Raw genomic sequence first — 143,068 nt, forward strand, 5'->3', positions numbered from 1 at the left:
TCTGACTCATCTTTTAACAAAAGTAGCATTACAAGCACACCACAGCTGGAGGTCTGAGACCTCAGGAAATCATCTAGTTCACTGAGAGCAAATGCAAATAAATCATCCTTGATGCTTATCTGTCAAAACCCACATGGATAGGCCATCAGCTATCCTCAGAATTCACCAGAAGTCATGAAATACCACACAAATATATTCAAAGGATCCTTTTAATTGCTTTTGAACTTCTAGGTTTACCCTTTAAACACCACAAGAGGTGGTGAACTAAACCCTCATTTAAAAAAAAGCCAAACCAAACAACAAAAAAGCACTGATAGATTTTTAACGACATAACCAGCTATTCGCATCACCAAATTGCCAGTTCTTCACTCAGGGAACAGACATGCTCCCTCATAACAGTTTAGAAGCTTCTGAAACAGAATTCTGATTTACTCAGTTATGCAAGCCAGGTCTGTGATTTGCTCAGTCAAGGGAGTCAGTCACAAACCCTGGTGCCTTGTGGAATCAAGTGCTTGTGGAGTAGCGAAGAACTTTTTGCATTCATGCTCTATTTGGATTTTATGTGTTATGACACAACATGATTCTGTGTCTGCATTACCTGCCAGCCCTCTATGGTGTCTGGCTGCCAGTGCCTTACCCAAAGGACTTGCAACAGTCCTCAGTATTCTTCTGTTTTGCCTTTTGCCAGCAGCATTTTTCGCCAGGTTGACAGGTGACAATTGCTGGCAGCGCATTTCTTTCTAGCACTGCACATGAGCCAGCAACAATTACTGACCTACATTGAGTCAATTCAAGAGATAAATAACTCTTTTCCTCCCCAGTGCACCCTCCACAATATGATGAAGCAAAAGGCGCTTGCGATTGAAGTGCCAAGTTTTCAAACCTAACCACTAAGAAAAAGTCCTCAGAAGAGTAAGAGGGTTTATGTGAACAAAGGACATTTTTACAAACACAGAAGTTAATCAGATGAATGACTGGTTTGGGTGAAGCATTTCTTCTCAACAAATATTAAAGCATTATGAGTCATGTATGTGTGAGTTGACTTTATACAGTAGATCTTTGTTTTTTCTGAGGTGTCAAAAGTACTATTTGAGAAAATGGGTAGCTGCAAATAAAACTAGCATCCTTTCCCTCCAGCAGTATCTACCAGGGTTATCTTTACAGTCAACCTTATTATTAGAATACTAAACCTTATTATTAGAATAATAAAAGCTCCTTTTAAATCTAAAAATCACCACAAGCTATTACCTGCCAAAAAACCCCCACCTTAATGAGTTACTTAAATAGGTAAAGTGACCATGTAGGTAACCCCAACAGCTTTTGACACCCAAGGAGATATATGAGACTTCCCACTTTCACGCCAGCTCAGAAGCATGGGAACCTAAAATGATTTAGCTATATAGCTACAGTGACAGTTTAACTGACAACAGGCAGCATTAAACCAAGGATACAACAGCCTGTAACTACTACCAAGGTTTGATTCGTGTGGAGTTTTTTTTCTTTAAAAAAAGTAAAAAGAACTTTGCATTTTACTGATCACAACTGAAAACAGATTTATCCTGCAGGCTGGTTTACACTTCTGCACTCTACAAGTGGCAAAGCCGACCTGAGCTCGTCATTTTGAAGACATCTCTGCAGGGAAGGTTACCTGGGAGGGTCAGTACGTACCCCATTCCAAAGGGAGCAATCCTCCACCGGCAGGACTTTTAACATCACCACCCCAGAGACAGGCAAGGGACAAAGAAGCCTTTGGAGAGAAGAGAAAATGTTACAACTAGGAAAAAAAAAAAATAAATCCTGAAGTTGTTTTTCTAAGCAGTTAATTTAAGCCACTTGTTTTCAAACACCGAATCACACATTATCTCTTGCACCTGCAGCTTTCCTTTTTTAAGCAGGCTCTGAATAAAGCAGTATCCAAACCCACTTAACAAGGGTGCTTCTGTAAATGTGGAGATAGGACGCTGTGAAAATGAAAGATCTATACTCTTCAGTGACATATATTACAGCTGTACTTGCACATATTTATTCTGCTGTTAAGATCTTTCTTTATTGATGAGGACAACCTGGGGATGACAGCAACTTCTCTTTTAACAATTTCCAGAGACATAGCAGTGAGCAGGCTAGAGCAATTCTCCTGCAAGACATGGATGGTACCTGATGCTCTGGCACACTGCCATGTTTATGGCACTGGAAAACTTTATATTAAAGTCAGTTTTATCATGGCTACTGTCAAGATGGTTACCTCACCCTTGTGCTGTAATTTTTTAGAGCTTTTGATAGTAAAATCAGAAATGCTTCTTATAACATTTTTGGACAAATTACCTAGTCCCAAATCACCCCCAAAATCGAAGTGCAAAAAGGAATTCTGTAATATGAGATGATTTGGACTGTTACACTCTTCTCCCCCCCAAAAAACCATAGTGTCCACAAAACGCAGTATAGCCACTACACACCCAAGCAACAGGCCAACTCCCACCTCACCAGCAAGCGTGCAGGTAAGCAGGCAAATGTATACGAAAAACGGTCTACGGAAACAACATTCAAACCCTCCCCACCCAACGCTGTCCCAGCTGCAGCCTCTCAACCCCAACTCAGCCCATGGCAAAACACCCTTCCCCGGGCTCCACGGTTTGGCCCTCACCCGCCTAGCAGGAAGCGATTAACCTATCCCAGCCGCGCTATAAAACTGCTTATTGCTATAAAACTGCCCCTCCCTCCCTCACCTCAGGCACTTCTGCCCAGCTCCCGTCGCCCCGGGCGGGCTCGGCTCAGGACTGCTGAGCCGCTTGGCCTCCTCAGGCGCGGGGCTGCCCGGGAGGGCCTACAGCGGGGGTCCGGGGCTGAGCCAGGCCCGCGGCAGCTGCCCGACCCCCTCGGGGTGTATTTATGTGTGTGTGGGTTGGAGTACCGCAACTTCCCAAAAGCTAACGGTCCCCCACCCGCCAAATATTTCAGTAAATACGTGCGTGTGTGTGTGTGTGTGTGTGTGTCTCGGCAGGGAAGGAGGTGCCCTTCTTCCCGCCGCTCCCGCTGCCCGAGCCTACCTGCGCGGCCTGGCCGCTCCCGCCCGTGCCGCCGCCCCGAACCCGAAGCGGGACGGGAATGCGGCGGAGCCGGGAGTGAGGTGTTGGGGAGTGCGTGTGTGGAGGGGGGCGGAGGGGAAGGCCGGCGGCATCGCGTGCGAAGCTAGCAGCGGCGAGAGTGTCGCTCTGAGTCAAAGCTCGCCGCGGCGGTGGAGACCGCGGGCTCTGAGCGAAAAGGAGAGGGGCGCTGACTGATCTCTGCCGCCCGCCGGCAGGCCGCCTGGCACGCAAGGTTCCCTGTCACCCACCCGCGCCTCGCCGGCACGGCGCTGCCCGTCGGGACGCCCGCGTTTTAAGTCTCCTCGTCCCGGGGCCTCCCAGCGGCCCTGCCTGAGGCGATGCTCGGGGTGGCGGGCAGCCCTCTCCCGCCGCGCTGCTGGGGGAGCGGCAGCCACCTCCCGCGGGGCTGGCCGCGGCTCGCCTCCGCCTTCCTCCGTCGGCGGCCGCGGGACTCCCGTGGAGCCACCTGCCTTTTTGTGGGCGCTCATTTTCATTACACACACACCTACACCCCCCTCACGCACCCTGTTTGCAATTGCGCTGTTCACTTGTAAAATCTGCAGGAGCTCCTGTGCCAGAAATCCGTGAGAGGCTCTGAGCCTCACCTCACGCCCACCATCTTTGCCTTGCCAGCTCGCTCCATGGCGGCAGCCCGGTTTCTCTGCCCCTCCTTGCACCGCCACGCACCATCGTCTTACAAGACACAGTATCTATCCTTCGAGGGCAACGTGGGCGTGTGATGCGTGTGTGTGTGTGTGCAGGGGAAATCACGGCATGGCTCTTCCAGTGTGGCTACCAGCTCTACCTTTCAAACATTTTACGTGACGTTTTCCCGCCTTTCTCGTCGTCTCTCCTTGGAAGGAGAAAAGCACCTCGCTTTGGGGCATCTGCCACGGAAGGGCTTGGGCTGTTGGTCGAGGGTGATGGCAGCCGCCACTGCTCAGAGCCGCGCAGGAGCCTGAGGTGTTCCCTCCTTGGCACTAACTCATGATTTTTTTCCAATGTTAAAGTAAGAGGTGAGGGGAACTGGGAAGCGTGAAAGCTGTGCCATTAACGCTCTGAGCCACTGAAAACAGTGCATTCACCTTAATAAATACTGTCCAAGAAAGGATGGGGTTGGTTCTTCTTGCAGAAATCAGGAGTGCGTGAGGGGGTTTTCATCCATCTCAGAAACAACAGAAAACGGACATTTCTTAAGATTTCATTCAAATGGACTCAGTTGAACCAGTTACACCACAAGCTTTCCTAAAGCTGCTAAGTGAATGATTACTCACAAAGAAAGTTTCTGTGAAATGAATCTCACTGAAATGAACACTGTACTTATAAAACCTCTCCAAGTCTTGATGCACTCGGTGAACTTTCACAGACATTGCTTGGAAAATGATTTCCATCCCTATTTTACAAATGAATTACAGAATAGGCTGTTTGCTCCTCCTGAAAAGTGAGGGGGTAGATCTGAAATGTTTTAACTTTGAGAGTAAAACATATGATCCTCTCAATAAAGGTCCCATGAATTTGCCCCGGGATTCCTTTTGGGATAAAATGCCTTTTTCTTTTTCTTCCTACCTGATCCCAGTCTGAATGCTATCTCAGCTACCAGTTTATGGCTTTAAGGAACTCACCAAAAGGTGGTACAGGTAGAGTCAGGGTCTGAAGTGGCAGTGGAAGGTTGTCTATTTTGCTCCGAGTAGGTTGCCCTACATTGTAGGTTGCACAGTAGTTTACTTCTTTTACGTGCACAAATGCATAACTGCATGGTCAGGAAAGTCAATAGGAACAGAGATCTACAGGCTGATTTAGTTTTGCTGTTGTACTAAAATTGGTCAGATATCAAAAAGCTAATCAGCATGTGGTGGCTTTGATTTTCTGGAGGTTACATTGTGGAAGAACAAAAGAGCTATAATTTAGGGCATTTAACAAAATATCAAAACTTTTTTCAATTTTAGCGTGGTATTCTTACCAGCTGCTGCTCTGCTCCCACTGCACAGTGATGCAGTACAGAAGCACCACTGGGTTGAGTTGATGAAGTCACACAGCAGGTTGGAAATGCAATGTGAGCCCCCCCACCCCTACACTTTTTGGTAGTGAGTACAAGAGGCCAAAGCAATGATTTCCAGGGCATCAAATTCTTAAGGACATTTTTAGACTCTTTCATATGACTCAGGACTTTCACTCTCAGAGAGAAATGTTTTTGGGTTTTCGTTGTTTTTTGGGTTGTTTTTTTTTTCCTCAGAGAGAAGTGCCAAAATAACAAGGTCTATCCTGAGAGAACTCACAATGCTGAATTCTTCCCTGGGGCAGGAGGGGATTTAAGTTGCAAGGCTTCTACAAGGGTTATATTTGGGGGAAAAAAAAAAGGAGAGAGATTGAGTGGACACATGCAAAGCAAGCAGGTAGGAGATCATTTTTGTAGCAGAAAGAGCTGAAGTTTCAGTCTTTCATGTGGTAAATACTCTTATCAGCCTCAATTGTGCTTTTCTAAACCTTCTAAATAGTGGTGCATTTACACAATACATATGCTGAGCATATGCGTGGGTGACCAGGGAAGTGCTGTCAGTCAAAGCAGTACAGGCAGCATTAGAGAACTTTGCAAAAGTGCTCTGCAGAAGTGGTAAAGGAATAGGAGAAGGAAAATCTTGCTGCTCTGCATAGGGACCCGGATTTCATTCTGATTGTGTGTGGTACCAAGCAACTGTGAGACACAGAAAATATAAAACTTTTTTTTTTTTTAAATTCCAGACCAATGGTTAGGTGTAAGTTTGTATTGATACCTGATCTGATAACAACAAAAAACACCCCCCAAAACCCCTAAACCAACCCTGAACTCATTTCTTATGTTAACTATAGCCTACCAAATTACTCCAGCAGGACAATAGCTACAACATGTGCAAGTTTGTGCTGAGGCAAGCTCTTCTCAGTAGCAAAGGCCTTGGTAAAGGAAATTCAGACTGGGGCAATGGATGCTGATCAGACCAGACCAGGTACTGCTGGCAGTCTTTCTAGTCATTGAGAAAGAAAGTTTCAGCATCCAGCGTTTCAGGTGGGAGAAAGATCCTGACAGTTAGCTTAGGACATTGTGCTGCCCAAGAAGTAGAAGTGTTGAAGCCTGACAATGGCAAAGCCTGGTGGCCTGAAATGCTGAAGCACTGTTGTAAAATGTAGAGAGACCAGGTTAACATAAACTGTATAGGTGGGGTCAAGGAAGGTCTCCCACCCATGCTAGTGGGAGGTTGGAACAGAGACAGAATATAGCTTTCATCTGTTAATTAGCCTTTTGTCAGTTAATTTCCATAGCCAAACCCAGCAGGAGGAAGGGATAACCTGGAAGTACATTCAGCTTTTAGAGCAATCACTGATGATCCTTTTTCTTCCTGCTTCTCCCTCCTCCCTGTGATCCCTCACCTCTCTTCCATGGGAAGGGCCAAATGCTGACACCTCCCAACTCCTCCTTGGGACTGATTCTCCACTTTCCTGCTCCCCCTACTCAGTTGCTGATTACCTGATAATCTAGAAATACCATCAGTGAGCAGCGAGACCTGGGATGTTCCAAGAGGGAGGGCTAACTAGGAGCTACCAGAGACCACAACACAGGTAGCATCACCCCCAGCCAAGGCACAGTCACACTATACCTGAGCAGAGGTGAGGTCGTAGCTGTGACAGGGTCCCTTAGCAGCCCCAGGCATGGTAAAGTACCAAGCCAAGCAAGGTAAAGTACCAAGCCAGACAAGGGAGCCCACTCAGGAGGCAGAGCTGGAAGCAAGGCTACAGCATGGCTCCAAAGTCCATTCAGGAGGCACAAGGCTATCTACAACACAGGTCCAGCATCCATGCAAGAGAACTCACTGGTAAGCCAGAAAAGCAGGGATCAACCACAGGTCTGAGTGCCCAGAGCTTGAGCTTAGATGTGGCTCCTGGGTCCAAATGTAGGGTCTCAGGTGAGGGCCATTATTGGTGCTCTTAAGCCCTGACAGATAGCTGAAAGGGGAATGATGCAGCAGAACAAAGCTTTAGGTGTAAGACCCTAGTGAGGGGAAGGTAAATGGAGACGTACCCTAAAAGACAGTAGCGTAGCTTTGTAGTTATTAGGCAACTCTCCTTTGCCAGTTGTAGCAATGCTCTCCACCTTAAGCAGTAGCTCTGCCGTGCACATGTGACTCCTGGATCTCAGGCTAGCAGGGTTTTGTTTCAGCCTCTGTCTCAGTCTCCCAGTGTGATTTCAGACAAATTACCTACTCGTTCCTGCCTTGTTAATGATGAAGTAGATGGATTTCTTTACCCAGTGTTGGTGTCTGAGATGATGCAGTTGCAGAGGGCTGATGAGGACCTGGCAGTTTCTTACAGACAGTTCTGGGTGTAGGCACCCCTCTCATAAACTGATCACCCTCCATCTCAATTATAGTGAGAAATTTCCCCCCCTATTGAACAGCCTCTGGACAGCTGTTCAGTAGTCTCACTGGTTGGCTGATGATGCGTTCAAACTGCTGCTCAGATTGATGGTCAGTTCAGTTTATTAGGACTTGTTTTCCCAAATGACCTGAAATCTACAGAACCCAATACAGGTGCACCTACTTGCTTACTTCATCAAGGACCAAAATCAGTAGGAGTCAACGTTTCATGGTATTTCCTGATGTGAGGTTGTGGTTGCCATGTTGCAACTACCTTGAAAGATGCTCAGGCAGTGCCCCCACCCCCCTGAGAAGAACCCGAGCTACATTAAATGTGCTTGATGTCAGGGTTTGTTAGCATTGCCTGCAACAACTTCTCATTAACCACAGCTACTTTCTCAGCAAAGTGGAATGCCAAGGTAGATGTGATTTTGTAACAGTTAAAACAAACAGGAAACTTAGGGAAGTGTAACAACCAATGTTTTTTTTTTTATTAGAGAGGCAATGACCAAGCCATTGAGGAGGAATTAATTTTCAGGATTTGGCTACAGAAGAGCTCTACAATCTCATTGCCTTCTCCATGCCCAGCAGTGGGGTTTTTTTGGGGGGGAGACTTCAGCAGATGCTTTCCATCCTTTGGTCTTCAAAGCTGGCTTCCCTCTAGTGGCATTAAGAGGAGCATCGATTCTGTCTTATTGACTGATCTTGGTCAGTAGTAGGGGCAGAGGGAAAGAGGAGACTGCAGGGTGCTACCAACTCCCATCAGGAAACACTGACTTGACTTCATCTGGCTAGTAGCCTAGGACTTTTGTATACCACAGGTTCTTTATTTTTTCCATCAGCTGTTCAGCCAGTATACTGAGTTTAGTTGTTTCTCTGATGAGGAAGTTCCTGTGGGAGATGACAGTGTACGTGGTAAGAGACACAAATACATGAGGGTAAATCCATCTTCCGTAGTTATGGCACTACCTGTCACTGAGAGTGCAAAGCTCTGCAGCTGGCCCTAGATGGACTTTCCTCAAAAGACAGGAATAGACATTATCTGTTTGCCACGAGTTACACGAAACTACTTCATCATGCTTTTCCTTTGGGGAGAACACCCTTTCCCCTCCTTGGAGGAGTACATATGTACAGCTAAAGCAAATTCTGTGACCAATCTTGAGTGACAGCAGTGATTCCTGGCACCTTCAGCACTCAACCCCTTGCAGACAGCACCACAGCACCTGCCCAGCCCCTCCCAGGATGGCTGATCCCCCACCAGCCAGTGGCCGCCTCCCCTACTACCCATGTATAAAGAGCAGTACCTGCTATCCCCATGGACACTGCCAAGTTGGGTGTGCAACCCTGGGAAGAGGTTGCACTTTCACATGAAGCCACATCATCCCATCCCACCTTCCAGCACCCCGTTCCCATTGTAGTCACATTTGGTTGCTGATTCCTTTCCCATTGGGTCTCCCCTTATAGATACTTGATTAACCTGTTCTTCCTCCCACTCGTCCCTCTCACTTTCCACCCTTGGCTATCGCAGCGCTAGTGCAGAAGATCTTTCCATACCTGGTCACAACAACTGCTGGAGTCTGGGCAGCATCCACCAAGAACTGACCAACTTTAGGGGACATCTTGTTCACAGTTTCATAAATGTAAGCTGCAATTGCGTCGGGGATGACCAACCAATCACGACGGTCTCTCTCAAAGATGGACTTTGAGTGCACTTCTGAGAAAAAGGAGGCACAAAACCATGAGGCTCCTCCAGTCACAAACGTCTCTGGTATCTTCCCCCAGCACAGTGGGAAGGGACTAGAAATTCTGAGCTTCAAAGCATCACTCATTATTTGTTCTAGCAGCATCCGGCAGCACCTTGCCACTCATTTTTGGACATCTAGGCCATAGGCCTTATGTGGCAACATATTTGCACCAGGTACAGACAATTTTCATGCCAGGGCCCTAGCGACTTGTTTCATGCTGCCAAGTGCCAGTGAGTTAGTTATTCGTAGTCTTGAGCAGTGTTATTTGTCTCCAGTCCTACTGTATGGATGGGCTGAGCTTCTCTTAGGCAAGTGAGAACCCGTAGAGCCAAGCCTTGACTCAGGCAGATGGGGAAGCTTTTCAGACTTACCGGGGACCGTGGTGCTAAGGAGCAGGATCAGAGCTATCACCAGTGCCCTGTATTGCAGCATGGTTTGAAGTACTGGTTGCGCTGCCTACACCAAGAGACCTGCTGGAGTCAGCATAAAATGTTTTCAGATAGATAAAACATGCCACCTAAGCACCTAGTTTTTGCAATAAACCTATCCGAGACGTGAAGAAGAGAATAGTAAAGATCATGGAGCATTTCCTCTGAAGAAGTGAAGAAAATATAGTGTAAACATGAAAGCAGACTTTTATTATAGAATCCTAGAATGGTCTGGGTTGGAAGGGACCCCAAGGATCACAGAGTTCCAACCCCCCTGCCACAGGCAGGGCCACCAACCTCCAGCCTGGATCTACACAAGGTTGCCCAGGGCCCCATCCAACCTGCCCTTGAACACCTCCAGGGATGGTGCATCCACCACCTCTCTGGGCAGACTGTTCCAGCACCTCACCACTCTCTCTGTAAAGAACTTCCCCCTAATATCTAACCTAAACCTTCCTTCCTTTAGTTTTAATCCATTCCCCCTTGTCCTGCCATTGTCTACCCATTTAAAAAGTTGATTCCCCTCCTGTTTCTCTGCTCCCTTCAGGTACTGGAAGGCTACAGTGAGGTCCCCCTGCAGCCTTCTCTTCTCTAGGCTGAACAAGCCCAGCTCCCTCAGCCTCTCTTTGTAGGGGAGCTGCTCCAGCCCTCTAATAATCTTCATCAATATTCACAAATATCCACAATGTATGATAGCTTTTAGAGCTCCATGAAATATGTGACAGTTAAAGCTATTTCTTTTATATGAGAGCTATATTTTTTTATTTTCAGGAGAAGAACAAGCTACTAAAACTGAAAAGAGTCAGAATTGGCTTCCTCCACACTCAGGCACAACAGAAAAATACATAATGTGGGATTTATTTTTATTTTGGTCAACTGCCCTGAAGATCATTGTGATAGTGAGTGCATCCTGTACAATGATCATCTCAGTGACGTGGTGGTCTGAGTATTTTGTCTTTCTCTAGTTGAGAAAAGACCCAACTAGGTTCTCTTGTCTTTTCCACACTAGGACTAACTAAGCAGAGAGTAGCCCAGGCAGAACAAGTTCTGAGAAGGAAATAAGTACAGACTTCATCATGCTCCTTTATTCTGTCTATTAAGGTGGAATTAGAAGAATTCTTTAAACATCAGTACATGGTGCATTGAAAAGAGGACATTACAGCTAAACAGGCTTTTCAAACATGCTGCATTTAAAAAGATGTTTAGAAGTTGAACTTAATTTATGCCCTGAATTAAAGGGCTTTGTGTAACAAGAAGAAAACATTGCAGTGCTAGGAACTGCAATGGTAAAAGTGGCAGCAAGTCTGTTACATGTGACTGCTTATTAAAATCCTGTTCCAACTAGCAGCAAGTCAACCTTCCTCCTCATTCCAGTATAAGGAAGTTTCCATCCATGTTTATTTCCTTCTGTGCAGTTTACCTCCAAAAACTACCACTCCATCTTCACTAGACTCCTGCTGACCAGCAGCAGTCACTCCTTTACCACCCTTCCTTGATTTCTGATCCTAGAGCCAGTTTCTCCCTCTGTAAACAAAAGGTATAAATTTGCTTCCCACAAGCATAAAGAGGATCTTACTTGCTTTAAAGCCTGTAGTCCTTGTGGTGAAGGCAGCTGGGAAAGGGTTATGTATTGTCCAGCACTGAAAGTCTGCAATTCCTACCTTGGGCTTGACCCTCTTTAGGAGCCTCTTATGGAGCATCCATCACTTAGCTTCAATCCAAGCCACCTCAAGAGCTCCCACCCTCCTCCATTTCAGGAATATTCTTGGCTATGGAGCTTGAGGAAGACTCACACTTTGGCTTGCAGTAAGAAATGGGTCAAAATAGAAGACCACCTCTACTCACTTCTCTATGTCCTAGATATACCAGTCACAAGGTACATACAAACCAGAACAGAATGTTCAGCTCTTACCTGTGCTGCTTTCCTCCTTCTCAGGCTGAAACTGAGGTAGATGCTCATCTGAGACACCGGCATTTATGGAGAGCTAATATAGTAATAGGAAGAGGTCAAAGGTCCTGCTTTGTTTCCCCATTTGCTCTTTTGCAAGCAGATCAAGCTCAGTGGGACAGGCAAGAAGCTGTGGAGGACTCTGGACCTGTTATTGAGATTTGGTAATGGAGGGTCAATCTGACCTGAGCTTAAGAGACGTGGAAGGCAGCTCCTGGGTCACTGAGTCCCCTACTTTTTCAGACAACCATGTCATAGAGACCCCTTTCATAAGCTGACCAAATTCCACATTAACAGTGGCTGGAGCTGGTCTGAATGTTGCTCCCACTGTCCCTGTGGGAAGGCCTGTGCTGTAACCTCACTGCTCTGACTGTTGGAACTTACTTGTGGCTATTACGCCCACTGGTATTTTACCCTCCATTTCCAACAACTACATCAACCGAATGGTGCGCAGGGGTAAGTGTGAACCCTTCTCATGTTTCTTTCCCTGTGCCCAAGTCTTTTTTGCACAAGCAGACAAGATGGGCATATATCTGAGGGGGTAGTCAAAACTTACCCAGGGGAAACATCCAGCTCTGGGGCTCCCAGCCCAAGAAAGCCATGGACCTGTTCGAGCAGGTCCCAAGGGCCATAAGAACTGATCAGAGAGCTGGAACACCTCTGCTATGAAGAAAGGCTGAAAGATGGGGTTGTTCAGCCTGGAGAGGAGAAGAGGAACCTTATGGCAGCCTTTCAGTACTTAAAGGTGGTTTATAAGCAAGACTTGTTACCCAGGCATGAAGTGTTAGGCTAAGAGGAAATGGTTTTGAACCGAAAGAGCATAGACTTCATACAAGGAAGAATTCTTTGCGATGAGGGTGGCATGACACAGAAACAGGCTGCCCAGAGGAGTTGGAGACACCCTGTCATTGGAAGTGTTCACGGTCAGGTTGGATGGGGAGTTGAGTGACCTGATCTAAGATGTCCCTGCCCATAGAAGGGACAGGCTGGATGAGATGATCTTTGAAGGTCCCTTCTAACCTGAACCATTCTGTGATAACTTCTCCCCAGGCTCACTAGGGACCTAGTTCCAGTAGAAAACGGCAGCTCTGATGCTGTAAGAGCATGTTTTCCCATAGCTCAAGTTCCAAGTGCCGGATAGGTCTTCAATCACATCGACTATCTGTGATTGCTGCATGCAACCACTGAGGAGTGGGGGGAAGAGACAGGAAGGTGGCAATGCTAAGCATTAGCTACAGGGAACAGGAGGGCATGAGGCATAAAACAAGCCTACGGTGCGAGACCCAGCAGACCTTTGTTCTTGTGTCAGTCATTTATTTTAGGGGACCACCACACATGTGGAAAGTGAACAACTCAATCAGTACCTTCACATTTAGTAAGCAGACAACATTTCTAAAAGACTTTTCTGCTCATGGAGCTCCAAGCCCTTTAGAACCAAGCAGTAAGCATTCTCGTTTCACAGGCATGGCAGCCAAGTCAGCGATTGCTACTCTGGGCCACATCATGAAACAGGACGGCCACTGGTTTCCCACACGTTTTCCCACGCCCTCGGTAAGTATTTATTCACAAGATCTTCTTAGAAAAAGAAAGTTTCCGAAAAATAAGACCAAAAATACCCTCCTCCCCGCCCCTCCCCCCCCCCCCATAGAAGCAAACCATTTTGCATTTTTGTCTAAAACCCAACCAAACCACAACACAAAATTCTTACTAATATATAACGAGGTTCACACCAGAACAGCGGGCAGAGACTTTTCAGCTGCAGTTCTGGTGCAAACACTGAAAAGCAATTTATTGTCCAGGAAGAATAGATGAGAGTAACTGGTTGAAAGTTCTTTTTATATTTTAATGATACATTTGACAGTCATTGAAGAGAATCTACACATTAACCATCTGCTTTTACACCTGGAACAATATACAGACGACCGGCATAAGGCACATTAAACTTAGGAGACACAGCAACAAGCAGTGGGGTTTAATTTACTATAACCTCAAGTGTCATGTCCCCCCTTATGTCAGGCTGTAATCATATTAAGTGGGTATTTTAAGCCGACGTGCTGCTGGAGGTAGTAAGACAGAGGGGACCTAGCCACCCCAGGTAGTAATATGTATCACTGTAGAGCTTTGCATCGTGGTGGTTGTCACGCAAGGCAACTTGCCCCCCTCCCTGAAGTTAGCCTAACTTCAGCTAGTGCCATCATGAATACGATCCCAGAGATAGCAACTGGGCATTTCAGCACTTTCTCCTGCCAAACAGGCACTTGCCAAGACCAGATCAATGATTGCACAAGAAGCAGCCCTTGCCCTCCATTCCTGGAACGGTACTCTGGGATGGCAGGGCACTCTGCAGATAAGCAAGAAAGCCAGATATTGCAAGTCCTTTCTTGATCAAAGAAAAATTACATGATTTTTTATCTCTCTTATGAATCTCTGGTCTGAGGTGGAAAGCAGCTGACAGGAGCAGCACAGGTGTCCTTATCTGCCCCATGTGGCACAGTCCCTTTCTCATTACATTGTTATTTTAAATTAGGCTAACTCCAGTAGCTATCAAGGCACTTTATCTGAGGCAGGAAATTTATTCTTGAGGGTAAGGTGTATTCCTTCCATGGCATGACAGGAAGAACAAAAGTCTAAATGGCAGCAGCTCCCATATGTGAACCATACTGAACGTTTTTCATCCCAAATGGGCTGACATACGAACATCAGCTCTTTGGAATGGTTGAAGAATGAAGCATGAATAAATTGCCACACAGAATGAGGTTAGGCTATTTCCTACTGTTATTCCTTTCAGTGTGCAGTATTTGAACTGCTCAATTCTCTCTCTCTTTTTAAAAGTCAAAGACCCTGTAATCTTACGAGGGGGGGAAAGAGTCCACATGGTATTGCGCAGTGTTGTCACACAGCTTTCATTTATAGCCAATTAAAAATAGAAATAAGCATTGAAAGGAGACCCGATGTCCTTCCCACTTTTCTGTTGGCTTGCATGCATGTAAAGATTTCCTTTGCAATTATTTCATAGCCCACCAACTGGTGTTTAATGAACCCGAGTGGCCTGTGGACCAGTAAACCTGGTACCATTTCTGTCTCCCTGCTGGATAACCCAATCTACTTCCGTTGCAATTTAAGAAGTTACAGAATTAAGACTGAGATACAATCAATTCTCCCCGAAGAGTTTTGTTTAATGTTTCTATAAATATGACCAAAGTCACTGAAGAGGAGCTCAAGTGCCGTAAGGATAAAACTCTTCAGACTTCACACAGCACAAATTGTGTTCATACAATCTACAGAGAGTCACCCTAACTCAATTATGGGAACTAGAGGAACAAATAAAGATGCAGGGCTCCTTCATAGGATTTAGATTGAAAAAAAAGCAGCACAACCTCTGCAGTTAGTGCGCTCACACTACAGCAGCAAGCTTCAATAGATGCTACTGTTACACAGAGTCATCTGGGTTTTCTTGCTATGTAACAGGGTTCTGACTTAGGAAAACTTGCTGGACACATGTTGGCTTATACATGCTTGAATGTGAAGGATAATGAACTCTTTCCCATGCTACCATCTTGGGATCTCAACTGATGTCTCAATAGCCTCCAGTCTTGATGGAATAAAGGGCAGCTCTCCCCTGAAACTTTAACACCAAGGATGGGTTGAGATGACAGGAAGAAGTTGTCCTGCATGAGGTATGGACCTATTGGCAGAGTAAGGACAGAGCTGAATTTCAAGCCACCAATGTAGCTTCCAAGAGAAGAATCTGCAGGGCCCTCAGTATCTGCTAAAAGCTGCCAGAGGGCAATGCTGAAGTCAAAACAGGACACTAGTTTTGGAAGAAGGAGCCCCATATTATTTTCTGTCATTGCAGTTACCATAAAATCCTCTTAATAAAAATACTAGCCCATCATAGAAAAGGGGGTAGATAAAATCCTGAGTATGTCATTGAGTAAGAATAAAAACGATTCACAGCCAGTGGCTGAGAACCAGATTCAAGAGTGATACTGGCTTTGCAAGTTCTGTGAAACACTCTTAATTCCCTATATAGCAGATACAACTCATGGGTCAGTTCACATTATTCACAGTTTGGGTCTAATGCAGACAAGGACTAGAGCCTGTCTTCCTTGAATTCAAAGTTTGGAGTTAGTTTTTTAGCTCCCTATTGTGCTAGCCTTGAGCTGCTCCTCTGTCTTCAAAAGTAGGTACCTGGTTCTGAAACAAAGTCAACCAGAAAAGTTAGTGGGTCCTCCTGCTTTGTCTCCATACACAGGAATTAGAAATAAGCACTGTCAGCCACGGAACTGTAGGAAAATGAGCACTCAGTAGTAGCCTCTGGTTGACCAGCAACCATACTGAATATCCAGGCAGGAGTATTTGCTCCAAGTGGGATGTTTCCCCACTGTTGTTCAAAGAAAGGGGGTTTTATTAAAAAAAGAGGTGGACAAAATAAAAGTGTCTCCAAGTCAGTGTTCCGAGGGAAAGCATAAGCACATCAGTAGCTGGGACATTAAAGAGCCAATAGTAGCAACTGTCCCATGCAGCACTGGTGGGGAAGTACGCCAGGCAACAGAGTCACTGATACTGGCCAATCTGTCCTGCCTCTGGGCTGCAAAACAATTCACAAGATGCTCCAAAATCTCCTTGGCAACAGCTGAGTCTCTCAAATCCAAGAGGTGCCTTTGGCAAGCCAGTTTCCCATGGAAGCAGCCAGCATCCAGAGAACCAACCTCTCTTTTTCCAGCGCATTCTAAATGAGCACAGTGAATGAATGACATCAAATAGAAGAGGCAAGTTGTTCTCCTTTGCAGGTGGTCTCGGAGCATACAAAATTCTGTGTTCTAGTTGCAAGGCAACAGATGAGAAAACCCTGCAATACTACTGCAGATCAGATGCACCATATATTCAGAGCTGGTAAAAAATGGCAGGGTAAAGATCAAGGACAATAGTAAAAACAGTGACTGTATGACTTCTTCAGAGCCCTTTATCCCACCCCATGTATATGATACATGGCATAGGAAAGATACATTTCCACCAAAGCCATGCTTCCTAGAGTTTGAAGGACATTCTGGTCCATGGTGAGAGGAACAGTAGTCATGACGTGCTCAGTCCTGTAGGCATGGCCAAACCTTGGTAAATTTAGCCTTTGAAGTGTACAAATAAATTCAAGTCTGAGTTAAAAGCTAGAACAAGTATCTCTTAAGGCACTAATATCTAAGCTTAAAATAGGGCAGGTTGTTTCAGTTGGTATAGGGCAGATAAACTGGGAATTTGCAGATATGGTAGTGAGCCCTTATTAAGGCAGTCAAACATCTCTCCAACACCATGATTCCTCTGTTTGGGAGAGAGGCTTACTGGGGACAAAAGGCAACTGCCCCAACAACACTCAGCAACCAGGCAGAAGCAGCAAACATTACACATTCTGAAGCACGAGAGAGCACCTTGGAAAGGAGATGCTGTGTATCCCCACACCAAGCTCCCAGGGTATGGATCAGATCACCTCCAGAGGTCTCTTCTAACCTAAATAATTCTACTGTCCTGTCACTTTACAACTCTGGGATCACTGGAGACACTCTACAGTAACTGGTATGCAAAAGACCAGCATTCTATGGACTGGGGTCCTTGCAGTGCCAGGGTACCTAACAAAGACAACTGGTGGCTGTCTCTGAATACTGGGAATACAACATTTACTAAAAATAAAAATAAAATCTGCTGTTTCCAATAGAATGTTTTCAACATAGCACATCCCACTGCAAACCTAAGTTTCCAAATCACAGGAAGAATAAAAAGGGGCTGTGTTTTGCTTTCATAGGTACTAGATGGAGATTCTTCAGAGTTGTAAGTCTAAGGGGAAGCTGCTTCAGCTGAGGTTTTTTTCCTGGTTGTCTGGTTCAATTAAAAACAACCATCCCAGAAAAAAAGCTAAGAGGAATCCAGTGGAAATCTTAGTTCTTTCAGTATTGGCATTAAATGACTATGCTTCTTCCACTGTGGGAACTTCCTTTGTCCTGCAAAAGAAAAGAAAAGAAAAGATTCAGGAACAAGGAACAATGAATGGCAATCATATGTCATCTTACTGCTCTGAGCACTGTAATGAAACTGTTCCTACATACTCACATCCCAGCTGGGCCTAGAGCTGCACTTCCTTCCAAAAGTCAGCAATGTGCAAAATCAGCCCTTTGAGAAGACTCCCACCTGGTAAAATTCTGCGTGCATGTAATAAGGGACTCAACATTTTTAAAATTTTATTTTAAAACCCTTTGTTTTTTTAAGGGGGAATACATTGTCCAACTTGGAGACTGGCAACTGGACATGAAGCTTTTTGCACTTGGGTTGCTACCTGATATCCAGTCCCAGCATAAACTGACAAGATGAGCTGTGGACAAGAGCTGTTCGCTGACTGTGTAATGATGCACACTCAGCTCTCAGGAGTTCCCACAAGCAAGGCATTTTCTTCTGTATTTCTCACCACTATAACCACCCCTGATCTTAAAGCCTATTTCATGTAGCTTTAGGCTATCTGGATGCTTTCCTATATGAACCATCTTAAAAATACCACCAAGATACTACAAAAATTAAATGTTGGAGATGGATAATAGGAGAATCATGCACATGTGAACAGAAATTAGAAGTAAACCAACACCAGAGAAGGCAAGGCTGCAGAGGGATATCGAGTACTGCTACCTACTCTTGGAAGTGTTTTCTCCCCAGGCAGTGCCAAGAGAAGAGTTATTTTAACCCCAACACACAGACCCCCAGGTGGCTCTAGGTGGGGACAGGAGTGACGGGGTACAACATGTCACCAGATGTACGACATGATAGGGGACCTACTTGATTTGACTCCTCACTTTGCCCCTGAAAACACCATAGCCATGCAACATGTGTCTGAAGGCAGGGAATTCAGCAGCCTCTTCATAACCAAGCTGCATAGGGCACCCAGTGCTCTGTGCCAGCCATTTGAAAGACAACAGGCTGCAAAACCACATTCTCTCTCAATCCCCAACACCCACCTCTTGCTTTAGACAGGAGAGCAAAGAGGCAGCTGACTCACCGAGCGTGGCCCTGCGCTGCCTTTGTGCTTCTTGTCCTGGCCTGGGATGACTTCCAGAGAGCGATAACTGGGGGGTTTATCTTCTGGCCATTCCCGAGACCGGTGCCGCCGCCTGCGGTTTGCCGCTGGGAGACGGACTGGCTCTTCTGAGGAGCTCCAGGACCCCCGGCGAGAGGGGGGAGAGTAGCTGTGCCGCCGCTGGCCTGAGTTATTGCTCCTCCTGGTGTGGTGCTGGTACTCCTGCCTCCCTGGGGGCTCCTGTCTCCAGCCACGGTGGTGGCTGGAGCGCTCCTTGGCCTCCTCCGGATAGAAACTGCAGATACTACTGCTGCTCTTGCCCCTCTCAGCCTGGCGCGGGGGTGACACATCCCGTCTGGAGTGCTGGGGCCTGTCATTGTAGCCGCCTGTCCTCTGCCTCTGACGATGGCCCTCTCGCTGCCTGTCCCAGGGCTCCCGACTGTAGCTGGAATGAGAACTCCCATTGGAAGGCAAGGGCTGCCTCCGGTTTTCTCTCCTGTCCTCTGCTGCAGAGTCCCAGGATCTGGGGGTATGGGCAGCTCTCTGTGGCCGTGAGAAGTTGCTGCTCTCATGAATGGAGGAGACGTGATCAGCGAGAGGAGGTGGGATGGTCTCAGAGCCAAGGGAGGACAGCAAGCTGGGCTGCACAGCCTGCCGCTGGTGGGAGGGTGGCCGGAGCTGTGACATGTTAAGGTTTTGGATTTCAGACTCCAGATAGTCCAAAACACCCTTGTTAGGGGAAAGCTGAGCTTGTGGGTGCACCAGTGGAAGACTGTTCTGCAGAGACACATCTGTGGATAAAAGCACAGGAGAACTCAGCAAGTCAAAGGGAAACAACAGAGGGCCCTTCTGCACTAACCATCCTGGCTGAGTCTGGTTTGAGCCTCTCTGCTGCTCCGCTTCACTGCAAGAGCCGCGCAAGTCCCAAGCGCCACAACCAGCACATCCAAACCACACACGGTTAAGGTGAAAAGAAGAGTAACTAGTAAGCTGCAGCACGAGCTGTGTTTTGGGCAGCACAGAGGTAAGAAATCAAAGTCATCCAGCACACCTGGAAATACAGTTTATGTATTTAGAAAGAGGAACATTTATTTTTGCTACAGTATTGATGGACAGTACGTATGAAAAATAAATCAGAGAAAGTTCACAGTGTTTCTCCTCACGTCTCATTGAGCTGGAAGAAATATGAATCAATACTGCAAATGAAAAAATAAGTTATATATATGCACACATACACACACACACACGCATGTATAGACCTAGGTAGCCAACGAAGAAGCTTCTTCACTAGGATACTAGTCCTGCTCTGGATCAGTTACCTAAAGGAGTCACGCAATCTCCACCCCTACAGGTTTTCAAGACTCAGTTGGACAAAGCCACAGCTAACATGGCTCAGGGCTGGTGAAAGTCCTGCTTTGAGCAAGAGGCAGGACTAGATGACCTTTGAGGTCCTTTCTACCCAACATCTGTAAAGCTGGCCTGAAACAAATCCAAGGGAAACTTAAGCACAGGAAATTCAAGGACTGTGAAAACATGGGAAACTGCCTGAGGACTGACTTGCCCATTTTCTGCCAGCACGCACATGGATTTCCTAGATGACTCGGTGTGTTCTGTCTTAAATCATAGTGGCTCAGCCACCAGATATTCCTTAGGAAAACTAGTGCCATGGCTAGGAAAAATGCTAACTGTAGAATAAACTAGCAGCCTTAAAAAGTATATACCCAAACATCTTGAATACAGAATTTAAGACGTTTGCAAACTATTTCTTCTGACAACAGTTAAGACTGTTGAAATGATGTAAAGCTAATTTCAGATGAAAAATGTTACATTTATCTGGGAAATCATTACACTGAATTCCCCTATTTTCTTTGGGCAATTAAATATTCTTTGTAGTAAGTTATCTTAATACTTACATCTCTAGGACTTCCAAGACTCCATCTTCCCTCCTCTATTTAAGTGACAATAAATACCACAGATACAAGCAATTTTAGGGCAAAACAGTTGGAAAATTCTTCCTGGTTCATTAAAGCGTCCTTCATTTTTTGCTACAGGCAGGCTAGATCTATTGCACGAAGGCAGTTTGCCCTTAATGATCTGAAGACTAGACACTTGATAAGAACTCTAACACATTGCATCTCACTTGTATCAAATTTGGCTATAAGGAGTTGACCGTGACCAGCACAGCAGAACAAAGAGATAGTACTCTCTTCTACCACAGGAAGCAAGATAAGCTGGGTATATTTACCCTGCCCTTGCTGGGGTGTAGCACAGATATACCTTAGTTAGCATTAAACTACTTCACCAGGCACTGAGCCTAGCAAGACACTTAAGATAGCTCAGCTGTATTTATCCACTCAGGCGAGTCTACAGCCTGCTGCAGATGTAGCAGAGCTGTCACGCTAGGGTGTGCAGTCATGCTAGGGACATCTTTCTTAGTAGAGAGGCTAAAGCCTCGCTGCTGAAACTCCCCTGAGAAGTTACCTGCTTCTCACCCCGATTTCCCTCTGGAAAGATGCCCACGGTCTCACCTTGTTGCAGTAGAGGGTTCAGCTGGTAAGAGGAAAGCTGTGAGTTTCTGTCGCCACCTCCGTAGAACAGGTTGGGTGACATCCAAGGTGCAAGTGCCTGAGCGCGCTTCATGAACCGATGCCGTTCCAGCACTGCCAAAGGAGAAGAAAGCTTACAGCAGCTGTCCAGAGAGTGCAGCTTGCACACCTCATACCACTGCAGCCTTTGGATGTGACCAGATATAGGAAATACACAGAATGAAAAGCTCTCTCCACCCTGTGACAAAGGTAAAAGAGAGCACAAGAACTTCCAGTGTGAAGTTTTAGGGTCTCCAAATAATACCTAAACCAGAAGAAAAAAATTACTGCCTGATGTTCAGGGTACAGTTCCAGCAACTGGGAACAAATGGCACTATGATTAGGTACACAGCACATAACCAAATGCAAGACTTCTACCTGCCCTATCATTATGAATACATTTGCAGAAAGGCAGGAAATAATGCTTCATGCAGCAAGACATACCACACTGTTTTCTCTCTCTTAAAACTTTTTCAGCTCATCATTGCTCCTTTCTGCTTTTGGCTTTGATTTACACCTAATTTTTTTTTTTTTTGGCATTTTCATTCTGTCCAGATCCTATTTTCCATGCCACACTCCATCATTTCCTCTCCCTTCCACAAATAGGGCATTCAGAGATGCATTGTCCAGCATCTCTCTTTCCAGTCTCTCAACCATTCTGTCTCTGTAATTTACTGCAACGTGACTGCTAAACTTAAATCCCTTCGGAAAGTGCGGTCAAACTGATGAACAAACTAAACTTCCTGTTCTCAACAGCGGTGTCCAGTGTGCCAAAAGAGAAAATCCAGTGGAAATTTCTCTCCCTCCCTGCTTTCCCCATCACTGCTAACTACAGACCCCTGGAGCATCAGGCTCCAATTCCACATCACTTTTTTCAGCACTTCCATCTCACCTGCTCTACACAGACAACCTCACCATCCCAGTCTTCAAAACCATCACTCATTGCAGCTGCTTTTTTTGGGAACACCTGAAAACATCTCAGACACTTACTCCTTCTACCATAGACAATCAAAACTCAAGTTCACAAACTAGTAAATTCAGTGAGCCTCAGACCTTACAAAACCTGACTCTGCAAGGTTTGTCATTGCTGCATGAAGCTTTTCTGCAACAAGGCCTTTGCAAAATTTATCTTTTATGGCTTCTCCGGAGTTTTCAGAAGTGGCAGCCTTTTACTGCAGCTCCTTCTCTGGTCAGGCATGAACAGAATATTCCTGGCTCTACAGTTCAAGAGACAGATAGGAGTGTAATTGCTTTTGAGACTTTTACCCCTCTGATAAATTTAGCTGAAGTTGGCTGATGAAATTAAAAGCTATTGGAGGGAAAGAGATAGGGGATAGACAGACAGGTTGACTGCATAAGCTTTGCTTCTTTAAGAAACCAGGGTACAGCTAAGCTCCAATTATTTCTGTCCTCTGGGTTCATCTACAGCAGGCAGCATTTAGACTGCACGCTCTTTGGGACTGAGCTCTCCATTGCAGGTAACACTCCAGTTTTTAGATATGTCCTCCTCTAGCTGTTTCACTGAATTTTGACAGGGCACCACTTGCAGCAGAACAGGGACTGACCGTGTCTCTCAATACATCCTTCTTTTTCCCTACAGTTCATGCAGTTCCACTTCATTCTCTACTCTAAACCCCTTCCCCTTCTGCAGCCTGGCTTCAGCCAGTGAACTACAAAGCTGGAAACTTCAGGGTTTTTAATCCTAATGCTCTGATTTTTCTTCAAAGCCGCGTGGCCTGAGGTAGCAGCTTTCAAGCCTTTTATGTCAAACTTGCTTCGTTATTTTTTTTTCCCCAAGGGATCGTCCTCCAGAGTCCAGGTTTCAAACCTGGATGAAGAGAGCAAGATGTAAAAGGATTAAAAAAGAAGGGAAACGCCTTATCTGTTCCTTTCCCATTGCTCTAATTATCACATTAAGAATGTCCTACCACCTGCTGAGTGCATGTACCTTGGTTCTGACCACAGTCTTTGCCTGAGGAGTGAAAGACCCAGCAGCTGTGGCCATACCTACTAGGGGTTCCCCTCCTTAGGACCAAAGTTATCCTGTCCCTGTAATTCTCTGATCCCTCCCTACAGCTGAACAAATGCACAATTTCCCTTGAAACTTCTTCACTACCTTCAATTCTCTCTTCCCCTGATACTTTGCCTTCCAGTTTGAGCATGATATATATATAACACCGAACTCACTATTCTGGTTCTCCACCTGCAAAATGGAAGGAAGGCTTACAGATCTCTTTTTAAAGTGAACATATTTATCTGAGGAAGGCCAAATTCACCCCGGTTCCAAAACTCATGCTGCCTGCTATAAAACTTTGGCAGGATGTGATATTGTTCCCTCCACTTAGTCCCTGCTGAGAAAGGTTATTCTTCACCTTTGACAGACTTTACAGCTGCTGGGCCAATTATCCAAATATCAAAAAAATATTTTCCAACCTAGTCAGACCTGGGTGCAAGTATATCCCATTTCATTCCAATTCATTAGTGGAAGAAGTCCACAGTTGTAGAAGGAACTAATAGGAACAGAAGGAGGTCACACATATTTACCTTGGTGGGCTTTTCATAGAGCTTTCCCCGGGGAATGTAATTGGCTTGCTCCTGAGACAAGTTTAGTATTTCTGTACATCAATTCTGAATTACCCAAACAATGCACTTCTTTTATGACTGGGTTCAAAACCACGCTAGTTAATGACCTGGCTTGTAACACCCAGAATTACCTTGCCTCCTGGCACCTACGCCCGTTCAGCAGATCCAGGCTACCCTCTAGCGGCCAACGGACTGAATGAAGCCGTTCGTATCGGCTGGCACCGACCGCTGAGTCGTCCCGATTTCTCCTGACCTGTCTGGAACTCCATCACTTACGTCTGTTTTAAAGATGCCTCCTGGATCTACGTTCTTGTGGGTTTTTGGGGGTTTCCATATCTTGGAGTCCAAAACGTAAAGTCATAGGCAGAATGAAGTGAGAAGGGGCAGAAGGATCTCTTGCAAAGAGGGTGAAGATGGCAGGCAGCTGGAATGAAATCAGTGCCACAGAATCCAGGAGCCAGCCAAGGAGGCTGGACTCATCTGTACCTTCTCTCATGAGCAGGGAGAGGTTTTGGGAACCACACAAGAATGCCTCCTACCTATTCTCAACAGAAGGCAGGAAAGACAACAGCAGCAGCCTGGAGCATTCTATCATCTCCTACAGCACAGAAGAGGAGGGGGAAAAAAAAAGAAGAAAAAACCAACCCCTTATACATATTCTACATATTCTGAATCCCTTTTTTGATGAGAACCTGGAGGCATGGAAGTGTGAGTCTTTCATCTTCATCACCTCTCTCTCTCTCCCTTCATGGAAACAAATTTTTCTGCTGGTTTTCTGTAGCCCCCTCAACACCACACATTTTACTTGACAGCTTGTGAAGCCCCCGGAAAGGGGTTTAGTTTGCTTTTAGCAAATGGGAGGGATGCTGTTTGCTCTTTGCAAGGGCTAAGCAAATTAAGCTTAAATCTATCATGAGCAAGACCAGCAAACTGGTAACAACAGACAAGGAGAAGGCTGAGGTACTCAACAACTTTTCTGCCTGTCTTCACTGGCAACCCCTCTTCCCACACCTCTCAAGTGGACGGACCACAAGGCAGGGACTGGAGGAGCAAAGTCCCTCACACTGGAAGAGATCAGGTTCGTGACCACCTGAGGAACCTGAATATACCTAAGTCTATGGGACCTGACGAGATACATGCCAGAGGCCTGAGGTTGGTCCTGAATTGGCTGGTGTAGCTGCCAAGCCATTCTCCATATCTGAAAGGTCACAGCAGTCACGTTGATATCCCTGGTGAAAAATGGACAAAGGGAAACATTGCACCCATTTTTATAAGGGTAGAAAGGAGAACCCTGGAAACTACTGACATGTCAGCCTCACCTCTGTGTCAGGGATGATGATGGAACAGATTCTCCTAGAAGCCATACTATGGCATGTGGAGGACAGGCTGGTGACTCGAGACAGCCAGCATAGCTTCACCAAGAGCAAGTCCTGCCTGACCAACCTACTGGCCTTCTATGATTGAGTGACTATATCAGTGAACAAAGGAAAAGCTGGATGTCATCTATCTGGACTTCTGTAAAGCCTTTGACACGATCACCACAACGTTCTTCTTGTTAAACTGGACATATAGATTTGATGGGTGGACTATTTGGTGGAGGAATTGGTTGGATGGTCACATCCAGAGGACAGTGGTCTAGAGCTCAATGTCCAAATGGATATCAGTGACAAATGGTGTCCTTCAGGGATCTACATTGGGACCAGTATTGTTTAATATCTTCACCAATGACAGTGGAATTGAGTGCACCCTCAGCAAGTTTTCAGATGACACCAAGCCTAGTGGTGCAGTTGATATGCCTGAGGGACAGAATGCTGTCCAGAGGGACCTGGGCAGGCTCAAGAACTGTGTTCATGTCAACATCATAAGGCTCCATAAGGCCAAATGCAAGGTCTTGCACATGGGTTAGGGCAATCCCCAGTATCAATACAGGCTGTGGGATGAAGGGATTGAGAGCAGCCCTGAGGAGAGGGACTTGAGGGTGTTGGTTCTTGAGAAGCTCAACATGATCTGGCAACAGGTGCTTGAAGCCCCAAAAGCCAATTGTATCTTGGGCTCCACCAAAAGATGTGCGACCAGCAGGTCGAAGGAGGTGATCCTCCCCTTCTACTCTGCTCTCATGAACCCCCCACCTGGAGCATTGCCTCCAGCTCTGGGGTCCTCAGCACAGGAAATACATGTTGCTGTTGGAGTGAGTCCAGAGAAGGGCCACAAAAATGATCAGGGGCTGTTCAGCTTGAGGAAGAGAAGGCTCAGGGGAGACCTTATTGCAGCCTTTCAGTACTTAAAGGGAGCCTGTAAGAACGATGGGGGCAAATGTTTTAACAAAGCTTGTTGCAATAGGACAAGGGGCAATGGTTTTAAACTAAAAGAGGGGAGATTTATAGTAGATATAAACTAGATATAATGAAGACATCTTTTACAATGAGGGTGTTAAGACACTGGAACAGGTTGCCCAGGGAGGTGATAGATGCCTCATCCCTGGAAACATTCAAATTCAGGTTGGATAGGGCTCTGAGCAACCCAGTCTAGTTGAAGATATATCCCTGGTCATTGCAGGAGGGTTGGACTAGGTGACCTTTAAAATTCTCTTCTAACCCAAACAATTCTATGATTCCAAAACCCTCACAGTTTACTAACATCCAAGGTATACCAAATAGCTTTTTTGCAGGTAGAGGTAAACCAGAAAACTCCTCATTCATAAATCCTCTCCTTGCAGCACCTGGGGAAGAATCCTTTGATTTCAGTGATAAATAAAAGTATTTGTTGCATTTTGTTCCTGTCAGATTGTGTAAAGGGCAGGGGGTGATATTCCACATTGTGCTGCCACTAAGTTTCAGTTACAGGCACACAGAGGTTGTAAGACCTGCGTAGCCAAAATCAAAGGCTGGCCTTAATAAGAGAGTAAGGTTTGGCTGCAGAACCTTTTACTGCTAAAAACTATGGACAACAAAGATTCTCTTGACCCTCAAAAACCTCAAAATGCATTTACAGGGTTGCCCACCAAGACAGACCCATCTTTCTCCTTTCTCTCTCCCCACTTCCTTTCCCAAAGGAAAGTGAACGAAACTTTTTTCTTGTGAAAGAAGCAGCTCTGAAAATAACAGGAAAAGAGAACATTCCAAATCTTTGCATAATTACCTCTCAGAGCAACACACCTGAAGTTCAGGCCAGTCTGGAGAGTAGTAACAAGGCATTTGCTTGCCTTTCTCACATCCATGAGCATATGAACTACGAGACCAGAGAGAGATGTCCTGAGCTACTCATACAAGGGACCTGATCATGCCCTGGATGACATGAGAGGAACTGCTATCCAGGAGTGAATGAGGAGGAACTTCTGCAAGTATGACAACAGAGGAGCAAGATGAACTCCATGTATGCTAGCTCCCCTCCCTCAAACTCAAATAAGCTGGTCATGGAGGTCACATTGGCCACAGAAATGTCACAGTCTATATGGACACTGAACTGGAGGGCAAAAGTGGAACTCAGCAAGCTCTCAGTCAAGCCTCTGCCTTGACAGAGGCCATGAGTGGATGCACATTTGCTTGATCCTCACCTTCCTCATTACAGCAGCACCGGGTGGGGCAGCAGACACATGGAATGTGGCAGCAGCAATACTGGGGGCAGCACTGGCACCAGCATATTCCAATCAACAGGAGGAGGAGGAGGCCACCAAGAATGATGAGGAGTACTGTGAGCCAGTCTACAGGAAAAACAGGGAAAGAAAGAGGATTTTGATGTACCTGTGCATAGGAGGTGTCTGAGCACCTCTCTACTGCTGGAGACATCTTGGGGTGGGAGGGAAGAGAAGAGATGGAGCTATTTGCCACACCCAGACAAAAAACCACAGGCACTTACGGAGAACAATCAGCTTCACTTCTTTGTCTGCATCACCTGAGGTATCTCCTGGTGCTTCCACAGTGCAGTAGTACACCCCATGATCCCACCACATGACCTCACTGATGACAAGGTCTGCCCCTGTGGGAGAGAGACAGAGAAGTTGGTGGGCTATTTGGGCCCGACAGACACTACTTTCAGGCCTCACTCTAAGGAGGCCCTCTACCTGTAGGTGACATACAGTATTTCATCTCTCTCCCCAAGCATAGTCATCGCCTTCAAATGATCCCATTTGAGTCTATGGAAAACTCCTGTAAACAGCATCAACTGCCAGTCCCTGTTTCCTTTGTGCTGCTGAAAGGCAATGCTACTTACAAGTGGCACTAGTTCTGTGTAGAGTGAAATAACCAGCACACTGCTGGGTGATGTATGTCAGCAGATACCCATTGCTGCCAACTCTACTAGTTTTAGGACACAGATCACTGTCTCTGTTAGGCCAACCAATAACTCTTCTGACAGTAACAACTATTGCTCCACAGACAGCAGGGAGCATGTAATGCACCCGGACAACTATGCAGTAATTCTTAGAACCATTTTCTAGCCTCTGAGCTCCATCAGCTCACTCTTGCACTCCTCAGCAAAACGCTCAGGCCTCCTCAGCTCCACCTTAGGTTGTAGTGTCCCCCACAGTGTAGCAGCCCTGTTCCCCCAGCTGAGGACAGGGTCCTTCACAACTCTTATCTCACTGCTACTTCGTCGAATATGTCAGCTACAGACGACAACAGCCATGTTTACGCTCATCTTCACTCGACAGGCCCAGGTATCAGACGGACAGTTTGCTCCCTGCCGGGGAGGCCGCGTCACTTACGGTTCTGAATGGTGATCTTCCGCTGCTGGTAGTCGACACCCAGCACGGGCTCCTTCTGCCCGTATTTCTGGATGACAATGCGCACCTTTCGCTGGCTGTCGTTGCAGTCGTCAGATGGATCCTGGCCAAGAGCTAAACCAGCCTGGTATGCTGCAAGCACAAATCGCCAAGTAAGAGGCCAGAAGTGATTTCAGAGGACTGGCTTCTATGCCCTTGTGAGCAGGAGAGAAACTCGTGAATGCGTGTATGCATCTCCTTTGGTTTAGTAATACAAAGCATGCTTCAAACCAGCGGGGGGAAGTTGCTTTGGAGTGCTCAGAAACAGAGAGAGAGACACTGGAATGGCAGAGATTTTGAGAATGTGGGAGCTGCAGAAGAGATGCCTCCTGTACTCACAGCTGAAAGGACAACAGTAAAAAGAAGGTAATGGTGGTAGGCTGGAGGGCAGCTCCCAATATGAAGATAAACTGCACAGAAAAGTTGTGAAACTCCTAAGAGTATTGCAATGAAAGCAAACCTGTTTGTTTGCCAAAGAAAATCTCCAGACATACGTGAGCTTCTAAAGGGATTGTTTCCCTTTCCCTCTTCTATCCCATTAGACATTGTGGAACTTGTAAAGACAAAAGAATCCACCACGTGACTCCAGCTAAGGGTTACATGTAGAGAAACCCAACAGAATTAACAGAGGGCTAGGGGCAATTTCTGTCCAATAGTCTTAAGATGGACTCAGAAGCTAAACTATTATCCAGGCATTTGAGAGCTGAGATTTGGGGAGACAACTGACACAGAAAGTCAGCACTGCCTGTAAAGGGCTTGCAATGAAGAGAGGACAGTGCTTATCAAAGGCTCCTCCATTGCTGTACCTGCAATGGATTGTGAAAAGCAGATCCAACTAAGCAAACACTGTGACCTTCATGCTTTCTGTCCCTGTTGGGGGCTGTTAGCTTGAGCCAGAGGCTCAGAGCACTTGCATTATGCTGGGATCCGCAGAGCCAGGGACTCATCTACTTATGGACTAGGCTGTAGAGCACTGGGTAACATGCCTACCAAACCCATCCAGACTATATAAAGGAGAGTTTGGGTACCAAGACACCAAATAAGTCCAGACTCCCCACTCCAGGATCAGTCTTAAACGTACAGTCAAGCTAAGGCTGGCCAATGTAAACATACTGCAGTTTATAGAGAACAGAATAGAACAAGAATAGTTCCGTTGGAAGGGACCTACAAGGATCACCTAGTTCAACTGCCTGACCATTTCAGGGCTGTCCAAAAGTTAAAGCATGTTATTAAGGGCTTGTTATTAAACACTGACAGGCTTGGGGTATTGACTACCTCTCTAGGAAGCCTGTTCCAGTGTTTGACCACCCTCTTGGTAAACAAATGCTTCCTAATGTCAAATCTGAACATACTGTGGCACAGTTTTGAACCATTTCCATGTTTCATCCAAGGATCCCAGGGAGAAGAGCTCAGTACGTCCCTCACCACTTGCCTCCTCAGGAAGCTGTAGAGACCCATGAGGTCACTCTTCAGTCTCCTTTTTTCCAAAGTCCTCAGCTGCTCCTCATAGGACATTCCCACCCTGCCACTAGCTTTATGGCCCTCACCTGGATGCATTCAAATCCTTCTCAAATTGTGGGACTCAGAACTACACACAGTACTCCAGGAGAGGCCACACAATGCTAAACACAGCAGGACAATCACTTCTTTTGACTGGCTGGTTATATGGTGTTTGATGCAACCAAAGATGCAGTTTGCATATCACCTTCAAGAACCATCTTAAGCACTCCTGAGTTGAGGCTGTACACACCTGAATGCCTACACATGGAGTGCTGCTGCCAGTACTAAACATTACTACTTAGAAGTCTTTCTGCTGTCCAAATGTATGTGTTTTCTGCTTCCTAAAATCAGTAACACCTGGTCACAGGTATCCAGCTCCAACCATGGAGTGCCCCAGGGAATCTCAAAAAGGCCACTTGTTGCAGGGCCCTTGTTTTCAAACATGCTGAAACAAAAGATGGGGCCACCAAGGCTGTCAAACATGGTCGAGCCTCTCTGCCTTCTGAAGTGATGGCAAGGAGGACAGATGAGTTGCTTTGGCTGGGATTGCAACAACATCATACCATAAAATCACAGACATGGACTATTTTTTTCTGGGAGGACAGGTAAATACCACCACTTGGTTTGTGGGCAGGAAGTTGTTGAAAGCCTGTATTCCCCAGAAAGTCTGCCTTCCCCTTCCTTTCCTTTTGAAGCACAATTTCGTGTGAGGACAAGCCTGACTTACAGACTGAGTAGTAGTCAAAGATGGGGTCTTTGCAGAAGGATTTGAAGCGCCAGGTCACTACCACGTCTTGCAGCTGTGCTGAGGTGCTATAGTCACACCTGAGGACAACAGTGGCAAATAAGGTGGTATAACGTTCCACATCCTGCACTGTCACCAGGAGGGAGAGGCAACCTGCAAATGAGAACACAGAACAGACATCACATCACAACCTTCACTCTGCACCAGACCAACACCCAAAGTACATCTCCCTCAGCCCCATCAGGACCCGCACCCACAGACCTCACTGGCCCCACTGGTGAAGCCATCCAGAGCTATAGCTCCTGGTTAAAGCCCAAGTTCCATCTTTCCCTTACAGAAGGCAGCTTGCACCAGCTGCATTGGCCTGCCTTACAGAGTCAATTACAGAGCACCTATTAATAGCCATTATGTAGCATATCACTCTGTCTTCTCCTCCTGCATGGGTTAAATGTCCCTCCAAGCTGAGTGAGATAATTCATTGGGCCCAGCAGCACGCAGGATGGGATTGCCTTGGCTTCTCATTCTAACCAGAAAAGTTCTGCCACGCCATTTGTTCATATAAACACCAAATTCATGTTATCGAGGTGTCATTAAGTCATCAGAATGTTATCTAGCAGTGACCAGAATTAACACAATAAAACTTTTGGGCTGTAGCTTTGTAGTTAAAAATCTGTTTGTGTCCACTTTAGGACAGCACACATTACCCCTTGTTTCCTTTTTAATGAAGCAATTAATATGTATATGCTTACAACTCATCTGAAACAACCACCACAGCATTTTCTATCCAAGCAGCTGCACCTGCTCAGAAGTTTTTCATAAGCTATGCTTTATTTTAGCCATGCTCCAGAAACTTCTCTATCTTATTTAAACTTTGATAATACAGCAAGTTGTGCATGTCCTTAACAATAGTGAAGTTATCACCAGTTGCCTTTGATAATGGAATACAAACAGTGCAGAGCAAGTGTGGGATGCCCAGTCTGGAATATACCAGGGCCGGAGTTACAGCACTGTGATAGCTGCTCTTAACCAGGGAGCACAACAGCAGGAAAGGAGGGAAAGAAAGGGGGAGGCTTGGAAGGTACCAACTGAAAGGGTCACTGTGAACCAGCCCTTGGTTTTTATCACATATTCAAAGACTTTCCCTCTACTCCATGTTTTCAGGATGAGACAAGTGTACCATGTGGTAATATCTGAATCACAACTGCAAGCATCATTCTTTCAGTGTCCTTTTAGGCTGCACCTCCCCGGTGCATTCCAGACAAATACGAGATCACCCAGTTTCCATTAGGTGGGAAACATGCTGCAGAGGTGCAACACTGCCTCAACAAATAATTCTGCAATAGAATATTGTGGATGCAGAACTTGCTTAGTTTCTGGCTGGAAACGGACTCCTGATCAGCCAGCTCAGTCACAGGGAACTCATTTGCCTTAAAAATACCCCTCAAACACAGAGGACCAGTGCACAATCTGAGTGCAAGGCTTTTTCTGAAAAATAAAATACACACACATGCACTTTAAATGTAGAAACACTGGCAGCTGTGCAAACTGCTAGCAAAACCAGAGAACTCCAATTTTTACAATAGTGTAGGCCAGGCAAAGTCAACTGGTATCAGGTATTTACAGGGGCTCTTATTTAACCACACTGTAGTTCAATACCTATTGTTTCAGCTTTCACTGTGAATTAGCTGACCCACAGGATCAGTCATGGGAAATCACACAAACCCAATCCAAAATCCAAACTCTCAAGGTTGGCCAAAACCTTGATCTCACTGGTGACCAAATGAATTCCCGCATGAATTCTGACAGATTGAGGCTCATGGAAACAGAACAGATTTTCCATGGGTTTCCTACAGCAGCATCTCTCAGGCAAGAATAAAATACTCACAATCACTACAGGCATACTTAGGGAAACCAAAGCTCATTATGAAAAGGATCCTTTCTCACAACCTCTGTTCTGCAAAAAACTTAAAAGAGTTGAAACATATGCTCTGTACTTTTTAAAAAGAGATTAAAAGCCTACTGTTCCCACCAGAAGACAGTTGGATGTCTCTACACGTCCAATGTTTTACACTAACCTCCTCACAGAAAATGGAAAAGTTGTGAAATTATGGCCAGTTCCTAAATTGTACTCCACTGCACGCTGCTATCCTTATACTGGCTGGAAAAATCTGGACACTACCAGCCTAGTAAGGCATCACTGCCACAGGCCTATGGCTTTGCACTGAAGAGACTAACCAGCAAAGCCAAGTTCTAGCTAGGCCATCATGCAGGAACACAGCTGTCAAGCGAGACCATCAGCAAGCACACCTCCGTATTTCACTGCTTCTTTATTGGTTCTCTGTGAAAAACTGAACTTTGGTACTTAAAGCGGAATCACCAAGAAGCAAAGCAATCACTGTATTTCCTTCAGGAGACAGGAGCTCCCGGGCAACCCGCAAAGCTTGGCAGAAAGGACTCGCCTTGCTGAAGGCCACCTGCGGACACAGAGGCGAGTTCCTATTGTCCACACAAGCATGTGCCCAGCAGGTATGGAAGCACTGTAGCTACACCAAACCCCCGAAGAAGCTGGGGCTGCTCAGCCAGCAGCAAAGGCTAGGATGACCACCCGTGACAAGCCAAAGGGGGAACCCCTATGTGTTTGTACCCAGTGCTCGGTTCCAAACCAATCTGGCGATACTGGATGTTACTACACGAGCCATCCCGGAGGCTGCCAGGAAGCAGGCGGCCACTTCCTCCTAGGGCAGCAGCTAGCCGCACCTTGGGGGTAACGAAACTCCCCTCCGCGTGGCTTTCGTGCCGGACTCGAGAGAGCCCCGCTCTTCCGCCCGGCGGGAGGGGCACCAAGGGAGAAACAGCACTCGTGGGGGGCAAGCCACCCCTTCCCGCCCACCGCACCACGTTAGCCTGGGGCGAAACCACAGGACGCCTCCCGGGCCCCAGTCCTCCTCTTCCACACGGGTGTCCCGGGGCGGGTAGGGGTACCGGGTGGGAGCCGGGACCCCCGCTGCCCCCCCCCCAGCTCGGCCCCACTCACCTGCCGGCAGCCAGGCCAGCAGCAGCGCCCGCCGGCAGCACCCGCGCGGGGCCATGGCGCTGCCTCCTCCGCCCGTCCGGGGACGTCGCACCGGGCCACCGCGCCGCGCCCACAGGCCCTCCCCTTCCCGTGGCACCTGGCCTAGGGCCGGGCGCTGCCGCCGGTTTCAGTCCCCTCCCTCCGCGGCCCCTGGGCGCCTGCCCGCCCGCAGGTACGCCTCCCTCTCTCCTCCACACCTGCGCTCTCCCCCGCAAAGCCAGGCGAATTACCAGCTTCAGAAACTGTTTTCTGGGGGGGAAAGCTAATATATATATATGTGTGTGTGTGTATATAAACCGTGCACACAGGCGTAGGCGAAGGTGCGGCCGCAGAGCCCCGCCGCCTGGGGAAACGGGCCGTACCCGAGCGGGGTGCGGCGCGGCAGCGCTCGCTCCGTCTTGGGGCAGAAAGTTTAAGGCATTAATTGTACTTTCCCGAGGAGTTTTGAAAAGACCCCAGCGGCGACCAAAACCCTCCCCCCTCCCCCCCCCCCCCCCCCCCCTTTACAAAACGACACCAAGCAGCCCCTCTTAATTCACAGCGGGATGGGAGCCGCAGCGCGCTCCCTCCGGCCCCGGCGGTTATACCCAGCCGAGGCCCCCGGCCGCTGCCCGCCGCCGCCGGCGGGCTCTCCCGCCTCGCCTCAGGAGCCGGCGCAGGCGCGCCTCGCCCCCGGCCGAACTACAGCTCCCGGGGCGCTCTGCGCGCCGCGGGGGCGGTTGCCTGGAGACTCGTAACGCCGCGATGGAGGCGGCCTCAGGTACGGGCTTGTAGGGAGGGCCAGGGTCCGCTGCTGCCCCGCATCGCCCCTCGGCGGGGGCAGGGCCTGCAAGGCCCTCGTATGACCTCGCGTCTCATGGACCTGCCCCTGGTAGCAACCCCGGTCCTCTTGGGCCCGCCGATGCTCGCTGGCGGGCCACCTGCTCTCTGGCGGGCCGTGTCCTCACTGCACGCCCCTTGATCCGCTCTGTAGCGCTCTCCCCGTGGCCCCTCAGAGGCTTCCTCCCCTGCTCTCTCTGAGGAGCTCCAGGTGTCCCTGCTAGCCGCTTTGCTATCCTCCGCCCTACCCCGCGGTGAAACAGCCTGAGGCAGGGTGCTTCTGCCTCGCCATGGCCTTTTCCTGGTGTCCGTGTGGAAGGCGGGCTTGGAAGAGCGTTGTGCTGAGGCAGTGCCAGGTCTGCAGCTCCGTATTGGGGCTGGTGCCCAGCAGCTGTACGTGCTGAGGTTTCTGTGGGACCCACCTTCCCACACACAGGCTTTTGGAAAAGAAAAGCCTTCGCTCTCATGTAGATGAGCTTTGGAAAAGTGGGACAGGAATAAGTGTTCTGCAGCTGAGACAGACCCTCCTGTAAGTCATTTGACACGTGGGGCTTGTTGGCTGTATGATTTTCCTTTGCGCTGTACGTTAATGAGTAACAGGTGATGTCACCTGTTTTGCCCTAATAAAAACCTGGTAACCTTTAGTCACAAGGCAGACTTTAAAAGATTGAAACTTGTGTGAGATAGAGCATCTGGATCGTACAGAGGACTCCCTTAGTTGTAAGGCTGGAGATTAGAGCTGGGGTTTATTAATCTTAATTCTATAGAATAGATTTTGAATGTACACAATAGTGAGGTTTTTAAGTAGGGCTCCTCTTCTCTCTCTGATGGGGGTGGAGCAGAAAGAGGCAATAGGCCTATGCTACATACAATGTGTCTAGACTTTGCTTTGTAGCTTTATACTTGCAGGCTCAGTCTCTGAGTAGTAAATATTTTATATACTTAACCGCTGTGAGAGTTGATATCTCCTGTTATTGTCCTTGCTCTCGAGTCTTCTAGCTATAGTAAGAGAGAGAAATTTTTTGTACAGAATATTCCTTCCTTGGGATTTTAAGTTGACTGCCTAAAAGTGACTTTTATTACTAGTTTTCTAGTAGGACTGACTGATAATTATATACAGACAGCAGTGGATAACTATGCCTGATTTACACCTGGATATTTTTCCTTGTGTACATAAGCACTTTTATTTAAGACATTAAATTTTTTCGAATGAAAGGATGTTTTTCAAATCTGCTGCTTGCCCAGTGCAGAGATGAATTTTTAATCTCTTGCTTCTTACTAATACTAATAGCCTAGCAGTTATGTTCTGCAGTAATAGTTCCCCATTTCTGAATTAGTGGATAAAACTGATTAGCATTCTCTTGTAGATGTAAAAGCTGAGGGGAGGTAGGTGATGTTTAAGCACAGTTACACAGGTAATGGTGTGCCAGAGACAGCTTAAAGTAATAACTACCAGATTATATTCAGTTTCTAAAGTACAACTGCATTTTGATAATTTTTTAATTTTATGCATTTTATGCAGTTGAAGTGTCAGTCATGGGATGTATGAAGGCAAGCACTACATTTATGGATCTTACACATCTAAACACTTTTTTTTTTTTTGGAAGGAGGAAAACTGTAGGATGACAAAATGGTGTCATCTCAGTGAATTTGTTTACATGTTACCAAATAAACCACCATTTGATTTAATTATCCTGTACTTTGAATAAATGATTGTCTGAGATGAGAAATCTCTTAATGCCCAAAGTTACTGACAGTTTTTTGAAAAGCTTCTATATAAATGATTCTGTGTGGCAGCAAAATTGCCAAGAAACATCTTAGTGTTGAAATAACTGAAAGAATATACCCAAGCAAAGATGTTTCTCTGCTCTGAGTTGAGCTGTGGCTTTTGAGAATGTAGCCAAGTGCAAGGCAGTTTGAAAGAAAATGGCGCTTCACAGTTTATACACTGGCCATAGAAAGAAAGTAAACTTGGATTCACTGCTGAGTGAGTTCTTAGAAAGCTAAATAGTGGAACTGATGTGTATAGTGTTTCAGATCAGTATCTTGAATTACTAGGACTGGGTAGGGGGAATAATGCTTTCCTCATCAGGCATAATGTAGAATTAGGGTTGGCAAAAATGTCTGGCTGCCAGCTTGTTTTTCTTCTCCCCCTCCATCCCACTTCACACCAGTTTTACTTGCCACTATCTGTTTTCAGTATCAAAAGCCTTGATTCTAGCTTGTTTAGGAAAACTGTCTCAAAAAAAAAAAGATGGAAAAAAACCAGGGAAAGAAAAATAGCATGAAGAGAGGTGCATCTTTGTCACAGTGAACCTACACAAAAGTTTTCTGATTCAGTGAACCCATGAAGCCCAGAATCTGTGACCAAAGTAGGCATGTGTGTCCCCTTGAGCCTCCACCAGCGTCTTTAAATTAAAGATTTATTTTGGCACAGTGCTTTGGTCCCATCAGAGTGATATGCACAGAGAGCACTGCAATAGCTTTCTTTAACTAGAACCCAGATATCAAGGCAGGCAGAAATGTTCATACCCTCTTTCAGCCTAAAGCATTTTCCAGATAGGAATTAATTTATAATGAAAATGATGATAGTCTTAATTTTTAGAAGATAAATGATTACTAATTAGTTACAATAATTTGAAATTTTATAGCACTTTCCTCTATGGATATCAAAACACTTTGCTAAGATGGGTAAGTATTATTATCTCATTTTTCATGAGAGGTAACTGAAACAGCCAGAGGTGAAATGGCTGATACAAATTGTACACATCATTACTGGGCTTGGAATTAGAATTCAGGTCTCCAAACAGTCCACTATACACTCATGCAACTAGTCTGTAACTGTTTCTTCAGATTCAGTGATCTCAGTTCCATTACTCCATTAAAAATCACGAGTTTCATTTAAATATATTGAATCACAGAATCACAAGGTTGGAAAAGACTTTTAAGATCATTGAGTCCAACTGTTCCTGTCCTATGCTAAACCATATCCCTTTCCAGGCCCTGACAACTCTTTCAGTGAAAAGTTTTTTTCTAACATCTGGCCTGAATTTTCCCTGGCCCAGATTTGTGCCATTTCCCCTTGTCCTATCTCCTGTCACCTGGCTGAAGAGACCAAAACCCACCTCTCTACAACCTCCTTTCAGGTAGTTGTAGGCAGTGATTTCTTTGTATTTGTTTTCTGAATGTAAAACTTTCTGCACACCTATTTTCTGGTTTTTCTCAGTACTCTTGAGGGGTAAAAACTCAATTTTTAAATAAAATCTGCCGGAAAGTCAGTCTCTGGGAGAGACTTGGAGCATTTGAGGATTAAGTAGGGCAGGTTCACTATGTAATGACACAAATGATATGTCTACAATATTTCTTTGCCCTCGCTGTCCTTCTGATGGGTGGAATCGTGTTTGGACGCTTTGCCCTGCCTGAAATAACCAAAAAGTCTCAGATGCATCCTGCCTACATTCATTATTCTGAATATTTAGGTTTCTTTACATTCAACTTGTGAATTCATACAAAATTTCTCCAGTGTTCATTTTAAGATATTTTATTTGGAAATGAATACCATGCTTTAAATAAAAAGGCAGAACAAATTTAGAAAAAGCTTGTGGTTTTTTGTTCTCTTTTCAGAGATGTTTATATAAACAATCAATGTTTTTAATAAGAAAAAAATTGGATCTTTCCTACTCCAGAGGGCAATGGTAACTAATGAAATTGTAGCACTCTGAAATGATTTCTGGGATGTGTTAGTTGTTTAAAGTTTTTTTATTATTTATAAATGGTGTTAATTTTTTAAATTTTATTTTTTTCTTAAACATTAATCTCTCTTGTTTCTCCATTCAAGGTATTAGATAGTCTCAGAACATCTATCTCCTGATATTTTTTCAAAGTCCGCCAGAAAGGTGGAGGAGTAGCCTTCTTGTCTTGAAAACAGATTTCCTTCCAGGATATTAAAGAGTAGCCCAAAACATGTAATTCTGTCTTTAGTATCCCCTGTGATGCAGTATTGAGTCTTTCTATAGCAATATACCTAAGGCCCAGAGTCCTAAACCTGAACCAATGAATGCACCCTACAAATGAGGGCATATCTTTGAGTTATCCATGTGTAGTGTACAAGCAAATACTATGTAAGGAGAGGAAATGAAAATGGTCAAAACTGCAGATGAAGACAAAACCACCAGAAGTTTCTCTTCTCTACCACCAGGTAATGAGGATGTGCCATCTTTTCCAAGTGAACAGGAGGGAAATGATGAGAAGCCAGCAGAAGGTGCACAGGCAGATCACAGTGATGGCCGTGAGTATTTCCCACTGCTATGCAGCAATTCAGTACTGAACATGCAGAAGCTTCTGGCTACTCCCATTGCTCACCCCTTCCTTGCTTGTATGTATTCATCTTCAGTTGATGCTCTTGGTATTGCCAGGTTTCATTTTGACTCTGGTCAAAGATGACCCCATCTTTTGATGTTCTTGGCTGACCATTGTGTCTGCAGTTCTTGCTGTCCCTCAGCCCACAAAGTCTCTCCCCTGAAATTTTTTTGCTGCTGTAGACAGGTCTAATCAATTAATTAATTACTTGCTAGTACTGCAACCAATTAATTAATTAACTTCACTGGTCTCTGAAAGAGACATGTATCTCTCTTTTTTACACGGTTTTCAATTTGAAATGCACGTCCAATGTCTACTTCATATGTTCTTCTTGTCATCTAACACACTAGGTCTAGGTAGCATGGATAACAACATCCACTAGTGAGTGTCCTGTGCAATTTGGGAAGGATTTTTGATGAAATTACTTTCAGTGGTTTTTGGATCTTCCTAGTATACACTTTTCCTGTTGCAGGGTGTACTTCTTTCCCTAAGTTTTAAAATATGTTTTTTTTGAAAGCAAACCTTTCCTTACACTTAATGCTTAACACCAGGAAATCCACTGTTGGGCAGAAGGGATTTTATTTTACTACTACAAAACTGTATATTTATTTAAAATGGCATACATGAGTAAATTAGTCAAAGGAATTCATACCTAAGAGAGTAATCCCAGTTGTCCTTTGCAGAAGAGAGCAAAACTAGTCTTCCAAAGGAATCATCAACTGCAGAGGAGCCAGAGGAAGAAGAGGAGCAAGTGGAATCAGACACTGAGGGCGTTGGTGAGTACTGCTTTACACTGAGGAGATGTTGGCATGACCTAAAAATCCTATTACACTCTGGTTTTCATTTTTTCCCTGTTATTGTTATGAACAGCATCTCAGACCAGTACAGTCACAGTTACTGAGTTTCTCTGCTCCCTTTCATTTGGCTTACCTTGTGTGCTTCAGTATGCTCTTTCCCATGGCTGCTCTCTGACCCCTTTGGCTGTTCATTATAGAACACCTTAGAAAGTAAAAATCAAGGTAGTGTGAAAAGGTTACAAAATAGGTGATGGGGATTTGATGTGAGGTATCCAACCAAAAAGTACTTTTAACAGGTGCTTATGACTAGTTGGAAGTCAAGTTGACAGTATTCTGCATTGCAGTCCATTGAAGAGCTACACTGGGTCATGCATCAGCAGAATGCCTTTTTGAGGACAATGATGTCTTATGATTGTATAATGTGTGTTCAACAGCTACTGAAGAGAGACACTTAAAATTTTATTTGGTTTCTAAAGCTGAGGCCTAATCACCAGGCAAAGCTGAACTGAACTACTTTGGTAGGGCCTGAGTTTTAAAATGGGTGTTTTTAAACTAGTCTTGACATTTTTTTTCTTTAAAATCTTCTGTTTTGATTAGTCACAGTAAAGTTTTTAAAAGCCTGAGGGAGCACTTGTTAGAGGTTGTTCCAGGACCGGTTGTTACTAAGATGTGGTACCTGTGCTTTGAGCTAATGAGTGTCTTTTATTCTGTTGATGGAGGCAAGGAATGTGTGAATCCTTCCTTTTTGCAGTTAGGTGCTAATGCCAGCAAGGAGCCTAAAATACAGGTGAATATAAATTTCCTTTATGTTTCTGCTTTGAGATGCAGAAGGTGATTTGGAAGAGCAAGATAATAGTGAAGTAACCTTGGAGGAACAAAAAAGGCCTGAGAAGGTAGAAGAGAAAATCTCAGAAACTTTCTTCTATAGCTATGAAGATATATATTCAAGGCCACGTGTCACTGAAGGCTCTGGGATACCAATGAACCTTCTTACTCTGAAGTATCCTTCCTGTTGAGGTTGTGCAAGTTTAAAGCAAAGAATGTTTAATATATATTCTTAAAATTGTACTTGTCTAATTTGGAGTAGCCTATGTGGCATTAGTGGGATACCTTTGGTTGTGACACAGATACAAATCCCAACCAGTTATGATTCTTGGTGAATTTAATCTTAAATGCTGTCATGGCCTCGTAACATTTTTCATTGGGCATAATTCTTACTAAAGTATTCTCATAGAATATGATCATAGCCAAGTTAATGTGACCAGGCAGAAGACCAATGTAAGAATATCTCCTGCAAAGCTCTCCCTTTCTGTTTAGCCACACTGGTGTTCCCCAAGAAGCTGAGGGCAGGGTAGGAGAAGAACAGCCGTGTGTCTCAACCTCGTCACCGAACTGCTAAAGGGAAACTGGAGAAGAAACCAGGTAGATTTGCAGCCTGGTGCTCAGATGATCTAAACTGGTAGAATGAAGGAAGTGATGCCTATCAATTAACAGCTACAAGTAGTCCCTTTGCTAGGTATGGTCAAGAGGATGTGATAGGTGTGACTTTCACAAGAGCTGCTGGTTTTCTCTGCAGATACAGTCAAGTTGCTGTTGAAGACTGGATTTCACCCTTCTCTACATCTGCCTGCAAATATTTAAGAAGTGAGCTTGAGCACTTCCTCGGTTAGATCTCTTGTGTGTAGAACAGTTCCTAGTAATCTGATGCACATATCTTACATTTTGTTTGACAAGAGAACATGGACAAAGTATGAATTCCTTGCAGCCCCAAAGGATCCATCAGAGAAGTGTTGCCCTGTAAAGGACATGAAAGGATAGATGAACTTGAGAAAGGTCTTCATTTATGCCTTCATCTCTGTTGTAGTTTTGCGTGGATGGGTTCTGGTGGAGAATGGGGTGGCTTCTGCAAGAAGCAGCTAGAAGCTTTCCCCAGGCCCAAGAGAGCAAACAACAGCTGACTCAAGGTTGGAGTCATTGCTGACCAAGGCCAAGCCAATGAGCAACTGTCACAGCGTCTCTGGGAATCACATTTAGGATTAAAAAAACCCCTACAAGCAGCTGCTTTTTGCCCCCAGAGAAGGGAGTGAGAAGATGTAAGGAACTGTGCAGGCACCAAGGCCAGTGAAGGGGGGAGGAGGCGGCACCCCAGGTGCCAGAGAGAAAGATGCCCCTGCAGCCTGTGGAGAAACTCGTGGTAGAGCGGGTGCCCCACTGCTGCCCATGGAAAAGGCCAAGACCCCACCTGCAGCCCATGGAGAGGCCCCACGCTGGAGCAGGTGGAGACATACAGAAGACGCTGTGACTCTGTTGGAGCAAGCCTCTGCCAGCACTTGCAGCCCGTGGAGAGAGACAGAGACACAGAGATGAGCGCGAGGGAGACCCACACTGGAGCAGGTTTGCTGGGGGAAGAGGCTTGTGAACCTGTGGGGGACCAGGCTGGAACAGTCTGGGCCTGAGAGACTGAGAGACATTCTATGATTTATGACTGCACCCCATAGCAGTGACCCACACTGGGGCAGCTGGTGAAGAGCTGAAGCCCTGTGGGAAAGGACTCATGTTGAAGAAGTTCAGGGAGAACTGTCTCCCATGGGTGTGACCCTATGCTGGAGCAGGGAAGGGTGTGAGGAATGTCCCTCCTGAATAAGGAGAACATCTCATGAGGAACTGACCAAAACCCCCATTCCCCCAGTCCCTGCCCCTGCCTGTGCCACAATGGAGAGGAAGAGGGATGTGAAATCATGACTAAAGTCTGCTAGGAAGGGAGGGGTGGGGCAAGGTGCTTTCAGATCTGGTCACACTTCTCATTACCCGACTCTGGTGTTGCTAGGTGTGCAGTGCAATGTAATAAGTTAGAGAGTTTCTTTCCTTTATTCTATGTTGAGTCTGTTTTACCCGTGATGCTGATTGCAGAGTGATCTCTCCCTGTCCTTATCTTGACTCCTGAGCCTCTCAATAGATATTTTCTCCCCTGTCCAGCTGAAAAGGGGAGTGATAGAGCAGTTTTGGTGGGTCTCTGGCTTTCAGCCAGGACTAAACCACCACACCCTCAGTTATAGAGGCTTAATATGTTTAACATTCAATATCTACTGAACAAAACTGTCTTCTACCATTACACTTTCAGTCACCAGATCCAGTATTCCCATCTCAGTTTTGGTTTAAGTGTTTCTGTTCATTTAGTAATCTTTTCTAGAAGCCAGTGTCAAATCATTTCCTTACTGAACTGCTCGCAGACATTCTTTTGGATATGACTGCACCAGAAGTGTAAACCTGCTGCTGATGGATAGCCAAACGCTGATGTATATAGCGGGCAACCAAGTGGTGCTCCTGGACCTGAAAACTAAATCACAAAGTTACTTGCGGAGCAGCAGCGGTGGTGGAATTGGGTTTATCACGGTACGGCTTTTGTTCTGTCTTTCAGGATGTTGGTCGCTTTCTAGAGGCAAAATGTTCACTTGGTTGCTTCTACAGCTGCCCGTGCATATACATATGAAAGTATGGTATTGATTAGGAGGGCATGCAGGCTGTGCAGCGTGGGCTACTCAGTCTGTCATAATTGACAGAGAGCAAATACCTGCATACCTCAGTTCAGGTACCTTAAAGGATTGACAGGTGCCAGCTGGGATTGATTTTTAGAACTAGCACATCCTTATTTCAATTCATATTGACTTCTTTTTTTCTTTTTCAACACTTATCTTTCCTAGTTGCAGCTGATACTAGTATAGAGTTTTTGCCTGCAGTTAAAATTTAGAATGTCATGTTCCTAGATAAATGAAGAGAAGTATCTGGTTTCACTCTAGTAAGGGCTTGGACCAAGAGCTTGGACTCTCAAACGCTTACTGTAGATTTGAAGCATCTGAACCTGTAAATGGCTCTGCCATCCCTCAGTTGTATTCCACATAAGCAAAGCTTTCAGAATATTAGCCTCAGACTGCTCTGGTCTTTTGTAAGCAGCCTTGTCGAGGAATCATGGTACAGCTTTGTGTCTTCAGAACAAGGTCATTCAGGATGGCTTTTCTGCTGCTGAAGTAGATGGCATCTACTGACACAAATGCTGCTTATGGAAAGATCAGCTAGTGGGTTGAGTGAGGTAGGAATAGTAAAAGGATTCACAATAAAGCAGATCATTTCAGTTTGTCATGGTTCTGCATTATACATGCAAGATACCATTTTGTATCTTCATTCTGATTGTGAGCAATAGTTGGCAATTCAGAACAAACACACAGAAAAACATAACCTGGTACTTATGGCAGTAATTTTTGACTAATGAGCGAGTAAATGTGGTAACTCAATAACTAGCAGGATAGAGACAAAAGTGTCATTACAGCATGCAATGGGATTTTTGCTTTTTCAAGGCACACCCTACTAAGCAGTACTTTGCAGTAGGAGAAAAAGGAACGAAGCCAAACCTCATCATCTACGATTACCCTTCACTGAGGCCCTACAGAATACTGCGAGGTAGTGTAAAAAGTTCTACTTTCACTTTACAAAGTGGGGCCAGTGTTCGTAGATTCCAGCAGATGGAGTAGTGGGTCACTTTAGAAATTTAGAAGGAAATACAGTCTTTTGGTCCTCCAAAGCACAATAAACCCCACTAATTTCAAGCTTTTTCATTATTCCACAGGAGGAAATTTTTTATTTGGTAGAAATAGCCAGTTGAGAGCTATTATCTAGCGCAAAAAAGTGCAGTGAAAGTTGACCTCCTTGTAAGTAGATTTCTTATTGTTTCTCCCTGTTTTCCATGTGTTTCTTTGGGCTTGTATGTTTCTTCAGGTGGAACAGAGAAAGCCTATGTTTTTGGTGATTTCAATGATGCTGGCACTCTGCTGGCCAGTGTTGGCAGCAGCCCTGACTACATGCTGACTATCTGGGACTGGAAACAAGAAAAGATTGTGTTGAGGTCAAAAGCTTTTTCACAGGATGTTTACAAGGTCACATTTTCTGCTGATAATGAAGAACAATTGACTACATCTGGATCAGGACACATCAAGTAAGTTTACTGATTGGAATTAATACATAATACCTGTAAAGTCATAGCACGTAGATGATGACTAACAGGAATGTATCATTAGCAAACACGGACCAATGAGAAATGTTATTTTACCTGGCTGTGACCGTTACAAAAGTGAGACAGTTCAAGTCCTTCAGCCAGTTGGCCAAGTCTCTGAACACCTTTGCTGTGCAAAAAGGCTGATGCTTGATGTTGAACGTCGGTACCATTGGCTTCATTCTTCTAATTTCAACAAGCACCGGGGAGAATTAATAGAAAATGTTTTTATATATGTGTACACATACACATGCACGCCTTCTAGCTGGTTACATATCACACGTGCCTTCTGGGCCTTCTAACTTTGATTTCTTGAGCTCATCTGTTGTTTGGGCAGCCATTAGAACTGGTTGCCAAATGGATCAGAAACCCTCTGATACCACCAAAACCCTGCAAGGAAGCTTGACTAAAGATACGCTTCCATAAACTCTCTTCGCTGTAAGTTCATGGATCTGTTTGTAATAAAAAAAATAAACAGTAACTTCAAGCGTTTTGGGGCAGAGATTAGCTTTTTGTTCCATATTTATCGAGTGTTCAATGTTAATACAGAAGAGACTTAAAATATGACTTGGATGCTGTTATAATAGAAATGAAAACTTAAAAATTCTAATACAGTTGAGGTTTATTGGATTTTAACAGATCAGTCAGATCAAACCCTGAGATTTGCTCTATAGTTTGGTTGCAAGGTGGGTCTGAAATAACAAATGGCTATTTAGACCCAGAATGTATGTGGTTTAGAACATACTGTTTATGTAAATCTGACAAAATATCTTGTAAACTTTCTTTTGAGTTAAAATACTGTGAATAAACTCTGACATGCATAATGTTTATCATGTTATAAAAGCTCTCAAATGTGTTCTCAAATTCCAGTTTCCAACACATCTTAAAAGTAATGTCTCCTGCACACAAAGTGAACAATCCCTAATTAAAGTAGATGCTAATTTTTTTGTAATGCAGTCATTTAAAGTTATGTTTTATACAGTTAAAATATAATGATCAAATAGGAACAGCTGTGAAGATCTAGGATAAAACCTTTAATTCAGTGGGATCTTTACAGTCAAGCTCAAGTCCATGGGAATACTTGGATGAAATTCAGTAAAGATCTTAGTCTCTTGGATTTACAAAGTTGAGCATCATACAGTGAAGACAGCAAGAGTAAAATAGGTATCCTTAACTAAGTGTATTGCTTTTAGCTAGAAGGATGTAGCTATATATTTTAAATAGCAGTTTAATCTTCGTTCTGCCTATTCCTAGCTTTTTCAGAGGGGTAGCGTAGGGAAATGTTTGTGTAGTTATAAAGCTTTATCTCATTTTACAAAGAAAAACCCGAGGTCTTCTGTGACAAGGAATAAATGAACAACCTGTACCTCAGAGGCATCCCTGATAAGATTATGACAGCATCTGAGAAGGACTAAGAGTGTGTTGAGGAAATGTTGTATCAGAGAGCAATCCTTTATCTGTACCCAGGTTCTGGAAGATGGCTCTCACATTCACGGGTCTCAAGTTACAAGGAGCTTTGGGCAGGTTTGGAAAATCAGCAGTGACTGACATTGTAGGTTATGTGGAGCTGCCTGATGGGAAGGTAAGTAAGAACAAGTTTAATTGATTTTATGTTTCCTCTCAGGTTTTGATATAAAGTCTAGTGCTTAGGTTGGAGACTTACTATTTGCTTCAAAGTGATTTGAATTAGACCCTCAATGCACTGCTCTGATAAGCTAATATTGACATTCATTTGCCCAAAACCTGTCTTAACTTTGTAATAATTGAAAAGTACGGTATTGTAATTCCCAGACAAAAGATCTCTGTGGGCTTAGAGCTGAGACTCCTCTAATGGAGCGGTGAAGACGTTAGTGTAAAGAAATACAAAGACTGTAGCCCTTCTCTTTAACCATTTCACTGCATGTAAATTATGTCACATTGCTAAAAAGTTGAATCTTCTCACCCTTTACACTTTCTCTTGCAAATATCTGCACATTGGTGTCGATTCAATGCTTGCATGGAAGGAAGCCACAATGTTAACCAGATTCTTGCCAATATTTCTGCATTGGTGAAGTGCAGGTCCTTATGTGCTTGATCTTCATTTGCATTGAAGGTTATCTCAGGGACTGAGTGGGGCAACTTGCTGCTTTGGGAAGGGGGCCTCATTAAGGTAGAGCTCTGTCAAGCTGGACACAAGCCCTGTCACAGTGGTCCTGTTAACCAGTTAGTTCTGGATGAAGGGGAACTTGTCACTGTTGGAAAAGATGGCTTCATTCGGGTGAGTTTTTCTTCAGTTCTGCCTTTAGATATGCAAATCTGTGGTCAGAAGGTAAATATTATGTATTTTCTTTACCAGGGCTAATTTATGGAGGTCATTTTCTTTCTGAGAATGAACTTTTAGAACAAAGACAATAAGAGCACATCTTCACAGTATATATGTTTGAATCAGATAGTATTCCTCTGTTTAATAGGAGTAAATAAAGCATCTTTTAGTCCAATAAATCAAATTCATTTTCAGTGATTCTCTAGCAGCTTTATTCTTGCCTGCATTTTAACTTTTTTTCATGTGTAGTTTTGGTTGGTCTTTGCAATTCTCAGCATGTTATTTTAAAGGATAAACTACAGCAGTATTTGAAATTAATTTTCTGAGTGAAAACTTGGATTATTAATATTGAAATAACATAGAAATTAACAAGCATCTCAGAAATACATGTGCTGAATTAAAGGAAAAATTGGAAGACAAGGCACCCTGAAGTTAACATAGAATTCAATAACTTAAGGTCAAAAAGCTTTCATTATCCATACCACCAGTTTCTGATCTCACCTGTTGATTGTCAAGGATTTTTGCAATCTTGTTTGCCTGTTCTTTAAGGGAAGATATGTGTCTTCTGCTGACATGTGAAAGACCCTGATAATCAATGGGAATCCGACTGTTATAGACAGTGGTGGGTTTCAAAACTCTGGAGTTTTTGTTGTTCTGTTTTGCAAATAGATTTAGGAAATTATATAGGAAAATCCACTTGATTTTAAGGGTGCCAACTAATCTCTTGTCCTTATCCCACAGAGCAGAACATGGATGTATTAGATTTCCTGTTCTTTCTTCTGTGTTGCCCCAGTATGAGCAGCACTGTGAGCAGGCAGATAGAATGCGCTCTGTATAGTTCTGAGGCTGTTCTTTGCTGTGTGTAGCTCTGCTACTGTCTGGGCTGAATTTAAGCTGTTGTTTTGGAATTGGACAGAGAACTATTACACATACTTTGCATTGCACCCAAGTGTAGCAGGTAGTAGTTGCTGATTGTCAGTGTTCTAGGTTCTGCTCAAAGCAGTGAGATGGATATGACAGGTTTCATGCTCTACCTGTATAATCTACGCTTTCCTGGTGTCTTGTAATTTTGAATTTCCTTATTAATTCTGTAAGAAAGCATAACCCTGTCTTATAAGAACCTATTTAATTCTTCCAATGTCACAAAGGTGTGGAACTTCGAGACAATAGATGCTGCTGATTCTGTGGATGACACAGGATTACTGGAGGTAAAGCCTATGAATGAACTTCATGTTGGCAAGAATGTCAGTCTGAGTTTCATGTCGAAAGTTTACGACTCTGGACAGCCTGTTTGGTATGCTCAGGTAAGATACATTCAGGTACATATATCTCTGTGGTGAAACAGAATGAAGGAGGTGATCTTAAGTAACAGCAGGAGTTACAAATCAGGAAGGTTTTGATTGTGGGTTTTTTTTGGTAGAATTCAATCATCTTCTGGATACACAGGTGCTCTTGTATATGTATATATAGGCATGTATGTAATCTTTCCAGCACTGGAACAGGCTTCCTAGATAGGTGGTTGTCAGTCTTTAAAAGGCATTTGGACAATGCCCCTAATAACATGCTTTAACTTTTGTTCAGCCTTGAAGTGGTCAGGCAGTTGGACTAGATGGTCCTTGTAGGTCCCTTCCAATGGAACAATTCTGTGCTGTTCTCTTCTATATTTTTAGTGTACAGTAACATGTGAGACTGGCTTTCAGAGCCAGAGCTGCGAAAGAGTAGGAGAATGTCAAAGGATATTGTCCAAGTTCTGTTATCCTGGACTGATGGATAGAACCAATAGGACCAACATCACCACATTCAGTTATTTCAGTTTCATAACAATAATCATTAATGAATTCTTAGGGAGTCACTGTGGGCAGTTTTATTTCCAGATTGAGTTTGAAAATATTAAAGTCGCATGTTTTGGTTTTTTCTTCCTCAGGATACCAATGGAGCAATCTGGAAGCTGGATTTGACTTTTTCAAATATGGTAAATTTGTTTTCTTTTTCTCACTTCTGATTTCTTCCTTTGCAATGGCTACTCCTCTTTAACTGTACTGGGTGTATCTGCAATGATGTTTGTGTTTTATAAAGTTGCACAGTTGAAATGTTAGTGTTGAAACAGATTTATTTTTATGATGTTATAGATTGTAGTAATTGTGCATAAATTATTATTTATTATATAAATAATAATTATTTTTGATTCCTGAAATTTCAGCTGCCAAGTTCATTTCCTTAAAGGAGTTTTACTCTCGTAAACTGGTAATAGAAACTGTATGGAGGCAGTAAATAAGTTCAAGGAGTATTGATATTGTCTATCTAGATAGGTGTTTGAAATGATTCTTACTGTTGTCACTAAATGACATTAAGAATTAGGAAAAAACAAGATGATGGTTTTATCCTACTGGTTACTAATATGACTGGTGTTGATGTTTTTTGGTGGAGAAATAGATGATACTGTTAAAATGGTATTTCATTTGTGCACCTAAACATATTAAAGTAAATGGGAACAATCCCGTTGAGTGGAATTCCGTGGCAACAAGTAGAATTATGTTCCAAGAATTTTATGGTAAATAAAAGGTATATGAAACACACTATAAAAACAATACAGAAGATCTAAAACAAAACCTAGAATTTCTTGGATTATGAAATTATTTCCCAGACAGCATAAACCCTGGGCTTGAGAGCATTTTCTTTGCCTTCAGAGCAAGAGCTCTTTGTTAAAAATACTAATTCCAAGCCTGAAGCCACTTAATGAAAGCCATCCTCTTTAGTTTCACATAGAAAATGATGGAATTTTAAATTAATTTAATGTTCTTGCACTAATTTTTCTCATGATCTAAATGAAAAAAAAAAGGAAAGGGAAGAGAGTTACATATAGGTACTTTGCGTGCCAAATTTTGTTCACACAAACAGCACCAGTCTAGACTTTTCAGGTTCCCTGTAGGTATGGCTGGTAATACCTTGTAAATGCAGCTCCAGAATGTAGCAGAATTTCTGTTGTTCTGTTTTACACCTCAGACCCGTGATCCAAAGTGCCTGTTTACTTTCCACTCTGGAAGGATTGAGGCCATGAGTGTCTCTTCCACTACGTACCTTATCGCCACCACTGCTCTTGACCGTAAGTACACTACTCCTTTCCTCTTGTACCAATGTAATTGTTTTTGAAAAGCAGTGATGCTTGGTTTGGAGCTATTCTGTTTTCAACTTCAGTTGTGCATTTGCTCTTGAAAAATCACTTTACAGGACAATTGTTATACTTGGGATTAGTTCTTTAATAGTTGAGACAAATCATGAATGTTTTGAAACAATGCATTAAGACTGCTTCATCTTAAAAGCCCAGGATTTTAATGAGAGAAGTTGTTAATGGGAAACTTTGTAAATTCTGTTTGTTCTGAAGGAACAGCTGAAAAGAGGAGACGTTTAGCTTGAATAACTGCATTTGTATTCAAGGTTCTCGGTCGATAACTTGGGGTTTTTGTTTTGTAAGGAATTAGTTACATCTCTACCGTTGTGTAAGTTATTGTGAATATTAATATTTGTGGCTTGCTTAGAAAATACAATAGTTGTCTTGCTCTCAACAACAGCGAACACGTAATTACAGAATTTATTTAACTTATATAAATATTGTAATTTAGGCCTCTCAGCTTTTTAAAGATTTGCAAGAAGAACTGTTGGCCAAAACATTAACAATGTCATTTACACTTCTCAGAAAATGCTACAAGGTCTTTAACTCAATTCTTGTCGGCATTTTTTTGTCATTTGTCTGTGCTATACAATGTACATGCTCTTCTAGCCTGAAGACAAACTCCTACCACTTGAGCAAATGACATTTAGGATATATGCCAGCTGGAACAGAATTTTATACAGACCAATATGTGTGTCTTTGAATCTGTGAATTTCACCTCTGGTGAAACTGGCTTTTCTTTGGACAACCTCCAATTTTCATCCATTTAAGCATTTTCCTCCTTAGGCAGTCCCAAGTACTAGCTTATCATCATTCCTATGCTATCAGTACAGACTTCCTTTACAGTATGTAACAGGTCTGTGATTACTTGAAAATTGCACATGGTAGTCAGCATGGGACTTCTTATTACAACCCTCAGTCCCAGCAACTCTTGGCAGCATGTAAGTTAGAGCGAAGAGAGCTTGTGTTTTGTTCATGAGCACCATGCCAGCTGTAGTACTCCATAACCATCAGTCATGTCTTTCCAGGTGGGCATTTGATACTCAAAGAGAAGAATAAGTAACATTCTATCCAGCTTCTAATGAAAATAAATAGACTTTTTTTTTTTTCCATAAATGTTAACAGGTAAGTGTTGTTGCAATAAATAAATTCTTACTGTCTCCATTTCTCACAGGGTCAGTGCGTGTCTATGACTTCATCAGCAACAGTCAGCTGATTGAAATGAAGTTTAAACAAGGAGGGACAGCACTGACGTGGGCACCTCGTGTTGTGAGTTTTCAGGTGTTAACAAAACTTCATAAGGGGCCTATAAACCTGCCAGCATCTAGAAACTTGCTCACCATACAAGACCTTAAAGAAGTCACTGTGGGCCACAGTGGAATTTACTGTGGTAGTATGTATATATAAGTTTGTGTAACAGTATGTATGCACATGGGATGAGTACAGTTTGACTTTACTGTGGATTACCAGGTGTCCTATTTGCATCTTCCTGAGATTTTAAAATCAGATCTCAGTGTGCAGGCCCAGGAAGTACTCTTAGTTTATAGACTAACAGCTTCTATTTAACCCACACAGAGTAATTATCAATTAACATGAGTTAGTTAACACATTCTGAAATGACAGGCCAGACAATCCACAAACATTTGGAGATAAATCCTAAAAAAATCTGTTGCCAGAACTGATCAGTTGTGGAGTGTGGAGTCTATCGCTTTTAGACATATTTGCTAATTTTAATTAAAATCATGTCTAGTTATGTTCTGAGGAAACATAACAAGCCTGGTGTGTTAATTATAAACAAATTTATGGCAGAAAGTTCTTACTTGAGTTTCCAAGGCAAGGGTAACACTTAGTGCTCTTAGGCATAATGTTGGCCATGCAGACTTTCAGGGATGTACCGGTGATGACCTGTTCAATCAAGAAGTAAGCTGATTGCTTATACAGCATTGGAAAACTCAGTTCAGTTTTACAAAAGTTGGTACTAAACACAGTCTGAAAAATCAGGTGTACTTAGTCTATCTGTCTGTGTTTGAGGTCCCCTTAGATACTTCAAATATCCCACTAGATATTTGAAGATCTGCACTATTAGTCTAAGAAAATTTTATCCAGCATACTTTGAAGCATCTGTATACCATAATAGCCTCATAGGCAAGCTATCAACAGTTTAGATAAGTGAACAGTGACGTGGATTTAAAACTGCCTCAATGGCTGGCCTCCAGTGGGGAGTGATTAGCAGCACAAAGTCCCATTAGAGGCAAGTCTCTAGCTGCATACCTTAGGGTCATTGTGGGTGCCAGCATTCTTCATTAGTTACCTGGACACTGGAACAGAGTGCACCCTCAGCAATTGCACAGATAATATAAAACTGGGAGGAGTGGCTGATACTCTAGAGGGTTGTGCTGCCATTCAAGGGGATCTGGACAGGCTGGAGAATTGGGCTGAGGAGAATCTCAAAATTCAGCAAGGGAAAATGTGAAGTCCTGCCTCTGGGTAGGAATAACCCCAGACATCAGTACAGCATGGGGACCCACCAGCTGGAAAGCAGCTCTCAGACAGGAAGTCCCAAAGAAGTCCAACAGCATCCTGGGCTGCGTTAGGAAGGGGATTACCAGCTGGTTGAAGGAGGTGATCCTCCCTCTTTACTCAGCACCGGGGAAGCCACATCTGGAGTGCTGGCTCCCTAGTAGAGGAAAGATACAGAATTAATGGAGTCAAACACAGAGCAATAAATTTGAGGTTCATGAGTGGCTCTTCTTCATCTTTTAACTGAGCAATATGGAGGGGCTTTTTAAGATAAGACATCACAGGCTCATCTCCTCAGATAATGGGAAGACAGTTACCTCCAGTTCCCTTCTGATCAGTAAACTTTTTCATGCCATAGTTCATACTGTTGCCAATGGCTCACATTGCTTATCCATTCACTCTCGCCTCTTCACACAGTAATTCACCTTCTGGTATCATTTCTGGTGGGCATTTATATTGATCTCTGCCATGTCTAGAGCTGGCTCAGCTTGTACATCACTTTAAGACACTACCATGTATGGCTAGTATCAGCTAAATCTGCAAGTCCAGAGAGATCCAGCTAAAACACAGGCCTGATTCTGCTAACTCTTCTCTCTCTCAATTCAAGACTTGCCTACAGGTCCCATGGTAAAGACTCCATAGCCTCCTCTTCCCCTCTCAAGTAGCTGTCCCTGTAGGCAACTGTACTTTACGTGCAGTCAGCCAGACCCAAGCCTGTGCTCTCACCTCTTCAAAAATCATATCCACATATGATGCCCCATATTATATTCGGGGTGGTAGAATAATTCCTTTTTTAAGTTCCAACTCTGCTCCTTAAGCAGCAGCTACTAATGTATTTGTGTATCAGTATGGATTACCTCTTCCTTAGGTGTTACAACCACATCCTCATTAACAATTTCAGTCTCAATGGCATGTTATTGGTAAAAGGACTCAAACAATCCAAACCAAAAAGAAACCCTGAGTCCTCCCACCCCCTTTACAGTAGTGTGCTAGCATAAACATGTATGAAACATTCTTTATGCTTTAGCAATGCTTCATGTAAGATGAGTTACAGGTTAATGCCAGAGCGTGTGCCGTACGCTGGCTTATTCTAAGCTCTCAGATATACACTGTGATTTTTATATATTTTTATATATTTTTTTTGTCTTCGTTCTTTCACTCAAAGGTAAATCCTAAAGGAGGTCTAATTGCAGTGGGGTTTGAAGATGGTGTGGTACGCATAATTGAAGTTTATGATCCCAAAGGACTGCCTGTTCTTGCAGGACAGACCAATACAAAGAATGCAGAAATACATCTGAAACAAGCTTTCAAACCTCATTCTGCTGCAGTTACAGCCTTGGCATATGAACCAAATGGAGAGGTGTTTGCCTCAGGGGTATGTATCACTTCTTTTGAGTATTAAGCCACAAGTGTAGAGATTATTTAAAGAGATAAGGTTTTTTCCTGACCACACGGTTATGCTTCTGTTACTGCTGTTGATGGCTGCTTGTCGTTTGCTGCAGTGCTGGGGGAAAAGAAGGATCTGTTTGCACTCAGGTTTGTTTTCTGAAGGAAAGTAACCATGCAATTCATACAATTCATTTTGTGACTTACTGGGCTGTTTAGTGTGAATACTGTAATCCCCTTTGGAGATGGATGGATTTGGTTCATTTTGGAATTAGTTTAGTAGTGTCTTGGAATTGGTAAAAGCAAGTTTGTTCAAAGGCATGCTTGGCAGCATGCCAGCTGCTGCTACCCAGCGCTGCTTGGCCTTACAACAGGATCTGCAGTTGGTTTGTCAGCGGCCCTCCTAGTCTTTGACATGATTTCCCGTCAGTACAGAGAGTAAGTCTCTACTCTTTAAAAGCTAGTCTTCAGCCACAGTCAGTGCATTTGCAATTGTGTTCCTTGAGGTAAAACACCATGCAGGATTTAAGCTGTTGTGTCATACTGAGCATCCATTCTGGATTTTCAACCTGTGCTGTCTGGCCTACAAAGTCACCTTTGCCTGAGATTTAAAGCAGCTCCCAGGGCAGGGGGCAGAAAGCTCAGGGCTGGGGGTGTCAGTTGAGGCTCATCAGGGCAGTGAAGGGCTATGGCTGCACTCAGGACCTTGGAGCAATGTAGGCAGGTTTTCTATTTTCTCCCTCTAATCATCATGGAAATCCAATTCGAAATTCCCAGGCACTTGTAAGTCCCCCTGTTGAGCCACAACACGTTTCTGTCATAAAGCACTTAAAATCTTTCAAACTTTTGGTCACCTTAGATCCAGTCTTCACCTTTGTTGTTTTTTTTCTTCCTCAGAGTAAAGACAGAACTGTTTTCTTTTTTGCTGTTGAAGATGAATACAAACCAGTTGGATTCATTTGTGTCCCTGGGCCTGTTCAAGCACTAGAGTGGTCTCCACCTTCTCATGTGAGTAATGCATGTTTCTTTTCCTTCCTTCCCTACAGTATTAAAATGTAGTTTTGAAAAGAACTTCTGGTTAAAGTAGATGAAGATCCATGACCTAAGCCATGTTCTCTGTAGATAATTAAAAAGATGTTCTGCTACTTTGTTTTTCATGCTGCTTCAGAAAGACAGGTTATGTGTAAAGGGCAGAAACATATGCAAAGCACAAAATTTTGCTTAGCTTCTTGAGTTCCTGCCTTGAAGAAACAAGCCTTTGCCTTAGCTTTTGGAAGGTCTTAGTTGTCTTTGATAACAGTTATTTGAGCATTATTGCCTGTGCCTCTTGCCCATATTAAGACACTATTGCAAAGCTTTCAAACCTCATTCAGAAAGCTTCTGGGTGCTTCTTGGAATTCATACTCTTGAAGTGTGTTAGTGACAAATTCAAGTAGAGCCTTGCGAATATTCTAAAAATTGTATAAGGATAGAGTAACATCTCAATTTTTGATTGGTCCAGTATTCTTATTTAGAAGGGACATTGTTCATTCTATTTAGACGCTGACAAAGTGGCCAGCAAGATGTGTTATACTTGTGCACAGTGAAAAAATGTATCTATTATTGCTTGTTCATGGGAATTGATAAAAACGGTGTTGGCAAAAGAACTCTTGCTGGTATGTACTCTGTCTTACTGCAGAAATGGAATATCTTGATCTCACAGTTACATTTGGAGCCCTTTCCTTGAGGACAAGGTACTCTTACGTACTAAAAAAACCCCACTCATTGTGTCTTTGATATGTTAGGTTCCCTCTGAGCATTTTTGTCTGCTGGTATCAGGGCTCCACTGCTAGATATGAACACTTACTAAACACTTACGAGCATCTCAGTGTTACATTGCATTTTTTTTTCCTCTTAAAAAAACCCCAAAGCACACCTTGGTGATTAAATACTATACATTTAATGAATGCATTTATAAGGCTGAGATTTTATAGACATAAGAACCGTGTAATTTCTAGTTAAGGTTTCCATAGCAACCTTAATATGGCCCCTATGCAGGTTTTAACGATGGGTGGGATAAAATAAGCCTCTATTCATCAAGTCACTTACAAAGTGAAACTAAGAACAGATTTCCCTTTTAAAATCTCAAAACACTAAATAGCAGTTACCTTTACCTCGCCTGCTCTTCCTAACTGCATTTTAAAGGTCCTGGCAGGTACCAGCAGAGAAGAAGCTCAAAGCTAAGTAGCATTTGGCAAGATTCCGAGCCCAGTCTTGAAGATATAAGGGATTTATTAGTACAGAAACATAAGAACTTTCAACCAAATACCAAAACAAAACTTCAGCTCTGAACTTCTGGGTCAGGTCCATCCTTTAGTTTAACCAAACTGCCAAAACATCATCATGCTGCTTTCAAGCTAGACAGTGTCAGAATGACAGGTGTTTTGTATATGGCCAGGACTTCCTAATTTCCTCCACTTTGCCCAGGTTACATATAGTATAAAGAAGCTTGCTAATTTCTGATGCCCATTAAAAAGTGGTCCTTTAAATAAGAGCACAGGTAATGTCTCCTGGCTGGAGCTTGGCTTTGCACCTATGCATCTTCTGACTCACTTGCTCCCCATTTCTTTCAATTCCATGTATGCATTTGCCCTATACTTGTATTTTTTGTGGTTTTGTACAGGTGAAGAGCATGCTGCTCGTTCTTTGTGAGAATGGCTTTGTTCTCCAGGTTCCTGTCCCTCTCCCAGAGGAACAAGATATGGTGTCCACTTATCAAATAAAAAACCTGCCGACGCAGTACTTCCACTTTTATAGTATTAAATCCCGAATCAAGGTAAAGAACTATCCTGTGGAGAAATTACATGTTTGTGTGCCAGAGGACAAAACTGCCCACAAATATTTCTCTATTGCATCATAGGATTTTTGCTACATTTCCTGAAGGGGAAGGTCAGGCAGAGTCCATTTGTGGCTGAGTCACTTAATGTGAAATTACAAGTTGTTCTTCGTTTATTCAAATAGAGCATACGCCACACTGAAAGTACCATGTGCATTTTTGTGGGGGTTGAAAGACAGCATTAGTGAAAGGGAAAAAGATAGTGTCACATGTTTGTTCTTCATGTATTTTCATTTTAGTCATTTTCAGAAAAAGCCCATTTCTTGTGGTTGATGTTAGCCCTGGAGGAAATCCCTTTGAACAGTCATAAAATACCCATGTGGGAACTGAGGCAAACATGAAACATCACTTTTGCTTTTCCTCCTTTCCTAGTCATATATTTCTGGGGTTTAAATGTTGTAATAACTTTAAAGATGTGGTTTTTATTTCTGAGAACTAGCATTTTGGAAGATACACAGGGCTAAAGAAAAAGAGTATTAACTATAGCTCTCAGCTTTAGTTAACTCTGTGAAATTAAAAAGCAAGCTGATGTCAGGCAGTGAGCAGGCTCTATGTCCCATGTTCAACCCACCGCAGTCCAGCAGCCTCTCTGACTATTCTTTACCTGCAATTTCTCTGCTTTCCCTATTAACTTCTCTTGTCTTCTCAGTTGTGCATTACTGAAAGCTTCATTTCTTGTTAAAGCTAGGAGGAGGTCAGCATTCAGGAGAGTAATTTCTTGGTGGTTTTCTCACAGGAAGAACCACGATGATCACAAAGCTAGCATGTACGTGTGTGGAAAGATTGAAAGAATGTGTTTTGTTGGTTTGAGGTTTTTTCTTTGGGATTTTTGTTTGTTTGTTTGTTTTGGTTTTGTTGGGGGTTTTTTTAGTAAAAGAGAAAAATATTTGTGGAAGACTCTCTAAATCTTCAAAATAAAAAAGGTTTCTATGTAGAGAGAATATTGATTGCTTTTTTTTTCTCTAGGAAAATAGATCAATAATAAACTGCAATAAGAATGTTTTTAGAGAAGATATAAGGAAAGATTTCTAACAGTAAGGGTGCTAAAGCACTAAAATATTTTGATTAGGCTGTAGAGTCCCCACACCAGACTTTTTAAAGGGTAGGTCAGACAAACATCAGCTGATAATATTTAACATTTGCATGATTCTTCTGCTTTCAGGCAAAAGAATGCCCTTCTGAAATCCTTTCCAGACTTTTCTCTATGATTTGCTATCTGGTATCTTTGATCTTCTTTTAGAGAATGTTTGATATCTGTTTATGCTAAAGTAGGCTTGAATGGAAAGAGGTTTTTAAAGTTTTACAAATCCACAAATGTCTTCCTTTCATTTTTCAGAAGTAGTAAAGTCCATTACAGCTTCTCTTTTTACTCTACTTCAATGATGCATTAGGACTTGGGAATCTTAAGTTCAGCATTACAGTGTTTTTTCCTTTCTCCTGGGCCGGCAGAGGGCAGGACTTAGGAGTTCTGCAGAAGTAGTATACTCACTGTGCAATTTGGGGAATAACCTCTCTTAGGAAATGCTGAAGTCTGCCTCTCATGCAGAGTGGTTTCTGTTTCAAAGAACCATGAATTAAAATACTTTGGATGAGGGAAATGGAGGAATTTCCACTGGAAACTCTCGTGAAGTCTGTTTGATCTCTGCTTAGTTGAAAGAAAAGAGATTTCTCTAGATAATAGAATCACAGACTGGTTTGGGTTGGAAGGGACCTCAAAGATCATCTACTTCCACCCCCCCACCATGGGCAGGGACACCCTCTGCTAGACCAGGTTGCCCAAAGCCTCATCCAACCTGGCCTTGAACATTTCCAAGGAGGGGGCAGCCACAGCTTCTCTGGGCAGCCTGTGCCAGTGCATCATCCTCATAGTAAAGAATTTCCTTCTAATAGCTAATCTAAATCTACTCTTCTTTGGCTTAAGGCCATTACCCTTTGTCCTGTGGCATGCCATTGTCAACAACTCCTCTCCAGATTTCCTGCAGACCTCTTTCAGGTACTGGAAAGCTACATAAAGATCTCCCTGGAGCCTTCTTTTCTCCAGGCTGAACAAGACCAACTCTCTAAGCCTGTGTTCACAGGAGAGATGATCCAGCCTTTGGATCATCTTTGTAGCCCTCCTCTGGACTTGTTCTAATGGTCCTTCTTATTTATGTTGGGGGCCACAGAGCCAGGCACAGTACTCCAGATGGGGTCTCAGGAGAGCGGAGTAGAGGGGGACAACCTCCTCCCTTGACCTTTTAGTCACACTTCTTTTGATGAAGCCCGGGATACACTTGGCTTTCTGGGCTGCAAGCACATGTTGCTGGGTCATGTTGAGCTTCTCATCACCAACACCCCCAAGTCCTTTTCCTCAAGGTTACACTCAATCCACTATTCACCCAGCCTTTATATACAGATATTCTGTGTATATATAATGCCAGGAACAGCTTGGTTTTAATTGAAGAGACTCCTTCAGTCTGTAATGTGTGGAGTGCCTTGTTTTCATGTCTCCATGTTTTTCCACTTCTTTTAATAGCTGGAAGAGGAGATTGCCCTGAGAGAGAAAAAAAAGCAAGAGAAGGAGAAAGCAAAGCTTGAATGGATACAGCAGCAACAGGAGATGGGAAAGGAAATAGAAGAACCTGAAGAGGAAAGTGAAGAGGAAGAAGAGCCATTACCACCTCTGTACATACCAGAGAAGCCCAGTCCCATACTCTGTGGGTTTTATTCAGCACCAGGAAAATTCTGGCTCTCCTTGGTATATCAGTTTATATTTCATCTTAATGGGTTTACAAGATTTGGCAACCTTTCCTTCACACCTGGGTATCTTAGAAGACTGATTATTTGAAACCTGATACCTCTTGGACATGGAATCCCCTTCATACTTGACAGTTTCAGTGGTCTTTATGAAGTGAATCAGTAGTGTCACTCCAGATTGTTGAGTAAATTTCCGATAGGCACACTTCTTGGTGACGCCTGAATGGGAACAAAGGCTAAGCTGTTTGATTGCAAGCAAGAAGGCAGAATCTTGACATATTGGTCAGATGGCTTGTAAAGCCAGTGATTGTGCCAGATTTATTTCTGTGGGTAAATGGGATCTCTAGATGTTTGGAAGTAACATTTCCTAACCTATAGTTAAGTAGATCCTTAAGAAAAGTAAGAATTCTGAAAATTGCATTTACCTGGCCAGCTGCTTCAGTGTTCTCTAATTACCATTTCTTTACTGTCTTTCTCCTCTTCAGGGTGGGTATGACTCAGGGTTCCTCTATCATTGTGAATTCTCCTCAAATGATCAACAAGAAGACCCAGAGAACAGGCAAGATGAACCCTTTGAAGTGATTCCTATTGAGGACACCGACAATAATCCCATCCACCAGATCTCCTTCTGGTAAAACACTGTAACAACTAACAGTTGACTTCACAATAAAGCGTGATGAAATTGAACTTGGAAGGGAGGATGGTACATTGCTTTGTCCATTTTTAGTTGTGGGTCAATTGTAGTACAAAGGAACTCTCTCTGGTTTTCCTGACACTAAGTTTTACTTAAAATTCCTAATGGATACAGCTGGGGACTGTATCTGATAGAATCCTTTTAAGTATCTAATTAGGTAATGATTTAGACACAAGCATCCTATATTGTAGATATCTAGGAGCTCTCTGCAAATTGTAATCATCAGAACAGCAGTTCTTTTTGGTATTTAGGAAAGAGAGGACACAATTAGCCTGCAACGAGAACATGAAGGGATCGGTCCATCCCTCTTGTGCAAAGAATATAGGCTTCTCGGGACTGTAGGTTTCTCAGTGAACTATATCCATGGAAAGGGTAAAGTATTTTCAGACTTCTAATATTAGGTTCTTTGTGAGGTTAGGCATGATCTGCATCTAAGGAACCAGGCTTAGTTCAGGCTTTAATCTTCAGCTGGCTGTATTCACCACCAGCCATACCAGATGGAGAACAGGGAGGGGAAACTGGTTTTCTAACTCCGAACTTGGTGTCTGCTACCCTGCACAATTGAGACCAGTTCCCTGATAACCAGCAAGTGCAAGAACATTCCTGAGCAGCCAGTTAGCTGGAAGAAGTAGTTTATAGTAATATCACGTGTATTTTAAACAGTCCAAATACTTTGCTTGCAGCTTACAAACTTGGGAAGGGTGCATTTATTCAGATAGATTAGTCGTTCTTTAGAAGTGTTGCTTTTTGAGCTGTGGCTTTACTCATTGCAAGTTGCCTGTTCTTACTGTTTCTCATTGCTTGTTTGACAGTACCAGCAGACTGCTGATGTTCTGTGGGATGCAGAATGGCTCACTGCGTGTTTATCCTCTCCAAGAAAAAGAGCTCTCAGCGGACACCCTGAAGGAATACTGGTCCTTCAATATACATGACAATGATTATGGCCAGATCCAGGGCATTTGCTGTAGCTATGATGATAGATTTCTCATTACCTGTGGTGGAGATGGAAATATTTTTACTTTCAACATCTTGTCTGCAGAGGATGTTCACAAAGAGCTAAAAGCCAAAATCCCATCTCCTAGGGTAAGTCAGTCGCTAGCCTCTTTCACTGAATTAGGTCTTTTTACAATGAAACTACTGCAGGTGGGAAGTACCCAGTTCAATTAGTTGGCATCACAGATCTTTCATAGCAAAAGCTGAGGTTTCCCAAAGAATTTGGAAGAAGAGATCTTGTGAAACATTCCCTAATAAACAGGTACCTTGGCTGCATTGTTCCTTGTGAATGTTCTTTTTTGGTTTTCTCCAAATAAGCATAGTATATGTTGTTCATATGTAATATGCTACTAGTCTTTTCCAACTCAAAGGTATAATCATGCACATTTCTGGAAAGAAAGAACCACAAGGACCTTTCATACTTAATGCTTGTCTTGGATTTAATTCCAGTAAAGTGTGATTCAACTCTGGGTGGAAATTCTAGATATAACCTTGGGTAATACCAAATGCATAGTTTCTCAGTGCATCTAGTACCGTTCATATACAATTCCCAAGTTGGATTTTTTTACATTTGCAAAATAGCACGGCATGCTGCTCTTTTGCTCTTGGACAGCATGAGCAAGAATGATTTTTCAGGTGTTCTGTAATCACTCTACAGCTCATCACCTTTAGGATGTTTGAACAGATGACACAAGAACTCAGTAACAGGTCTACTGATGATACAGGGGAATAGAGAGAGAGGCATCAACTCCTCTGCTAAAAGTGTTTGGACTTATTGAACTGTTCAAAATTGCACACATTTTTAAAATCTCTAGAGTGCCTGAATCAAACAACTATAACATGAAAGAGGCAGTGAGGCCTGTTGAGTAAAGAAGTGCTATCATGCACAATGAATTTCACAGTAGATCTACATTCAGTAGTTTAATAATTTTAGAAGTGTCAACATAAACCATTGACCATTTAAATATTTTACTATTAGTTGGTAGCTGTGTTTTGAAAGATGCTTGACAAGGGAGATAGAGAGGAAATTGTGATTTTGGTCATTTAGGTAAATTGTTAAGGAGTTGGAAAATTTTATCAGTATCACAAAAATATATAGTACTAAGAATTGACTCAAATTTTTTTTTTTTAATTTAAGTGGATGATTGGAACCTGTGATATCAGAGCTTTGCTAGCTGCAATATTAAAGTAGCGATTGATATACAATTGTAAAGCATTATCTATACAGTTTTATTATTTGGAGTATGTAAGTAGGGCTTTGTAATGATCTTTATGGTCAATTTCTATTGTTCGAGCTCACACATTGCTTAATGACCATTCTAATAGAGTTTTTCCCTTATCAAAGTATATCTTCATTAAGTATCTATTCTGGTTTTAAGTCATGTGGAAGATTTTAAAAATTCCATCTTCATTAAACTTAATGGGATTCTTAGAGAATCAAATACAAATCCTCTGAAACTAATTGAGTTAAATTACAGATCATTTAGTACGACTGTATTCACTGCAAGATGATAAGCACCCCTCTTTTTTTAGAGTATGACTGCTTAGGGAAATGAGGCTTGTGTGACTGCAGTGTCCATCCATCTGTCATTCTTCACAGCTAATAATTGTGAACTCATTATGCAGTCAGCAGAAGCAAACCAGATGAATTACACATGTAACTTGGAATTAGCTCAGGATATGTTGTCTCTTGTCAGCCTGGCAGTGAGGGGGAGGCAAGAGAATTGGCCTCGAGGGGTAGAAAACCAAAGATGTTATGGGACAGAGTGAAGTTAGGACAGGCAGTGATGTAGTGGCTAACAATGTTGAGGATGATACAGGATTTGTGCTCTTTATCCCTAAGAGCTGTGCTTCATTAGTTCTTTTACATGTAAACCAACTTTATTGCTTTTTGTTCTTGAAACATTGAAGCTTGATAGTTAAGGCCTGTATAGCAATATCGATTATAAAAGTTTATTTTGTTTTTACAAGAGGCAGTAGCAGATCTGTCTTAATGTCTGTAAAACCTTTGTTGTCTGCTGAAACTATTTATTAGTTTAAAGGCAAAATGACATTTTTATTCCAGAGTGGTCTTGAGAAGGAGAAGGCTACTGAAGACATTGAGGATCCCAATGCCTGCAAGTAAGAGATGCTTGGATAATGATGAAAGAGATTTTCAAGCGTTAGCAGTGCTTTCTTCAGACCACATATTTCTTGTTGCCTCCCAAGAGGAGGGAGAAGTTGATCACCCTGTATTTGGGTTGTTTCCTTGTTAAAACAAAGTTTTATCAGCTTTTCCCCTCATTTCATCTACTTTTCTGTAGTAGTTATTCAAATAACAGTACTCTGAGATTTTCTTGACCTTGTGTCAAGTTTGTAGTCTGAAGTTAAGGTCAAAGCCCTGTGACGTTAGGACTGTACAAATAGAATATAACACAGGAACCTGATTCTTTTCTGAGTTACCTTCAGAGCCATTGAGTTCACTGGGAGTTTAAGGCTGTCAAGGAAATCTAAAAGGTTACACAACCTGCAATCTTTCCTCTCTTCCATTGAGATAACTGCATTTCCTTTTTCATGTATTTTCAGCATTGAGGAAGTCAAGCAGAAAGAAGAATACGAGCGGATAATGAAGGAAGCTGAAGAAAAAAAACACAAGAAGAGAGAGGCATTAATTGCATTGAGGCAAGAGTTTCTTTTTCTTCTTCAAAAGAATCAAGAGTTGCCCAAGCACATGCAGCTGCGCAGAGAGGTACTTCTTGGTTTTAGAAGGGTCATTTACCTTTAGAGGCACCTTCTTCTTAAATATTTCTACCTGATGTGTTGGGGCCAAAGCTGTCCAACCCTTTGGATTAAGGTAGTTCTATGAATGTGAAATTCGCTGGGACTTCTGAATCCCTGCTGATGCTTTGTGCATGTAGGAAATATGTGGTACTCTGGAGATCTGAATAGCTTCTAGAAACAAAGGATTGTGTTAATGTGCACAGAACTCCTGCATCTGGGAAAAAATGTTTTTCTTGGCTACTAGATATTGGAAATTATGTGATGCTTGGCTTTGTCTTTCTGCAGCAGTACGAGATGGACCGTAGGATCTTGGAGGAGCTGGACAGGCAGACAGCACAGAGAATCCAGTTAGTGCAAAAAGAGCTGGCTTGGGAGCGTGAGAAACATTTGATTGGACTGCAGAAACTACAAAATCAGTAAGTACCACTTTTCTTCTACTTCTCCCTCTGACCTTGCACAGGGCTTATCATTTATGCAGTTGTACCTGCCTCAAGAAAAAATAATCTGATTTCCCCTCCCCCCCCCCCCCACATAATCAACAGTTCTTCTGTTTTGTTATGATTCTGTTCTTATTTTACTTGGAACATGCACAGGAGTATATTGATATTTGGGTGTACTTACTTCTTTTGAATCTTTGGTGGAAGTTCAGATATACAGTAATTGTATGTGCAATTAGTAAACTGCATTATTCATGTTCTTCTGGTCAAGGAAAAAAGGTAGGTTGTGACTACTGACATCAAACGGTTTCGTCTAATTTTGGTTGTCAGGTTTCGGGACTCACTGGAATTTGACACTGTTGTTGTTCATGCTATTCAAAGCAATCATCAGATTTCCACCTACAGACTTCTAGCCATGTCTGAGAAATACTACCAAGACAAGGAACGTCCATCATGGAAGAAGACAGAGAAAATGGGGATCGTCAAAGAGACAAGAGGTATGCACAGGGCTAATGATGACCATTTAAACCTTCTCAGTAATATGGTTTCTTGTCTTTCACCTGAGTTTGTTTCCCTGAGTCCAAGCTAAAGAAATTGTAATTTCTTTAGGTACAGGTAAAGAAATATAACTGTGGTATGATGTTTGAGTTTTGGTTTGATTTCAGGATTCTTTTTTGCTGCTGCTGCTGTTGTTTTTTAATATATAATTACATAGTTTCTATATTTAGGTCAATGTCAGTAGTTGTCTGTCAACCCTGTGGGTAGAATGTGAGTAAGAGTCAAATCAAAGAACCTGAATATGTAAGTAACATCCACTGCAGTGGAACTGCACTGATCCAGCTTTGCAGGAGCAATCCCAGCGGGTTTCCAGCTGCTGGAATTACACTGTGCTGCGTGGTGTTTACATCTTCACATGGTTATTTTGTTTTTTGATCCAGATGATACAGTTTTCAAGGGTGAGGCTGAGGTCCAAAAGTCAGAGGTCCAAAAGTCAGCCACACGTTATATAGCCAGCAAACGTGAGCAAATCAGAAGAACTGTTGAGAAATCTGACAAGGTGAAAGCTAAGATTGAGAAGAGGAAGGCAGAGTGGGATGAATTGTGAGTCTCTGTGCCCTTTGAGTTCTGCTGCTTGTCTGAGGTCAAGTAATGCTATTGAGCTATCGTATGGCACTATAATCTCTCTGCCCATTTGTTAAATGTTCCTAATGATTGTAATTAAAATAGATGACTTTTCATGTATCTTTGAGTCTCAGGAGAGCAGTAAAATCTTTCAGTTAGTTTCTGTGGTTCTAAAATATTGAAAAACTTGAATTCAATTAGGTAGCTGCATTTTCAGGTAGGGAGTAAAGAAGTGTCTAAATTGATCACGACTGAGGGACACCTAGACCATTAAAGTCAACACTCAGTTAACCCTACCAGCGCCATGTAGAGCAGCTGCTGTAAGAGCCAATATGTCTTTGTGATGTGTCTTCACACTCCATGCTGGTCTTTATCTTGAGAAGCTAGAAAGAGGGACAAGACATCTTTGAATGCTCATGGAAGTACAGCAGTTCTTCATTAGAAGATGAAGGACAGGAAATGAGACCAATGTAGAGTCAGGGTACAAGGCTCTTTTTAAGGTTATTGGGTGTTTAACAATATAGAGAAGAATCAGGTATTCTGTGCTGCAGGCTGGTGGAGTGTTGAGACCTGGCTCACTGAGACTGAGAGCATATACTCAGTAAAGCCAGAACTCAGTCCAAGAGTAGAGGTTTAACCTGTCCTATAGCAGAGCTACATTATAAGACATTTTTTTGGGGGAAAAAAAAGTAATCTGAGGGTATTGTTGAAATGTGCAAGGATATTCTTCTCAAATTAGCCATTGGCTCCTGAAAGAGGTGTGTGATTCTTGATCCCTAGTTCACCACCCAAACCTTGCTGCAGAAATCAGAAGGTGTGAAATGACCCTGTTTGTTCATCTGTATGCCTTCTGCCTTAAAGTTCAGCATTGTCTTGTACCTACCAGATACAAGAGCAAACCTAGTGATGACTATGAGAATCCCAAGGATGCTGAGGAGATCAGAGCAGCACAGGAAAATATGGGATGCTATAAGCTGAAGACTGATGCTAACTACAGAATCCCTGAAGACAAGCGTATGAATGCTGGGAAGAAGGTGATGCAGCTTACATCCCTGGAGATGTTGGTATGTAACCTGATTCATTGGCATGTACGTTTCCCCCTTTTAGGGGGAGGGAGGATGGCCTATTACTTGCTGAAGAAATTTTTTGAAGGGAAATCAAAGTGGTTGTGGGAAGAGGCCTTGAAGGACAGACTCTGTTCAATCAGCATTGGTTACAAATCAGACTTCTCTTGTGAACTGTTAGTGCTTCACCAAACTCAGAGCTCAATCAGCCCGGGCAGAAGAGAAAGAAAATTTACCTTTCCTACTACTTCAGGGGGATCATCTGTCTTCAAATTCTTTAAAAAGTCTTATCATCTAGTAACTGGCATGCTTTCCTTAAAACGTGAGCTAAATAACCCCTGCTGTGAAATACCTTTAAAGAAACAGGGACATGAACAAGGACAGGTGCTTCTAGTGTGGTTGCTCCATATTTGCACTTGGGTAATCCCTGCTTCTGGGTGCAAAGCATTGGAATCTCCCTGAGAAACCAGACCTTCTGGAGCCACCTTTCTGAGAGAGGACTCCTACAGCCACCAAGTCTTTTAACCACAAAGACACAAAAGTGTTCTGTAGAAACTTTGTTGCTTTCCTTGTGACTTCTTTCCCCCCCATCCTTCCTCTCATAGGAGCTGTTTTCCTTTTTATTGGTCTGGAGTGTAGGATAGTTACAAATTTCTTTAGCCAAAAGAATGATGAAGAAATATATCTATTGAACTTGGAATGCTCTAGCTGCTTTTTGGTTGGGAGGCTTATTTCTTGCTTACTGACAGAGGAGCCCCTTCACTGCCTGGTTCATCTTTGTTTGGCAAAGTGTAATTTGTATTCTTGGTGGTCCTGAATCTTCTTCAGTCTTATCTTCAGACTTAATTTCAGGCACCCTCTGGGCTCAGTTGCTTTCATAGTGAGGTCTGAGCATTACAAGAGTAGTGCTATAGACTTAGGGGATTTGTTGGATCATTTTAATCTCTGCTTGGGCTCCAGCACTTTGTTGTGGTGCTGGTGTTACCAGACACCCAGTGATTAACCGAATTCAGTAGGACAAGCCAATACAAACAAAGGGAAAAGTTCTTGTAAATTCCAGATTTATACAGAGGAAGAATTCCAGTCACTCCAGGTGGCTGGTATATAGGGTTGTTTTCTTTTATAAAGATCAGAGAAGTTTCTGTCAAGTATATTTATGCTAGATCACATTAAATTATTATTTCCTGTGAAAAAAGTAAATTAATAAAGTGTCTCCTTATCACAGAATGATTGAAGTTGGAAGATGCTTCTGATGGTAATGTAGTCCAAAGGCTTTGCTCAAGCAGGACCACCCAGAGCAGGTTGCCCAGGACCATATCCAATAGGCTTTTTAAAATCTCCAAGGACTGAGACCCTGCAACCTCACTGGTCAGCCTGTGCCAGTGTTCAGTCACCTTTGCAGTAAAAAACTGCATCCTGATGTTCAGAGGGAACCCCCCTTGTTGGTCTATCCCCTCTTGCCAGTCACTGGGAACCACTGAAAAGAACCTGGCTCCATCCTCTTGTACCCTCCTTTCAGGTATTTATATACATTGATGAGATTTCCCCCTGAGCCTTCCCTTCACAAGTCTGAACAGTCTCAGCTCTCTTAGCCTTTCCTCACAGGAGAGGTACTCCAGTCCCCTATCTTAGTGGCCCTTCACTGGACTGTCTCCTGTAAACGCCATTTCTCCCTTGTACTGGGGCACCCAGAAATGGACACAGCATTCCAGGTGTGACCTCACCAGTGCTGAGGGAGAATCACCTCCCATGACCTGTGGCAACACTCCCTCATGCAGCCCAGGATACTGTAAGCCCTCTTTGTCAGAAGGGCACCTTGCTGGCTCATGGGCCACTTGGTGTCCACCAGGACCTCCAGGTTCTATTCTGCAAAACTGCTTTCCAGCTGGTCAGTCCCCAGCATGCGCTGGTTTATGGGGCTGATTTCTCCCCAGGAGCAGGACTTTGCACTTCCACTTGTTGAACTTCATGAGGTTGCTGTCAGCACATCTCTCCAACCCGTCCCTCTGGACAGCAGCACAACCCTCCAGCATATCAGCTTCTCCTCCTTGTTTTCATTGTCAGCTCAGTTACTGAGGGTACACTTTGCCCCATCATCCAGATAATTAATGATGTTGAATGGAATTATTATTCTTGAGGTCTGCCTACAGGCCAGCAAGATGTAAGCAAGTTGGTAAAAACAGGTTTTGTTGCACTTGGCTGTTCAATTCCCACCTCCTGGATCTGATATATAAGTGTCACTTTACAGATTAGGGGTTCTTCATCTTGATTTGGAGAAAAGACATTCAGCTGATACCAATGTTTTCTGAATTGACTTTGGGACTCTGGATTGCTGGAAGAGAACTTGTTTTGAAGATCTAGTGGCTTTTATGAAGTCCAAAACCATCTGACAAAATGTTACTTTCTTGGTCTTAGAACTGCTATCTAGTGTCCTTTGAAAATTCAGAACTTTTTTCCACTTCTAACTGCCTGCAGCGGTTGTGATTTCAGTTTTGCTTTCACATGTAAAAGATAAGATCTCACTTGCCTCCCAGAATGTAGGTTTGCAGAGGACTGCTTCAGTATCCTTGAGGTTATATGAGGTAACAGCTTTTTTCAATGACTGTGTCAATGAAGCCTAGATTTCTTATCAGCTGTGCATTTGGTAGTGTGTATAGTAAAGGTCCTCTCAGGTGTATTTCTTTTGTCCTGCTTGATTTACAGACTACTAAGAGAGATCTAATTTTCTTTTTGTTAGTGTGTTATCTGTACTATATGCCTGAAAAGAGGGCAATGTATCAAAGCTGAGATACTCTCTGGTTTTATGAGAGACAGCCCAAAAGTCTAATTCTCTAAAAGCCACAGCTTGTTTTCACAGCCTCCTTTCTGTGCTGGTTCAGCATCTCACATCAAGAAGGTCACAATCGAGTCAGGAACTGAGAGAATGGGGAATTCCCTCCTTACACCTTTGCTCTTTGCCACAAAGGAAACAAAGAAATGTGGTTCCAAAGATTTTTAAAACTACAGATGTAGACAACTGCTTAAGAATGCTAATGTGTGGAGATGGTACAGAAAAAAAAGGATAGTATGAAAAAAAAAAAGAAAGTCTGGATGAGTGGCTTCTTAACTTGTGTGACACACCATGTAAGTATTCCTAGGGAATCCTACTAAAATAGTTTTTCCTTTGCAGATCCATAAGAGGAAAGTGAACATGAACAAAGAGATCATGTCTTTGCGGGATCTCAAGGTCTCTGTTATTGATGAAATCAAGTGTTTGGTGCAGGAACTGAACTCAGTACAGGAATCCTTGGATTTATCAGAGCGTCTCACTCTGCCCCCGATTCCCCAGCTACACCCAGATGAGGTGCCAGAAAAAAAGTTTGAGTATGACCATGACATCCTCCTGAAATTCAAAGAGGAGCAAGAGGCCAAGGCAAAGCCCCAGGAACAACTGGAAGGGTCTCCCTCATCTCGTGCATTTAGGCAGGGGTTTCTTCCAGCCCCTTCTATGGAGCACACGTCTGTAGCACAAACGGCGGGTTCACGCCTGATGAAAACGGCACCATCTGTGGTCACAGAGCACCAAAAGGCTTTTGAGATTGAGAAGGCAGAGCCCACAGAAATGGAGCTGGAAATTTTTAAGAGGGAGAAGATAAAAAACCTATACTTGCAGGAGACCTTGATTAAAAAGGTAGGAAATAAGTGGGGTTGATGTACCCCGCCCTCCCCCCCCCGACTGAACAATTCCACTGCCTCAGAAATAAAACCAAACCCCCTTTCTTCTGTCTCAGGATTGCAGCTACTATTCACTTTCTGAAATTCAGGCAAATGCTGTCTGGTGCAAATTTACAGGGTAAATCGGTAAAAATCCCTGACTGTACCTGTGTGCTATCACTTGAAATATACATCTTTGATTTCTTATTGATTGTCCTATAAAACCATGAGCTAGGTGGCCAGAAAAGACAAGTAAAATGCTAGAAATTACTTGAAAAGTGACAAAGAGGAAAAGAAAGAGCATCACTACAGCTTTGTAGGTTCGTGATGTTCTTGGCTCTTAAATACTGTAGTCCTGACCCTTTGTTCTCAAAAATGATTTTGTAGAAATAGAAGGGGTCCAAAAGAGAGTAACCAAAATGCTTCATCATGGAAAAGCTTCTTTAGAAAGCACATAGCTAAGTGGCTGAAGCACCTATGGCCTATAAAAGGAGCAACTGACAGGACTGTAGCAGAGGTGGTAAAATCAATGAATAATGTAGAAAACGAGAGTGGGACTCACGCTTTAAAAGAAGGAGAGAGAGAAACTGAAATGCTCATGTAGAAAGCTTGAAAGGTGCAAAGGGAAACAGTTTTCCTGTCCAACAAAATTAAGCTTTGGAACTCAGCATCGGGATGTGGGGGAAGCTACAATTTGATAAACTCTGGAAGAAAAATTCCTTCATTGTTGTTGAACACACCCATACCACTTCAAGCTCAGGATGTCCTCATGTCAAGAGTTTAGGAGGGTAGAGAGAGGAGTATGCCAGGGGTGTACTGCTTGTTTGCTCAGTTTCTTGTCATCTTTTCTCCAACTTCTGCCTTTTGTATTGGGGTAGACCAAAGAATCAGTGGCCAGACACACCCCTGTGTTGGTGTATTTCAAGGTTTTGAGAGAATAACCATGTGCTGCTGTGACCATCACATGTGTATATGTGAATGTTGGCAGCTGCTAGTCCTGATTTAACTGTAAACGTCTAAGGGAAGAGCTGGTGGCAGGTATTCTGGAAGAAGTCTCTTAAGGGAGAAGAGGTATTTATTGCTCCCTCTGGGATTGTTACACAAACTACTTTAGGCTCCTGTGAAACATTGTCTGAAGAGTAAAATGCTTCTGGAGTGGAGTGGGGTACAGTGAAACATTCCTGTGAACCCCTGGTGATTCTTTTACTGCTGTGCTGATGATGAAGATACATTTGGGGCTAACTTTGTCTTTCTAAGTGCTTCAGCAATCCACACTAAATAGCATGGGCAGGTTGTGGATTTGGCAGTAAGAACGTTTCCCTTCTGCTCTTTTCTCTGGCTTCTATGTTTAGCTCCCTCCTAATACCTTCCCTGTTCCTCATGTGCTCCAGATCAATGCACTGGTGGTCAACTTCGATGCTGAACTTCGTTTTCTCCGGCACAAGAAACTGAAGCTGGATGTGCAGATGAAAAGTGCTGACCTGCGCTACATCACCTGGTATGAGGAGCTGCTCATCCTGAAGAACCTTGAGAAACATGAGAACCTTCTCCAGGGTCGTATTAAAAACCTCCTCAGTGAGCAGGAGGCTATGCAAGTAAGTGGGCCATGTGTGATTCGATTCTGTGTCTCTGGGTTTAATGGTACCACTTATGCCAGGCTTGAAGCACAAGTGAGCCTTAAAGTAACTGGTGGCATCTCCTTGTTTCATTTTAATGCTGATCCAGCATCTGGTCCTAAATTTTGGAAAACAAGAAACTCCTGTTGATCAACCTAGGATGGCTGCTTTTAACGTCCATTAAACCTTTCATAGTCTTAACAGATGTGTTTTAATGGGCACTTAATGATGTGGAATTGGTGGTGAATCACATACTCATATACTTAAGTTTAAGAACATGGAGGATTTGTTTGGTTGGAGCACAGGTTTTAAAGAGAGAAAGTCACGTTTTGCACATCTGGGTCTCCACAGATACATGGTGTATTTGCACCCGTGTGGGTTGTACCTGTTCACTGAAGTAGGGTTTTGTTTGTTTAGTCAAAGTCGAACAGCTACCTTGCAGAGATGGAGGACAGAAAGTGTGAGATTGTAAAGCTCCAGGAATGTGAGAAATCTCTGTATGCCAACTTCCAAGCCTCCCTGGGAGAAAACAATGAGTTTGCCCATTTTCTGACCAAGGTTCTGAAGAAGAAAGTGAAGTGCATGGAAGAAAAAGAAGTCGATAGAGAAGCAGGTGGGAGACGTTGTTCTTTGTATTCCAGGGGGTTGTTAAACATACTTCTGTGTGCTCAAGGAAACATGTCTCACTCTAGCTGGGGCCCTGGGTGTGTGCAGCTCTGAACTCCCTTCAAAAAACCCTAGGCCAGGCTTACCCAGGTTTGTCCATGCGCTGACCCGTGTTCTGTGGCAGCCGTTTTGAATGATAGCGATGGTGTGATTCAGTTCCTCACACGGCTACATTTGGTCTGATGACAGCTCCTGCAATTTACTGCCTGTAAGTCAATACTGAGGACTGATAATTGGTATTAAGAAGGGGCAAAGCTTTAAATAGCTACTGCCCATGCTGTGCCAAGGAGAGCTATGGATAAGTGATTATTCTGCCACGTTCATGACGTTCTCCTTTAATCTGTGCATTGACTAATGAGAGATCACGGACCTAATCTGCAATTGCCTATTAATCACGGGACTAAACGTATTATGAAAGGATTTCATTTATCTGAGTGGCTTGGGTTTAAACTGCTGAGGCTAGGCAGTCTCACCGAGCTAAGCCACTCGTGCTCGCTCTCTGACTTGGCTGTGGATTTCAAACAGGGGCACAATTAGCAAAAAGCTGCAGGAAACAGCAGTGCTTTTGTGCCAGTTTTGTGCATCTTTCTATTTTGCTTGGTAGCAGAATGGCAAACCCACAAGGTTTCAATTCCTAGCATATATGAAAAAGGAAACATTGAAGGAAGTGCCCAAAATGTGCCCATCCCTGTGAATTTGACACTGCAAGGTGGTGTCTCTCCCTCGTTTTACTTTTGGTTTGTGTTTTTTTTTGCTGTGAAACTATCAAATTAATGCAATGGGCACAAGATGCCTGTACCCACGTGTCACCAGGGTGATCTTTCATGGCCTGTGTGGATGGTGTTCACCAGCATGTGGGCGTAATGCACAGCTGGTGGGTCTGGGCGTGTTCTGCAAGCCAGCAGTACTGTCCTTTTCTTCCAGATGAAGGTGATGAGAATAAAGAGGAGCATAGTGAAGAGTCCAGCCTGGGGATTGATGAAGAAGATTCTGGATCTGAAGATGAAGTCTTTGATGACTCTGTCTGCCCACAGAGTACCTAAGTTATCATTTCCTTGGGTTGACTACTTGTTTAGCTTTAGAGGCAATATTGTGTTTAAAAAGAAAGTACAGAATTTGTCATTATTCACCACATATTAATACAACTAAGGGCCAGAATGTGTGGGTCCCTCCAGAGTGCAGCATTTCTCCCCAGGAAATCTCAGTGAAGATAATGAAACTCCTAGTAGTATAGGATACCCTAATTAGAAAGTTTGGGAAAATAACACATAGCTAGGCACTAGCAATTAATTATTTTGTGTGAAGAACCATTCACTGTTTCACGGCTGTTTTCTGGAGAGAAAAGGCTCCTGGCTGGAATGAAGCTGGAACTGCTCTCTGGAAACCTGCTGCTAGCCTAGCTGGATCCCTGTTCAAGGGAGTTCAGTGGGGACCCGAACGCGGCTTTAAATTAAGCTCTTTGTTACCACCTCGTGGATTTATGCGGCAATTGCCTGTTGCTAGGCTGCTCTATAACGGGGTATGAGAAGCTTGGATCTTGACTTGGCAAAATCTTCTTCATTCGTTCATTAAACAAAGGCAAGCCACACCCACACACACACCCCCAGTCATTGTATGAGCTTAACTAATTTAGGGTTTGGGGTTTCTAGTGATTTTTTGAGTAATATGGCAATAACCATGTAACAACACTGCTTTATTTTCAGTTAGAAATTACCAACAAGTAACCTTAGCTTTTTTTTTTTTTTAAATTGGATTTTAACATGATTTTCACAAATTGATTTTTTTATTAACTCCTCATTCATGTCCTTTTCAAGTTAAAATGTTGGGGAGAATTAATAGGATTTTTTGCTTATTGAAAAAAGTCCAAATGGGGAAATGACATGTTCCATTAGCCTCTTGGCATTTGTCTCTTTAGGTGTACCTTGCTTTGCCTTCGTTGAACTCTTTTCTTTTGTATTTTGGTTTGGGTTTTTCTCTTGTGCTCACTGATCATAGAATCATAGAATGGTCTGAGTTGGAAGGGACCCCAAGGATCATAGAGCTCCAACCCCCTGCCACAGGCAGGGCCACCAACCTCCAGGCCTGGATCTACACAAGGTTGCCCAGGTCCCCATCCAACCTGGCCCTGAACACCCCCAGGGACGGGGCATCCACTACCTCTCTGGGTAGCCTTTTCCAGCACCTCACCACTCTCTCTGTAAAAAACTTCCCCCTAATATCTATTTTAAACCTTCCCTCCTTTAGCTTTAATCCATTCCCCCTTGTCCTGATTTGGGTTACTGGTGCTGATTTGATTAATATGACCAAAATCACTGTGTTTAGAATTTCACAGATCTTCCCTACCATGAAACAAATGAAATGGGTCCTATGGAACCACAGCTTCATTTGCAAATAGAGCTATAAATTATCCCTGCAGCAAGTTCATAATTTATAAAAACATGTTTTTTTTATAACAGCACTTTTAGTGCTATGGATAAGCAACCACATGTTTATATAATAGATGTTACAGTACAATAATCTTCAATTAATTACTGGGACTGCATTACTTCCTAAAACTATTTTTTTGTGCACTTGGCATTAATATCATTGGCTTTGATACATTTAGTGTTACTTCTGGAAAAAAAACTGTCTGACTGAAGGTAAAGAACAAAAGACCCATCCAAGACATTCAGCCCTTCATGGCAGGAACACGCCCCATGTGGTGTGTTCAAGAGAGCGTTAGGGAACCAGGAGCATGGTGGTGTTATGGAGAACACTGGGCAGTGTGCACAGGAGGAGAAGCTGCTCAGGCCTGTAACTACTCAGGCCTGTGACTTTGGTACAGTCATAATGAAACTAAGCTATTCTTTCACTCTTTCCTTCTCAGACTGCAGTGAGGCACTCTTCCAAAACACCCTCCAGCTCCGGCAGACTCGGTTGGACATTGAAAAAGCTTTAACAGAGGAGAAGAAAGCTGCTGCTAACCTCAGAAAGAAATACAATGCCTTGGTCAAAAAGGTATCCTCGTGGTTTCTTCTCAGCAAGCATCATCTGGCTCCATTACAGGGGAAATGTTTTTGGCTAAGATTTAAAAACAAGACCCTAACCCTTTGAGAGGCCTCAGCTTGGGGGGAGGTATCTGTGGTAGCATAGGGGCAGAAGACAGCTTAGCATGGGTCACCTGTCCTCCTGAAAAAGGTTGGTCTGACTGTAGCTGCTGTGGGCCTGGATCCATGTTTTAGGTCTGGTTCCTTCCCAGCTGTCTAACCATCATGCAGCAGGAGAAACTGGATTCTCTGGTTCAGATGAAACACCTGCTGTAGCCTGGCCCATCCTCTCTGCATGTCCATGGGGATGGAGAGAATAACAAATCCTTATCCTACCACAAACGCACGTTAAAGTAAATGTCTAAAAACGCTACTTTTTCCCTATTTCTTTTGCTTTTAGTTATTTTCTTTCACTCTTTGTTGTAGTAATCATTGAATAAACTCACTTGGTGCAAGTTTTCCTTTCAGCTTTTTTGAGCTCCTGCATTCACCAAGACATTTGATTTATATTAACTCAAAAATATCTTAATTTGAAGGGTTATCCAGGATAGAGAGAGAGCTCTGCCAGAACAGCATTATGCAAGTCGTGCTTTTATTGTGTCTCAAAAATGTTCCATCCAGCATGGTTAACTTACAACGGGTTTTGTTTAGTTTTTAAAGGCTGTCCTAAGTGCCAGCTGCCACACATTCACCCTGAGGTCTGACATTTGAGGCTGAATTGTTTCTTTCTCATGCAGAATCAATAAGCATTTCCAGGCATAACACAATAAAAAAATATCTTGCAGTCTCTGTAGATCCAGAAATGGGTTAGACACTAAACAAAGCAGCTGTCTCTTGATACACACAGGGCTTCTCTGCTAAGGAGGCATTTGTGAGTGTACATGTGCACAGAGGTATTCAGGGTAGAATCTTCCTTCGTGTTTGCCTATGAAATGTATCTATCATTGCATGCTAAAAAAAAAGACATTTTGCCAATCCTTCTTTTCTTTTGGATCAGAAACTCTAACCCAGTATCTTGCTGCCTTCTGTATTTGAGTACTACAGGACTTCTGTTTGCCCACACTTTGTCTTTCTGCAGGTGAAAGTAGTGGAAACCAGCCTGGATGCCGCTGAGAGGGAACTGGAGACCTTCCAGTGGGAGAAGCAGCAGAGGCTGAACGAGCTCTGTGTTGTTGTGCCTTTGAAACTCCATCAGGTAATTCAGGATGTTGTGGTCCTGCAGGTGCAGGGTGGCCTACGTACCTCTGAACAGTGGTGTTACTGCTCTTCGGGGCCCTTAGTTCCTCATTCACCACAGTCTCCTGGGAATAAAGAGTTCAGCTGAACTTCATGCTGCTAATTCCTTTTTCCTTTTCTACTATCATAATCACAGGAAAGAGGTAAGCATGGGCAGGTTGGTCCATTGCTGAAATTTGCATAGTCCTCAAGTGTTTTATAGGTTTGGCATGGGATTTTTCCTTCAGGTCCATACCTACTGATATTCTTATAGAAGGAAAAAAACCACTCCAAGAACCAAACAAAAAAAAAGCCCCTAAACTATTGAAACTAAGAGGATTTTTTTCCTAATTCAAGAATGTTGGGTTGGATGCAATGCACTCATCTACATCTATCCCTGTTAGCACAGGGATAAATAGAAAATGAAAAGGAAAAGTCAAGACAATACTGTTATTTCCTCTGGGCTGCATCTTGTCCTCAGTGAGAGAAGCCTCTTCCTGTTGTGGCCCTTATACCTCTGAGGCACACTCAGCTCTCTCCATTTATTCTGTCTCCTTTCATTAAAAGGTTGGTAATGAAACCAGATGAGTTTAAGACCTGACTAGGCAACCCTGCAGCTCTCAGGTTATTCAAAAGAAGAGACAGTTAATAGGGGATCTCTCACTCCCCCTTTGTTCCAGGTGCTATAGAAGGGTAGACAGCTTTATATGCAGGGTAACATCACAGCTTTAAGTAGTCTTTGAGTTTTGCTTGAGTGGCAGGGATTCTCTGGCCCAAAATGTGAGAGTTGTGCCTATGCTGACTATTACCTCACTCATCAGTTCTCAGACACTCCCAGTTTTGTTACCCAGAGAGACCATCAGCACCCTTAATAAGTAAGGTCAGCCTTGCTTATGGCTGTTTCTTGCAGGTGGAGTACTTGGTTAACGGGGAGATGCCCAGTGACTTCTCACAGGCTCTGGTATTTCCCAACAAGTCCTTAGAGTACCTGCAGAAGAGAATTGTGGAGCTACGTGATGAAAAGAGGATTCAAAGACAAATCTATAAGGCAGCCCAGGAGAAACATAAGCAGCTTGTCCAGGACAAAAAGGAGATGGAGAAACAGATTCACCGTGAGTAACAGACTCAGAACAACACAGTATACTGGTGCTTACTCTGTCCCCCTTGCTGGGTGTGGGGAACTCACCAGATGTCAGTCTTTACACTCACCCAGGCATCACAGCTGGTTAATGTGGAACACAGAACAGAAAGAACCGATCAAGTGGACTGGTTTTGTGAAGTACTGGTAGTTCTCCAGCTCTGCAGAGTCATTAGGCTGTGTGAAACGATTTGGGAACTTAATATAAGGAGACTTGTCTGAGATGAGAACAAGTCAGGACACACGACTGCTACTTCTGGCTGCAAACCAGACCCGCTAGGGAAAGAAGTACTTTCCCCAAAGCCACATAAGCTTTTTTTGGCAGTTTCCATCTCTGTGTAACATAAGAAGGGGGACATGAGCCCTATTTGAAACACTTGCTTTCCCAAGGGCTGAACCCACAGGTGTGTCTAGCACCACCAAGCCCTGTGTAGCCTTTGGTGTGGGAGAGCCTTGCTAGGACTGGCTTAGAGTGTGGCTTAGTGACAACACAGACACAGTCATGGGCAAAGACAAACAGCGCTGTTCAGTTGTGAGCTCTGTGTGGGGTTGTGTGAGCTATGTGTTACCCAGCGAGTACCAAACAGCTCAAGCAAAAAGCTGGGGGGGTAAGGCAGGAATTCTTATCCACCAGTGAAGGAGAGTTCTTCCATCTGTGCCCTGCCCTTTCTGTTAGGACTGGAAGAGAAGTGCAGTGATCTGATGGTGAAGAAGTTTGGCCGGTTGGTTGATTTTGAAGCAGTTCAAGCGCGCTTCAGTAACGTACATGAGGAAGAGTTGGAAGTGCAAATAATGGAGAAAGAGTATGTGCACTCCCAGGAACTCAAAGAGTGGGAGGTAAGGAGCAGGAAAAGGAGGAGGGCATGTGTGCTACCATGACCTGTTAAGGCTTCACTTGCCTGGGGCTGAATAGCTACACTAAAATTTTCTGTGAATATGTTCACATTTGTTTCTATTCTCCTGTCATTAACAGACCGTAATGTCCAACTCCCATTTCCCATCACCACTCCTGCCTCTCCTCCTGTTGCTGCTGCACATTCTGTTTTCCCATGGAGGCAGCTGACAACCTTTGTGTTTTACTTTCCTCAAGTGCATCTTTCTGTGTCAGTCCCTATTTGAAGTTTCTCCAGAGTGCTTTCCTTTGGTTTGCAGCTGCCATTTGGCACCTCCTGCATCCTCTCATCACGCTGGGTGATGAATTACTGGAGTGCAGGGCAGCTCTGGCTCATGCCTCTGATGCCAGCCTGCGCAGTCTGAAACGTGCCTGTGTCTGCCTGGGTGCAGGGGGCCGAGCAGGCAAAGCTCTGACACTGCTCTTACAGACTGCTGCCATTGTCTGTCCTTCCACAAACGCAGAGATAGGCAAATCAGAAAAGAGTCAGGGCAGAAACCTGTCTTGCAGCAAGCATGGTGCCTCTTGTTTTGAACTGACTCAAGGTTTTGCCTGCACCCACTTCCCCCAGGAGTGAAACCAGCAGCACCTTTATGTATCTGTCTCATCTGTTCTGGGATTTCTTCTTTTTCCTGTCTGTGTCAGTTGGCAGCACGTTCTGGGCCACACCTTGCTGGTGGGCACTCAGTGGTCCTTAGGGAAGGGAGCCTGGGATCCTCTAACACAGCACATGCCTGCCTCTGGCTGGAGACCCTTTGTTAAAAGGGCACAGACACAAGCAGGCTTGTCATGAACAGCCCTGGCTGCTCCTTGCATGTCTGTGACACGTTTCCAGGGAAGCAGAGTGTTTAAGCTGATTTGGAGTTCCTTGCACTCCTGGTTGTCCTGGGTTTGCAGTTCGGTAAAGAACCCCCACCTTCCCTCTGGATTTGGATATCATCAGAGCCAAATCACAACGGGGAAACTCCCAGCCCCAGCCTTCTGTTGTTCTTCTGCACTGGCTTATGGCAGGTGTAGGAACCAGCTTAAAGTGCAGTAGTGCTGTGTATCTCATGGTTTCTCTTTCCCACACTTTTGCCTGCTTTACCTAAAAACTTAGGCACCTGCAACATTATAAAACAAAATCATGAAGAGACTGATTGTGCTAAAGGTACTGTGGATCTGCTGGTGCATGCAGGACCAGCCTGTGGTTTGCACCAACTCTTCTCTGGCACTGACATTGTGCCTAGCACTTCTACCACTTCATACTTCTTGTCCTCTCACATCCCAGCTCAACCTTTTGTATCTGTCCAGGAAAGAATCTCAGCCCTTCAGCAGCAGATGATGAAGCTGACAAGGGAAAACACCAGCAAGGTGCAGCAGCTGAACCGCTTCTGCCTTGAAAAGCAGCGACTTGAAACAAAGCTGGACTCACTGATGAACGATTCAGTAAGCCTTTAACCTGTCTGCAGGGTTGGGACTGTTGGGAAATGGGGAAGGGTTCATCTGGGCCCCCTCACCAGCTCTCTGGCCTCACACCCTGCTCTGTGGTCAGCAGTTTGGGCTAATAATGCTTGTGGCACGGGCTGCATGGCTGCTCCAGGTCTACTGGCAAGGGAGATGAACAGGATAATCCTCAAGGTGGCCATAGTTAGCCTCTCTGCTAATTTCTTACTTAGCTGCTTTCTAATACTGAAGCCAACTATTTTCTCACTAGAAAATGCCTCGCAGTGGGTCAAAATTATTCCTTTGTTACATGGAAACAGCCAGATGAATCCAAGTGTTTCTGTACTGGGGATAAGGCAGCCATCAGCAGCAGTCTGAGCCTCAGTTAATGGTCCCTCGCTCTGACTTTCGAGTAGTTCTTCTACTTGAGTAGCTGGAGGTGCCCTGCTTCCTGGAAAGCCTCACTTTCCCATTTGGAATAAACTTCCACCTCTCATTCTCCCACGTTTTATAGGAGCAATTTTCTGTCCCTCTCCTCACAGGGAGCAGAATTTCAGGGCACCCGAGCCAGAGAGGTGGCCAGACTGGAGTCACGGCTCAAGCACGTGGCTCAGGACACGGCCCTCCTGAGGGAAGAAATCGGCCTTCTGAGCAGGAAAGCGGTGCGCTGAGGTGACCTCGCGCTCGGCAGCAGGACAGGCGGCGACTTGGCTGCAACCTTCATCACCACAGGACTCTCAGACACCAACTGAACCGTTCACTCCCAGCTCAGGCATCAGAAAAGCTAAGCAACAGTCCAGGTCTCCCTTAAAATGTACCCATGGCAGTCACTGGAGGTGTGAAATAAATTGCCTTGGCTATACGGGGTTCAGTTGTAAAGGGTTATATTTTGTTTCCCCTGTCAAAATGTGATTGTTGTGATAGATGTGGGATAACAAAGTGCAAATACAACCAGTAAACATGGTTATCAGCCCACTGCAGAGCTTTGCCCTGGGCAGATGCTGTGTCTGTGGGTGCACTCAGATGAGTGGCTTCTGCAGGCCGAGTGGGAGCGGTTCAGGGGGCAAAGCTAGCCCGCTACTCAAAAGAGCTAAAAGATGTCTGCCTTAAGGGTGTGTTTTCATTTTTTTTAACACCCCAGCACCAATAGCAGTTCTCTGCTGAGCTAAAGTCATGGGAGAAAGAGAAAGGAGGTGCTGTTTGTAGAAAGTAAAGGGACCTCTCACCTCAGGGCCTGCAGTGCTCAGATAGAGCTCTGCAGAAGTTGGAAAACGGGGCTGCAGTGCAGGGCGCAGTATTTGCCTGGGAGAAGAGTACAGCAAGTGCCAAGTCAGTCCCCTGGCTCACAAGTACTCATTGAGAGCACGAGCAAGCCAGGCTCTGTGTGTTCAGGTTTTGTTCTCGTTTGCCTCTGGCAGGCAGCGTGGTGGCAGTGTGTGATCACTTACAGCATGGTGAAAGCTTCCTTCAACCCCAAAGCGGAGGGGTTGCGTCCCACTGTTCTGCTGCAGAGGTGCTTGAGGGTGCAGGGTGGGGGGTTGTTGTGGATTTTGAATCAGATTGATCAATCTACAGCTCTGCTCTTGCTCTTCCTCCCCCCGCCCTGCCTTTTGCTACCAGCCTTTGCCCCTCTTGTCTGCTGTATGTTCAGCCGGGACCCAAACAGATCCCAGCCGGGTACAAGCCCCCAGCACATCCGGACGAATGGCACGTGTGCTGCCCACCTTTTCCAGGGGTACCGATGAAGGTGCTGAGCATCTGCTGCTTTCTTAGGGAAACCCACCTGCCCTTATCCACAGGCCTGGATGCCGGAAAATCACAGGATGGGGGTGGGGGATAAGGAAAAAGAAATGCAGACGAGTGGGTGTCTGCCTGCCTCTGTACTAGAAGGTTTATGTCACTGAACCAGCCCAGGAGGTGACCGTCCCTCTTCCCAGCTCAGCACCTGGAAGCGCCACAGGAGTGGCGACCGGAAAAACTGCATGAAAATGGCAGCTTTGCCCCAGCTGTCCTGCTTGCTGTGGGCCTGCAAGCAGAGAGAGGAGGCTCGTTCTCGGGGAGGATTTAGTGTACGGGCAGGCGCAGAAGAGACTAAAGCCTTTATTTTAGATGTTGAAGCGTGGGTTTGCTTTACAGATAGGCAGCTGCAGCTGGCGTGTGTATGCGAAGGGTTCTGTAGGTGGATTAGGCAGAGTGCGTGACTCCAGTCCAGTCACAGGAGCCTGTTCCTGGAACACGTCTTCCCGTGGGGGAGAGGAAAAGACCTTTTGGACCGCGTTCTCTTTCACAAAGCCCTCCCTGCAAGAGGGTGCTACACCTTGGTGGTGGCAGCTCTGTTTCGACCCGTGTCCCATGCTGTCTCTCGTGCTGCTGTGTCAGTCTTGTGCTCTGGCGAGCAGCCTGGTGCCACAGAGAGCGGCTGCCTTGGTTCTTGGGCCCTCCTCTGACCTCGCTGAGGATGCCTTCCATCTCCGTAGCATTACAAAAGGCACGTACACATCTATATACAAGTGCATAAATATATAAATAGGAGTGTTATACAAAAATAAATACCCATTCTCTTTTTCTCTTTAGAATAAGTCTTTGCAAAAGGCAGCTTGGTCCCTAGCTGGTGGGAGAGTGAGTCTCTGAGGGCCTCAGCAGCGGCGGGCTGCTCTTCAAGTGTCTTGGTAGGTCCTGACCCAAAGATGAGATCACTGGGTTCTGGGGATGCAGATCTCCTCGGGACTGGCAGCAATCTAGTCTTTCTACCTCTTCAACTGGCACCAGGCCTAGGCAACAGGGGCTTCCTGAAAGGGAGAGGAGCAAGAAACGATTACAATGTGTACAGAAATGAGAGATGCTGTAGCAGCTTTCTAGTCAACAGCCCACTTGGCGAGGTTAGGAACTCTGACCAGAGAACAACTGCAGCCTGAACATCCTGTCCTGGCTACACAGGAGTTTGATCTGTGTTTGCACACAGTGAGTTTGAGCCATACTGTGGGATGGATGAATGGATCCTAGGGAGATGGACCCATGTAAGTTTTCAGGGAGCTGCTTGTTTTACTAGCAGCCCGGGAGATGCAGAATTCAGAAGGACTAAAGGGAGGTGGGGTATGTGCCCTTCAAGCAGCATACAGGTCCAGCTTTTGGAGAAGGGAGAACTCTGTCCTCTCAAACTCCCTGAGGCAACTGGCAGTCCCCAACTTGCTCACAGGGCCTTTCCATGCTGCTGTTCTATGCAGCACTAAACCGTCCTTGCTCCGCGGAAGCCAGCACGCACAGAGCCACCGGCAGAAATGCTCGACAGGGAGATTTCCAGTTTACCAGACCACTGACCTTGGTGGAACAGGGGGTCGCGTCGGGCATCCAGGCTCAGGCCTCCCACTTTGCTGCCCATCACTGGATGATGGAGGCCAACAAAGTGCTCTTGAAGGTGAGGACAGTCTTCTTGTGGCTGAAGAAGCTGGTGAGTGGAGTCATCTGGGAGACTATAGAGAAAAGAACTGTCTTCTGTTCTTGAGCTGGGCAATCTGGGGAGGCAGACAAACAGGTTTAGAGCACTATTCACACATCTTTCCTCCTTGAAAGACATGCAGCATCTCAGCCAGCTGCATCAGTGCAATGACAGAGCATTCCCAAGTGAGGGGAGGAGCAGAAACTGGGATGTCCTTGTGGGATGGAAATGGGGTGATGGAACCTAGTATCCACAATTCAGGAATCTAGTGAGTGCCACAGGAGTGGGAAGAGCAGTGTCTCCTAGGGAGCAAAGGAATGATGACCTCAAGTCTCAACAGTGAGATACAAAGCACCTGTGATTGGACCCTGGCTAGCTTCTGGGGGAACTGTTTATTATCAGCATCCACTCATAGATGTTAGCTTCTCTCAGTCTACTTCTCAGTCTCCCACTAAGAGGCAGGAGCAGGAAGTCCTTGACCATGCCTACAATCACATTTTCTTCCATCCCTCAAACCATTAAAGGAATGACCTGTACAAGAAGAATGTAGACCAAGGCAGCCTAGTGCTGGAACATGGGTTTGTTTCCCACATGAAACGGGACAGAGGGGAGCATGCTGAGAGTGAGCTCTGATGAGCATGTAGTGTTGTGGGCCCCACTGGATCGTTCCACCTTCCCCTCCGTAAGCTGGGACTAACCTGGAGGGCTGGAAGTCTTGCTGGGCTTTCCCGCTGTGCAGCGCTCTGGCCTGCAGCAAGGCGTTGGTCTCCTCGGGTGACTGGAAGGAGAAAGGAGGATGCTCAGCTGCACATCCCCACCAAGCAGCACGAAGAGACAGGTGCTGACCCGGGAGCCTGAGCCCCGGGCCAGGCTGGTGAGGCTCTTACCGCTGAAGGCAGAGAAAGCTGCACCTCTCTCTCTCTCGCTCGCTAGAGAGCAGAGCCCAGCAATGAAAAACTCACTTGGGCTTACTGCCCCATCGAGGGGGTGGGAACCACTGTGCAGTCTCAGCTGTGGCACTGCCTTGGCCTGTGTTACCAGTTACTGGGTCCTCAGCATGGCCGGGGCCTGCGAGCTTTGCTCAGGGCAAGAGGAACCATTCCCACCCAGGAGCCCTTGCTCGCTGCCTCCTCCATATATGGAGCCACTGCCCCAAAAAAACCCCACACCACCAGTGTTTTGGAGACCTTCCTGTTCCTCCCACGTCTCAGGCTCCACCGTGAAGTGCAAATCACTTCTAAGAAGCCACCAGTCTTGCCACTTCTGGTGCTGCCAAGGGCGGTGCCAGGCAGGCCTGGCAAAGTCCTCCCACCACAACCACGGCCTCTCACCTGTCCGCCTGCCGCGGGCGCGGACGTACCTGGGGTACTTCGTCCGGACTGTAGTCTCGGGGCTTGGTGCTCGCATAGCCCACTCCTGCCGAGGGGCAGATGCCGTTCAGGTGTGCTGCGCTGGCATAGGGCTGCCCGTTGACATAGGGGTGTCCGCTGGCACGAGGAGCAGAGATGCCCCTCAGAGGCACCATGGTGTACTGGCAGGATGATACCAGCAGCCCAGCTCCTGGGAAGCCCATGTCGATGGTTTGCTCTGCAGATGGGAGAAAAAGGAACCCTGAGGCCAGAAGCAAAGCTGAGGTTCTGCAAGTAAGCTGCCAGCAGGAATAGTGTTAGGCTGTCCTGTCAGGCGGGTATTTTGGCACCCATAGCACCCTTGGTGACAAATGGTTGTAAGGGACTCTATGTGAAGGCAAATGGAGGGCCCCTTTTCCCCTGTTCTAGTCCCAGGGTTCCTTCTCAACAAGGTAAGCAGGACAAGGGAGGAACAGTGGCCTCTGTCTCTATGGAGGTCCACAGGATGTTTGGGACTTATCCTCTGCCCATCCTCTCCCTATTTTCTAGAATGTGTAGCTCTTACAATTTGGATGTTTGACCCTACTACACCCAAGGTGAGATCTAACCCAGAGGGAAAAGCAGCTCTTGTCAATCAGCCCTCAAGAAAGAGCCCTTACTCTGCTTGGACCAGGCTCTCCAAAGGCAAAAGGGGATGAAGGCCACGATGAGGAGTACGATAGAACCCAGCACAACGCCTACAATCAAGTATGGCAAGTCGCTGGACCGGGCCACCATGGCTCCTGTCCCCAGGCCGCTGTGCCCACCACTGAGTGGGGGATGCTGCTGGGGGGGCACCGTTGAGGGCGGAAGACGACCAGGCAGACCAAGAGACTTCCGAGCTGTGAAGGAAAGGGAGAGAATGCATTAGAGAGAGACATGGCAGGTGGGAGAGCAGCAAGCTCCAGAGATGTCTGCATTGCTGTGGAGTGGGCAGACTTCTACAGTGGCTTTCTAGGTGCCAGAAGATTCCCTAGGCAGATGTACAGTGCTGCACTATACAAGTCACTGGTGCCTGGCTTGCAGATCCACCAGGATGCTACACAAAGGAAAAAGGAAAACCGCTTCTCCAAAGCACCCACTTGGACCTAATGCTGTTCATATGACAGTACAGCTGCTTGGAAAACAACGTGGAACCTGCTTATGGCCAAACCCAGGAGTTCAGACCAGCCAGGGCAAGTCAGCCCTTCTGGTTCCAGCGCCCACCTACTCGGTCCTTAGGAAAACAAAAGGTAACAGCTACTCTGAGGGGAACAGCGATGGACTCTGCACAAGGGGTCTGCAAGTACCAGTATGGGAACATACACATACTGAGCAACAGCATCAACACACCTCTCCTGCTTCTCCCCAGCGCTGTCTCCATCCCCTTGCCTCAGCCTGCACGACGCACCATCGGGCAGGGTGGTACAGCTGCGGGCAGGGACAGCAGGCAGGCTGCGCTCGCCCAGCCGCCCCGCGAAGCTGCTCACCTTTGGTTTCACAGATCATCACGTTGCTGAACTCGCTTTCCCCACCCTCGTTGAAACACTGCATCTTAATGTCATAGGAGGTCTCTGGCTGCAGGTGGCTGATGGAGTGCCAGTACCGGTCTCCTGAGGAGGGAACGCACGTGGTGCTGTGAGCCGCTTCTGGGAGCGTGCAGCCTGGCCAGCTCTGCAGCAGCACTAGGCAAAGCAGCCCTGCACAGCAGCAGCTGCCTTCTGCACACAGGGGGATCCCTCTGGACAAGTACTCTTCCAGGAGGAACCAGGTGCTGGGACTTGCCTCCCACTATCTCTTACCTTCCACCACATCCTTCTTGTAGTCGCTGTCATTGTCGCTGTCAGTGGGGCGGTAGTAGATATAAAAACCATGGATGGGGGTATTGTTGTTGCTGGCTGGGATATACTGCAGAGAACAGCAGGGACAGCAGAAATTAGCAGTGATGGCTGTGCTTCATGTTGTACAGCCAAGAGAGAGGAGGACAATGCATCCCTCTGAATAAACCCTAAACTGTTGGAAACACATGGATCCAGGCTTGTGATCCAAGAGATCTAGCCCACTCCAAAAATCCTCTGGGATGGACTGCTGTCAATCATTATCAGCACTTAGGGCTATCCCAGCAACTGTGAGTAAAGGATGTTTCTGCTGGAAAATACTGGGACAGGCAAAAGTGCTAATAGATTCTGGGAATTTGGCCAGGAGAGCAGCCACCCTGTGCACTGTCAAACTGTGCCAGTGGACCAGAACGTCTAAGACCCTGAGGTTATCTGCTGAGATCCATTTGTGCTGGCACCAGGCTCCCGTCCAGTAACCTGGTAGATGTTAGGCTGGGCAGGTACCACCCACGCTCCTGCTTCCCTGCACACTCAGAGATCTCCATCCCCACAAACCTTACCATCCACTTCAGCATGATGGTGGTCTCGTTGATGGCATCTGTGAAGGTGATGTACGGCCCGGCCACAGGGCGCTCGTAGACTCGGTTGTTGTACCCGGACACCACATACGGCCGAGACGCTGCGCTGGGCTCGCTCTCTCCCAGGATGTTCAGTGCCCTGACACGGAATTTATAGGACGTGCCTAGGGGGGGAAATGGGAAATAAGAGAGGTGTAGAGAGTGGAGTCTTCCAAGTCTTGTACTGTCAGCACAGGCGTGAGTGTGGAGAGGGGCTACATGTTCTCCAGAAGGCAGAGAACCCACAGGGAGGTTCTGATTGAAGTACAAACATCAAATGGCCAGAATATCAGCTGCGTGCTAGATGGAGCTTGCTTTTATCTGCCTTCCCCAAACCCTGTCTGGTTTGGTTTTTATATATATTTATATATATAAAGCACCTATCACCATATTGATAAACATTCTTTGGAACCACTTCCTTCTGGAAGGCGTGTGGGTGGATTCACAGGCGCCCGAAAAGATGGCCTGACCTGAAAGTAGGTATGGGAAGGTGTCCTTCCTCTACTACACAGAAATAGGTTCTGTAAATGTCAGTTATAAAGCTCAAGGCCTAAGTAATTTTTACCCAAACACAGCTTCTCTGGTTGTTAAGTTGGGGTAGATATGCTGCCCTTCTAAACTGTCCAGCTTGGCGATGCCATCTTTTCTCATGCAAAGAGCAAGGGAATGCATGTGCCCATCTGCCCTGCCTGTGGCCAAGGCAAGGGCAGTAAATGGCAAAGCCAAGTGACGTCAGCAGCTGTATCCTGTAGTATGGAAAAGCACCACAAGCCTCCCTGAGGGAGGTCAGGGCTACAGTGTCTTTGCAGCTGGAGAAACTGGAGAAGCATCTGCAGCTTTTCCCTGTGCATCCAAGCCCAGAGCTGGGGAGGGGCTGTTTTGCTCACACACGCCAGGGCTAAGTGTGATGTGGCAGATGGCTAGCTGTCCTGCAGGGACTGCACAGCTTTCCCACAGCCCTCCAGCAGCAGGGAGGAGAACACCAGCCTACCTTTCTCCAAGCCTGGGATCTCCACAGAGAGGCGAGAGGGAGGAATGTCACTGGTGGCCAGGACCCAGTCTCCCAACTTCTTTAGTTTCTTATACTCCACACGGAAAGACTGGATGGGGAACCCGCCGTTCCCACGAGGGATCCAGGTGACGTACACAGATGTCTCTGATGCCATGGAGATGGTTGGACGGTCTGGTGCTTCTGGAGCTGCAAGGGGCACAGAAAGACAACAGGACGTGAAACACCTTCCTCTCACTGTGTCTGGAGGATCCTGTAGCTCCTGCACTGCACCCACCCACATGCTCTTAAGTCCTGAATGCTCCCTTTCTATCTCTTCATTAGAACTGGCACCCCCAAATCCTCAGTCCTTTCAGCCTGTGCCCTGAGAACGTCTTTTACTCCTGCTGGCACCGTGCTCCTTTTCCACTCCCAACTCAAAACAAGGTCTGAGAAGTGTGCACCCATCAGCAGCAACAGGGATGGATCCACGGCTGGGGACAGAGCAAAAGGCCTGGCTGATGTGGAAGCAGTGAGCAGGGGGAGACGGACAGGGGAGTGTAAGAGACAACAACACTGGGGAGACCCTGCTGAGGAGGAAATAGAGAAAAGTCCTGAGCTGTAAAAATGTAATTTGGTGGGAAAACAATCAAAAGATGGGAGGGAATGAGGTTAACTGAGCTGTGAAGATGGAAGGAGAGGCAGCACCTGGATGAGCGTGGGGTCTGAAGGAGGGGACTTCACAGAAAGGATAAGGATTGAAGGAGAGAATTTCACAGGCAGTATAATGGCACTGGTGAATAATAATAATACCAGGCATGAGGTGGGAAACAATTAATTGGATTAACAAGACCGGAACTGATGTTTCCCCAGTGCAGCAAGACACCCCAATGGAGCACCCTCTGCCCCTAGACTGGGCAGTAACTGCCCCTTGTCATGGCTTGGCTCAGAGAGAAGGATGCCAGACCCTGCAGGGACTTGGTTCCCCACGCTCCCTTGGGTTCCCCCAGCACCCACTGGTGCACAGGAGCTTGCTGCTCCTCTGCAGCACCGTTGCAAGGCTTTCGGAACCCTCCACATGAAACTCAGCCAAAAGGCAGTTTCTGACAAGTCCACGTGCTAATGGTGGGGTCAGGCAGTGGGGTCAGCCTGCTCCCCTAAGCCAGACTGCCTGCCTGCAGGGGTGCCCAGGAAGGGCCTCTCCCTGTCAGGAGCTGGAGACCATCCATCCAGCTTTGCAGAGTCTTGCTTTACCCAATGGAACATGGCTGGGCCACAGCACCCCCCACCCTCCTTGCCCAGCTCAGGGAGGGCCTTACGGGACAGGCGGCTGTTGTCCGACTGGTTACTGCTCTGAGTGCTCGTGCCGGGGTCGTCCCTCTGGATTTGCTGCTCTTTGCTGGCAACAATCTCTGGCTTTGGGCGCCGGCCTGTGCAGAGAGGAGAGGAGAGATGGCATCAGGGAGGCGGAGGTGCAGCTCAGAGTCAACTTCTGGTGTGAGGAGCAAAGAAAATATCCCCAGCCATGACGTGGAGGTAGGGATGCTCTGGACTCCAATGAAAGACCATCTAGTCCAACCCCCTGCCAGAGCAGGGTCACACGGGAATGCATCCAGGAGGGTTCTGACTGTCTCCAGAGGAGACTCCTCAGCCTCTCTGGGCAGCCTGTGCCAGTGTTCTGTCCACCCTCACAGTGAAAAGGTGTCTCCTTATGTTCACAAGGAACTTCCTATGCTCCAGCTTGCACCGTTAATTGGTTTTCTTGACAGTGTTACTACATTACTGCCTGCGACAGTAGCAATTAGCAGAAGATGGGGGCCTGAGAGGAGACCTGAGGAAGCCCACCCCTGTGAGGAAGACTGCTGCAAAGGGAATGATGTTCCCCATACCTGCTGGAGACATGAAAAGCAGCCAGGGAGAGGGGGACTTAGTGCAGACATTTGGAACATCCTTTTAACGGCAGAGACAGCTTGGCACCAAGCAGGGTGCATGGGAAGGGTTGGGGTTTCCTTTTAGTTCAGGACAAGCTTTAAGCATAGGTTAGATAAACACCTGTCGGGAACAACCCCCACAGCCTGATCCTGTCTCTGGGCAGAGGATGGATTAAATGACCTCTTGACATTCCCACCAGACCCATTTTCTACAGTCCAGCCGAGGCACTGAGGGAGGAAGGGACTTAACCACCCCAGGCAGAGGGGAAGACCTGACTTTCCCCCATCCCTTTTCAATCCCACCCTCCGCTTTCCCTTCTGACAGGGTTGCTCTAAGCTGAGGGCAGATGGGTTTCCAGAGCAGAAACAGCCCCTTTGTCCTATGGCTGGTGCCTGTGCCTCAGGGCTGCGGCAGGACGGCTCAGAGGGGCCCTCCCCTGACTCAGAGCGAAACACCCAGGGAAAGGTTTGACCTTTACCAGTCCGGAAGGTCACCATGGCTGTCTGTCCTTCGCCAGCACAGTTGTGAGCAGCCATCTCCACCTCGTAGAGGCTCCCAGGGTCCAGCCTGGTGAGGGTCAGGCGATGCTGTGAGGCTGGGATGTCTCTCACTGCCCAGCTGTCCGAGGCGTTGGTAACCTGCTGAGAGACCAACGCAGACGTCGCAAAGCTGAGGCCAGGCTGGGCTTCTTGCCTGCACCGAGCTCAGAGACCTTCATGTCAGGCTGCTCATCAGCCCAGGCTATCTTCCCTGCCAGGGGGCCAGCTCCCTGCCTGCACAGGAGGGAGATGGTTCTATTTTGCAGAGCTGAAGGATTCAGATGTAAGCAGGACAAGTCACCAAGCACCAGGGTGTTTTCTTGACCCCAGAGGCTCATTAGTCCCTGTCCTGTCTGCTGGTATCCCCTGCCCCTCAGTGCATGTAAAGCTCTGGAGCAGGCGTGCCCCCAAAGGGCAGAGGCTGGAGCTGCACTGGGAGGTAAATCTCTCCTTGCAGCCCAGCTGAGCTGCTCAGTTGGATGCTGGCCATTTACCCGCACACCACTTTGGTCATCTGGGTCTAAATAACTTTGCTATCAGCTTTTTATTCAGTTTTGTGGGGCTTCCTTGCTGGCGCTTTCTGCCTGCAATCAGGAATTACAGCATTTGAGCACAGGTTTCTGCAGGGAAGGGACAGGCTCTGGCCGTGCACCCCCCCCAGAAAGGCTTGGAAACACTGTTCAGTGTTTTTTGGTGATGCCCCGTGTGGAGGTGGCGGGGGAGGTTGGGACCTTCCTCCTTCTCCCCAGCTGCAAGGATAATATTTTTGCAGGCAAAGAGGCAGGACACTGAAGTGACCCGGTGCCGAAAGGAGCATTAGCAATGCAGGCAACGCAACAGAACGGAAATGCCGAGACTCTGCCGCATCATTCATCTTCCCCGAGCGTCTGACACTGACTGATTAATGCTGCCTCGTTTTATTTTTATTCCCGAGCCCGTGGCGTTGTGGGGCCGGGGAAGGGAGCCCTAAGGGCTGCTGGTAGCCAGGAGGAGGGGGGTGGAAAAAGAGAAAAGAGAAATTCCTAAGAACCAAAGATAACGGCTGCGTGGCATCAGACTGCTTGCAGGCTGCTCGGATTTTAGGGGCAGGGAAAGAAAGACATCTGCAAATGTTTTCCAGAGGAGCAGCAGACCCTTGCCCAGTACAAATGCAAGCCTCCTGGCAGCAGGTCTTGCTTTCCTTATAGCCATCTTTCACACAAAGAGCCTTTTCTTTTGTTGCTGAATTGGTTCCTTCCCTCTCCACACACATGCTTTTCCAGTCAGAGATGTCAAAACCAGATCATTATATAACTTGATCCTAAGGATCTCTGATAGAAGCAAACTCTTTCTAAACAAGTTTAAGGGTTATTGGGACTAAATCCTTTCCACACAATCCTTAAGCATCCCAAGAAAGAGCCTCCAGCTGAGAATTTGGACTGCACTGAAAACATCGCGCTGCAAACTGCAGTGACCCGTGGTGACCTCTGCTGCCCTGCGGCCCCTGCCAGGTGAAGTGCTGAAAAACAAATAAAATATGGACAAACTCCAGCCTGCAAGTGAAGATTGCTCACAGAACCGGTAGCTACACGATACACCACCGGGACACACATCTCTTCTTGGCACAGAACAAGAGCCAATAGTCTGGTGAAGGCTTTTGGCATCTTTGGGGATTTATTTTTTTTTTAATTTTATTTAAACTTGCCCTCTTCTGCTTTTGCTTTAAAGGGCTCTTTAAAGAGAGGATTAGTTGAAACCCTCAGCTTAAGTTTTGTTTAGAAAGAAATCAAGGCCGGGTAGGGATTCGAACAGCCTCCTGTTACACCATATTGTCACAAAATCAAACATTCCAGGAGAAGAGATACATGTAATTGGAAACGGTGCTTTGCAGTGGCTGGGAATCCAAAATATGCCCCATCTGGAACATACTCAAACCCCAAAGCAAAAGCTCTCTACTGCAACTCCTTCCCTACCCAAAGGAAACACAAGCAGCAAACAGGTAAATTCAAACCCTGTTTCCTCCACGCACTCCCAGCAAAATGGGAAAAAGATGCTCTACACCCCAAAAGCCCATTTTTTACCTCAATAATGCTTTGCTGTTTAGTGAAACCGCTGGGCTACACTCTGCCTGCACCCAGCCCATAGTGCTGAGAAGCACCGCAGAGGGCTGGAGCCCTGGGGCGTAAGCAGGGCTCTGCAGCACCTGCCGAGTGCTCACGCTGTGCCACCAGCCAGGGGACTCTCAGCAGCACCCGGCCTTTCAGCTTCCAGAATAAATCCCGTGGTTGAGGACCTTCCCAGAGGATTCAGCATGGTTCTGCTGGCTCTTTGCTGGCTCCTCACAGCCACTGAGCACGGGTGCTTCAGTGCTGCTGCGCAGGCCTCATACATGCAGCGGAGAGAGGCAGAGTGTCCTGCAGCCCAGGCCTTTCCAGGCAGATGTCCCCCTGTGGCTTGTGTCAAGGCAAAAGCATTACACAGCGAGTTGCTGTGCGTCCTGTCCCTCAGGACTTCTACTTATGTAAGCATGCAACTGGGAATTGGAACTGGAAGCTCTTCAGGCTGGAAGGACATGTGTGCATACACACCCTCTGCGTAGTTAGGCAGACGGGCACCACTATGGGGTCTTGGACAGCTCAGTAACTCCTCTTGCCACCTGTGAGGCTCACCAGGCTGAAGCCACAGCGGAGGAGGTCCCACCAACCAGCACCACCATCCCCAACACGCCTGCTCCCGAGGTGTGACAACATGCAGTGAGGCCACCAGCCCAGCTGTGGAATGGGCAGAGGAAGAACAGGAGCAGGGTGAAACAGTGACGATACCTTGCGGTGCTTCACCACATAATAGAGGATGGGAGCTCTGCTGTCGGACCGGGGTCTCCACACCAGATCGTAGCTGTCTGTCTTGGATGTCCGGGGAGAGCTGAGGATGATGGGGGCCTCAGCTGGAGACACCAGCTCCCTGTTGGCTGCGCACAGAGACTCTGCCAGCGGGGTCGTCCCAGGCTTTGGCAGTCCAGCTTTATCCAGGGGCAGCTTCAAGGCGCTGTCCCTGGAGGGTGGTGTAGGAGGCTGAGCAGAGCCCAGCTGGGCATCTCGCCCAGGGTTGGTTGTAGCTCCTGTAAGACAAAGGTGTGGAGGTCAGGTAAATGCCCATCCCAGTCTGTGGTGAAGGCAGAGCTACCAGCTTCCTGAACCTCCCAGGTGGCCTGTGCTGTGCACTCACTGCAGCACAGGTACCTCAGAGGTATCAGCTCCCAGGCACTGCCGCCTGCTGTGCCACTCAGAAAGGTCTCAGCAGCAAGCTCTCCTCCTCCCAGCTGTAACCTTACACCCGCTATTAACTGAACACGCCTCACCAAGAGGGGCCTCTTTGAGAACAAGCCTTGGACACATGGGGCTTCCTCCCTTGCTGAAGCCCCTCTTCTCCTGGATAAGTTCAGGAGTGTCCAAGGAATACAGTGGAACCTCTCCTACCCCAGGTGAATCCACCCACATCAGTGTTTACGCTCCTGCTCAGCACAGGCGCAGAGGTAAGCCGTGGGTAAGGCACTACACCCTGTGCCCTGTGCCCCTTGTGCAGCGATGGCTCGCACGTGGCACCGCGCTTAGAAGCAAGACTGCTGCCATTCTGTTCCTACAGGGAGCCAGGCAGGTCCCAGTCCTGCCCCCCAAGCCTGTGGGAAAAGGGAGGGGTGAGCAAGGCAGCTCAAGAACACAAGCAGGTGGATCCACCCCAACTTTCTTCTGCTGCCCCTGCTCTTTCCCTGGGCGTTAGGCTCCGTGACTGAACGGTCACAAGCCTGGAGAGAGGGACGCACCTGGCCGGGCCGTCCTCAGCTGCACCATGGCTTGTGCGCTGCCGACCTCGTTCTCCGCCATGCACTGGTATATCCCGTCATCCTCGGGCCCCACGCTGACCAGCCGCAGCGCCCTGCGGGAAAGCCGCAGCCGATGGCTTGCGGAGAGGGGCACGGCGTTGCGCAGCCACATGACGGAGGGCTGGGGGTTCCCTCGCACCTCGCAGGTGAATTTGGCGCTCTGGCCCCACGGAATGATCTGCTGGGACAGCTCCATGGTGACCTCCGGGGGCTCTGTGGGAGGAAAAAAGACATTTGGTGAGGGGCACTTGGCAGGGAGCACAGCGAGGACAGGGCTCTGCACCTTCCTCTCTGGCAGGGATGAGGGCAGAGGGATGGATCCTTACCCCACCCCCAAGTCCTACTCCCTCTGCGGGGACCTGCAGGGGTCTGCTTCACTGCACTTCCCCTTCAGCATCCACAGGAACCACACAGACAGCTGGCCCAAGGCCACCTGCCCCTCTGAGATGACATCAGCCCATTTTTCTGAGCTGAAACGCTACTCTGCAAAGATCGTGCTTGTGCCAAAACAGCACATCAGCCCCTGGATGAAATGCAATCCAGGACATTGACTGAACTTCCCTACTGCTGGGGAGAAGGGGAGGGATGCATGGTAGAAATATCTGAGGTGTAGTATCCCCTACGTTTCACAGAGGTGTCTCCTGCAGAACAAACAGCGAGTCGCTCTGACGTCTCTCCTGTCAAATATGTCTAAGGAGCAGCCGGTGCTCCACTAGAGTGGAGAGTCAGAGCAAACCCAGAGCCACAAATGACAAGAGAAGAGCTTCTGTATGGAAAGGAGGATCCATCATCTCCAGCTCACAGTGGGCGGTGGAAAGGAGCAACTACCATCATCAGGGAAGAAATTCACCCCATCTCCCAGAAACTGGAACCACAAGAGGGGTTTGCCTTACATGGTGGTTTGTCCAGGGAGAGGAAGAGTACAGCACCACTACTGCTATCCCCTGAAAGCACTGGAGAAAGTCCAAGCCCTTCCTGAGGGAAGCCTGAAGGAAGGGCTACAGCAGCACTCACCAAACACCTGCACGTTGTAGAAGATGAAGGCGGCTCCAGCCTCCCCAACCCCATTGTCAGCCGTGCAGCTGTAGGTGCCCGAGTCCTCTTCGCTTGTGGGGTCAATCAGGAGGTTGCTGAGCAGGAAACGCGTCTTGTTGTACGCGGAGACGCTGGAGCCATCTTTGGCCCAGGTGACCCGCGGCGGGGGGATCCCACTGGCCACGCACTCCAGGATCAGGCTCTGGCCCTTGGTGACAATGATAGTCTGAGCTTCGGGAGGGTAGATTATCCGGGCTGCCTCCGCTGTGGAGCCTGGTGAGAAGAGAAGGAAGGAGGTGGGTGAGAAGGAAGGTGTCCAGTGGGAAAGCAGCCTGTGCAGAGTGCAGGCTGGGGTCATGGCAGGGCTAGCACCGTTACCGCCCTGCTGCAGGGGATAAATGGCAAGGCAGGCCAAGAGGGACATGCCTTAAGGGATGTGCACACACAGCAAGCGGTCTTGCTGAAGGGCCAGGGGGTCTTTGCTCGCCCATCACCAAGAACAAATCCCAGAGAGCTACAGCAATCCCAGGGGGGCTTCTGCTGCTGGAAATGACTTTTTCCAACAACTGATAACGTTGGTTCACATAGCAGACCGGCCACAGTAGCACCAATATGGGCCTCCAGGGCTGGAAACACTATGTGCAGTGAAGGGAAAGCGGCTTACGTCTCACACGGAGCCTCTCACTGGAGACCGAGGTCTTCACCTCCTGCGTCACAGGGTTGTAGGCAGCACACTTGTAGGTCCCCTCATCCTCCTGACTGGCATTGACAATCTGGAGGTTCCCAGATGGCATGATAAGGTAGTTGTCTGTAGAGAGAGAAGAGGAGGTGGCACGTGGTCACAACATACGCTCCCGCCCACCCTCCTGGAAGGCAGACACTACCCTGAAGGAAAGACGGACAGGTAGGAAAGAAACAATGCAGGAACGGTGACTGCACTGAAACGACCTCTTTTAGTTAAAACATCAGGGGAGCAATGATGCAATGACAGAAGGAACAGAGCCTCTGAAGAAGCTAGCTTGTCCCAGGTACATGCACCAGGTGGAGCAAAATCGCAAAAGTCAGATCAAGATCTTGAAAGTTTCTAAAATTCAATTACCTTTACCCTGGCTGGGTGACCACAACACTTACAGACACATGGAGACACCCCAACAGGAGCGACACTGTGAATCACCTAATTCTACTTCCTTTTGCCTTCTTGCAAGCTGGCATTACATGTGGCTCCCCAGCTCCAGGCAGCAGGGACAGCAGGGAGACCCGGCAGAGCCCCTAAACTGACCTGAGCTCAGACTGGCAGCGAAAGAACAGCGAAGAAGCAGCAGGCAGAGAAAGCTACTGCTGGCAGTGCAGGGTGACACTGAGAGACAGAAGGAAGGGGACTCAGCAGGACAGACCGTTGCAGCACTCACCTCGGGAGGCCTCCAGCCACTCCTGCTTCACGCTGTAGCGGACCTGAGCCTTAGGGTGACTTTCGGGCAGGTCACAGGCGATCACGGCCGTGTTCCCTTCATCCACCTCGATCACGTGCTGCCCATCGAACTTGAAATCTTTGAGATCTGCAGAGAGACCGAGTGACAGGGCATCTCAGTGGCTGGCCCAGCATCTCAGCCTCAGCTCATCCTCTCTCTCCCTGAGGACCCTGGGCTGTTTCACTGCAGTGCTGGCAGAGGACTGCTCCGTCACCAGTCACTAGGGAAACTGGCCTGGTTTCAGAGCTTTATTTTTCTTCTCCTCCTCCTCCTTCCTACAAAATGGGTAACCTAAAACACAACTTCTGGAGAAACCGTCTGCTCCACGGCTGCGGAACTGGGTGTGAAAAATTCTGTCCTGAGAGAAAAACATGAGCTGACACACGGCAGCACTGAAGGGCGACCAAAAATGGTTCTTCTGCCACCTCCTATTTCAAATGTGGCTGCCGCGCCGCTACCAAGGAGCTGACTTTGTAGTCACACTCAGGGAGCCCAGCCTGCTTCAAGGGCGTGCAGGCACAGTGGGAGACGGTGCACAGATGCTGGATGCTCCCAGAGCTGCCCTGAGCTCCTCCAGCACCTGAGCGATCCCCATCTCTGCTCCACTCCCATCAAGCATCTCGTAGGCAAAGGCTGCTTCGCACGCACCCAAGTGGTGCCCGCACCGCGCTTTAAAGAACAGGGACCTGCAAGGAAAACCAGCTTCTCCTCTACCCGGCACAGCTGCCCCCTCCCTAAAGCAGCCATGGAAACACCCTCTCCCAGCACTTGCCCCCCCATAGCAGAAGCTCCTCTGGCCAGGGCAGCGCAGGCAGCACAGGGGCAGGGGAAAAGGAACCCTCAGCTTTTTGTTTCCTTCTCCCTGTCCTTCCAAGTAGGAGCAAAGAACTGCAGTGAAACCCCACGGATCGTCAGGGCAGGGAACACACCAGCTTGGCCCCGCCAGGCTTCACAGAGACACAACAGTTCCCCCCCTCTCCCTGGGCACAATGGCAGATCTTTCAGGGGTGGTGCAAGCCCGAAGTTTGTCTCTGGTCAGCCTGTGCTGGAAGTGAGAGAATTCTGTGCCAGGAGGAACGTTCCATGCACGCGTTTTTATGGTGCCGTGCGCCAGCCCAGGCGACCGCTAGCGACAACTGCACGTCCCGTGGCTGGTCAGGAGTCACGCTGCTGCATCCAGGCTCCAGCCAGCCCATCCTCCCCGGGCCCTGGCGCTAGCGCCTCAAAACCCCACGTTGAGGCAGCGCGTCGCACCCCTCCCCGCATCGCGGCCACGCGCTGTCAGCAGCTCCCTCACCCCTCAAAACCCATCCCAGGACACGACGCCCGCGACCTTGGGCAGTTTGGAGAGCGGGGATGGGGGCAGGGGGGGTGAAGCAGGAGGGCTGGTGGCGGGCGGGCGGCAGGCAGCCTCCCTCCCTCTCTCCCTCCCTTGGCAGCCCCAGCCAGCAGAAAAATGTGTTTTTGTTCTCTGGGAAATGCAGCAGCTCTCCAAGAGCAAAAGACAACTCTGGCTCCAAGCTTCTCCCACCCACAGTCATGGAAAAGTGACATGAAATTTCTCAAGCAGACTTTCTGATTAAAGCAAGATCCTTTATGGAGTTTAAATAAAAACCAGCTCTCTTGGCAAGGCGGCGAGAAAGCCTCCCCGAGCGCGGCGCGGAGGGGCTGCCGGGCGGCTGCCGGGGGAGCCAGCGTTCCCGGGCCCAGATCTGAGGGAAGGGGAGGGGGAGGAGGTTGAAAAGGGGAGGTTTTGCAATGTCATAAAAATGATTTGCAGCGAACATGCTTAATACTTCTGGAATTTCTTGGCATCATTCAATTAAGGAAAAAAAAAATAATAAAAAGGAGGAATAGGGGTGAACTTCAGAAATGTGATTAATCCTTTAAGACAAGCCGAGGAGGGGAGCTGTGTTTCCACTGGGTATTGAAGCCAGATGAAGGTTAACTCTTCACTTGCGAAGAGCTGGCGGCGCCTCGTGCCCCTCCAACAAGGAAAGTTACTGCTGGGGAGGGGAAGGGCATGGGGTATGTCCTCCTCTCTGCTTTTAGATTTGATCAAGGAATAAAGCAGGGAGAGCCACAGAAATGGAAAGAGGTGGAGAAGAGGCGAGGGGCCGGTGTCTGCCTGCCCACATCACGCATATTTCTCCCATCAACAAAATATAAACGAGCATCAGGAAAATTAATGTGCGCCTTGGTGGTCTGGATTCATCACAGCCAAATTAAGATCTCAGAGCCAAGGCAGAGGCTCCAGCAGTGCTGGCAGGGATGTGCACACACACACACACACACACACACACACACACACGTGCGCGCACGCACAGACCCCGAAAAGGAGAAGGGGCCCGAGAGCCCAGAGGAAGATCAGACCCATGGCCCTGGCACTGTGGAGCCCAGCAGGGAGCAGCACCATGCTCTGAGATGGAAAATGATGTACTTGTGCCAGGAGACCAGGAGACTCCTAAGATGACCTTTGGCTGGGCAGATGAGGGGGTCCCTCATGTGCAGCCCCCACGCTGGCAGCTCTGCCCAACAGTCCCACAGCTCTGAGTGTGGGACCCCCAGCTCTTCCTGCGGTGGTTTAGTCCTATCTGGAGGCCACACACCCGCCAAAGTCACTCTGTCGCTCCCCTTTTTAGTTGGACAGGGGAGAAGATACATATTGAGAGGCTCAGGAGCCAAGATAAGGACAGGGAGAGATCGTTCCACAATCAGTGTCATGGGCAAAACAGACTCTACATGGAGTAAAATACATCTAAATTTAATACACTCCCTCCCCCAAGAAAGTACCTAATGTAAACAGAGTAGTATAACAAGTATGGCTTCCATGGGGTGCAGACCTTCAGGACCAGCCTGGTCCTCCATGGGGTTCCAACTCTCCACAGCAAACCTGCTCTGGTGTGGGGCCCTCTCTCCATGGGCTGCACGTCCTGCCAGGAACTTGCTCCAGCATGGGCTTCCCACTAGGTCACAGCACCCTTCACATGTCTCCACCTGCTCCACCATGGGGTCCTCTACAGGCTGCAGGTGGGGTCTCTGCACCCCATCATCCTCCATGGGCTGCAGGGGGACAACCTGCCTCACCATGGTATTCTCCACAGGCTGCAGGGAATCTCTCTCTGGCACCTGGAGCACCTCCTCCCCCCCTTCTTCACTGGCCTTGGTGTCGGCACAGTTTCTTACATCTTCACTTTTCTCTGGTGGCAAAAAGTGTCTGCATGCAAGCTTTCTTCCTGCTTAAGTATGTTACCACAGAGGCGCTGTGACCGTTGCCGACTGGCTTGGCCTTAGTCAGCAGCAGGTCTGGCCTTGAGCTTGCTGATATTGGCCCTGTCAGACCTGAGGGAAGCTTCTAGAAGCTTCTTGCAGAAGCCTCCCCACCAAAAAACCTTGCCACACAAACCCAAAAAACTTCCCCTCCCAGTGCAGCCTTGGGGAATAAGGGGTGAATCTGTGGTTGGAGGGGGAACGGGATCCTGAGAGGCTGGGGCAAGAACTAGGCACCACTGCAGAAGTGGAGCAAAACCAGCGGGGGAGAGGGAAAACATCAGGTGGGCACCAGGACAAACTATTTTCCAATACGCAAGTGTAAAAGCTTCCTGCCAAACTACTCCCCTAGATTCCTGCTCCCCCACAGCGAACAAGACTGTTCTATTTGCCAGTGGGTTTTGGCCACAGGCGGTCTGAACCGCCCCGCTCCCCGCTGGTACGGGTGCGTACAGCTGTCTACTAACGCCAGTGGGTCAGCTGGAGCTGGCAAGGAGCGGTCGGGGGCACCACCAGCCCCACACTGGGGGCACTCTGTAAAAAGGATGAGCCCCTCACCCCCCCACCTCTGCTTCACACACCCCTTTGCACTTGGCCCCCACGGAGCAAACTGAAAGCTCCCACCTACCATGCTGGGCTGGGACACACAGTTTCACCCTGAGGGCTTCCCATGAGGCCCCCTGAGATGTGGGGAGCCACACGTGCCTCCCCCCACTCAGCAGCACAGAGAGCAGCAGCAGCCCTGCCCCATGTCTAACATGCAATTTCCCGCTGCAGCTGGGAAAAAAACCACATCCCCTCCGCACTGGCTGGCTTTTCCTTTCCATACGGCAGCGCCTGACGTGCCAGCCCATGTCCTTGTCCTTAAAAGACACGCTTGATCACAGGGAAGCAGCCACCAGCCAGGAGGTGCTGCAGACAGGCAGGCAGGGCGCTGCCAATCCCAGCCGCACTGGGGTAACAAGGCTTCATTTTTAACTTTGCTTTCCCACCCCCTCCTTTTCTTTTGGGCTTAGAAGGGAGCGCCAACCAAAGCCCGCTGCTCGTGTCCATCTGCGCCCTGCTCTGAGGCGCGAGGCGGCGAGCCGGGGCACGGGGAGGGTCAGCCCCGGGGCTAGCTGCGCCGCTGTCATCGGGGAAGGAAACCAGCTGAATCCCAGGGCCGGGGGCCAAGCAAAGGAGCAAGCGAGACACAGCAGATTAAGTGAATGGGAGACCATAAATAACTTGTGAGAAGAAGCAGTAGTAAATAAAATGCCGGCACTCAAGGTGAAAGTCCTCCCTGCTGTAGGGAAGGGCGAGGGAGGGAAAGGAGGGTCCCCAAGAAGGGGAATGGACAGGGGTCCCACGGCCCAGGGGCAGGCACCCTCCACTATTGCCTGCCAGAGCAGCTCAGTGTTATGAGCTCCCAGTTCAGTCAGGGCTGGAGGAGCCAAGGCACCAGTGCTGCCTCTGCCAGCCCCCTCTCACTCCAAGGGGACAAGCACAGCCACCCACCCAAGGCTCCCACAAGCTCACGCACTCCCGAGTACATCCCCCATGCTGTGCCCCACTCCCCCACGCTGCCCTGGGCCCATTGCACAGCCCTGTGTCACAGCTCCACTGGCTCAAGCAACACCACTCGTGTTTTCCTTCTCTTCCCTCCTCACACCACCTCTGCCCCCGGGGCCAGAGACCCCCTATGCCTGCTCAGCAAATGCTTTTCCACCACGCAGTCACCCCCTTCCCTCCTCCCTCCCTCCCTCCCTCTCTCCCTTCTGCCATCGCCTCAGGGGAGCCATCAGAGGAGAGGCCCAGGCAGTGGAAAATGAATGGGGCTGTCTTCAGAAAGCAGCTGCAAATTCCTGGGGGATGCCCAGCCCAGCCCAGCGCAGGGTCACTGCCCGCAAGGCCTTGCGCTGAGGCCCGGCTTCTCCCACGTGCTGCCGCAGAGCTGAGGGCTGCGCTGGCCGGCAGCGCCGATGGAGCAACGGAGGGCTGTGGGGCAACGAGCATCCCTTGTCCCACCCTGGCCCTGGGACATGGGTGTCCTGCACTCCTCTCATACCTGGTTGTGGGGAATATACTGGAACTGGTGGGGTTGCCTTTGCTGCACCCCTCATCTGTTTGGTAGGGTTTGTTTTCCAGCATCACATCTACGTGGGCGAGGGCGAGGGCTGCTGCTGCGCTCCCTGCGCTGGTTTTACACACACACAGAGCCGAATGCTGAGGGGAGCATGGCTTGCGCCACCTCTGCCTGTTGGCTTTGCTCCAGCCACACCGCTTCAGCTCCACCAAGAACTTTCGACCCTTCCAAGACTTTTGCTGTTGCAGGACCAGCCCATGGCACTGTATCTGTGTCCCTGGGGGATTTATCTAGCCCTGCCAGAGTCCTCTGCAGCCACGCCTTTTCATATAGCACCTCCATCCAGGAGAGAGGGCTTCTGGCACCATGGCAAATTTGCCACCTGGAAGCGGGCAGAGCAATACCTTTCTCGTCCCTCCTTGCAGCTTTCAGACATATAAAGACTTAGAACCTGGCTTGGAAAACCAGGAATACCCCTGCCCCATCCATTCAAGCTGTCCCAGGCTCCAGCCCACCATCGCCGTGCCATAGGGCTGCCTCAGGGCCACACAGGGCTGATCCTGCGGTGATCAGCAGGCACCTACCTGTACCGATATGCCACGGGCTGCCAAGGTTGAGCATGGGATCATGGAGCACCAGGTCAGCTCTAACTGGACTCAGAAGCACCCAAATACTGCCTGGAATACTCTTCCTTTAGTTGCTTTCTGCAAATCCCTCCTCCTTCCACCCCTTGGCTATACAATACCTATTTTATCTCCCCTGGAGGAATTAAGGGCTGGTTTCAGCCTCTGTTTACCTATGATGGATTTGGATTCATGCTAGCATTTGGAGATGTGGTGTGGGTTCCATTTGCCTACAGTCTGCAGGCCTTCTACTTAGTTGGCCATCCTACTGCAGTTTCTTGGCCCGGTGCCGCCGCAATCACTCCTCTGAACTGCACTGGGTATTACATATTCTGCACTGGAAACCCTCAGAACAGTAATTTCCGAAGGAATCCAGCAGACACCAAATGTCCCTGTCTGAAATCTATACCCACTGCAACTGGAAAAGGGCTTCTTCTCATGGGTTGGTGGGGTTTTTGTTTGTCCCCCTAATTATCTCATCATGGCTCCAGCACGGCCCCTACCCTGTGGTTTCAATCACATTTTGCCATATTTCTGTGTGATGTATTTCATCTGCTCGCTTGCTCATCGAGAAGCTCGTGATGGACATCACTGTAAGCAAAGACAGGGCTTGGCATGGGAGAGGTACTGTCAGCGTGCACCACAGTGTGTGTTTCCTTACATCTACCCCAGCGCTCCAGGTGCCTGATTTACCAATCACTTCTAAAGTTTCTTTGCAAATAAAAACATACCTCTTTAAAAAAAAAGGGGGGGGGGGAGGGGTAGACTCCCTGATCCTTATGGGTCCCTTCTAACTCAGTATGTGCCATGATTCTACGATTCAGCCAGCCCTCTCTCTGCAACAGGGAAAGCAGAGACGGACTTGCCCCACCGCGCCGCAGACGGGAGACGGGGGTATCGGTCCCAAGGCTAGGCTGAGGCTGCCAGCACTGCAGCGATGCTTATCTGCTTGCTGACTGTCAGCAAAGGAGGAGGAGGCCCTGAGGAAGGGGGCATGGGCAGACAGCCTGAGGCACTCAGGGGTGTTTCCTCCAAAGGAGGTGCAGAGAAAGATGTGGAAATAGCCTAAGAGTTGGCCAGATAACATTACCTTCAGCCCTCGAAACCCAGCAAGACACTTTTCCCCAATGACTCCAGGTCCTGTTCCTAAATAAATCTGCACCTTGAAAATATTTCCACACACAAACCCCACTTCTGCATTCATTCACGGTCTACTTTCACTCTCACCCCAGCACGGGTTTTCTTTCAGCCTGGTGGGTGATCTAAAAGATCAGCTCCAAGGCTGACCTGCCAGGGGGTTTCCTTTCCACCCCCAAGCCTATGGTCCCCACTGAACCAGCTCAGAGAGGAAGCATAAAGTAGGAGTGAGAAGCCATGGCACACCTGCCACCTTACCTTTCAAGCTCCGTCCCACCACAACTCAGTTGCCCTCTGTTATTTCAGACCTCTGCAAGCAGGCTCCAGCTCACAAACATGAAATTGGTAATGTGAACCCCTCCAGAAGTTTCCCTCCTACATCTTCAGCCTCATGCCTTTCCTGGGCTGCCCTCTTCACTCACTGACTGCCAAGTAAGCCTTCCCAGCTGCGGCCTCTCCATCACCTGTCCAGGTGTGTGGGGGGCATGGCCCCTGCCATCCCCAAGTCTCCCTGAGGACAGGAGACCCATGTGCAGCGTGGTGCAGGGGTGCTCCACGATGCTTTAGTTGTTTGTTCAACCAACCACTTGCTCTTGTTTTGTGAGCTCCACTGAATGGTGCTCCTGATCTCCCCTTGGAAGAAGTGCCTTTGCCACAACAGGGAGAGCAGCAATGGGTAAGTGCCCCTCTTTTGCATCCCCATCCCCAGCTACAAATCATCTGAATGAAGGCAATTTGCCTCCTGGAGAGGGCCAAAGAACTACTCAGTCGTGGCTTTGATTCATCCTGAGGGACACAGTGGGACCTTCTGGTGCTCCAGGAGCTGTCTCCTGCCCACCAGTAATGTTAGACCAAAGCAGGCAGGTCAAACAGCCACACTTCGTCCCAGGAGCCAGAGCTGGCAGTGGTGGGTTGGGTCAAGGTGAAAAAAAGAAAAGGGGAGCAGCCTAAGACGGAACCAGCCAGGCTGTGGAGCTGCACACCCTGCTCTTCTAAATGCAAACCATGCCCTTGGTAATCCCATCCACCTCTCTCCTCCTCTCCTTCCCTCTATCAGGCCACCAGCGCACACAGCCCCCTTTCTGCTCTGGAATGTGTTCTCCGAAACTTAATCTCGGCACAGGGCTCAGGCCAAATCCCCTGACAGATTCGGCCCCGTGACAACCCCCTCCCACCTCGCTTCAGAGCTCAGCACTCTCCCCTGGCTTTCCCTTGCCTCCTCCTCCCACCCAGCCTGGCCTAAACATTTCACTCCTGATTAATGTATCAGTGACAAGCCAATAGCTCTTGGCTTTAAGGCAGAGCCAGCCCCCGCTCTGCACAAACATCTTCGCCTCTTCATTCTCTTAAGACTTCGCTCCAGACTCCGCCTTGCTGGGAAGACAAAGCCCTTTCCACACCTGGGGCCCGTCACTGCCAGGGTAAGGCTGTCTCCCCCGCACGCACTTGCTCCACCAAAAACTGCAGGGGTCTCAGAGAAGATCAAACTCCCCGTGGCTTAAACAAGGGTGGTCCACGCCAGCTCCACGCAGGCTCTTTCTCTGATGCGTCCAAATACGGCACTTCCTTCACCTTTGAGCGCAGCATCTGACCTAACCCAGGCACCTGTAAGAGACGCTCCACTCCCCGCTCTCAGGTGCCTCCTTCCCATGCTCACAGCTCCTCGGACAGTCGGCAATGCCAGAGGGCAGCAGAGAGGAGCACTTGTTGCTCAGAGGTAGGAGGAAAGTCTCTTGCTCAGCTCAGTGCTGTGGCTCAGAAAAACGGTGTCTCTTTACCCCCCCTTTACTCCCGGGTGCCAGTGACGCCTTGTAGGAAGGGGACAAAGCTCTGGGAAGGGGGAGCATGTCCTCCCAGGACCAACAGTGGTGGTAATGAATACAGCCTCCTGCCCCTTAAAGACATAAACCTCGTCACACATGCTTTTGGATACCCTGCTCTCCTGTATCCACCGGCCATGGACTTCCACACCCACCTTACCAAACAAGGACAGTGCAGCCTCTGCCTCCACCACCACCACGCAACCGTTCCCCAACCAGCTGCTCTCTCACCTTGCATTTTGGCAAGAGTTCTTCCCAACAGCACACAGAGAGCCACCAGCCACTTAATGCAGGTGCTCAGGAGCACCTCCTCACCACAACCAAACTTTCCTTACTGTGAGCATGGGGGCTGCTACTTTGGCTATGATGAACCCAGGGACAACACAGAAACGTGTGGTTCCCATCACAGCACAAGCAGAGCAAGGGACCTCACTTTCCATGGGTCAGGAAGCAGCAAAACTTAGTGCACGCTGACCCAGAACTGGCAACAGTCCTGTGACAGCCCAGACAGTGGTTTGTTTGGTCATCAGCACCAGGAGGTACTTTCTGGTACCCTCAATGAAAAGCTGAGTAACCATATGGGGCAACACGGCAGCCAGGGAACCAAGCAGGGACACAAACCCCGTTGCTCAGGTATTTCCTGCTCCTCATGGCCTTGCAGAAACTGTCACCACAGGACAGGTCTGCAGCCTGCCACACAGGATCACTGCTCGGGTCATGGCTGGGCCACGACATGACGGCCAGTCAGTCCATCATCAAAAATACTACAGAGTGGCCTAGGCCAAAGGAGCCCTCTCACGATACCAGCGTGACCAAGTGAGCGTGGATGAGCCACTTAAGGATGCGTAAGTGACGGTCTGAGAAACGCAGGGGCTGGCAGAGGACTGAAGTTACTCACTAGCTAGCGTGACCACGGCAGGGACGCTGGCGACCACTCCTTCAGGCACACGCGCGATGCACTGGTACCGTCCCACGGTGTGGTTGTTGAGAGCCGCAATGATGAGTTTCCCCCGCTCGATGTGGATACCCAGCACCTCGTCCGATCCAGGCAGCTCCTTCCCATTCAGTCTCCAGGTGAGGTTCACTCTGGGGGGATCCACTACGCACCCCAGGCTGACTGGGCCCCCAAGCTTTTGGACGATGGAGGCAGGTTGCACGGTGACCTGCAGAGACTCACCTGCGTAGAGGGGAAGAGGTGGGAGTAAGAAAACTCGGTGAGACTCAGCAATAGAAGGGACAGAGGGAGAAAACCTGCAAGGCTGGTACATTGTGCTCGGTACGTGGCGCCTGCTTGTGCCACACCTTCCTCTAGCCACAGCCCCGCTCTAGCACTTGCAGATGCACACTGCCCCCCTCTCTTCTCAGCACCACTGGGCAGAAGTCTCCAACTCCAAGTGTAGCCCCTGCTTCTCTCAAGGAGTGTTTGAACCCAGACCTTTGGTCAAGGCGATCGAGGAAGCAGCAGAGAGAGGAAAGCACGAGGTGCCTGAGGCAGGGCTGTGCTAACCAGCCTCAAGGCAAAGCACAAAGGAGACCAAAGAAACGGGCAAGGACAGACACTCACTCAGTTTGGCAAAGCAGGTAGCAGCTGCGAGGATGAAGCAAGGGATGGGGGACACGGGTCTCTTCTTTCCGCGTGTCATTGCCATCCCATGCGGTGTGTTCTGGGGCAGAGGCGCCCAGGGAAGGGTCCCATAAGCTGCCTCAGGGGATGCAGCGGAGGTGCGGCAGCAGATTCCTGTGGATGACAAGAGACAGGATGGATGAAACCTTCAGACTTCCTTCTCCCTTCCAGCCCTGCCTGGCTTCCCCGACACCACCACTCAGCTCCCAGGGATTCACTGAGCTGTAAGCCTGAGGAGGCTGCAAACACTGATGGAAGCACCTTCTCTCCTCCAGCCTCCTCCCCAAACACGTTCATGAGTCTCCCAAGACATCCCACCCTCAGCCCTCAACACAAATGCACAGAGACACATACCCACTCCCTTTCCCCACTTTGGATTTCACACACTGAATGCCTGTACTGTGCCACCAATGTACCCCGGGCAATTTTGGGGAGCAAAAGAGCCAATGTTCCCAACAAAGTGCCACTGGAGATATTTGCCAAGCGTTGCTGCCACTTCTTGGCCCTGCCTGGAACATATTCTAGCTTGAACACAAAAGTTAATGAGTAGGTGCAAGCCCTGAGCTATAGGAAAACAGAGGTGATCCCAGAGTTTCAGAGTCTCTTCCCAAGACAGTGGTTATGTTGCTACTGGGCAGACCTGTACTTCAATCCAGATGTGACTCCTCAGCAGAGGTAAAAGTTTTTCAGGAATTATTTTGAAGTGCAGGGGACACTTTTTCAGGAGAAATGGCTGGTTCTAAATTTGTTAAAATACAGTGTGGTGACCTGAGGGCAGATTATGCTAATTTGGCAAAATAAATTCTAAATTCTAAACTAGGAGATTCAATCTATGGAGAGGTTTTAGATTGACTGTCCTGCCTGAAACACAACATCTAGTTTGAATTGAACTACCCTGTCTGGAAAAACCATCACGTTTGTATTTAAAAGCATCACCAATCTCCATAAAAACTCGAAGCCCAAGGCCACCTGTCACAACCCAGGATGCTGTGAAGAGCTGCACGCTGCAGCAGCTGTCTGGGAGAGATGAAGGCTAAAGCAGACAAACCAGGTTAGGGGGATTAAAGATCTAAGTAAGTGACTGCACCAAGAGACACCTCAGAAGTTAGGCTGAATTGAGCAGCAGGCAAGGGCAAACGGCTGAAGTCAAGAAGAGACTTCCCTCTCTGGACATTGTAATGCAGCTACAGGACTCAGAGCTCCCTCCAGCTGCAGTGTGAAGGTGACCCATAAGTCTCTGAGACATTTCAGCAATGCTCCTGTGGCATGTCCACATGGGCAGCGGAGAAGCCCAAGACCAAACCAACTGTAGCAGCCAGCCCCAATAGCAGCTGTATTGCCTGCTACCCCTCGGATGCACAGATAACCACACCACTCTCAAGAGCAGCTGGACTCTGCAGAGCTACTTCCACCACAGTCACTGCTCAAGCCATCACCCCTTTGAGCATGTCCTTTCCAAACCCAACTCAAGTCAACGAGGAGACGAGTCCTTCCAAGCTTAAACTGCAAAATGAAACCTCCTAACTCCTGAGCTAAGGACTGCCACAGACACCACCACCCCACCCCACTGCCCCAAGATGCTCAGTAAGTCTCTCCAGGCAAGGCTGATTACTGCTAGTGAGGAACCACAGCACCTGTAGAGATCTCACCAAGCTACCCTCAGATGACTTTGCTCGGCCTCTGGCAATAGCCAAGGTGAGAAAGCCCAAGGTGGGGTCAATATCCACGGCCAGTTATGCTCAGGTCGACACTGTGACAGGAGGAATCCTGCTAGCTAGCAGGCACCTCTGCAAATTGGGCTGCCCCTCTGACAGCCTCAAAAGCTGTTCCCTTCCCCCCACCCCCACAAGCTCCAGAGCACTGCCTGGGGGAGAAGTTACGGAGGAGACCTCGGTATAAAGCTGAAAGGACAGAGGAAAAAGAAAAGCCACATCTGAGCTGGCAATTTCAAAAGGAAGCGACACCAAGTAAAGCAACCTGCTGCATCTTTGCAGACCAGCCTGTGTAGGGAAGGGGTCACAGATGTCCAGGCTAGGCATACCCTGAAGGCACCCAGAAAGGTGAGTCAGGCTCACCATCTAGCTGCTGCAGCCCACTGCCCTGTTACACACAGAAATCCTCCGTGGGTAACCTCCAGTGCCAAAGTGTTAAGAGAGCAACTTCCCTGCCACGCACCTCATCCTTCCTGGTATCGCTCTCCTCCCCCAGAGAGGGAGCGAGTCTCAACAGTTTGTCTTCTAAGAGTTTCCCCCATCACCCAGCCTATGCTTTAAGCTACTGACTTGGAGACCACCTGAGCTACTCAGGTTCATTTCTCATGTAAGGATCCTTCATTATGCCACAGCCATCTTGAGCAAGCCACCACTGACCACGGCCAGAACAGCACCACAGTCTGTCCATATTAGAACATGCACAGTTGACACCACCAACGTGCCACCAATTACATTCATCTGCGACAGACCTGAGTTAGTTCAGGCTTAAAAGCTGGCTTTGGTTTGTACCTCACACCCTCAGGGTTGTGAGGGATAGAAAGTCCTCCCTCCACCAATGTAGAAGAAACATTTTGGAATAGGACTTAACATCTTGCTCCTCAGTGCTGGAAGCCTACAGAGCAAAGCTGACTCATTCCCCCTCTCTGGATGGGTTTGGCAGCGGGGTGGAAAAATGTTGGATGGAAAAGAGTTGTTCCTTGGAGCCCATGCTGGGGGAGGGGGGAGGCAAAGATGTTCCCATCCAGACCTCCCTGCAACTCCGCGTCGTGCGGAGTCTCTGGCCAGAAGGGTAGAGCCAAAGGCACAGAAACATGTAACGGACCCTTCGTGAGCTAGGACCACCCAGGCACATCGATACGACGACCGAACTGGCTGCCCCCAGGTCTGTAAAAAGATAGAAGGGCAATAGGTGGGGACAAAAAAGGGGAGATCAAAAAAATTTGGTGACGGCAGTGGGCAGATTGAACAGTACTGAGCAGAGACTGAGGAGAGAAGGTGTGCTGCAACAAGTGCACGGTACCTCCCCAAACCTCCAGGCAGCGTATGAGCTCTAAACAGGGACATGTGGCCGTTTCTTTCACAGCTAAGTACAAAAAGTAAATGGCCGGCATAAAAATAATGAGGAAAATGAATGAAAACATCAATTCCAAAAGAACTATTAGGACCCAGGGCCAGATTTCGAAATTCTCAGCTTCCACAATTGAAGCCAGACTTTCAAAAGCATTCAGTTCTTGACATGCTGAGCTCTCCTGAATAGGCAACCAACTTATTTCGATGCCTAAATGGGAGCTGACCTCTTTTGAAAATGCTGCCCTTAAGCAGCCTGCGGTAGCGCAAAGCAAGGACCTTTATTAATCGAGCAGCTTTCAATCTGCCCGGCGTCCCTGCAAGCACCGCCAGGACGGGCTGCAGCGGGAGAGGCAGCAGAGGTGGGGAGCAGAGGAGGCTCCAGGTGCTCCGGCTGTCTTCCCAGAGGCAGCGGTCCCGTGCGGGTGGGGGGCAGTGCTGGGAGACACAGGGCTGCTGCATGATGACATCCTGCTCTGCTGCCTCCTCTCACAAAGGTAGGTGAGGTAGGGGACACCCTTGGTTGCCAACACTTCTGTAGCAGCGAGACCACCAGCCTCAACAGCTCCTGCTTAAGTGCTGTTTGGGAAAAGAAAGAGTTAAAGTCATTTAAAGAGCTTCCAGGGAGGAGGGAAAACAAAACAACCCTAAAAAAAAAAAAAATTGTTTATTTATTTTTAATTCTTTCCTGTCAGGTTAAAATAACAATTTCCTGTCAGTGGAGCTAAGGCTCCAAGTCCCTTTCAGACAGCCCAGTAAATCAAAGGAGGGGCCATTAGGAGAATAAAATTAACGAGAGCTTCATCAGCTACGGAGGGGCGGTGGGAGTGTAAAATCTGTCGGCTCAGCTTCCCGCCACACGCCCCAGCCCAGCGAGGCCCCGCGCAGCCCCAGCTGTGCCGCGGCCACGGAGGGCACTGCGAAGGCAGTGGGGCAAGAAAGGAAAAGGAGAGGGGAACATATATAAAAGAGAAGAAAGGCATGTGCAGGGGGGTGTGGGGGTGATAAAGCTGGAAAGGAAAAAGGGATCGGAGAGAAGGGCGGGCAGCAGGAGAGGTGTTCGCTGATTAGAAACTGAAGGTTTTACTGAGGAAATGCTGCTCACAGCCCCAAGCCCCCTCCTGCTTAACAAGGGCTGACCAAGCAGCCCTCGTTACTGCCACACTGTTGGTGATTTACAAGGCTCCCAAATAGGAACCAGCCTCCATTCCAACTGCGGGGCAGCATCCCTGCACCACGGCCCCAGCTCTGCGGGCAGGCGAGGGGGGCGAAGCACATAAGCAAGACTGGGTCGGGTCAGATCCATCCATCCCACCACACACCGACAAGAAGACCCTACGGGACAGCAAGTGTGCTGGTGCACACGAGGGCAGGTTTGGGGCTGCAACAGGCAGCAGACCCCAAGCCCCTTGTTGTGCAGGACAGGGACAGTGGGAAGGGCATGCTTTGCACTGCAGCAAGGGCTGCTGCAACTCAGGTCCGGCTTCCAGCTGGGGACACCCTGGGTGACTCTGGAGAATCCATTCCAGCTGGTCTCCATTCCTGATGGGTCAAGTAGGGACAATGATACTCCCGGTTCTCTGTTTTATACATTAAGACTTAAGCTCTTCAGAAAAAGCAACATCTTACAAAGTACAGCATGCCAATTCTACTTGCAATCAGTTTTAATACAAGGCAATATTTTTCTGTTGTTTCATAGAGCTTAAATCACTGAAAAAGCAAACCTAGGAGAGAAAAGAGCCCTAGTACACTTTTGCTTTACAAATGAGGGAACCTGAGAGCCAGAGAAAGTCAACCTTGCCTGGGGTTATAAAACAGAGCAGTGGCAGGGCTGGAAACCAAAAGCTTTCTGACTGGGGCCTCCATCCCATCGAGCAAGTTGTTCCTGGATCCCAAATCTTTGACATCCCACCTGAAAAACCCACCACACAACTGTGTAACCCTCTAGCTGAAAAATACTGTCATGGTGACATGCCTGAGCAGGTCAGCTGTAAAGTCCCTGCATGATCCTGGGCACGGATGGCAATCTGTGCAACCCTCAAAACAGACTGCTTTTCCTAAACAAAACATTAACACCCCATGGGGCAAAACAAACCTCTGCTGACCCCCATCCCTACTCCAAGTATTGATTTTACATCTTTAAGTTATATTCACTCTCTCTGAAAGGGTTTGGAAAAGGCTAGAGGCTTCCTCTCCCATATAATAGTACAGTCATCCAACAAGAATGGGGATGCAGACGCTGCAGGGAGAGGCAGGATCCTGAATGGGAAGTGGACGGCATCAGGAGGCGGAAGAGAGAGGCGGCATCACGCATTACACTGCTGAAAGTCAAGGAGGTGGCAAAACGTATGTGCAAACAGGGATAAAAGCTTGCCTGCTTCCCTCTGTAGCACTGAAAGCTCCTGACTTCAGACTGCATTAGCTCTGTTAACACGGCCCTTGATTAACTGCGTGAGGAGTTTCCCCCTCTCCCATCCCCCCACCACCTTCCTTTAAGCGATTAGGCAAAAAAGACCCTTTTACTGGCTACTTGTGAGCTCAGCGAGTCCATCAAGAAGCCACAACAGAGAATGCCTGGGATACATTCATGCTCATAGTTGGGAGAAGGAAAATCTCCACAGCAAAACCTGGCACGGTACCACCGCAGTGCAGGTGAGCCAGTTTGCCTGCAAACTGCAAATGGCACTTTGGGCACTGTGTGACCCTAAAAAAGAACAACAGATTTTTCTGCAAGCAAGTCCTGAGCTATTCAGAGGCAACAGACACCTCTCTACTAAAATAAGCTAAGCGCGCAGGTAAACCAGCTCTTTTTTACCTTGAGCAGAACTGCTCATGCAAACTAAACCAGCAGCAACCCAAAACAAAACACCCAAAGATCTTTGTTTTCTCCACCTTCCTCAAGACAAAGCTACTGCCCTGGGCAGCTCCCTTCCACAACAGGCTGTAGTATCACCAGGGAGGGGATTGGGCATGCCGGCTTGGAATTAGCAACAGGATGCAAGGCCTTCCTGGTGCCTGTCTGGCTTTTGCTCGCACCCCTGAAGACCCAACTGACGCTTGGGTTTTCTGGCACCTCTCCACCCGACAGTCCCTCTGAAAAGAGCTCCACTGTCCAGTGGACATTGATTAGGCAGACTTCGCAGAGCACCAGCAAACACCTTCACACTGGCATTTTGTCAGGCAGAGAGCATAAGGAACGAAACACCACCCTCATGCCTGCCATGGGGCTCGGGTCACCGCAGCTGTGGCACCGTAGTGAGTGTGGCTTGCCTTGGGCGAGGCCTGAGGCACACGGTGGTCCCAGGGTGGCTAGACCTGCCAGCCTGAGAAGGCCCTGCTGCAGGCAGGCGAGGGAGGCCAGGACAGCCTCGCGTGGTGGGATACACCTCCCTTTTTCCGTGGTTACCAGAAGAGAAGGCCTGTGCTAAACCAGAGCGTGCACGCCGGCTTTTGCCGCCCTTTGGCGCGCCCCGAAAACAGCTTCAGCCCTTGAAAAGACAAGGCTAAAGTGTAAGAAAGAAAGAAAGAAAACCCGCATCCTTTCTTCAATATCGTGCTCCCCCCATGCCCTAGACACTTAATTTCCCTCCTTCCCCCCCCAGCTTCCCCCTCCATTCTGAGTAAATTCAATTTGACAACCCTGCTAATTGGATAAACGCTGCTCCCTACGCTCCTTTAAGGCTGCCCGCTTTTCTCTCCTTGTTTTTGGAGGGCGATTGTGGCTGTTCTTTAACATGAATTCCATCTGCTTTATTTCTCCTCTGCCCATTCAAGACCCCTCCTGAATATGTATGAGGGGCTGTGCCCCCCCACCCCCTTTCTCCTCCATCCCACCTCCCTCCCTCATCACCAGCCCCCCTCTCCCTGCCCTCTCCCATTGCCCGGGACAATAACCCCCCAAATGCCCCCTTCTCCCACCCCGGCCCTTTTTGCTTTAGATAAACACAGGCAGTGTCAAGTGTGAGGAGGGGGGGGGGAAGGATGGGGTTCAACTGCCAGTCAAGCCTCGGGCCCTCAATGAAGCCCGGAGGCCTACCCTAATCTGCTGCATGCTTGCCATATGGGAGCTGTGTTGCCCTGGGAAACACTAACAGGCAGAACGGAGCTTAATAGAGTCCATATTCATTGTAATGCAGTGAAATGGCTCGAGGGACTATTGCCCCTTGGGTCTGTTTTCATTCTTCTGTTCCCCCTCTTTCTTTTCTCTCTCTCTCTCTCTCTTTTATTTTTTTAATAAATTTTTTTCCTCCCCTCCTTCTCCCCCCTCCCTTCTTCCCCCCCCCCCCCTTTTTTTTTATTTCTTCCTTTCTAAAGGACCAAGTCTCTGGAGAGCTCTAATCTGGAGAGGCTGGGGGGCTCCCCGAAGGGCTGTCCGTCCATCCATCCGGTGGGGCAGGAGCAGGAAGGGGGAAGGGAAAAAGAGTGGAGGTGGTTAGGGAGGCGAAGGAGAGGTGGAGGGCAAGAGGAAAGTAGCAACTAATAAGCATGCAGCCGGCCAGCTGTCAAGATGCTGACAATGCTGCTTGGGGTGCAAAGAGCCCAGCAGCCAGTGCTGGCACGGAGGCTGGCGCAGCGTCCTCCCCGGGAAGCGCTCGCCTCCCCTAAGTGCCTCTGTCCTCATCTGCCCAATGCGGCCCAAGCGACCAAAGGAGGGGGGGGGGGAACAAAAAAAATCCACTAAAAAACCAAACCACACAGCAAAAAAAAAAAGGGGAAAAAAAGAAAAGAGAAAAAAAGCGAAGGGCGCAGATGGAGCGTGCGGCACAGCCTCTTCAGAAACAAAGTGCACCTAGGAAACAGATGTTGTTGCTGCAACAAGCCGGGAGCTGCTGGCTGCTCTCTGGCTCCTTATCCCAAGCGTGAAAGGGGTGAAAGCGGCCCCGTGGCAGTTGCCGGGGCTGCTCCTGAGGCCAGGACAGCACGCTTCTCCAGGCAAAACCCTTCAGTACAACTTCAGGCCCAACCCAGGAGAGCTGTCATAGCTTCAGACCAAATTTTCCTCTGCATTCTCCATCCTTCTCATCCTTGATCCGCCTGTAGATGCTGCAGCCTACCACCTAATATCCTAATTTAAAGAGCTGAGGACTCCCAAAGGGAGTGCACTTCTGCAGTGCCCACTGAGGGGTGCAGGTCATGCATCCAAGGGCTTCAACATCAAGTATGAGAGAATCAGCTGGACTGCTGGTGTCAAGGTCCTGTAAGACCACGACCAAGTGTACACAGGGTTGCAGCTCAACCTACTCTCGTGCCAAATTTAGCGTTTGGGAGATGCCCTCAGAAAACCACATCAATGTAGCCACACATTTGTAGAGATCAGTCACCTACTCTGAAGCATTTTCAGTTTGCCCCAAGACTACTACAAACTCAGCTCATGGCGCAGCAAGAAAGTCTGATTTGGATCTGAGCCTCTGCAATGGGACGATATCGCATCTTTGCGATGAGAAACATGGCAGAGGAGGCAGCAGGGAAGGGGTCACTCACTGACACAAGTGTGACACGAAAACACATCTTTGGTCTTAGAAGCAGGGGATTTACTGCATTACTTGCCTGAAGCATCCTATCTCTTGCCATAGAAAAACAATACCTACTCTTTCATCCACAGCATCGTTAAAGCGAGCGACTGGTGTCAACACAGTCAGGGCTGTGGACAGATGCCGTACTAAGCACAGAGTGAAAACCATCCCATGTCTGACAGACTTCACATCACTGGCTAGGAGGGTTACTCACTTTAGAGTGCTTGATACAAGCAGTAGCAAAATTTATCTATCTACACCTTTTCCTGTTTGGACAGGGGCAAAGCATGTGGCTGGGAATGAGGGAGAGCATGTACCTGGGCAAGGAAGACCCAGGGCACAGAGGAAGGTCGAGAGGATGGAGCAAGGCCCAAGGGATGGCTCTGCTGGGAGCTGACGTTGTGGGACCCATAGGAGGGGCAGCGAGCGCTGGGCAATACTGCTAGCTTCAGTCTTGGCTCCACCACGCTGAGTCCCCCACCAGCACAAGCCGAGTGTCAGGTTGTTCCCTTTCCTGTTAGCAGATGCAGCAGAGGGGAGCGCAGGGAGGGATGGGCACTTCCCACCAGGAGCCGTCATCACGCAGGCACAGATGTGCCTGTGGCTAGTTTACATTAGTCAGGGCACTGTTTTTGTTTTTCCCTTCCCATACTTTCCAAACAAAACAAAACAAAACAAAAAAACCCACTCAAAACTTGAAGTCTGAGGTTGAGGCTTTAATTGCCTCTTGGGTTAGGGAGAGGTCAGAGAGGAGGCAGGCCCGGCAGGCGCTGGGAAAGCGATGCCGGGCAAAAGTCAAAGGAAAGTGGGGAATAAAGGCGGCAGAAAGGAAAAGGCAGGCAGATAAAACTGAGACAAAGAGCTCAAGAACGAAGGAGAAATAGAGGAATCAGGATTCTGGCAGGCATCCTTACGCTGCATTTCCCCCCACTGCTTGAGGGGCTGGGCAGGCAAGCAGTGGGCAGTGCCATGGCACACCTGGCAGGTGGGAGCCCAGGCACAAGCTCTTGCTTTGCCTTCTGCAGAGTGGGGTCTGCCCTCTGCAGCCACCCCATCTCAAGCAAACCTCTCTCTCTCCACCTACGACTATGTTTAAATGCAGGTTACTCATGAGAGCAGGAAAACCACTCCCCTTCTCATTAGAAACTCCATCCTGCTCCAAGACAAAAGTTTAATCAAGAGATGCACCTCCACAGCACACTCTAGCATCAGCCACATAGCATTTTTCCATGGGGAGAGCAAGATGCTCTCCTCCAAAGCCACTTCCACTCAGCTCTGCTTTGTGCTGGTTCCCCCAGCAGCTCTCAGGGAGTGCACACACAGAGCCATCCCTCACCCCTCCCAACCGCAGGACACCACCATGCTGACCAAAACAAGCATTTCTCTATTGATACAGCAACAGCGTTATAAATCCTGCATCCTGCGCTACCTAGTATCACCCTATGACCTCTCTGCAGCTGGACCAGCGGTCAGGAACGGGCCCCAGGGAAGGAGGACCACAAATCATGGCAAAGGTGTGACACTGAGCTGCCCCAAAGAGACTGTTCTCCATTTTATTGTCTCCATCATGGGATGGGGTCAAGCTTGCAACAGGACAGACAATAAATATCACAGCATCCATTCATGCTGGTAAGCATCAGATTAAACACTCCTCTCTCCGAAAGCAGCACCCTTGCAATATAAACCAAAGCACAGAGGAGCAGTATTCCAGACAAACACCACTGGTCAGCATCTGCATGAAGGGCTGCAGGAGTGCCTGGGGAGCATTTCAGTGTGTCTTTCAGCCACAGCCACCTCCAAACTGGGTCCTGGAAGTTCCCACTCTATAAGCAGATCACGTCAAGAGAGACAGCAGCTACAGATACTTTTTGAGAGCAGCCCACTTCTTTATAAGCTTAAATATGAACCTACAATGTACCATATTTAAAAAAAAATCATCTTTGTCTAGGAACAATAGAAAAATCTTGTGCACATCCAGTTAGGAACAATAATAAGAGTGAAAAAACACACAAACAAACACCCCAAATCGGAAAAGCCCAGAGAAACTGCCAGCAACACTGTTAAGCCTTCCTTGGGGGCAATTGCAATGGGGAAATTCTCCTGTTGGAGCGAAGACCTGGGTACCTTTCCCAGCTTGTGAGCCACCTTCTAGCGCCTATTCAAAGAGCAGGGGCGCCTACAGCCGTTGCAGTAAAAACCAACCACGTTTATATTTAATGTAAGTCAGCAGCACAGCAGAAATACCTGCTGAAACAACACATCCAGAAGAGCCTAAGAGGACTGGATTCTGCCGCCTCCAAAATCAGCCTGATCTTTGCCATCACTTCAATGGGAGCAGGCGCAGAAACTGAATTAACAAGAGCGAGGCTAGTTTAACACAGTTGACATCAAAATCCAGAAGAGCATACAAAAGAGACAGGACAAAGTGCTCGCCAGTAACGTCAATACAAAGTTTAATCCCCAGATGGCTGGCTTTAGCGACATCCCCATCACCACCATAAAGAGAAAATGCCTTCCAGTTTGCACTCCTTTCAGCAATGACTTGTTGCTGGGATGCAAAAGAGCACAAGCCCAGTTTTCTTGTCCTTTGAAGATGGAATTTAAAAGTTGGGTTTATTTTTTTTTTTCTCTTCTATAAATCTGGGGAATAAATGGGAGGTTTTACTCTCCATAGCTGTCACTGAAATGCTTTTCATTAACAATAATTCTGGTTATGGGAGCAGGTCAAAAGCCTCTAAGACTCCCTGCTGAGATATACTTCCCGTAGAACACATGTCACTACTCCAAAAAACACAAGAGGAAGCTCGAGGCCAGCAAACAAGGGGACAGAATGACCGCCCACAGAAAACGCTCTGCCTGGTGCCACACACCTAGGTTCTGCTGCAGGGGCTCAGCACCACCAGCCAGCACTCAGATGGGCTGAGCCACAGCCCTCATTTGTGCTGCAACCAGCAGCCACCATGCTGCTCTGAAATCCCACTGGGCCCACCTGGGGATCAAAAATTGTGTGGGCGACACTCTGAGCAGGGGTGACAGATTTCTCTTACCCCAGAGATGAAGAGGATACCATTGCATCTCTCAGGCTTTCTTTAAACATTGTGTCTGCCTGTCATTTGCCCCATTTATCATCCCATCCCCCCCCCCAAAAATGATGGCCCAGTTGAGGACAGTAATCCAAACACGGGCAAGAGACAGAGCAAGGCCTCACATTGCTCTGCAGAGATGGGCAAGGCTGGCACCTGGTTTCTCCCTCTCAGCAAGCAGATGCTTCATGACAAAAGGACAGCAAATGCACTGTGCTGCTGCCCTAGAGCCTGGAAAGGGAGGCTTGCCTGCCCCTGCCCTGGCTGGGGCTGTTAGGGTACACCGGGGAGCAGTGGCCAGCACCTGCACCGGTCTTTGATGTAAGCACCGTGCCAACGCCTGCCGGGCAGCGGTGCCCACGCACCCACCAAGAGGGCAGAGCAGAGACCCGCCGCCGGCTCCCTGCTCTTCGCCCGTGCCCGTTTACACTTGTACCCGCGAAGGGAGAGAGAGCCTGCGAGCGCAGAGCCAGAGGCACCTCCCGGGGCCCTTCACACAATAAGCACCAGCAGCAATTCCAGCTGCAAAGTTTGCTTTCCTTGACGCACAGTTTACTTTCCCCATTCCCCCGCACCCCGCCCCTGCCACTCACCCCTCACTCCAAAAAGGCACTCTCAAACAGGCTTAAGCTTTAAACAAATAAGGGCTTGGAAAGCAGCAGCCTGCTCCCGTTTCCCTCCCCACCACCCCCTGCTCTCCCCCCGCCGCCTCCACCTCGGAGCTGGCGAGCGCCGCGCAGGCACAGAAAACAAACACGTGGAGCAGAGCCAGCTGTGAAGCGGGATTTGGCATAGGCTGTTTGCAAGCCCAATAAAAGCGCATGGGAGAAGGGGGAAGGGGAGAAGGGGAGCAGGGCAGGCAGTTGGGGGATGCCCAGACCTCGAGGGGAGAGCGCGTCTCCCTTACAAAGTCCTGGCACACGTCTGCAGGAGGGTCTGCGCTGATCTTACGCCCTGCATGGATGTGGAGGGAAGAGGCAGGCCTACAGCAACACTTCCCAAGCTATTTGGCATCACTCCCCGCACCCCCCACCCCCAACCCCCATCACACCTCCCCTTTCCTGGGGAGCCAGACTGTTTTTGCACATGTCTGCCCTCCCTCCCAGGCAAAAGTTGTGTGTTCTGATGCAACACGTGAAAAACACTTACAATTTTACCTTCTGGAGTTTGCAGTTCCCCCCCTCTCTTTCCAAGGGTTTCTTATCCCCCTTGCACGCTATGCTCCGGGGCCCCACAGCACAGGAAACACTGACCCAAGTTCCCCATCTCCTCAGCTGAGACTGCACACATGGAGGGCACACATTCACACTAATCCTCCTCCTCCTGTTTTTTTTTTTTTTAATTATTTTATATTTCTCCCCCCATATCCCAACCATCCCTTTCTGGAAGGGTTTCAAACAAAGTATCCCTCCTCTTACACCCAAGCTCCCAGGCAATGTCAGCTCCAGTGTTATTCTGCCCTCACCTGCCTGGTCTAGCCGGGGGAATGGTGCTTGCATGCTTTAGGAACAGATCACCTACGGCCTTACAGCAACGCTAGATCCACAAAGGTTTTCCTCTATCTCTTTCCTCTCCCAGTCATCTCCAAGTAAAACGAAACAGAAGCCTGTATGCTTTGCCCATTTTGGGGTAGAATCCAGCCATTTGACATGGTTTGCTTGTGGTTTCCACCAAAACCCATAAACTAGCTCAGGTTAGCTTGGAAGGTCTTCAGCTGTGTTTGGAGGCATTAAGAAAAGCAGCACTGTCCTACCTGGTCTTGGACCTCATCCAAAACAGGCCAGCAGCCGGACAGATTAACGGTCCAGGCTGACCACCCAGCCACCTGCAGACATGTTTTCACCAGTCCCGTTACCACCCCTGAAACACAGCAAGCTCTTTCCCCTCTCCGGGCCTGCCACTAACACCTGTCCCTCAGCATCGCTCCAAACCACCCAACCGAGGACAAGAGACAGAGTCTGGATACTGCCCTTCCTGTGAAGCACATCAGGGATACCTGATTGCACCCAAGGAAGGTAACTTACCTAAGGGAAATCTTTCCATTGGCTTTGTTGCTTTAGGGTGGGATTTACTGGGATGCCAAAAAAAGGAAAAGCAAAAGCATGTATTGGTGCAAATAAAGCGTTTCTCAAAACCAACCAACCATTCTGTTCTCTGTCCTTTTGGGGACAAATCAAGTATTACAAGACAAAGAGGGATAGAAACTCATAGTCACGGAGGCTATGATGCCACATTTCTGGAATCGCATCTTCCATCTGTTGGACAAAACACAGCCCTACCTTGTGTGTCAGCTTCCCAGGTTGCAAAAACAGGAAAACAGGAATAGCAAACCCCAGCTGGTACAAGCAGTAACCAGATGAACATGAGTCAGATAATTTCAGATTCTCAGATGAAAGGTGCTAAACAGGTATGTAGTCTTATTATCTGTACAGCTTCCTGGTAGCCCCAGGATTTCTGGATTAGTGAAATATAGATGTCAGCATCCTGAGATGCAGCCTCAGTAACTGAACCAAGCAGGGAGGGGTAGACTGATTACAAGAAGGGTGAAAAAAAAAATAAAAAGAGAATTTGCACTGCACACAAAATATTGTGGTTAAGGGAGACAGCAACCAAGAGATTATTGACAACAGAACAGGGTAATTCAGCTGAGTTTGACAGACTAAACTTTCTTTAATTGCAGACTCCGGGGAAAGTGTTTGTCAAGCAAGAGTTCAAACATGCAGCTGCCAAGAACTAAGTAAACAGAGAAGGAGAAGCAGCAGAGTCAATGCAGCACCATTTGCAAGGGCCCCGTGATCGGCTCGCGCAGCCCCACCAAGCCCATAAGCAGCCACTAGCCAAGCCGAGGGGCTGAGCAGCTACAGGAAGACCCATCACCAGCTCAGGTGAACAAGGAACAATTCACACCTTCAGAACATTTTCACCCAGCGCAGCATTTGCAGACCTGGGTAGGTCTGGGTGCAGCAGTCTGCATGGGTTCAGTGGACACGTTCCTGCAGAACACATGTACACACACAACTATCTGGACAAGTGAAATGAAGAAAAACTCCTGGCCTAAGGGAGTCCTCCAAGGTAACAAGTGACACTCAACAGCTATTGGCATCACCCATTTATTTTCAGTCCTGCTGTACCTAGAAGCCTGTGGTGGTAGTTGCCATGCTAACGAGGAGCCTGAGACCCAAATCAAACACACCACAGACCTAAGCACAGGTGGGCTGATCTCAGTGCGAAGGCACCCCACGCATTTTATGCACACAGCATTGCTATCCTCAGCTCCAAGGCAAGACAGCAGACTTCCCAGAAGAACCCCATCCAGACTGAAGAGGCTGGATCTCCATACCAACAAAACAGCCTGGCACCGTGTACAAACTCCCTTGTTTTTTTCTTAATCAGGGGGTACAAGACCTCCTCTGGAGTCCTGACAAGTGTTGCAAGTATTTCTGACCTAGAAAACATCTTAATGAAGGGATAGAGTGCATGAAGCATGGCATGGCCAGCTCATCCAGGAAGGGGATTGTCCCGCTCTACAATGCGCTGCTGCAGCCTCACCCTGAGTACTGTGTGCGGGTTTGGGCGCCACAGTACAGGAGGGACATGAAGGTATCAGAGAGTGTGAGGAGGGCAGTGAGGATGGTGAAGGGTCTGGAGGGGAAGACATATGAGGAGAGGATTAAGTCCCTCAGTTTGTTCAGCATGGAGAGGAGGAGCTGAAGGAAAACCTCATGGTGCTTTACAGCTTCCTTATGCAGAGCAGCAAAGGGGCAGGTGCCAATCTCCTCTCTTTGGTGACCAGTGATAGAACCTGAGGGAACAACATGAAGCTGCAACAGGGGAGGTTTAGATTGGATGTTAGGAAGAGGTTCTTTCCTGAGAGAGTGGTCAGGCACTGGAGCAGGCTCCCCAGGGAAGTGGTCACAGCTCGGAGCTTGACTGAGTTCAAGAAGCATTGGTACAACATTCTCAGTCACATGGTCTGACTTGGCTGGTCCCATGTTGAGCCAGGAGCTGGACTTGATGGGTCCCTTCCAACTCAAGAGACTCTATGATTCTATGACATAGCTGCTTTAATTTTCCCTTCTCAAGTTCCCTCCTGCAACCTCACACCCTCAGTTCACCACTGTGCAACTGCCCTGGGGCAATTCAATCAGTAGCCTACACACCACACAATATTTACAGCCCAAGGCAATCACAAATACAGCGGTACATGCTTATGGAGGCTTTCCACTCCCCAGACTCTCCAACACCACAACTTCCTCACACAAGAGACTGTCTCAAAACAGAGAGGAGGAACCAGCACTGCAACCTCTCAGCAGTCCCCAGCACAACCACAACCTACTCAGGGCAGAGCTCACTGCTGCCCTGGTCACAGCAGTGCGGGGCTCCTCAGGCCACATGACAAGGTGCATCTTGTACATCATGATCCAAAAGTACTCCCTGCCCCCTGAGGGGAACAGCTGAAGCAGAGTTCAGCATCATACCAAATCCCACCAGGTGCTTCTGGCAGGGCAGGAAACAGCACAGTGGTCTTGACCCCCGTGAGGAAAATGCTGATTTTTGTTTTTCAAGCAGTGACCACGCTGGTTCTGGACTCTCACAGATAAACACAGATTCCTCATGCACTCTTCATGGTTTCCAGCAACAAGAACCTTGGACTGTCCTTAATATTTAGTCGTAACAGCAGACTTCGGCTTGAGGTCACCTGGGCCATGTAACACAACACAGCCCTGTTTGAGCACCAGGACTTTGGGGTTTCCATGCACGTCAGAAGTTGGACAACAAATGGTTAAACCTGGTATAGTCTCAAAAAGCTGCTTGTTGCTTTCCAAAGCAAGAACATCTTTGGCAGGGTCCCCATCTGGGAAATGACATCCCACCCCCCTCACTTCCCCCTCTTCTCCCCCTGAACTCAGAACAAAGCACTGCACTGCCCAACATGCTCCTCCACTGGTTTCATCTTGGTCCAAACACTTCTTGCGTTTCAACTCCTGCCAAAAAGAAATGCATTAAAAAAATAATAATAAAAAAAGGCATGTGTGGGGCAGGGGGAGAGGAAGCAGAGAGTTGAGGGAAGTCATTAAAATTGAATCTTGATTAACTACCAGTGGTGGAAAGAGGAAAAGTATGGAGAGGAGATTTTTCTCTTGTGATTTTATTTTGAGGCGATCTTGAAGCTAAAACTGGTCGCCCCACAGGAGACAAGACTTCTCCATACAACCCTCTACTTAGGACCAAACCTAACTTGCTTTAACCTTTCCAGCCCACCCCATGCCACACTACCACTGTCACAAGAGGCATCTTCTTCCTCAAAACATTTTCTTGCCAGTCACCACATACATTTTTCACCGCTCTCGTAGCTGTAGCCCTCTCAACATTCTCCCATCCCACACTGAGCCTCCATTGGAAGGAGGCTGGTGGAAAGGCCTGCCCTTGCTGGCCTTTCCACCTTTGCTACCAAACAGGAAGCCTTGGCCACTGTGAAGCCATAGGGTATCCTAAAGGAAATGCAGCCTGGAGGAGATAGCTTGTGCATGCTCTGTGAGATAAACATGATGGGCTAAATGAAGAACCCCAGGCTGGCTCTGTCTCCCTAAGAGAGAAATAAAAATAAAACCCCATTGGCTACAGAAGCATTTAAAAGCAAAACAAAAAACCAGTCCAATTTGGAGAGTCTGTAATAGCTGAACCCAGGGACATGCAGAGGATGTTTCTTGTTCACTTGGTACAAAAGCCCTTGGTTTCTCCTCCTCCTCATTCCAGCATCTCCCCATTGGGGGTGTCAGAGACAGTTCAAGGCTTCTCAGCAGACAAAGCTGGGTCTTGAAGCCCTGAGGGCAACTGGTCGGGAGACTGTGGGAACCAGGGAGATTTGGGGACCCGGAAGAGCTGGACAGGCTGAACCTGCTGCTCCCAGAGGATGGCCAAAGGGTCATCCCTCCAGCATCCCCATGACCTGCTGCAGGCCAGTGCTTCCCTCCAGGCTTTGGCTTCCTAAGGTGGGACTCTGGCTTGCAGGCTGCAGGGCTGTGCCATTTTGCTTCCCCAGGGCTCGCCTGTGCTACAGCTGGTGCTCTGCAGCATGTCAAAGAGAGGGAGAGATTAACTCCTTTTTTAAGTATCTCATTACTGTTATATTTTTAAACACAGCTGGTCCAAAATTTTTCGGCAAAGCCATAAGTAAATAAATACTTTAAGGAAATTTCCTGCGATTTGAAAACTTTACCTACTGGCCTAGCTTTTATCAGACAGTATTCTCTCTCCAGCACGTGTAAGCTCCACTTGCTTCTGCTTTCTGTCCCATAAGGACCAAGTCCACCGAACCATCAATAAAATGTCAAGATTTTACTGTCTGTACCGTTTGAGATTTTAACAACCACCCTCCTGACCAGGCAGCAATTGCATGTTCACTTCTGTCCCACCCAGTGACCTTTCATTTCCCTTGTAAGTGGTGGTATTACCTCCCAAGACCCAAAGATCCAGACACTGAAAACGTATCTCTTAACCCTGTCTATAAAATACTTCTTTCTGTGCTCCTCAGGAGAGAGATGACAGAACACAGCCAACTGGTACTCTGATCAGGCTTCCTCTTTCGCAGATCATCCCGTGTCTCATCAGCTCCAATGCCTCCATCCTAGTCAACTTGGTTTAGAAAGCAAGAGGCTTCTACAGCTCTGGATAGCATTCAAAACCACCATCTGTCATGACATCCTACATAAAATAAATAAGAAAGACAACACCACCCACCACCTTCTATTAGCAATCTGTTAAGGAAAGCAAACAGTCACCCACTTCTGAAGAAGCTTGAGATGGGAGGCAGCATTTCTCTTCTAGCCCATCCCTGCCTGCCAGTGGCAGACAAAGCCTGCTTAGCAGTGTCTATACAAGACTTTACTATTACAAAAATAGCAAATAATGTCTTGGGGGCAGCTGAGAAAAGGGGCCCCAAGCAGGAGGCTCTGCACGCTGAGCAATGGAAGTGCTTCACACCAAAAGGCTGCTGCCTTTCTACAGTGCTGCTCGTTTTACCAAGACGGTGCCCATTTAAACCCCCCTTCAACCTTGGAAGAGATGGCTTGGAGCTCCCAGCCCCTTCACCCAAATGCTAACCCCCTCCTTGCAGCCCCAAAATGGAAACAAATTCATGACCAAATAGCTTCCAGTATTTTTTTTCCCAGGCTATTGTTATGTGACTGCAGTTGGAAGTAAGGGAGGAAAACAAATGCATGACTGTGGTCACTGTATGTCATAGAATAGGGGAAGGTAAAGAAACCACCACCAATCAAACAAAACCACGACCCCAAAACCCAATCCTTGTTTTGTATGTTCAGTAATTTTTTGAGAAAAGTGGATGCAATGAGTAGACCAGGAGGAAACAGAGACACCAGCCCCTGGGGGTGACAACATGAGAAGCAGAACAGTAGTGAATCTACTCTCCATCTACTAACATACACTGTTCGAGCCAAGAAAGCCCCTGCAATGGACTAAGCCATGAACTCTGCTTACTCCTCTGCAAAAGGTGAAGGCATTTTCCTGCTGTGAATAAGTTTTATCAATCTAGAAAGCCTTTTTAATGCAAAAATCACCCTTGCTTGAGAGGCGTTAGAAGGTGTTTCACAGAAAAGATCGGATGATCCCCTCCAAGGAGTCACCCCAGCAGTGGTCTGGGAAAACACAGCATACTTCTGACATTTGCTCACTTTCCTACCAGGAGAAAAAAACTTACTTAAAACTCTTTGGATCTTACATTACTGTCCAGTAAAGGAACAAAAGGAGTATTTGATTCACTTATTTTACAAATACTCCTTTAAGACCTCAGTATTAGGTACTCTACAAAGCTACAATAAAAAGACATCCTCTGCCTCAAGGACATTTATCTCCAATTGCTTACAGAGTCTGTCAACACTTTCTTTGAGAAGGGAAGTCTGTGACCGTGCCGTAGCACCAAATACTCCTCAAAAAAACGTTCACTACTGAGTGCACAGTCATTGCAGACCAGCTCAGCCAGTACCTACCCTCCAAATTATGTTAAATACTGTCACTCGCTACAGACCGCACATGCAATATTAGAAGTGGAAAGGAAAAAGGACCTTCCCCCTTTCCCTGCAGCAGCTGTGAAGATGCAGCTATGTAAGGCAAATATAATCTCAGAATTACTGATAGGGAAGTTACCAACCATTCATGTACTTGGAAAATGCCAATACACCCTGTCAGGGCAAAAGGCACTTCTCAGTTTTGAGGAAATGCCGCTCTGGGATTTTAAATCCAGTTGCGCGGCGCACTCTGCCCTGGGATGGGTAAAACAAGCTGTGCTCATATGGTCACATCCACAACATGCTGCAGGATTTAACAGCCCCTCATGGAAGAGATAAGCTGTATAAACATAAACTGTAACAATGGGACAGAAAGCAGCTTCCAGAATTCCCTCTGCAAGCCCAACAGGGAAACAACAATAATTTCCCCTCTGCATTTCTCGCTGGCTGAAGTTTGTCTGTTCCTCAGCTCTGCTGATAACAAACATCTGTTGGGAGCGACCTTCCCTGTGCAAAAGAGGAATGAATCCATCACAGCCTCTGGGGCTCCGTACCCCAGCAAAGTCCCTGGAGAGTCTCTACCATAAAAGCAGCAGAGAAACCTCTTCTGGCCTTACCAATCGACTACAAGAGTGTTGCAGGAGAATTAGTCTTTTTGCAGCTCCCAAATAGTTAAGGAGGCCTTCAGAAAAAACACGAGGAGCCTCTGGCGTGAAAGCAATCGTGAGGTCCACCCCAGATGTGCTTTTCTAAGGAACTTTATTTTAGGGTCCTCCTTCCCAATCCTCATCTACCAACAGCTTTTACTCACACATTTCCTCAGCAGAAAGCTCTAGAAGTTTAAGGAGGCAGGCTCCCAGATAAAGCTGTTGATCTGTGGCTCATTAACAGCTCACTGAGGCTTTCTGGCCTGCTGCCTCCGTGCCCCTCGCAGATGCTGGCACCTCTTGTGCATGCCATGTCCGCTGGCCCCATTGCGCTGCCCCTCTGGCTGCCTGTAAGGAGACAGGTCAACACAAAACCCTCCCAGTTTGCAAAACGCTGTGAGATCAGAAACGTTGGCGGAGACTTAAAAACGTTGCCTTTGAACCCCTGAGCTCCACTGCATCAGCTGCAGGGAAGGAAGGGCAGGAGAGACGTGGCTCTCCTTTCAAGGACGGTATTTCTCCAGAATAACCTCTGGGGAGGCAGCAGCCCTGCCTGCAACTGCAGGCAGCCACCCTGCCCAGGCAAGGGCTCCCCAAACCCGCTCCGACACGCCAGCGCCCCGCGCTCGCCCCAGGTCAATGAGGGCTGGGAGCACCGCTCCGGCAGCGGGCTGGCGTGGTACCCCTCGTTGTTCTTTATCAGCCTTCTCCAAAACAAGTAAGGACAGGGGCATCTGGGATATGGCCCAACAAGCCTTTCTCAGCCCCAGCAACTGCTGCTGGCAGCACAGCGACCTCAGGCAGAGGAGGGGAAATTAAAGAAAGAAAATAGGGAGAAAGGGGGGTGGTGTGAGGGCCTGGTGGCAGCCCCCGCATCCTTTGGGAGGCAGCACAACACACAGGGAAAGGGAGTACGCTAGCACTCTCAGCTGCAATCCTGTTCTCCTTCCCCACTGAGGAGCCTGAGAGAGGGGAGAAAAAAAAAAAGCTTCCCTAACAAAACTGAGAGGGATGTGTGTGTTAGGAGAAAGGAAGAGATTATTTCCCCTAAGCAGGAGAAAGGACAAACCTGTTTTCTCACACCTTCTCTGTCTCACAGCCCACCTAATTCAGCTAGACAGAAACGAAGGTAACAGCTACACTGGGGCCTCCTTGGAATCTGTCACGTACAAGGAGTGACCTGGGACCAACAGAGATGAAAAAGCCGTAACCGTACAGCTGTCTGGCATCCCCTACCACTCTTCCACTCCCAAGGCACTGACTGAGCCAGGGAGAAACCATAAAGGCACAAACACCTCATCTAAGATCTTTTCTGTAATTAAATTATTTAGCTTGCAGAGGGCAGATCAAACCCACTTGGCAAAACGGAGGAGTCCTTGAGATAGGCTCCTCTCCCTGAAGAGCAGAGCAAGGAGTCATCTTTTCATCCAGCCACAAAGAGCTCTTGGCAACACAGTGCCATGAAAAACAGTATGTTTCAAAGCATTTGTCTAAGCAAAAAGCCTCCAACTGCAGTTCAGGCTGTTAGCAGCAGGGCATGGCCACAAGCAGCCCCCAAGGAGAGTCTGCCCACAGCTTTCTGCAAACTGGTGCCAGGAGAGGATGCATATGCATCTCCACCTGGTCTCCAGAACAGTGCTCTTAAGTCAGACAAGAAAGAAGGGATGAAGGAACCTGCCCAGGTTTCACTGAGGCAATCCTATGCCCTTGGAGAGATAGTTCCCAGTGACCCCATTAAGCCAGGTTTTACTCATGTCCTGTCATTGGTGTCCACACAGCTGCTCCATCCTGGGCTACCTGTGCCTGCAGGAGTTGGGTTAGAGTTTGGGTACTCCTAAGTGTCCTCATCCCTCTTCCTAAAACCCTCTACAGCGTAAGGTACCTCTGTGCTGACCATGGAGAGGTGAACAACATCTCTTCTTGCACCTGGGCCAAAGTGCAAGGCACATACTTGGCCTCAGCAGCACCTATTAAGAGTTCACCCTTGGCTTGTGTGCCGAAAACCAGTGCCTCCAAAGCAGGAGCAGCACAGTCCCAGGCCCCCTGAGAGAAAAGGCACACGATATTTATGTAAGGAGATTGCTTTACTTGAGCTTGCACGCTGCAAGCAAAACACTTTTTATTACACTGTCTCCCTGCTCTCCCAGCTATCTTTCAAATCGCAATGACACAACTGAAAACTAGCTGACAGGAGAGAATTAGTTGTAACAGGTTCCCTTCCGCCCCCTTCAGCCATGCGCTCTTGCTTTCCACCCGCTGCTCCCCCAGTGCCCTGGCAGACCTCCTGCTCATTTGCCTTCTGAAGACGGGCAGGAGTTTCAGCTCCCTGAGACCAGCTGCCCGCCCCAACACAAGGCATGCCACAGCAGCAAGATGCTACCAACATCTACAGCACCAAGTGCCCCATTTGGGCAAGGGCTCACTGGAGCCCATGAAGCCACATCACTCTGTATTGGCTGATGTGAGCTGAGGGCTACTGAAGATGAGACTCTGATGTGGACAACTGTCGGTCAAGCACTAGCGATGTTCGACTCTGGCCTCCTCTTCTGAAGAGCAAGGCAAGCTGGAGGATGGAGTATGGGACTGTGTATCAAGCACCACAGGGTCCACACAAAGCTAGCTCCAGCCCTGACCCACTGAGCCACTCCAACGTGTACACATCCTTTTTCATGCTCTGTTTTTACCTCCTGCCCCACATTTGCCTTGCTGTTTGGAACAGGGATGTGGGAACCATCTCCCATTACAAGTCAGCATGGTACCTAACGTAGCTGGGTCCTCAGGCGTGGTTAAAACTTGTAGACACAGCTGTAATGCAAATAATAATTTAGGTTTTGGAATACGGCGATGGGGGAAGATGGCGTGGCAGGCCTTCGTCCAGAGAGTCAATGTTAAGAAACCTCTACTTATCTCCAGTGCCGGAGCTATGCAAAAACTGGGTTATGTTGACATTTTTGTGGCTGCTGAAATTTTTGCTTGTTTGCTTGGTCACTAGTTTGGGAAATTTTTAAAAAGGTGGTTCTTTGAAGTGGCTCAGAGGTTAGGGATGTCCAAAGCTATCCCAGGAGAGACAGATTACAGAGTAGAGTGCAGATCAGGCATCAACAATAAACATGGCTTGCCACTTTGCTCCTCGTGTTTTTCTCTTTGTGCTCCTTTTCCCTCCTTTCCAGATCTTCAGTCCAGTCAATTGAGGGGAAAACCTGACAACTGTACATCTAGCAAGTATGTTCCCTGCCACCTACATGATGTAAATAGTTGACCTATGCCTCCACAAAAGGCTTCATGACACAATCAGCAGGATCCCACAGCTCCTCGTACCGCACATTTACGTACCAGGTAAGTACTCCTGATAGTAGACTGGTGGCTGTGCTATGAGGTACAGGGCTAGCTCGTCTTACTGCAGCCATGTAAACCATACTGCTCTTCCCTAATGCTTCCCCAAATTGACTACTCACCTCCCTGCCAAGAGGGAAGCAGGGTAAGCCAACATGCACCCCAACTCCAGCAGCTCCACCTCCATACACTGGTACTGACTTCCCTTTCTCAGCATCCATCATCAAGCAAATGGGTTGCATGGTCACCGAGCATAGTTGACCATGATCCCAAGATCTTCTCCTTCTCTGCTGGCTGGGCTGCCAGCTCTGGTTGGGCCTGGAGCTGTGGTGCCAATGCGCTCAACTACTCTTGCAACCTTCACAGCAGCTCAGGCACCCAAAGCAGCAAGGTCTTTAGAAGTAACTAGTGCTTCTGCTGCCTTAGACTCATTCCCTCCAGCATTATGGAAGTGTTGAGGCACGAGCTGGCATGCAGCCAGGAACTCTGCTTCTCACCTGCTGGGAAGTGAAGACTTTTTCCCTTCAGGCCAGCCCCTGATACCCCCAGAGCAACATCAGTTTGATGAAAGCGATGACAGACACATTGAGGGCAGCTGGCATGTCTCTCTGAGGAGCTCTCCACACACCCCAGCTTCTCATCGCCCTGCCCTGTCTCACCGTGCAAGCCTCCAGCTCCAGAGGTGGCTGACAGTTACAAGCCAGATGGACTGCTTGGCCCGCTGAGGGGTAGGGAAGTCCCCACAGGGACTCAAAAGCTAGTAGACGTCAAGCCCTCCTCCTGCCAGGGTCCCACTTCTCTGCTGTGGCCTGGCTGCTATGCTGCAAGGCGCCAGAAGGAGCCAGTGATGGGGTGCTCCTTGTCAGACTCAGATCCCAATACAGCTGGATACCTGGGTCATTGTGCGCTCATTCTGCCCAGACCACTCTGGCTTAGAAGCTGCCCTTCAACTGCTCGCAAGCCAAGAGGTGCCTGATAGCCACTTTATTTGCAATAAAGAGTCCACTTCCATGCAGGAGTAAGTGGGTGGGACTGATTCAGGCAGCTGCTACGCTGCTGACAGTGGGGCTGCCCCAAAAACCCACCAAGCGTAACCTTGTGCTTAAAAGGTAAAGGGAGAGCTGTCTGGTGTCTCAGTGCACAAGCCTCACTGGCTCTCTACCACATCATTAAAGTCACCCCAGGTGTTTTTGAAAAATCCCACCCAGCATGTTTTTGGAAACATCTCTTGACGCTGGGACTTAAGCCCCCCTTCAATCTGACACTGCTTGGGTTTGTTAAACAAGTGGCTTTCTTCTGGGGGGAAAAAACCCCATAAAAATCACATTCCCATCACCATTCGGGGGCCCAAAGGAATCTCTCCCTGACAGCAGCAGGCTCTAAAGAAGTGGGGCCAGCTAGTCCTCTTTACCACCCACGACCGAGGAACGTGCAAGCAAGCACCACCTTCCTGCCCCAGATGGGACTGCCAGCCAGCGGCGGGACGGAGCAACAAGAACGCTCTCCACGTCAGCTACAGCTCAGGGAGCAACTTAGGACAGGAGGCACTAGACGAAGTGAATTATTATTCAGCATCCAGAACACTATTGGCGACCAAATAATTGTCTATTTGTGCGCGTGCATGCACCAGAATCCTCGCTCCGCGGTCTCTGCCAGCATATTCCCAGCGCTGCGACTCTCCGGGGACAAGGCCCATACTTGTATTCAATCTCAGCTTTGGATCTCAAACACTAAGGTTTCAGATTTTGTTTTAAAAAACATTTTCTCTGGCAACCGGGCTGTTAATGGATTTGATGTTTTTGCTCTCGCCTCCTCCCTACCTTTAAAAGCTTGGCACGAAAGGGCTGCTTTGAAGATAAGGCCAAATTTGCAATTTAAGGGGAGGAACTTCATAAAGCTAGACGTGAAGGCATAGAGAGGAGGAGGGGGGAAAAAAAATAAAACAACCCAGGAGCCACTTTGCCTGTTGAGATGTACACTGTACAGTACATAGGATTACAAAGGCCTCTCTGTACCACCACTGGCTGGAGTCATAAATTCATTGCAGCTGCGGCGCTACTACCTACGCTAGACTCCCCAAGGGTCCTGCTGAGAGAAGGGCTTCTCTCCAGCCAACATACCCAGCCTACTCTCCAAACCAAAAGCATCACGCAGCCCTCACAGAGCCCACATCCACGCAGGGCTGATGTCCCCAGGGGCCACCGCAGGAGCCTCCCAGTGGGCTGCCAGTGCCGCAGGAGGCTCTCTGCTAAAACCAACCATGGTCCTTCTCATGGGAGAGGCTTTTTCACGGGCCAGCCAACCTTTGGTCTCCCTCAATCCGCCGCTGACCTATCCTTGACACCACAAGGAGGCAGGGAAGTGCCACTTGGAAGTTTTGCAGGTGGAGAGCCCAGGCAAAAAGAACAATCAACCTGCCCCAGACAAGGGGGATTGTGTAAATCTGCAGTGTAGAGGAGAACCAAACCCAGTTCTTGCATTCCAGGCTTGCATCCTAAAACACTGTCATCATCACTAAGCAAGGTTGCTGCTCTACCTAGAAGGACCAGGATAAGTTACATTGACATTACCAGAGGAAGCTGCATTTTGCATATAAGTGCTATATTCTAGGCCGATGTTTCCACCTTTGAGATTTATTTCTCAAAGACTATTGCAGTAGGTTTGTATCACCACAAGCTCTCCTGACCCCACTCAGCTCAACACACTGATTTGCAGGGCTCTGCCTAAACTGTCCCTTTGTTAGTTAGAAGCAAAAAGCCACCTCATTGTGCTATTTGAAAACTGACTACACAGTTTTGATGGGGTTCCTTACTCCCTATTCCTCTCTGCTCTTATGATTTAAAGGACAGCAGAAGGGCCTGAGGCAGAGTTTTTAGATGCACAAGCCTGTTCAGACTCACTGGCACTGCAAAGAGTGAACACGTCCTTGCATTTGGCAAGACCCTAGGACAGTGGACCTGCATGAACATACGACCTACTAGCTGATCTCTTTGCCAGGGTGGACCTTGTAGAGCCAAAATGGCATCATCGCTGTGGGACTCAGGGTGAGAGACTTACTGCCTACACCAGGCACAGCAGTTAATGAAAAATGACCGGTTTCCAAAACACCATCTGGCTTTCACAGACATATATAACACCACCACAGCCCAAAAACCTCTGTGAACTCGACAACAGTGGGTTTTCATAGGGGCAACACGCTGTGGTGTGGTTTGGACTTTGCCCAGCAAGCCTCCGACCTGCTGCATGGGCACAAGGTGCAGTTGCCATTCTCACGTCTAAAGGGACCTCAGGGAAGGGTTTCAGCCACAGGGCCGCAGCCTCCCCAGAGCAGCTGAGCAGAAAGCACGGGTAAAGTTTGGCTCTCACCTCTGTGCTGGCACAGTGCCCGCGAGGAGGGCGAAGAAGCTCGAGCACGTCCCACACGCTCTCTGAAGCACACTTCCCTCCATCGATCCCACCAGAGCCAAAATAAATCAGCCCTGCCTCTTACCCAAGAGCTACTGCAGCACACAGCGACAGCCCCAAGAGCCCTCTCAGCCACTCTGTCCGCACTGCGCCAGGTGCTCTGCCAGGAACCCCACCAGGCACAGCTGAGCCCCCCACGCCCCATTTGGTCCCTTTGCAGGGGAGACGAGAGGCGATTTTAATAATAATAATAATAATAAAAAAGGAGTATACAACATCCTCAGGGCAGGGATCTGTTGTTCCCTGTTTATGCAGAAAGCCCTGCACCGCCCGCGGCAGCTTTGGGACTATGCGAGCATTGAGTGGTTGGGTTTTGGTTTTTCCCCCCCCGCAACAAATATCTTTCTGAGCTCTTCATCTGAGTTGCTTCCACAGCATCCACGCTCCTTTTGCTTAGCTTCCCACAGACGCTCATACAGCTGGGGCACACGCTCCTACAGAGAGTATATTTTAAAAGACTCTTACGTGCAAATATACATACGAAACAGATTTTGAAAGCTTCCTAGCCTGCAAGGGTTCCCTCCAGAAAAGCTTCAAGCAGCGTGTTCAGCCAACGGAGCACCAGAAACAATGTTGTACGAGTCAGGGCCAAGAAGAACCAAACCAAATACTAGGAGATAAAAAAAAGAAGCTCCCAATACCCTTTGTTGAACAATTCCCCAAAGTACATTTAGAAAACGGGAAGATGATACTCACCCACGTTCTACCTAAGGACCCGCGATTCATTTATTCATTATTCTCCTTAAATTGTTCTCGTGGGCTAGAAACTGGAATATGTAACAACTTCTGAAGCCCAGACTGACCACAGGAGCACCAAAATACACAGCAGCAGGTTTTTTCCCCCAGGATATTTTCAGTCTAACCAGAAACAGGAAGTCTCTGAAGATTTTGCAAGAGGGCTTTTTCCTTGCGGGATACCCCATCCCAACCATAGGCTTCACACCGCAAAGGCTTTAGCCTGGAAGCTAACGGCTTAAACCGTGAGATTTGCAAGCCTTGGCCCGTAACATGCCAGCGGCCATACATCATGTCCTCTTTGCACATTGAAGAAGCCCAAGGGAATCGCGCCTCATACCTCTGAGGCGCTCAGCATCAGGCATTAGAACAACCAATACACCATTATCTACTGCCAAAGAAACTTACTGTTACCTCAGAGATGCACTGGCCTACTGCTGCTGTTAATTCTCAGGGGCTCAGCAACTAATTGCAACCAACTGAGCCTGGGGTCTCTCAAAACCCACCTGCGAGCCAGCCTGGGCTAAACAACCATCACGGTCCCCAATGCACTCTTCCCTGTCACTGCTCCCCCGCTTCATTAGGCATACAAGGAGGGTTTTGAGGAGACAGCTTGCCTTTGCCTGGGAAAAAGGCGTGATTTCAGAGGCACAGAGGTACCTCTACAGCCCTATGGCAGCCCTGGAAAGGCTTGGCACAGCAGAGCGGGTCCTCCCTGGTGAGCCCAAGCTCTGCTCTGAGACACCAGGGTGGGTGCTGGTTGGCTGACAGGGTCAACAAGGTTGGCAATATCTGCCCCACCACAACACCCATGCCACACCCCACCCCACCCCCCAGTCTGCACAGGCTTTAGCTCAGTTTTCTACATGGGAAAACCAAGGCTGTGGAGAAAATTCTTCAAGCGCAGGCCATTTGCATCAGCTGAGGGACCCAGCCCAAACAGCTCCATGTCCAAAACAACACTTCCACCTGAAGAGTGTCATTCCTGCCCTGTCAACCATCTTCCCTCCCACAGAAGTAGTAATAGTGTTGGATTTTTTTCTGAGCATGGTACTGGACTGTGAAGTTTACGTGCTCCTGAGGGCATGCAATTCAGGAAGAGGCTGGGAAGCACTGGCAGGTAGATCTGTTGGTGCTTTAGACAATTACGGTCATTCTGTAACAATGACCAGAAACTATAAAAGTCCAGGTCTGCCCTAAATTAATTAGTTTTCTTAATTTGGGAGGTCCCGTTTGCATCACTGGAGAAGACAAGGACAAAGCAGGCTGCCTGCTTCACAGTCCCACCAGCAGTGTTCCCTGCTTGGCAGGAGGATCCCAAAGAGCCAACTTTGCTGGCCCTAGTCAGGTGGAAGGAGTTGTACCAGCAGCCTGGAAACTGTGGGGCTGCAACTTGGCACTGAGGGTTGGGGGGGGAATCCATCTGCTTTTAGTTTTGAGAACAGAGCAGAACTTCAAGGAGGGGGACTGGGCAGTGATTCCCCTGTCCCTCAACAGAGCAAAAGCCCAAGCCAGCAGTCTCACACCCCAAGGGCTGGAAAGACCTCTGGAAATACCCAGCACTGGGTTTCACTCTGCAAACTCTTGCTTTCTGCTTCCATATCACGTCAGTATTGGCTACGGGAAAGCTGTATTTTCCAGACCGTAGGGATACAGCTCACCCATAAAACTTACACGCCAGTTTGCAGCACATACATTCATTCACCTGTAATACTACTTCTTTGTGCCAAGCAGAGAAGGGATGTGTGTGGATTCAGCTACTTGTACCAGGATGCCTCTCAAAGAAAGGTCCCATGTGCATGTATGAGAGGGGGAGCAAATTGAACTTGCCTTTCAAATCTGCACAGGACCCTCATGCACCCTTCAGATGAGCATATCTCATTTTCCCCAAGGGGAAGGAACTACACCAGCGGGGAGGAGGACTGCTCTGCATCGGACTTCAACGCTCGCCAGAAACACCTACTGGGACCTCTTCTTCTGCCTTGTACACCCAGGATGAGTCCCTGTAATTGTATCTTGAGGGGAAGGTTAAGAAAAGTGGTCGGAACAAAACTCCATTTATTTCTTGTAAGAGAATATCATGCACTCAGCAGGGAGCTCACAGCTCTCCTTAATTGTGCTATTTACTTCGGAAGATCCCAAGATGACTCCTATTAGCACAGGAAGTTATTTCACCTTCATTTCTTTAGGTCACTTAAATAAACAGAACAAATCTTCACTGCAAAGCCACGATGTGTTTCTGCTGAAATCCTTCCTGGAGTCATAAACCTCAATATCCAACTCATTAAACAGAAGTGTGTGCATCTTCTTACGTATATATGCATATATATCTAAGAACCCTCCTCTAAACATATGCACACTGAAGCAGTCCGTTTGAAAACTAAGATAAAATCCCACTTACAAAACATCCACGTTTTCGAATGTTTTGCCCAGTAGTTTTTTACAAATGAATGTATCAAAAAGCAGTGTAGAAAGGAAGAGAATTGGGCACCAGGAAAAACAAGCAGTTTAAGACATCCTGGGAATTACATGCGGGCGCACAGTGTGTGTGTGTATATTCCTGTTATCCCACTCACATAATGCTACAGAGAGGTCAAGAGAGTTTCTTTAAAACAAACAAGGACAAAAAACTACACCTTCAATAGACCTGAACTGCCTTGCCCACAATGCCAGTGAAGTAATACTTGGGGTACCAGAATTAGTTGGGAAAGTGCCCAAAGATGCAAGATTTGTATTAAACACCCCTTGCTAGCCAGGGATAGCAGGAAAGGTTTGTTGTTATTTTTCAGTGCAATTACCAATATCTTCAGAGCACTTTTGAGAAGTTTTGCTCCGGCGACACAGGTACAAACTCCACACCCCACTTTCTCCCCGAGACCTTTTCTATTTTACCGCCAGCACCCAGAGGTTCTGCCGCCGCCGCAGCCCATCCAAGCTGCGCGGCAGGCACACACAAACCCACCACCCAGCAGAAGGCTGCTCCCAAATCCCCCCTCTGCTTCGCACTGGGGTCAGAGACCCGGCACCAGCGGCAGAAGCCGACAAAAATTTTACTCGCGCATTCCCGACCCCTCAATTTTTCTTCAGCAGCACCACTGGCCCCTTCACAAGGGGCAAACCAAAATGCCTTCGCATCAGCAGGAGCCGGGTCTTGCCTGCAAAGCTCCCATCAGCTTTTGACAAGAGCTGGAACGCCGGAGGCCGAACCCGGGGTTCGTTTTGCACGGCCTTTTTCCCTCTCTCCCTCTCCCTCGCACCGTCCCCTCCTCGAGTAGCCCGGCGGTGAGGACGGGGCGGTCTCAGGGACCAAGCTTTTGGGGAAAGTTTCAGGCAAGCGCCGGAGCACCGTGGTGTGTGCGCTGGGCCCTCCATTAACGCCGCCCGGGCGAGGAGGAAGAGCTGGAGGGAAACGGCCGAGCTCCCCACATCTCACCTGCCTGAGCCAAAACAAGCCCCGTACCGGTGGGGACCTGCGGCTCTCCGCTCGCCCCTTGTCACGTCTCCCGCGTCCCTTCTCCCCTCATTCCCCCCCGCACAAACTTCCCAAACTCTGACACAAAGATTGGCCGCCCGCCGGCTCTGAAAGAGGGGGGTGGGGGGAAAGCGCCCTTGAGCCCCGCCGCCCGCCACAGCCGTTCCTCCCGGCCCCTCGCCAGCGCCGCCGGGCCCGGGCCCCCTTCGCTTCACTCACCGCGGTCTCCGGTGGAGCAGGCGGGGGGGGAACACAAAAGATGCCCCAAACGAAGGGAAGCAACAAAGAGGCTTAACTCCAGGAGCTGGGAACTTCCAGGCCGGATCTGCGGGGAATTCAGCACACACACACACAGAGAAAAAAAAAAGAAAAAAAAGAGAAAAAAAAAGAGAAAAAGAGAGAGTGGGGAAAGCCTGGTTTGGGGGGGGACGGGGAAGGTGGTGGAGCCCTTGGTTTGGGGGTGGTGGTTGTGTTTTTTCTGCGGGTTGCCGCTGGGGATGGGGGGCCGCGCAGAGCTCAGGCGCGGCGGGAGGAGGAGGAGGAGGGAAGAGGCACCGGGATGCGGGAAGCCAGACCCTCCATAAGGGAGACGGCTTTTGGATGACTGAACTCCCAAACAATTCCCTGCTCTGGCTATTCCTGCCCCAGAGCCTCCCTCCTCCCCTCCCATTGAGGAGGAGGAGGGAAGAAGAGGAGGAGCCAGAGGAGGATGAAAACGCAAAATAAACCTCTTTCCCCAAAAGCTGAGCGGCGGCCGTGCCGTGTACCCTGTGCCGTGTTGTCACCCACCCCCTCACCACCACCACCCCCGCCCCCCCCTCCCCAATAACACGAACCGGCATCATCTGGCCGGTGCCTTACCCCCAGAGCAGCCCGCCGGCACCCGCAGAACCGCTCCCCACCGCCCACCACTCTCTCCCCGGCAGGCGGAAGAGGGAAAGTTGGGCCGAGAAGTTTGGCCCGGGCGGAGAGAGGCCGCTCCGCCGGCAGCGGGGCGGGGGGCGGCGGAGGGGGGCAGCCGCCAGACCTCGCTGACTGAAGTGACCGCCCTGACCAGGCCCAGCGGCTCACCGAGACCTCCGGGTGCCCCGGTACCAGCGTCCACCCCACTTCTTCCTGCAAAAGAAAGCAGACAGCACCGATGACAGTGCCAGGACCTCTAGCAGTCGTTGCTTGTTGCAAAAGGGGCAGCTGATAAATATCCCCATGAGGCACACCTGCTGGGAGACCTTCTCAGGCAGGACCGTGACCAGAGTGTTGCACAGAAGTTGTTCCAACCACCTGTGGAGCTTCCCCAGGAACACCTTTCTGGTGTGCCTGTCCCCACACTGCCAGGCACCCGTTGAAAGGACATTGGGGCAGCCGTATGTGAGCACTGCCATGGGTCTGCCCAGCTCAGGGCACTGCCTTTCTGCAGGCTCTGATGGTGGCACACTGCCGGGTGGGATGGGGCAAGTCCTCTCATCACTTAACGTGCCTCCATTTCCCCAGTTGTGCGTCTGAAGTTCAAGCATCTGCTTAGCTGCCACAGGGGCATAGACAACGTTTGAGAGGGGACCTGTGGTGCTTTCCCTGCCTGGCATGACCCAAGCCTCCTTCCCTCCAAGAGAGGGTTCCCATCCTGTTTGCCCTGTTGTGGGACCAGGGACAGACTGTCTGGATTGGGACGTCAAGACACCTGAAACAAGAGTGAAGGCAGGGAAGGAGAGAACTGACTATGTAAAGTGTAAAATGTTGCATGCATCCAGGTTAAGTAAGATGCCCCCAAAGTTTATCTCGTCGCAGTTTTAACTCAAAGTTGCCATTTTCCCCCAAAGCACGGGGGCTGATATGTTGCTAAATGAAGACAGTCCCTTCCCATGGAAGTCAGACAGTCTATGCATGATTTTAGCCAGCTGTTTTCAAGGAAGGTAGGTGACTGACTCTCCCTTAACCCATAGCACGTGCACCTTCTCCAGAGGCAATTGTGGAGAAGACCAAGTCAAGATCTTTTCTTCCAGCCATCCCTCCTAGCAGGTGCTTGCTCTCAGGGAAAGCATCTCAGGCACAAATTTTCAGAAAAAGCAATGACACCACTCCCTGGGATTAAACCAAACCAGCTCCTTCTCACTGCCTCTCCGCACACCAAAGGGTGAATACATGCCCTAAAACATAAATTCACCCAGAGGTGTAATCCTCCATCTTTCAAAGCCTTTTCAGTAAAGGCTAGCTCAAAACAAATCTGCTGTCACTGAGAGGTCACATCTTTGCCATGCACAGAACATAAACATTATCTGTAGTTTCTAAATCTGGGGTTCTTCAGGTAGAGAAGGCGGCAACAGAGTAGTTAAAGTTTACCCTCATGTCATCATTAGGTTTCACAGTTATTCCTGCTTAATGGGGCTGCAGGGGTTCCTGTGCTCCTGGATTACCTGTTTCTCACGCATAGGATGATTTGAAGGATTTGGGGGGGTTTATATTTGGGTTTGGGTTTCTTATTTCCTTGGTTTATGACAGGGGTACTGAAAATGTCAAAACCAATTTTTTCCCACAGGGTTTCTTGAGTTACAAGGGAATATGTATTGATGGCTCTTCAACTTGCATTTGAATGGGTAGGCTTATCAGGTTGAACACAAACTTCCTTCCTCTGTAACTGTTACTTTGCTGTCTAATTATCTTTTAAATAACTGTTTCTCAGATTCTGAGTTTTTTCTTTATGCTGCTCAGTAATGAAGTCCTCAGGTGCTAAATCCATATGTAGGCACCTCACTAAGTGGCCTAATTTTTACAAGTTCTGAGACCTCTAGCACCTGCCTCATCTGAAAAGCAGTGGTTTCCTAATTTAGAGCAGTCGTAAACTGTCTTAAATTAAAACAGGAATTGAATTAGCCTTGGCTAGTTTTAGGCTTACAGAAGTGGGAAGAAAGAGACAAGGAAGCAGACCTAAAGCTACCTTGTGCAAAGAAGTGCCCTGGGGCTTGTTTAACACCAGGGGAAAAAAAGATTGCAGCCCTGCAGGATTACATTCCTTGTTTTTTCCCTGGGGAGAAGAAAGCACTGGGACACAGCAGTGCCCTTGGTACTCTGCTCTTCCCACCTATCCCAGCTGTTAACCCTGGAAGAACTGCCTTGAGAATGAAGCGGGATCACGTTTTGTGTGGCCGTGTCCCCTTGGCATCCCTCAACAAGCCAGCGGTAGCCCTGCTTGCAGTCAGTTGACCTGTTACTGTGCCAGGGACACCACCTCTAGGCCCATTTATTTCGTATTAACCACCAGAACTGACTTCTGGGTGCCACTGGCCAAGCTGAAGCTCAAAGCAGTGTGAAAACTGGGGCAGTAACCAAGCACAAGCTGTAGTTTTGGGGGTGTAGGGGGGTATCCATCCCTCTCAGGAGGTGCCAAAGCCCCCTGATCCTCAGCTACCGGCTTTCCCGGATCGGCCCCATCCCTCTCTGATCCTGGGCAAAATTCCCACTGTTGCTGCTGTTGGATGCAAAGGCTC

General features: G+C 47.6%; 4 protein-coding genes across 4 annotated transcripts; 1 reads left to right on the forward strand and 3 right to left on the reverse strand.

Moving 5' to 3' along the window:
* Positions 1 to 8,259: 8,259 nt before the first annotated feature.
* On the reverse strand, positions 8,260 to 9,645 carry LOC311189174 (apovitellenin-1; the record flags this gene model as incomplete). The annotated part of the gene is made up of 3 exons (XM_084260758.1): positions 8,260 to 8,359; positions 9,023 to 9,182; positions 9,585 to 9,645. The coding sequence occupies 3 exons, from the start codon at positions 9,643 to 9,645 to the stop codon at positions 8,260 to 8,262; spliced, it is 321 nt and encodes a 106-aa protein (XP_084116884.1).
* A 7,892-nt stretch (positions 9,646 to 17,537) lies between these two features.
* On the reverse strand, positions 17,538 to 33,901 carry ILDR1 (immunoglobulin like domain containing receptor 1; the record flags this gene model as incomplete). The annotated part of the gene is made up of 8 exons (XM_084260231.1): positions 17,538 to 17,579; positions 18,623 to 19,431; positions 21,169 to 21,300; positions 27,362 to 27,508; positions 27,664 to 27,783; positions 28,511 to 28,660; positions 30,795 to 30,965; positions 33,847 to 33,901. 8 exons carry the CDS (start codon positions 33,899 to 33,901, stop codon positions 17,538 to 17,540), a joined length of 1,626 nt encoding a protein of 541 aa, XP_084116357.1.
* CFAP44 (cilia and flagella associated protein 44) lies at positions 33,900 to 81,315 on the forward strand (the record flags this gene model as incomplete). Its single annotated transcript, XM_084275377.1, is given in 36 exon segments — positions 33,900 to 34,057; positions 34,427 to 34,604; positions 34,606 to 34,645; positions 39,747 to 39,839; positions 40,683 to 40,860; positions 43,091 to 43,253; positions 44,213 to 44,315; positions 44,631 to 44,847; positions 46,372 to 46,486; positions 46,997 to 47,161; positions 48,355 to 48,510; positions 49,131 to 49,178; positions 50,210 to 50,309; positions 51,550 to 51,644; positions 54,061 to 54,270; positions 55,179 to 55,289; positions 56,944 to 57,096; positions 59,672 to 59,893; positions 60,378 to 60,523; positions 61,399 to 61,669; positions 63,645 to 63,700; positions 64,145 to 64,307; positions 64,625 to 64,755; positions 65,107 to 65,273; positions 65,715 to 65,877; positions 66,785 to 66,962; positions 70,132 to 70,632; positions 72,047 to 72,250; positions 72,689 to 72,884; positions 73,862 to 73,972; positions 75,804 to 75,934; positions 77,042 to 77,158; positions 78,089 to 78,290; positions 78,993 to 79,153; positions 80,502 to 80,636; positions 81,176 to 81,315. Coding segments are annotated over 36 exon segments (5,667 nt in total). The 3' UTR covers positions 81,305 to 81,315.
* A 1,409-nt stretch (positions 81,316 to 82,724) lies between these two features.
* On the reverse strand, positions 82,725 to 108,277 carry BOC (BOC cell adhesion associated, oncogene regulated; the record flags this gene model as incomplete). The annotated part of the gene is made up of 18 exons (XM_084279298.1): positions 82,725 to 83,418; positions 83,948 to 84,145; positions 84,768 to 84,847; positions 85,430 to 85,656; positions 86,078 to 86,299; positions 86,927 to 87,049; positions 87,239 to 87,344; positions 87,835 to 88,016; positions 88,883 to 89,089; positions 90,199 to 90,309; positions 91,290 to 91,452; positions 94,152 to 94,447; positions 95,150 to 95,422; positions 96,224 to 96,517; positions 96,909 to 97,052; positions 97,654 to 97,800; positions 107,527 to 107,805; positions 108,193 to 108,277. The coding sequence occupies 18 exons, from the start codon at positions 108,275 to 108,277 to the stop codon at positions 83,238 to 83,240; spliced, it is 3,318 nt and encodes a 1,105-aa protein (XP_084135424.1). The 3' UTR covers positions 82,725 to 83,237.
* Between the last annotated feature and the right edge of the window lie 34,791 nt (positions 108,278 to 143,068).

Source organism: Gallinula chloropus (assembly GCF_964237585.1).
Source record: "Gallinula chloropus genome assembly, chromosome: 1".
NCBI lineage: Eukaryota > Metazoa > Chordata > Aves > Gruiformes > Rallidae > Gallinula > Gallinula chloropus.